The 144,179-nt window shown below is 31.6% G+C and overlaps 1 protein-coding gene across 3 annotated transcripts; it reads right to left on the bottom strand.

The window, feature by feature from the left end:
• Nucleotides 1-37,498: 37,498 nt before the first annotated feature.
• On the bottom strand, nt 37,499-141,886 carry LOC143072409 (5-hydroxytryptamine receptor 1B-like). Of its 3 annotated transcripts, XM_076247318.1 has the most exons (4): nt 141,589-141,886; nt 113,051-113,075; nt 60,161-60,266; nt 37,499-44,387 (listed from the first exon to the last, which is right to left on the bottom strand). In XM_076247318.1, the coding sequence occupies exon 4, from the start codon at nt 43,679-43,681 to the stop codon at nt 42,272-42,274; it is 1,410 nt and encodes a 469-aa protein (XP_076103433.1). In that variant the 5' UTR covers nt 43,682-44,387; nt 60,161-60,266; nt 113,051-113,075; nt 141,589-141,886; the 3' UTR covers nt 37,499-42,271. The 3 variants fall into 3 exon arrangements, with proteins under 3 accessions (XP_076103433.1, XP_076103434.1, XP_076103435.1); XM_076247319.1 differs by lacking the exon at nt 113,051-113,075; XM_076247320.1 differs by lacking the exons at nt 60,161-60,266; nt 113,051-113,075; nt 141,589-141,886 and adding an exon at nt 59,591-59,798.
• Nucleotides 141,887-144,179: the final 2,293 nt, after the last annotated feature.

The following is a 144,179-nucleotide window of genomic DNA, read 5'->3' as shown; positions in this document are numbered from 1 at the left end:
AAGAATATGGCTAGGTTGGTTAAGACCTAGTCGAGCATGCTTCAGACAAGGTTGAGTATTGTTCAGACCAGGTCGAGTATGGTTCAGACTAGGTCGCGCATGGTTCAAACTCGTATGAAATGGTTAAGTACTAGTCGAGTACAAGTTCAGACTGTTAAGTATGGTTCAGACTACAGTCGAGTAATATCAAGTAAATTTCAGACCAATTCAGACTGATCAAGTAGAAATCAATACAGTCGAGTACAGATATAGGCCATTTCAGACTTTTTCTGGTTTGTAGTGATATCTCAGTTGATACGTTATGTTCGTGCATGTGCATGTGTCTGTGTTTACTAACTTTTTACCACGTCTAAGATTGTGGTTTACCATTTACGTTGTCTGGTCTTTCGAGTACCGAACGTGACCAATTCCCGATTATGACTGTGTTGCTGAGTGTGATAAAGCAATAAGTGCTATAAGACGTGTCTTGGTATTTGTACATTCAACATTAATGTATTTAATTTTGATGTTTTATTTGTAATTCTGATCGAAGCCTTCTTCCATTTTTAGCCAGGCGTTGTCAGTTTATTTTCGATTTATGAAATTGACTGTCCCTCTGGTATCTTGCGTCCCTCTTTTGAAGTTTTTTTTTGTAGCTAGCCGGTATTGAAATGACATATTTATATAACTTTGCAAGCAAAACGAAATAAAATATTACCTTATCTTAAAAAAAAAAATAGATTTGATATCGTACCATTTCGTAAATCTAACCAGAGTGAAAACTATTATTGCGAACCCTATCATAGTTTTCAACAGGTTCACCTGCAAGTTACCTGTCCATTTAAACTTTTGTGAGTTCTATTGTCCCATCTAACAAAAAGAATAGCTACTGTCCTCTGTTTAGTTTATTCAATGGGACCTTTAAATTTCTTGCAAGAGAAATATATCACTCACTGATTAATTTACCTGAACAAAAAATTGAACTGTCAATTATGGTAATACATGTACAAATAAGTAATTATAAAACTGCATGTGATGTTGTATTGATTCAATAACACTGATCTAAAAATTAAAAGTTGATTTCTGATCAAATTTCAGCATTTTACCTATTAAAATTTGCTCTTTTTTTTAGCCTATTCACAAATAAAAACTTGAAATGATAATGCTTATATAAAGGTCTTCATAAATGTATTCTTTATAACTGAACAACCACAAAAAACATGCAAAACTTTTTATAATTAAATCAGTGCTGATATTGAACTGATTGAAAATATATTATTGATATTGAATAAATACTGTATCACATGCAGTTTATGTGATTTTATACATGTATTTCAATCAACAAAGAAGGTATTTTTTTGGTCAGGCAAATTAAACAATGAGTGATAGATTTCTCCTAAAAGAAATTTAAATGTCCAAGTGAATAAACTACACAGAGAACAATATCTATTGTATTGATTCAATGGTACAGGTAAACTTGCAAAAGTTTAAATACCTTGGTCAAGAGCAGAAGACTCTGTTGTAAACTTTCATTTGGTTCGCTATAATTGTTGCCAAATATCAAAAACCGAATCTTCATATATAAATAGGATGTTAATGATCTGTTATGATTTAAAAAAAGCTATTTTCGTTATGTTTTGTATAATATTGCATTGTCTCAATGGCGTGGATAACATCAGAACGCGCATAAAGACGCCGTTGTTTTCTAAAGACTAGTGAACTGGCGTCATTTCCTCGTTTCCAACAAGTTCAGACTGTTAAGTATGGTTCAGACTACAGTCGAGTAATATCAAGTAAATTTTAGACCAATTCAGACTGGTCAAGTAGAAATCAGTACAGTCGAGTACAGATATAGGCCATTTCAGACTTTTTCTGGTTTGTAGTGATATCTCAGTTGATACGTTATGTTCGTGCATGTGCATGTGTCTGTGTTTACTAACTTTTTACCACGTCTAAGATTGTGGTTTACCATTTACGTTGTCTGGTCTTTCAAGTACCGAACGTGACCAATTCCCGATTATGACTGTGTTGCTGAGTGTGATAAAGCAATAAGTGCTATAAGACGTGTCTCGGTATTTGTACATTCAACATTAATGTATTTAGTTTTGATGTTTTATTTGTAATTCTGATCGAAGCCTTCTTCCATTTTTAGCCAGGCGTTGTCAGTTTATTTTCGATTTATGAAATTGACTGTCCCTCTGGTATCTTGCGTCCCTCTTTTGAAGTTTTTTGTTGTAGCTAGCCGGTATTGAAATGACATATTTATATAACTTTGCAAGCAAAATGAAATAAAATATTACCTTATCTTAAAAAAAAATAGATTTGATATCGTACCATTTCGTAAATCTAACCAGAGTGAAAACTATTATTGCGAACCCTATCATAGTTTTCAACAGGTTCACCTGCAAGTTACCTGTCCATTTAAACTTTTGTGAGTTCTATTGTCCCATCTAACAAAAAGAATAGCTACTGTTCTCTGTTTAGTTTGTTCAATGGGACCTTTAAATTTCTTGCAAGAGAAATATATCACTCACTGATTTATTTACCTGAACAAAAAATTGAACTGTCAATGATGGTAACACATGTACAAATAAGTAATTATAAAACTGCATGTGATGTTGTATTGATTCAATAACACTGATCTAAAAATTAAAAGTTGATTTCTGATCAAATTTCAGCATTTTACCTATTAAAATTTGCTTTTTTTTTTTAGCCTATTCACAAATAAAAACTTGAAATGATAATGCTTATATAAAGGTCTTCATAAATGTATTCTTTATAACTGAACAACCACAAACAACATGCAAAACTTTTTATAATTAAATCAGTGCTGATATTGAACTGATTGAAAATATATTATTGATATTGAATAAATACTGTATCACATGCAGTTTATGTGATTTTATACATGTATTTCAATCAACAAAGAAGGTATTTTTTTGGTCAGGCAAATTAAACAATGAGTGATAGATTTCTCCTAAAAGAAATTTAAATGTCCAAGTGAATAAACTACACAGAGGACAATATCTATTGTATTGATTCAATGGTACAGGTAAACTTGCAAAAGTTTAAATACCTTGGTCAAGAGCAGAAGACTCTATTGTAAACTTTCATTTGGTTCGCTATAATTGTTGCCAAATATCAAAAACCGAATCTTCATATATAAATAGGATGTTAATGATCTATTATGATTTAAAAAAAGCTATTTTCGTTATGTTTTGTATAATATTGCATTGTCTCAATGGCGTGGATAACATCAGAACGCGCATAAAGACGCCGTTGTTTTCTAAAGACTAGTAAACTGGCGTCATTTCCTCGTTTCCAGAATGGACATTGCCGACACTGTAGTTATACAATGATAACAACCACATAAAAATCAACACTTTTCTGTATCTTTGGCTTGTGTCAGTAGAATTAATATCAGAGAACTACAATGTTCATAATCAAAAGAGGAAACTTTATTGCAATGGTAATTTGTATGTAGTGTATTTCGAAATATAATCACTCATGTGAAAGGTAATTCTAGATTGGAGGCAGCTGTTTTTTATTCGTTTTCACTGTATAACACATTAGTTACTTACAAATAATTCAATATTTTAATTTGTTTGAAGGGTTAAGTGCATTTTATATGATTCATGTAATAAGATTTAGCTGCAATGAGTTCATGCAACATATTTCTATAACAAACATTTTTAAAAGAAAACAAATATTTTATTTATGTATATCGAATTTGAAAGATGAACACTATTTTAGTATTATCTTTGAGGACCTAGACTATAGCTTTGTCGGGACTTTTATAGTCGATAATATGACAATGAGCCGTTTCCTGTTTCACATGACAAAACATTTTAAAATATTATTGTTTTTGATGGCATGTTCTATATGCATATTCAAGGTGAAGACACATAATGACATTGGCATCACTCATGTTGATTCTTTTAAGTGAATATATATATTTGGGTTAACTTACCATTTTCTAAAATCTGACCACGGTGCTAACTAATAATTTTTGCAAGTCAATGCATTGAAGCAACGTAATTGAGATCAGGTTTACAGATCTGTATTGACGATTATACCAACTGAAGCTTCATAAATATATGAATGATTTTGATTTCTTAATTTGAGGTTAAGTTTGTTTCTATTTCATTTACATGTTGCAGCTTGTAAGTGCCACAAGTTATAAAAAAATCGTGTATTCTACGTTGGGGACTAAACTTTCAAATTTTAACATTGTATCAGAATCTTACAGACTACAAATAAAGTTTTAAAAATGCTTAAGACACTATATACAGTATGGAGTCTAAAACTGCAAGTTTGTTCTAGGAACTAATAATATCCGTTTAGCGGGAAAATGTATTTCCTACAATCTATAGCTATTGATTTTTGTTCTATAATAAGGTTCTGAATTTTCTGATGATTGGACAATTTTGATTATCTAATCTTCATCTGAATTTGTTTAAAAGTGAGCTAAACGAATCTGTTAAGCGATTTACTGCTTGACATACGAATTGATCACATTTCTACCTGATTTGGCTTTCAAATAATTTTGCCTGCAGCATAGCAGAAGAGACATTAATTGACGTAGAAATAAATGTAAGGACAACTGTCTACTGTTAAAGACCGTGTGTTGCTCTTTATAAGGATATGTATTTTAGTTATCTTTTTCCGTTTTGTAAATAAAGGTAACAGTAGTATACCGCTGTTCGAAAGTCATAGATCGATTTAGAGAAAACAAATCCGGGTTCCAACTAAAATTGCGGAGAACACATCAACTACAAGACGAAAACAACAAAATACTGAAGTGCACCAGAAAAAAAAACGACAATGCAACACACATTTGAACCTGGGTTTGCGGCTAGCAAAACCTCGCGCTGTATCATTGACGAATTCAACATCACATTTTAATCATATTAGATGAAAAAAGGGGAACCAATTTATTCTTAAAGGTATTTGTTGATTTTTTGTTAATTTCAGACTTTTTTTATCCCTTTATATACCATGGATTAAAATTAAGGTGAATTGGGTTTTGCAAACGGGTTTTTAAGTACATTTATGTATCTTGAATTCAATACATTATCATATCTAAGATATTGGAAACAAGCTGTTGTTCAATATGAATAAATAATTTTAAACTAAGTCACATGTTTAATAGTCTATGTGAGTAATCTTTTTATATGTTCGAGTAAAAATGAACAGTAATATCCATTAACGTGATTTTTTTTATTGTTTCCTGCTTAGCGTGTCTATATTATATATATATATATATATATATATATATATATATGTATATATGTATATATATTAGTTACATGGTGTGTTAGTGACATATGGGGTCAGTAAATTGCATATGGGTTGAGAGCGGAGCTCGAATCCCCATATGAAATTTACTGACCCCATACACATCGTATTAGATCACTAGCACACCGTGCTACGAACTTATCTTACCGACAGTCTTCACACATGTGGTATTTTGACTAACGGTCTATCAAAGTGATTAAGTCTTCAATAATTAGTATTAAGGTCCTGCTTCCATTTGTCTATTATACAGAAAACAAATGCCAACAATAACAACTTTTTAGCTTTAAATTTATTTTATGAGTTTATTTCAATCGTTCATTACATGTATCAATTTTTCGTCTGTTGAATCCTTTCAGATTTCTATTTTGTTTTGTTTTGAAAGAGAAGTAACTCTGTTGTGCAAGTAATAACAACTTGTTAGCTTTATGTTTTATGAACTTATTTCAACCTTTCATCATCAATTTAACAATGTGTTATTTTTATAAAGGGTTGTGGCATCTTTTTTATTTTGAAAGGGAAGTAACTTCTTACTCACCCAATATAGTAACTAACCATGTATGGTAACTAACCTTATACTTTTCATGACACTCTATTACACATATACATAGTCACCACGTGTAGTTCGTTAACAATTCATATCTCTATAAATCTATAGGAGGTAAGATAAATATATATATATATATATATTTGATTTATCTTATCTCCTACCGCTCTCACCCCATATGGAATTTACTGATCCCATATATATCGTATTAGGCCAATAAAACACCATGTAACTTATAATATTTATATTAAATAAGAGAATCACCTATATAAAGGTAGCGGACAATCAAACATTACCTCTGTCACTTGTCATATTGTGTAAATTACATAAGTAATGATGCTTTAATTTTAGCCTGAATTTTCGCTCATCATCAAAATATTTTAAAAAAATCCAAAATATATAGCTAATCCTTAATATACATATGCCGTAGCAGGTCTTACTACCAGAACGATAACCTTTTCCTAAAAATTATTTTGTATTTCAAGAGTCTATTAATTACAGATTCAGTAAATGATTAGAAGATTTGATATACAATTAATAATAATTTATCAACAGGCTGTTTCTCCCTCAGCAGGTCGGATAATTTATTCAAAAGTAAAGCTGTTTCATTTGGACAATTGAACAATTAATTCAAGGAAAACATTTGTTAAATGTATTGTGTAATTTACTTACAGTAGCATGAAACTTAAGTTCGGTTATTTGATCTTCTGTAATCCAATGTTTTAAAAGAGTAATTTATAAAAGTAATATTGACTGTAAATTGTGATGAAATATACGCTATATGTTTTGGTATTTTTGGTTGATGACATCTGTTTGCTGAAATATTTTTTCTATTTATTCTTATATTTTCTTAAAATAAGGAGTATTACAAAATGGGAAATAGACTTAACGTTAAAAAACGAAAGGCCTGATATTTAATATAACAATGCACTTAATTTCAGGCAGACGAAAATGGTAGCCTTTTCACCAATTCCTCGTTATTAGATGGATCGTTTTGAAGCTGATATATTTTTACATAATTAGTTAATTTTTTGGGGGAAACTAAATTAAGATTAGTTTTCCCGCATGCCCAGAAAAACCTTTTGGAACGCGTATTTCACACAATAAGTTTTTTGAATATTTAGTTCTTGCATATGTTAGCAGAAATAAGTGAAATTATGCATTAAGCTTAAATCCTAGACAAGCTAACGCCTAGGCAGTAAGTCTATTGCCTAAATGATGTTAGGCATTAGTTTTAAATCCTAGTATTTAAGCTTAAATTCTGAAAAATGTGTGCAGGCATTAAGCTTCATGCCTAAAATATAAATGCGAGTAAATAAAAGACATTTTTTCATTTAGATCAAATATATTTGTTACATACTAACATTATGAGAACTGGGGCAATTTTATCGGAACTGTCCTAAGATCGGTCCTCTAATATATTCTTAGGATAGAAGTTATAATAAAGTTAGGACTGACTTACGACACGTCTCAACATGTACATCGACGCTATCTTAGGATTATCGTAGCAAGGATGTCCTAACCGCTGTCCTCAGTATTGGCGTAAAAGAAAATAGCAGATGACAAAATTGAAATATTGTTTCAAATTCAACCAACAATTTTCATTTAAAACCTGATTTATTATTTGAAAAATAATTATTAGTATTAAATTAAAGGTTATAAAAAATTTTGATATTATAATTGTACATATAAACTCTATGGAACAAAACAAAAGTAAAAAAAAATATAAATACGTTTATATTAGAATTGAACAAACTAGTTGTAAATAGTGAAAATTAAATAAATAACAAGAAAAAAACATTATATGTTTTGAGGGAGCTGGATTTGAAGTGTCACGTGCACGTTGCATACTTAAAAGTTCAAAGGCAACTCTTGTGCATCTTTCATATAAATACTAAGTACTCTAACTATTTTGATCACTGCAAATAACATACATGTGAATATGAGCAAGAAAGAAATTCGAATTTTACCGATGCAAAACTACAGGATACAGTTGCATCCTAAATATAAAAAAATAGATGTGGTATGAGTGTCAATGAGACAACTCTACACAAGAGGCCGAAAATAAATCATTTATAAAATATGTTAGTTATATCAAACACATCAAAAAATAATTTGAAAATATCAAAACTTGTAGAAATTTGTGTTAAAATCCTTTTGTTATTACAAGTTGTTGTGGAACTGTTAACAAAGAAAATTTACTAATAAAAAAAAAAAAAAAATGGAAAATAGTGTGAGCAAAATATCATATCTTAATTTATGTCTACTCTTTACCAGTTCAAACCAGCTCGACTAGTGAAGTGTAAAAAAAATCAAATAAATATAATAATTATTATATTTTATAGAATCTCCCCTTCTTTTAATCGGATACAATCACTTTTTAAAAATCTTTTTGATATTTTGTAATACAACAAAAACATGAAAAAGGTATGAGTTAATTCTGTTTTTTAACGGCTAAAGTTAATAAATAAATATACTAAATTTGAAGATCTGTCTAATGAAATGTATATTTATTCGTGTAATATTAGAAATATAATAAAGAAACACGACTTTATATTTAGAATAAATCACCAAATATGCATAAATTTTCCCGAGTTCACTTATTGCCTAAAATTATGTTTGGCAATAGGATGAATAATCATCATCAGATTTCAGGAAATATGCTTAATGCCTGAATATTTCGTCCCCGAGGGTATCACAAGCCCAGTAGTAAACATTTCAGTGTTGACATGAATATCAATAATGTGGTCATTTGTATAAATTTCCTGTTTACAAAATTTTAAATATTTCGAAAAGCTAAGGAATTTTGGATCCTCAATGCTCTTCACTTAGTACTTGTTTGGCTTTATAAATATTTTGATATGAGCGTCACTGATGAGTCTTATGTAGACGAAACGCGCGTCTAATTCTGATACCTTTGATAACTGTTAATGCCTATGCGTTAGTTTGTTGCCTAGGATTTAAGCTTAATGCCTAATTTTACATATTGCCGCTAACACATACATTTAATAACTCCATATGTTTACACCTTTATTCTATTTGTCACTCCTCTGCTTTTCAAAGCAGCATAGATAGTTGATCTCGGTCACCTATTAAAAGTTAAAACATGTCGAATATCACTGTACAGAGACTTTTGTATTTATTTTACTTTTGTGGGTACCTCAATTTGAGGTGCATTAGGAATATTGATCCGTATTGGAACCCTTAGCTGTGATTTTTTTCTTACATTCTTGCCAGTTCTTTTCCAATTCTTGAATTTGACCCTCTGAATAAACTTTTTTTTTCTCCTTCGAGCTTAATAAACTTTGATTAGTTTTACAACTTTGTAAGAAGTCAATGAAATTGCGTTGACATTATATATTGTTGATAATTTCATTTACTTGTATTAACATATTCCAATCATTCATAGTAATGATCACTGATAAGAACTTTTAGACGAAACTTATTACTTTATACAAGCTTAGTTAAACCGCCTTTTCAATTTTATGCATCACAAATATGCATTTACAATCTAATATAGCTTTTGTGTATATAAAGATAAGGTTTTTTGGTATGATCACCAATGAGACAGCCATATTCCAGAGTTTAAATGAAAGAGATATAAGTAATTATAAACCAACGTACGGCCTTCAATCAATTAGAAAAGCTCATATCATAAAAAAGGTTCTGACATGAAAAATGTAAAAGAATTCAAACGAGAAAACCAACGGTCTAATTTATAACGTAACATTTTACGAAACATAAATAGGACAGGCATGAGACCAAAATCAACCACTGAAGTGTAATATTCTGATTTGGTTCAGGCACATAAAGAATGTAACGGGATAAAACTGGTTTAAGACCTCTTAACCCACACCTTAACCTTGGACAGTATAGTTTAACAGCATAACATAATATAAACTGTATAAATGAGTTGAAGCTTGAAATAATTTTGTGTTTTTTTTGTGGTGCATATACTCATTGTCACAGTGGATACCCAATATCCTTCTTTTTTTATTATTAAACTTATAAGTTCGGTACGGCACTATCATGTATGGTCTGGAATTTATTGTAGATCATATCATAACGTTGCTATTCTTTTCAGTCTAACTAGACACTTACAAATCACACCAACATTTAGTGTCATAATTTTTTGTTATTTATTTGTTTATCGAAATAAATTACAACTGACATTTGAAACCTCTAAAATGTATTGAGTGCCTCGCATAATCATTAGTCAGCTTTGGTTTTTGTTAATAGTTTGTGATTTTGTTTTTTTAACAAGACGACAGTTTTAATAACGTGTTTTTTTTAACATTTTTGTTCTTGTTGTATTAATACTTTTATTTGGATTTAATCTTCCTAATTTTATCATAGCTGAGATTTACAAGGGAAGGCTTCGCTCTTGATATCAGGACTAAGGAATTGTAACAGTAAAATATAGCGTAAAAAGTTACACTTAAATTGAGTGTGGGAAAAAACTGTCGGCAAACAGAAAGTATGTAAAATTGCTTACAAGTTAAAGTTCAACACTATTAAGCTGCAGAACAAGTACAAAATAATTTCCTTCATAGAAGCAAAGGAAAAATTGATGATCGTTTTCTTCCTTATGTCTTTCAGACGGACTGAGGAACAAACGGGATGTCGGAAATGAGCGGTTTCTATGCCTTGATTGTGCCATTGGAGACGCTATAAGTCATAAATATATAATAGTAACATATTAGGTAAGTATCGACTAAACACACGAGTCAACAATGTACCCTTTTTGTTGTATGTATTGTATATGATGAGTGATGATATGATATTAAAATCATTCACATCATACATAGAAATGATGCTATACCGATTAAAACAAAGAAAATGCATAATACTTAAGCCTCGGTCACACTTTATTATATCTCTCCTCAATGTTGCCTATCAGCGAATATCCAACAAAATGTGATCATATACCAACATGTTTATTTATAGGGTCTTAAATACAAATACTGCCAGGCCACCTGTATATGATTGCATATTCTTTTCTTGATGTGTTTCCATTTTTTTAACAGGTTATATACTGCAGCTGTGCTATTTGAGCAGTCAAATTGCATTGACTGTATATTTATATGTGATATACAGTCACTGACCGTATATCACCTTGTTTATGACGTTGACAAAGCGTTTCCGTAGAGTTTTATTTATTACGTCAATAAAACATACAGGTTCGCGGCAATTTTACGTTGTCCGCTCAAAATTAAATCCAAGCAATTATCAGATTCACATTGGTGTACTACTATATTTGTTAACATCACAAGTACATGAAGTGATGACAAGGACCTCACTTTAACAAAACAGAAATTCATTAAAAGGATTTTTCGTCACCGGGAAACTATTCACACCTTTATATACAAAATAATTAAGTCATATAAGTGTAAGTACTCAAAACAGATGTTTTATTTTTCTAGTTAGGGTTGGATAATGCATGTCGTGCATCGATCTGATTACTGATGCACACCATGATGCCGTTAAATGTATTCAGATATCATGCATAAAGACATACATTGTTATAGAAAATGTCACATTGCTTACTACATCAAATACCTAAATTGTTGAATTCTATTTATTTGTAGTAATTATCATAACTTTGAAAATTAGATATCCCAATCGGGAAAATGTCTTACTACCTAAAATACAGTAAAACATTTAAAACAAGATGCCATTAAATGTAATAAAAAAAATCCTAAATTTAGTGTACTTTCCTAAAAAAAAAGATACATTTGCCGAGAGACCTCCCTTCCAAAATTATTTAATATGAAAATAAGAAGCTATGATATGGTTGCCAATGAGACAACTATCCACCAAAGTTCAAACGAAGTGGATATAATCAATTAAGAAAAATATGAAAATAAGACATTGAGAAAAAACAATTTATCAGTTTTAATTATTGGTACATTTTGAAAAACAGTAAAAAGTCAAATAATGAATCTTAATATTAGAATAACTGTCATTTGAATTTCTTTTATTAAACTTACTTTTTTTAAATTTTAATAAACACACTGTTCCGAAATTTAATATAAAAACATCCAATTAATTCTAACAAATAGGATATAAATGCAACTATTCAGTAGCCAAGCTTTAAATATGACACAATTTGAACAGTCATCTGCATCCAATCTAGCATTTTCTTCCAAAAAACAATAATGCAATGAAAACCTTACTGCACAGAAGGACCCCCGCATCAAAAATCACCCGAAAGGATGACACAACAGACTTAAGAAGAGACGCAAACATGCCCACCCAAACATCTACGACTTATTGAAGTGAATGCAGAAGACAAAGGCACTTATAGAATGTAATATTATCAAGTATGCAGCAGGAGGAGCCCGTCCACAAAAAGACGACGACACAGAGTAAAAGACATTTAAATCCAACTACTAATAGACAGATACCAACAAGGACTCATCAACGTGATAGTTTACTCAGATGCAGCATCCCATCATCTATTTCTGGGATAAGAAAATCCTTAGTTTTTCAAAAAATTCAAAGTTTTGTAACCGGAAATTTTATAAATGACCATATAACTGATATTCATGTCAACACCGAAGTGCTGACTACTTGGCTGGTGATACCCTCGGGGACGAAACGTCCACCAACAGTGGCATCGACCCAGTGGTATAAATAATTATCAAAGGTACCAGGATTATAATTTAGTACGCCAGACGCGCGTTTCGTCTACAGTATATTTAACATATATTTAAAATAGTCCATAAGTTCTATAGAATGTATAAGAATCCACAAATGGTTCATTCCACTACGTGATTAATTAATAATTGTGACGTTTGTGGTTCCACGTATTTTAAAATTTATAATAGAAAGTTGAAGAGCATTGAGGACCCAAAATTCCAAAAAGTTGTGCAAAAAAAAAAAACCAAATACATTTGAATAATAATAACTTTTAATATACAATTTTTTCATATTGTCATATTTTTGACATTTTAAAATAAAATGAAACTTATCCTCGATATCACCCTGGTTACATAAAGTACATAATCTTTCATTTCTTGATTTTTTAGATATACTACTATGTGTGAACACAGTCTATACTTAGTTAAAAATCTAAGACATTGTGGACTTAATTTTTTGTTTCAAATAAAACTGCAATTGAAAATTATCCACAAGATGTTTATAGATAGTACATTTTGATGATGAATCGAAAAACATATTTCTTTCTGGAGGAAAATGGTCAATAAGCCTTTGTTTGAATAAAATTAAAAATACTTCTTCGCATACAACATTTTGTGCATACCATACATGCCTAAAACCTAAGCTAAGCAACATATATTTAACATCATTAACCTATGATGACTTATTTCCTGATTCACACTCATCATACATATCATTAGGGTTGCAGTCTTGTAATTGATTGCTCCATAGGCTACATGCAAAACAGCTGATCTTCTTCGTGCATTTAATAATGTTATACTATGATATCATGCAAAAAAATGACACATTGCCACGAAGAATTAAAAGTTAATCAACCTCAATGTCAAAACTGCCTTTTTTCTACTTTCTGATTGCTGTTTTCATCTGACTGCACCACTTCTAGTAAACATGGGATCCTCCCATCTTTCAGTTTTAATTTGTAAAAAAAGATGCAATATTTGTGTTACATTTACAGCACTTTCAATTAATCACGAAGTTTTAATCAAACAGTTTATAGGTACCCTTGATAACTATTTACACCACTGGGTCGATGCCACTGCTGGTGGACGTTTCGTCCCCGAGGGTTTCACCAGCCCAGTAGTCAACATTTTGGTGTTGACATGAATATCAATAATGTGGTCATTTTTATAAATTTCCTGTTTACAAAACTTTAATTTTTTCTAAAAACTATTAAAGGATTTTCTTATCTCAGGCATAGATTACCTTAGCCGTATTTGGCATAACTTTTTGGAATTTTGAATCCTCAATGCTCTTCAAATTTGTACTTGTTTGGCTTTATAAATATTTTGATATGAGCGTCACTGATGAGTCTGATGTAGACGAAACGCGCGTCTGGCGTACTAAATTATAATCCTGGTACCTTTGATAACTATTACAGGCAGTGAAGAAAAAAATTCTGAAAAATTAGGACTATTTTATTACACTTCATGTTTTGACATGCACCGGAAACTGGAATTGTAATACAAGATTGGTACCTTATATATATAACACTATTAAAGAATACAATTTCTCGTCCGTAATAGACGAATCCAACATTTTAATATTTTTACTTTACGTGTAAGACTTCCATCATGTTTGTGTCCACAAGTGTTGTTGAAATTGCAGATTTTTCATCTGTTTAAGACGGGGCCATTCGTGTCGTTCCAACAAATCTAGTTTCACAAAATTTTCCACATACACATTAGCTAAATTATTTTTAATAGCCAATTACGGAGATTAGAGAGCAAGTTTACTTATACGGAAGACATTTTATTTCGAAGAAATATGCTGACATATATTTTATGCACGGCTACGCCATTTAAAACTATTTTTGAGTCTCATTGGAAGATATTGATTTTAAATAATCCCAAACAAAAGTAGTCATTAAATTAAGCCAAAATATTTCCGATCTGCCTATTTTTGGACATCAATACGATCGTTTTAAGGTTTCGTCTACCTCACAAAATCTTGTTAGACACTATAATAACATTGAAGTTTTCGTTTTGTGTATTAAGATGTAACACATTCTGAGATAATTAACCAATATAATTCTATTATTAGCTCGTAAAACCTGCATTTAAGACGTATCACATTTTCAATGTGTAATGAAGTACTGTATTAATGTGAAAAGCATTGATGGTCATTTACGCTAAAGTTAAAAAAAATCAATTTTTTTCCAAGTGTTATATTATTTTATTTTACATTTGTTAGAGATACATACCTTATCCCGGCCTCGTAAACGTTAGTATATAGCATTTTAGTGATAAGGTTAGTACTTGTTAGTGCACAATATTTATTAAACATTATAACAATTAGAATTCAAAAGCGTAAAGATTACAACTGCATATTACATGATGACTTACTTTTGGAATTTTGTTTACTACTTTGTTATTTGTTTTATTGTACGTCAATACGTCATTTCAAGAGACGAGTATCCTACATGTAACTGAAATTACGCACTCTAAAAGCGGCTTCAATAAATATGATAAAGAACCTAAGTTTTCAACTCCCTCATGCAAAGTTAACCATACATTGATTTGGCTGAATTCAGTTCCTTTTTCAGCTCTAGCTGTTTCGGGTCTTAATAATCCTTGGTTTTATAATATTCGGCTCTGAACGTTCCTGCTAAAGGTGAGTATAGAAAAGACCATTGGAAGTTTGGAATTTATAACGTGTTTTTTTTTTTTTTTTACAACACATTATCAATATCTATGCGCGTAGAAATCTTCCAAAAATACCAAGGTTTGGTTTGGCTGTACCTGATTTAGAACACCCTAAATTTTCTATATGGAGCATATTGTTATAGTGGCTCTTCAGATTTAGTTGAAATAATCTGTATTTATGCTGCATAGTGCTTGTTTATCGGATACGCTGACATACCCGTTGATTATTGGGTTTAATGGAACATTTAACGGAGACGTTAACTGGTGCGTTAATTAACGGAGGCTTTGTGAAAACGAAATAAAATTAGCGGATATTTAACGGCAATGTTAAGAGTTCGTTAGCTAACGGATACTAAATATGAATAAGCTCCCTGGAAATTCAGATACGATCTGTTATATCAATATATCAACACCTACCTATAGTTTTTGTAAGTTAGATTTATTCAGATTGGTCCACTTCATCTTTATTTAAAGTATGAAAACAAGTTTAATTGTGGAACTGTAATTTTTTTCACCAAAATAGCCCAAAAATAGGTAAAAAGTGATGAAAAGTCAGAAAATCATCAAAATTGGGTACTTTCAAAGGGTCGTAGCAAAAAAAGAAGTGCACCACCATATGATTTTTTCTTCCCCAATTATTTTTTTACAGTCTTATCAACCCAAAAATCAGGTTCAGAAAAAAAGTTTAATTCTAGAAAATTTTGGCTTCTCAGAGGTGCACATCCTGAATCTAAACTTTTGTAAAAAAAAAATATTTCGATATTACCGCATTTTCTCCTATTAGTTCAACAGAAATGTTTATTTTTTTTGAAGGCAGATTGTGAGCTTAAATGAACGGTGACACCATTGTTTTAATTTTATTTTTCTATTCAGCATATGATAAAGTTAATTTAAAGAAAAATATAGCGAAATCCTATATTAAAAAATAATGATTTATACCCGCGAGCCCCCTTATTTAACTGTGTCCGTTTTTGATTATTATCTTGAATATTATTATAGATAAAGATAAATTGAAACCTGCAAAAATGTTGAGCCAAGTAAGGTCTACAAATCACTTTGATGACCAAAATTGTCAATTGACCCGGGGCCCTTTAAGGAGTTCTTAAAGAATGATTTTACACAAATTGTTTATCATATTCTCTACAAATCTTCTACTCTGAAATTTCTGCAAATGAGACAACTATCCACAACAGTTCAAATAAAGTGTAGGTAAGTAATGATATATAAATCTCTTCAACGCTTGCATTATGTTTTGGACTTTCAAATATTTTTACCTCCAGCGAATATGATGCAGTAAAATTGGTACCATTAATGTTATTTAAGTTCTCCTTTACAATAGATTACTTTTTATCCGGTAAAGGAAATGCATATTTAATAACTCAAGACAAGGAAATAGGTTGATTTGCAGAAAATAAATACAAATGAGCACAACAGCTTGAAATTAATGAAGTTTTAATGATACAAAAATGTAACATGTATCATATATAATTTTTGTTTTCATAACAAAGTTGTTAAGGTATGGACTAAGTGCGTAACAGTGCTCTGTACTGAACTATCGTTTTTCAGTGTTTAAGATGTCTTTTAATTGATAGTGGAATCTTAAGTAAAGCCAAGCGCTAAAAATAAATCAAGAGGAACATATATTTCTTTATCTAAAACGGTTTCAAAATATAGTACATGAGCAAATTATCAAAATGGTACTTTAATGGTCAACAAAAGAAACGATACAACTTGGAGGCATTGGTATTTCCATTTATAATAAAATTGGATACATTGTTCCAAGATAAATACTTACCGAATTGGTCTAAACTAATATTTACAGAGTGATAATTTCTTATCAAAACTATCGATTTAAGGCAAATACGCGATTTATTTGGGGAATTTTGTTATTTCAAAAATCGTATTTTCATCCCCAAAATTACAAATATCGATAATAAAACTATAAATTTAAACAAGGTCTGCTTAAAATTGTGAATGCCTTTGTACATATTTCAATACTTAGTTCTCATCTTCGAAATGTTGAGTCGAATTTTGTCATAATTTTCAGCAAAATAAATTTGACCCCCGTGTTCAATAAGACGATATTTCCTCTCTTTCCAATTTGGTCAAGATTCTCTTAATTATATGAATTTGCTTTGCAAATGAATGTTTTTCATTGGATAATTTAACAGTTTTTCCTATTCATTATATTTTATGGTAATTTTTGTTTTGTTGACTAGTATATAACAAACATAATAAGTTATCATTATCTTGAAGGTTGACCTAATTGATTAGAAATGCAAAACAAAACGATAATTACGTTTCACTCCTCGTACTGTGAAAAATCAAAATCATCTAAATTCTTATGAATATGAACTGTAAACTGGTCGTTGATTTCAGCTGTCACTTCAAAGCTCATCCTTTATTTTGACCAGTTTTTAAAAAAGGAGCATGCTGATCAACATATTATGACACTGAAAATATTAATATACGTTACTGAAATGAAAATTAACACAGTTACCATACGAGGACTGTACTAAAGGCGTGTCAAGATTGTTAAAAATCTTAATGTTTTGTGCGTGTGTTGTTGTTGTTGTTGTTGTTTGAGGGGGGATTGTTTTCTTTTAAGATAAATTATGATAAATATTCTCATTTTCAGGAGAACAAATCCTTGTTCAAGAGGGAAAGTGTTGCAATTAAAAAACAAAGGGTAGGGGAAATTGTTTATATTAACATTGAGTTTTCAACAACAAAGTATTATTCGAGATTGAGGAAAAAGAATAACTTACAGATCAATATATAATGATCCAATATTTGGTATTAAAAAAATGAATTTATAAAGTCGAGGAAAAAGTAATGATTTTGTTTACAAGTGAAGTTGTATTACAACTTGATTTGACATTATAAGTATGACTATTTGTATCTGTAATAAAAAAAAGTTAAAAGGAGCAATAGCAGTCAACTTCATGTTCACTGATTTATCTCATATTGTCATATTCAATTCATAAAAATGTAAAATATTTATCCAAATTGAAAAACAATTCTAACATAAACAATTTACAAGGCATGGGGTTCATAATATGCAGCTTCGTTCGGTGTGTATTTTAGTCTAGACGCCATCTAATTAACTATCGGGTTCACCTCCGAAGACCTCCGATGATAATATAAGTGATATAAACATTAATAAAGATAAATGTATGAATTTGATTTCTCTAGGTCTGTTAAATTTCATTTCATTGATTGAAAATATATGTTCACCATCGTATTTACCTGTATACAAATGAGTTTTTGTGGATCGAATATGTCAATCAAATGATTTACCTTGTTTCACTTTCAATGTTGACATTCTGATCCTTTAATGACCGAACACTCACAATGCATGCGTTATCTATCTCTAGCTAATTGGTTAAATTGAAATTCACATAAATACGGATTCAATGAGGTCAAACTATTCACTGTAAATTAATAACTCATCATCAGTGTTTCTTAGCATATTTTGAGAAATTGAACCATATTGGATGCTAACAACAAATTATTATTTTACTATTTCGCTTACATTAATGATTGAAAAAAATATCATATTTTAGATATTTTATATATCTCGTAGCTCGTGCACTTTTGAGCACCGGGTGTTCCCAATACCTTTTTAATGGTGTAAAATATTAAACTGAAAGATAAAACTGAGAATGGAAATGGGAAATGTGTCAAAGAGACACCAACCCGACCATAGAACAGACAACAGCCGAAGGTCATCAATAGGTCTTCAATGCAGCTAGAAACTTCCGCACCCGGAGGCGTCTTTCAGCTGGCCCCTAAACAAATATCTATACTAGTTCAATGATAATGGACGCTGTACTTAACTCCGAATTATATTCAAGAAACTAAAATTGAAAATCATACAAGACTAACAAAGGCCAGAGGCTTCTGACTTGGGACATGCACAAACATGCGGTGGGGTTAAACATGTTTTTAAGATCTCAACCCTCCCCATACATCTAGCCAATGTAGAAAAGTATACGCACAACAATACGCACAGTAAAATTCGGTTCAAGAGAGTTGATCAATTTATAAACAACAGGTTGTATTTCTGCATGGCCGACTTGTCAATTACCTGAATGGAGGTATATTAGTTACGAATTATTCCACTGTTTTCACCTCAAAAGTTACTCTTAGTACAGCCAAACCTGTGAATCTTGAAAATTTGTAAGGCATAGCATGCCCTAGATAAATAAGATTCAAATGCATTTTATGTTTTAGAAAATTTTAAACTTAACTTGATTATACAATGCATTTATTTTCGTCCCTGCAGAAGATCATAAATAAAATTGAGAAAGGAAACTGGGAATGTGTCAAAGCGACAACAACCTTAACATAGAGCAGACAAGAGCCGAAGGCCACTCAGGTACACAGTTTAAATCACTACTTATTGTCAGCTATCTTTGGTCCATCTATTGTCCATGTCAATCAATACAGCTCACTTCAATAATAAATTGTTGGGGAGTTCTCAAACCTCTTTCCCGACTTAGTTTATTTTGGAATGAAAAAAGTGTACTGCAAAATCCTGTTACGTTTTTATTTTTTCTAAAACATAAAAAATGTTTGAAATTAATTTATCTATGGCATGCTATGCCTTAAAACTTTTCCATATACACAGGTCTGTCTGTACTCAGAGAAAATGTTGAGGAGAAAATGCATTCATTTTAGACGAGGGGTCCACATGAACCTTAAATCATTTAAAAAACAATTATTCTGCAATGATTTACATCGTCATTTTAAGATTTCAGGTTATATATATACATAAACAATAAAATTTGGTTGTAAAATGGCAACCATGTTTGTAATTGACAACTGCCATGACTTTCTTGTGCAAGCAATTCATTTTGATAAGGTTCCCAATGTTAAGTATGTAAATGAATGTATTGATTCCATATTTATATTTATTTTGGGGCTATAAAAATAAACTATAAATTAAAAAAAATATGTTTTTTTTTTATTAATTGAATGATAACTTATTGCAATGATACGAATAATTCTGATATTTGATACTTATATTATTGTTTGAAACTTTTCTGAAATGACATAAAAAAGAGATTTTTGGTAAAAGTTCACAATTTTTTTAAATCTCAACCAATTTTAGGCATAGAAAATTTAAAGCGCAGACTGTAAACTCAGAAATGATCACGAGGTATTATTAATGAAAATAATGCAATTTAATTGATTATCGCAGTAATAAGAACATGCATTCTTTTTTGATACTTTTAGTATTTTTCAGAAATCGGAATACTAAATCTCAGGTTTTTGACCATTCTCCAAACAATTTCTGAATACACTGTTTTTAAGTCAGCGGTGTTTTCTTTTGTGTTTCAAATTGCCTTTGCTTTAAGAGCAGTTAAATATGAATTTCAATTAAATTTAAAGTTGATTCAGTATATTGTATGACATAGTAACACTCTTATTTAAAAAAATCATATGCAGACTTAATTTACTGATCAGCTTAACTAATCGTGCAGTATTCAATTAATAATTAAATCAAAATACTGAACAGTTATTTCGAGGACTTTTGAATTGAAATTTAAATTTTAAGAAAAAATAATCAAAAACTTGCAATGATACTAGAAATAATGTGAATTGCATGGTATCATATTGCTTTTAGCTTTTTATTCAGATTTCTTACGTACGGTTATCTATAAATGTTAGTTTCCGTGTGCCTTGATCTCTTGTGAAGAGTTGTGTCACTGGCAATCATAGCACATCTTCTTTTTCATATTCATGTGTTTTAGTTTCTCTTTAATTCAACCAATATCAATATTTACAGCTTTGTAACTTAAAATATCAGTCACCTCTGGTCAGTTTATTTTTATGCGTAGTTTTTATAATTTTGACCCTGCAAAACAAATATAAATAATCAGTACAAAGAAAGATAATTCTTACTGCTTAAATCCCTCAAATTACTGTTATGTCTTTCCGGAAAACTGGTTCTATTTTTATTTAGTTATAATAAAACTGTATGTAAAGAATGTAAACCATGAGCAATGTTCTCATCATCAAGTATGTTTTAGCACTTTTTGTATTACATTATCATTACTTTTGTTGACCTCAAAAACTTTCATCTGTTTTCTGTTGCTTCCTTTCACTTAACGTCTTTCGTTTACTTTTACTGTTTTGCAGTTTAAATACATAATAGTCCACTGGTTATGATGATATAATGAACGAGTATATACTGTTTTGTAAAACTTTATTGAAACCTGTTCTTTGCTAACTTTTCAACAATATTTTACGTTCTGGAAATTTTCATGAAATAAAGGTGAAATGTATTTTAACTGCAATCTTTAAGAAAGGAAATCCTGACAATCCTGGAAACTACAGAGGTATTTCGTTGGTGTCACATCTAGGAAAACTATTTACGTCGTTGATTAATTCAAGACTTACAACATTGTCCAAGATTAATAATACTCTGACGGATGCACAGTTTAGATTCCGTCCTGGATACGGCACTTCTGATGCCATCTTATGTCTTGTCTTCATTCTTTGATTTCGTTTTCATTAAGAAAAGTTAACGCTTGTATTGCTGTTTCGTCGATTATATTAAAGCCTTTGATAGTGTTTTTCATGTAAAGTTGTGGTTTAGACTAGTTAGATGTGGAGTTACTGGTCAACTTACTGTAATTAAATCCATGTATTCAAAATTGAAGACTTGTATAAAGTGTAATGGAAAATTCAGATTTCTTTTAATGTAATATTAGCTTGATGCAAGGGGAATCTTTCCCCATTATTATACTCGTTGTATGTTAATGATATGGAAGTAGAGCTAATTAGAAAATATGTCAGTCATATGAATTGAAATCCTTAAATTTATTTCTACGTATGTATGCAGACGACACTGTTTTATCCAGTGAGAACATAGATGATTTGCAAAATATGATAAAAGCTGTAAACTCTTCTGCAAAGAAATATGAATTATATATTAATACATGTATGTCTAAAACTAAAGTAGTCGTGTTTAGAAACAAAGGAAGTGTAAAAAGTCAAGAAAAATGTTTTTTTGAATAACAACCAACTTGATATATGTGACAGTTTTGTAAATTTAGGTATCTTTTTTAATTATAATTGTAGCTTTTTACATACCCCAAAAAAACGTTAACCAATTAAGGAAGAAAGGTTTTTTTTTTTTATTTTATGTAGTAAAATTGTAGATGAATACTATAGCTGTGAAACTGATACCAGGCACATAAGTATCAAATAAGGAGAGTAACACAATGTTTATATCATTGAAACCGCTTCAAATTATCTCCCTTTGGTGCAAAAATATCTTTGTTAACTCATTGGTGACCTATACTTGTTATTATTATTTTCAAATAAGATGTACTTAGACTAAAGAACTGTTAAATTTAGGCGATTTCTGTAATTTACTTCTTTTTTTATTTCGATATTACCTACATTTCTCCTATTAGTTCAACAGAAAAAAAGTAGCTTAAAAAAATGCAAGTTTGTTTCGAAGGCAAATTGTGAGCTTAATTGAACGGTAACCCCATCCTTTTATTCTATTTTTCTATTAACTAAATGATAACGTTTATTTATAGAAGAAGAAAAATAGCGAATTCCTATATTTAAAATAAATCGATTTATACCCGCGAGCCCTCTTAAGTATACAGTTATCAGAATTTAATGATTTGAACCAAAACTGAATCAATTTTCTGTGTCTTTCATAATACATTGGGTAACGTCCCAATACACAGTAAACCATGTTGTTAACAGCAGTTTTTCGAACCATTAGAATTAATTTTAAAAAATATAAATGTACTTTCTCTATATCATCAGCTTTATGATTACCCACACTTCACAGCTATACTTAAGAATAATAGACACATAAGTATCAAATAAGAACTTATCTCTTTTCAACTTTTTAATGCACGAATCAAGTTCTTTCTCTGTAAACGGAAGATCTAGTTACTCAAAAAACTGTTTGCGGAGTATCACTCATCCAAACATTCACTTCCGGAGGTTTAGACATACGTTTTTAAAAATGTTCCTCGAATTGGTCCAATGAAATGTTATTTATAACGCGCTTTTTTACGTTTTTCAAAATTCTTATAGAAACGTTTTGGATTTTTCTTCCTTAGTCACGAGATCCTATTTCTTCGTTGATTCATTTATTGTCTTTTGAGTCTGTTTTCGAAACACTTATACTTTTGCTTCGCAAGGTTAAGGTTAATTCTGTTTTCATCCGAGCGGCATTTGTTGAAACTGTCTAATGCATTTTGATATTGTATATATATAGTGTTTTGCATTCATCAGTAAACCAAGGCTTGTCTACATTAGATTTATGAACTTTATCTATATTTTCACAAAATTTTCAATGTTACTTCAGATTTCGTATGTTGTAAACGTAAATATCGGTTAAAAGATTATCAAGTCTTTCTACACATGTATCAATACCCCTGTTTTCGTCGAAATTTACCAGTAGATCATCAAACTTTTGAGTGTTGAGTATCATTTTACTTCTGATATTTTGGTGATGTAATGAATCTATTAAACTGTGGCCAATTACTGCCAATAACCCTCAAATCGTTTTGTCTTTTTGATCATCCAAGATAATAGGATTATAAACTAGATTTTAAATCTCTTATCCGCAGTGGTCGGGTTTATAGTTGTCTTTGTGTTATCTTAAAATAATTGCGGTATTTAGCTGCAGCAAACGTCACAAAACTCACACTGACGTACTTCCATTTTTACAACAACATTGGAGGAGAAAAGACGTGTTGAAAGGCAAAGAATCTGTGTCGATCGACGTTTGATTTGTTAAAGAAATAACTTAATATAGAAAAATACATAATAAAATAGCCTTAATTTTGTAGAATTAACTTTATTGTATCGTTATTTGTTAAATTTTAGCGCACAATTAGAATTATATCAAATCCATGAGGCGTGCGTAATTATTTCGCAAAACGGTCACAGTTCCGTCGTATTGTCTTGTGTGGCAAGAATGATTTTTGTTTTATAAATGACTAATCATTAGTTCTGTATTTAACTGCAAAACAGTAAAAGTAAACGAAAAACATTAAGTGAAAGGAAGCAACAGAAAACAGATGAAAGGGTTTTTTGGGTCAAGAAAAATTACGTAAATGTAATACAAAAACTGTTAACACATATTTGATGATGAAAACAACACTTTTCATGGTCTACATTCGTTACATACAGTTTTATAACTAAACAAAAAGAGAATCAGATTTCCGGTAAGACATAACAGTAATTTGAGGGCTGTATTTGCTGTTTTTTTCATCTTAAATGAACAGTAAGAATTATCTTTCTTTGTACTGATTATTTGTTTTGAAGGGTAAATTATGAAACTACGCATAAAAATAAACTGACCAGAGGTGACTGATATTTTAAGTTACAAAGCTGTAAATATTGATATTGGTTGAATTAAAGAGGAACTAAAATACATGAATATAAAAAAGAAGATGTGCTGTGATTGCCAGTGACACAACTCTTCACAAGAGACCAAGGGACACGGAAATTAATAACTATAGATAACCGTACGTCAGAAAACTGAACAAAAAGCTGAAAGTAATATGATATCATGCAATTCACATTATTTCTAATATCATTATCAGTTTTTGTTTATTTTTTGCTTAAAAATTAAATTTTAATTCAAAAGTCCGCGAAATAACTGTTCAGTACTTTGATTTAATTATTGATTGAATAATGAACGATTAGTTAAGCTGGTCAATAAATAAAGTCTGAATATGTTTCTTTTTAATAAGAGTGTTTAAATACTATGTCACAAAATTTACTTGAAATTTATATTTAACTGCTCTTAAATGCAAGGGCAATTGAAACACAAAAGAAAACACCGCTGACTTAAAAACCGTCAATTCAGAAAGTGTTTGAAGAATGGTCAAAAACCTGAGATTTAGTATTCCGATTTCGGAAAAAAATACCAAAACTATCAAAACAGAATGCATGTTCTTATTACTGCGATAATCACTTAAATCGCATTATTTTTATTAATGAAACCTCGTGGTAATTTCAGAATTAACAGTCAGCTCTTTTGATTGGTTCAGATACAAAAATTTTGTAAACTTTTACCAAAAATCTCTATATTTTTTTGTCATTTCAGAAGAGTTTCATAGAGTAATGTAAGTATCACATATCAGAATAATGGTTCGTATTATTGCAATAAGTTATGATTCAGTTAATGAAAAATCATCTTTTTTTTATTTATACTATATTTTTTATAGCCCCAAAATAAATATAAATATGGAATCAATACATACATCTACATACTTAACATATGGAACCTTATCAAAATGAATTGCCTGTACAAAAAAGTCATGCCAGCTGACAATTACAAACATGGTTGCCATTTTACAACCAAAGTTTATTGTTTATGTATATATATAACCTAAAATCTTAAAATGACGATGTAAATCATTGCAGAATATTTGTTTTCCAAATGATTTAAAGTTCATGTGGATTCCTCGTCTAAAATGGTTGCATTTTCACCTCAAAATTTTCTCTGAGTACAGACAAACCTGTGTATATGGAAAAGTTTTAAGGCATATCATGCCCTAGATAAATTAATTTCAGACATTTTTTTATGTTTTAGAAAAATAGAAACTTAACAGGATTTTGCAGTACATTTTGTTTTCATTACTGCAGAAGGTGCCAAAATAAACTAAGTTGGCAAAGAGGTTTGAGAACCCCCAACAGGTTATTATTGAAGTGAGCTGTATTGATTGACATGGACAATAGATGGAAAAAAGATACCTGACAATAATTAATGATTCAAACTGTGTACCTGAGTGGACCATATCAAATGAAAATCACCTGTTTGTTAATTTTATAATCTTCTGCAGGGACTAAAGTTAAATGCATGGCAAAATCCAGTAAAGTTTAGAATTTTCTAAAACATACAATGCATTTGAAGTTAATTTATCTAGGACATGCTATGCCTTAAAATTGTTCGAAATTCACAGGTTTGGCTGTACTAAGAGTAACCTTTGAGGTGAAAACTCAGCCATATTAGCCAAAGGGTCCACCTGAACCTTAATGATTTCCAAATAATTATTCTGTACTAAAATAAGTTGATATTGTATGATCGCCGATGATTATTATCCATCAGCGTCTAAACAATAAGGCCGTTAGCAGTTATAAGTCGCTTTACAAGCATCAACAATGAAAAAAAGGTTCATATCATAAAGTGATCCCTTATTAATGCTTAAAGGAGCTGCTTTACAAGTAGAAAAGAATATGTTGGGGACTAAATCACATGTTGTAGTATTTTAATACTACGGAACAACATAGTAGACGAGGGACACTACATATTGGTCACTCTGTACTATTCGCTCCAAGCTTTTATAATCAATGCCTAGAGTGGGAATTAAAAAGAAAAGTCACAAAAATACTGAACTTTGAGCAAAATTCTATACGGAATGTCCCCATTTAAATGGCAAAATTAATTCGCACGAAAGTTTCATAAAAATTGTACTAGTTGTTATGACATGTGCATGCATGGAAACATAGTGAAGATAACTTTGATTTTTACCGTCAAAAAAATTTAAAACACAACATTCCAAAGGTATAACACAAAACACATCCGACTTTTGTAACGATGGATGGTAACGTATAGCCCTTTATATAACACCAAAGTCATTGGATAAGCTACCCGAGACCATAAATAATTTGCATATTCATGTACGGACACACGTTTGTGTGAGCTTTTGTTTTGATCGGAATATGTAATCATTGGAATCCGCCATTTCGACATAGGAAACAATCTAATTTTCAATCTTGCATTAAAAGACATTGCGCATATTGTCAGCGTATCATGCAATACCAGTCATGTAAAAATGTTTTAGTTAATTAAATGTTTTAATTTCCTACAACACGGTTGTTTTCTAAGACAACGAAGAATACAATATAGATGGTCCTGCTTGTCGACGTAAACATTTTACATACATGAACTTTTTGTGTCAACAGATTGACCTCAATCTGACAGATTGTGTGGAAGTGTAGTGTAAAGAAAAGAAAAGACAAATCAGAATCAAAGGACCATGAAATGCACGTAATTTATCTAAAACATCAGAGGTATTTTTACGCTAAAATAAGTTCGTGATATATGTTCTTTAATAGTAGTTTTAAGTAACTAGTTCAAAGTTTTGTTGTAAAACACTTACTAGAGGCCGAGATGAAACGACATTTTACTGTGTTTTTTTTTGTGTAGTGTATGTAGCCAGTACATAGAAGTGACCTTCAAATGTTCAGAAAAAGCCTTGAACTGTGATATGTTTACTATATGACTCTGTTGAGCGCTCGGACTTTAATGTAGATGACTTTAAAATTTCATTCTGTATAAGAACGTCCGTGCAGTATTTACGGCATACCACCACCACATTGTTGGCTGCTATTAATAATTCATGCTCAGAATAATTGTTCAAAAGTGCAGGATATTGTCTATAACGCACTTGGCAAACATGGAAATTATGTAATCTTTACTGTTTCACTAGGTACAATCAGAAACTTGATAATGAATTGTGCTTGCGTATATACATGTAAGTGATTTTGAATCTCTTCAAAGTTTTGATTATTTTACCCATATACCACTTAGCCTCATATTCTTATTTAGAAACAATTCACACACCTTATTTAATGGACATTTATCAGAAACCGAATATGTTCAAACTCTTTAAGGTCATTTTTAGTGACAATAAACAAATTTAAATGTCAATTGGACAAGCTTGGCACGTCCACTTTTATTTTTGTTCATCTGATGAGTTAAGCATTTTTCAACTGATTTTTACAGTTCGTTCTTATGTTGTACTGTTATACCACTGTCCCAGGTTAGGGGAAGAGTTGGGATCGCTAACATGTTTAACCCAACCACATTATGTATGTATGTGCATGTCCCAAGTCAGGAGCCTGTATTTCAGTGGTTGTCGTTTGTTTAATTGTTAAATATTTGTTTTTCGTTATTTTTTTGTTCATAAATAAGGCTGTTAGTATTATTGGTTGAACTGTTTTACATTGTCATTTCGGGACCTTAAATAGCTGACTATGCGGTTTGAGTAAACTGACGGCTGTAGTGCAAATGGCATTTGTCAGTGCGAAACCTTCAATAGTTTTGCCTTCACGTAACAAAATTTATGTATCTCGGTAAAATTACCGTTGAAATTGATAGTTGATTCATAGGAATCCCAAAAGGTTTGCCATTGTAAAATGTCCTCATCAAAGTGCGGTAAATCTAGTTTAGGTAATCTGTGGTTTTGACTGCTATTTTATACCGAAGAAAAGCCTTGGTTGTACAAATTATTTTTAGACTGCAAGTCACGATGGGTATTTTGCATGGAGCGAAAATTATCAAAATTGGTTGGCTGTACATTAATTTCAGTTGCATTGCTGCGTAGAACATTGGCATTGGTAAGCGATGAATTTGTGGGGTAAGATGACGTAAAACTGTTTGCATTTGGATTTAGAGACGTTGATGCAACATTTTGAGAAAGCGAATCACAATATGATATTCTTCTAATTTTCAGAAGTTTGGACTCTAAATTAAACATATACTCACCAGACTCTTAAATTTCCTCTGCTACAACCCCTCCGACTTCAAATCTATTATTTTTTCATTAAAATCCACAATAGTCCTCTGTATCGGTTCAATTGCATCCGAAATTTATTTCACATCGTCTTTGTCTAAGTTCGATTTCTTTTCAATCCTGGTCACGGCACCAAAATGTAGTGGTAATAGGAGACATATAGAAATACAGCCCTTCAAGTCTACCATTTTATAACTTATATATTTACTTCCGCCCACGCCAACGTCATTGACGTTCTGACGTAGACAAACAATAGTACATTAACATAGGAACGTAGTTCGTGCTATATTCACGACATGCGGTTTGGGCTTTGCTCATTGTTGAAGGCCGTACGGTGACTTATAGTTGTTAATTTCTGTGTCATTTTGGTCTCTTGTGAACAGTTGTTTCATTGGCTATCATACAATATCTTCTTTTTTATATTTGATACTATTACTGCCCTTGAATTTTTACTAGATAACATTTTTGTTAGATTTAGAGATTCCGTATATCGTTTAGTTATCGGAATTCCAATGGGGACTAACTGTGCACCACTTATTGCGAACCCGTTTTTGTATTGTTATGTGTTAAAATGTATGACTAAGATCAGCAAAGACCAATCGAAACAACAACTGATACAAAAATTCAATAATCCTTTAAATGTTTTACTTTTAAAGTGACAACACTACGTGACAGAAATACAACACAAACACACAAAATAAAAACAACCCATCACAGAAAAACTCGCAAACAAATAATATGATAATCAACACTACATGCAAGCATCAGAACAACACCGAACATCTCCCATCAACGACAACAGCACAAACAGTGACACATCTATGTTACGAATATGTAATATTGATATATATATCCAATTGTATTCACAATGCCAATCCAAAAAAATATTATGACAATGACGGTTATGAAAGACTATCTTATAATTGTTTGGATTACAAACGATAAGGCATAACACATTATCCAACCAAAACACCGAAAATAAACATTTGAATGTTGGATGTACAAAATACCAAGACACGTCGTATAGCAATGCAAATTCGCACCCGGTAAAACAGTCATAAACGGTAATATTTAATGTTCGGTACTTAGTAGAAAGACGACATAGATGTTTACCCCAATCTAAAACGTGGTAAAAATGTCATTAGTTAGTTTAGCCACAATACATCTTATAGATCAACCAGTTCGTGATGGTGTCCACAAAATTAATGGAGTTTCATTTTTCATCTTTCGTTCACATAAATGTAACTCTTTTGGAGCAGTTTCTGCGAAAAGAGCACACTCTTGTATATGAAGTCCGTATTGTGTTAAAAAAACACGTGCATAAAGTATAAAGTGAGATATGTTAACATCATACCACGGAACAGAGGGTATATGTTACTGCTAAAAATTGGGAAATTGATAATTGGGAAGTTGAAATCCTCCCATTTGTCATAGATTTTAGTGTGAAATCGTCCATCGGTGTCAATATTGAGGAAAAGATCCTTAATTTCATGTTCACTGTGATATATGCGATGCAAGTACTAACTGAAATATGGATTATTCAGTGATAGGAAATCATCAATATATCTATAAACAAAATTAAAGAATTTTACAATTGTTTGTCCTTTAGAAGGTTCTGAACGTATTCTGCTACAAACGAGTACTAAAACAAGTTTGCCAGAAGACTGTTCCAATGTTTATAGGAAGAGCTCTGTGTAATGAGATTTGAAGTTGATCTTTTAATTGAGCAATGCGAATAGTAGTGAATAATGTAGCAAAATTGCATAAACTACTCCTTAAGATTACTTGACTAATCTTGCGATACGCTTGGTTGCTCCTTCAGAAAAGTCTCTCTTTCTGGTGGAATTCAAGACAGTAACCATACGTGCATATGATGAAGATTATCTAGACCCTGATGAATTGACTTTCCTTGAACTGAGAAAGAAGTATTGAATGGGGAAAATCAACATCTTCAAACTTGTGATTCAGACAAGTAAAAAGATCTATATGAGGACGATCCCAACGAAAAATGATGTCATGAATCACTGATGAATGAAGTTTTCATTCTGTGTTCACTGGGACATGCGAACAGGAAAGAGCATCCGTTGGAAGATTTTAACAGCCTCGAACATTATTGAAAAACACAGAACTATATCGGAACTGTGACACAGAAGAAGAATTTCCTTACTCGGAAGAAACAGGGAAGAGGAGTGAGTTCCTCCATGATTCTGAAGATTAGCTACTACTGTGGAGTTGTCCGTTGCATGACAACCAGAGTTAACTGACCCTAAATCACAGTCTGAAATGAAGGAGAGAAAGTAACACAGGTCTCATATCTAGAAAATTGATGTGTTTCTCCAATTGAGCACCTGACCAAAGATCTGAAGCTGTTCTGCTCTCCAGATGAATTATCAACTCAATCAAGCTAGCATCTGTGAACAGAGATAGACTTGGGTGTCGATGATTCAACAAAACTCCCTACAGAAGAGTTTTTTTCTTGAAGCCACCAATGATGATGATGAAGTGACAACCGACGCAGAATTTGAACAGATGCCTCCCACAACTGAGAAATTGGGTGCCTCAACTCCGACAGATACAACTGGATGTGTACACGTAGTAGAATGACGTTCATGACTGAAATCAAGAAACACACTAGCTGAAGAAATTGAAGCGCTGGGACATTTGAAAACTGTATCAGAGCACTTGCCAATTGAAGTACTTTGATTACCTTCTCTTCTGAAGGAAGCTCTAGACCATATCTGTCAGAAAATGTTCTTCCAGGGAAATGAAATGTTGACTAGGAATTATCCGATTTTTTTTATCGGCAGTGATTCTCGATTAGAGAATGGTCTAGGTAGAAGTGAATAAGTACACCACAGTCTGAAAAATCCTGAGCTGTAGCAAGGCCAAAAGGCTTACCTTTGAAATTGTACACCTTGTCTGCCCAAACTAGTTTTAGGAAATGACGAAACTTGGGAGGAATTGAAATGTTAAAATAAGCGTCAATCTAAATACCTCAATTATCTGAAATTATCTGAGAACATTGATCTAGAAAATGAGAAAACCTACCTCCCACTAGAAGAAAAGGAGAAAAATAATTTTCCTCTTTCAGTGGGGATGGATTTAACTGAGGGGACAATACAACGCTAACCCCCTTCTTGCTTTTACAACTTTGACTTTCTTTCCACCTTAAAGGTTATAATGAGTAACAACTAATATGTTCATAGGCTGTAAAGAAGAAGAGAAAGAAGAAGCCTTGGGATGATAATCTGAGAAGTCTTGACAAATCTTTTCCAATCAGTGACCTAAACATCCACATTGACAACAGGAGGAGCCTTATTTACATCCTACTGTACTGATCCAAGGCAACAGAGAGCAACTTGTCCTTCGGCAGAGGAGAAGTGAAAAGTCTCTAATGAAGAGCTTCAGAGAAAGTCGATGATCCAAAAATATCCTGTCTCTTATCAAGAGTATAATTGGCCAAGGTAACAAGAAGGACTTGAGACATTTCAAGACTCCTGTCTACCTGTGGAAGCAAAGACTTCAAGTCTGTAAACTCCTCCCATCTGTCCTTTAAAAGAGACTCAGCTGCCAAAAAATAGTGTGAAGATGTCTTAAGATCAAAACTAAGACACCTCAGATTATTTTCCCACTTTACATAATTATGATGACTCATAAAGTCTGAGACTGTCTCCAGGTTTCGTACCTAGTGAACCAGAACAGGCCTTATCCCAGATAGATGCCAAAATAATCAAGAAAGATCCATGAATCTCAAAGTCTTTAGATCTGAATTTGCCTGGATAAAAGGCAGGTTCGAAACCAGAGAACTTACTACCGCCAGTTTTACTAGTGTTAGCATGGGTCTCAGCTAAAGGCGATTTAACGATATACAAAGCTGTTGTAAAATGACCCGACCTTGGGAAAGAATGAACCCTTTCAAATCTGGCTCGATTCAAACAGAGAAAGCAATAAAATCTGAAGGGCAGAATAAAACTTTGGTGAAGATGACATGAGCATGTCCGAGATATACCTACGAATACGATAAACTAGACTTCTAAAACATTCAGAGGGGTTGCATGAAGAAGACTCCTTAGAAATCATAGTATCTCCCTCTGTACTCCCAACACTGTCATTACCAGAAAAAGCACATTGGTCTTCAAGAAAGTTACCAGCTTGGCAACTGGAAGCCAAAGAAACAGAATCATCTTCCACCAGATGTCTAGAAGGTCTGGATGGGTCCTAAGACAGACTTCTATACTCCTTAAGGGTGAGCCTGTTACCAAACACAATGATGAGTTAAAAATTGCTTGTATCTTATGGATAGAATTGATGAGTCCTCATCTCATTTTTTAAAGATGAGCATTCTGAAGACGGCTTTCCACCGAACCCCGGCCTAGACCAAACTGACTGAGCCGAATACAAATCGAAGGGCTGAGGATAAGTAGTCAAGTTGGGCATACACATAGGCATGGGAGGGTAGGAAAAATTCATAGGCCACATAGTCCTTGTAAGTGGTCACTCCTGGTGCACGCTGGTAGCGTCTCATGGATACTTTTCGTGCAAGAAACAGTAGACAGAGATATCGCAGCAGGCCTTGTTACAGTATGTGATTAGCATGCAAGGTCTAGATAACCTCAATTGATTAGTATCAGAAGTGAAAGGCAAAGTCATGACAGGGTCTGTGTTCTGTTCCCGTCTCATAACAGAAACACAAGGAATTAAATCCATACTTCTATCCAACAACTCATCTGAATGAGTGGCCGAACGCCAAAGGAGACAAAACACCACTGGTGTTTGTGTGTATGTCACTTACCTCTCGCGTTGACGAATTTTGTGATTTATCAGCCAATATTCAGATAGAGTAAACAAATTATCCGATTAAAACAAATAAACAATACAAGATATTATTACAAAGTACTATAAATATAAATGTGTCTACCAAGAAGAAACGTGGTTAAGCAATAAACCGTTTCCTTTTTGAAAACGTGCAGCATGAATCATGGAACAGGACTAAAATGATGAAGGTTTATGGCGCGCATGCGTCAAGTGGGAGAGATTGTCACAGATGTATGGTTCTTTTTTTCTGGTTCTTTTTTTTAATAAATTTATGAAGGCGAGATATTTTTGGTAATAAAAACTACGTGTTCTTGTTTTTTCAAAAGCGTGCTAAGCTCGCCACACCTGTAAAACATTTTAAGAACAAAAGGCTTAACAAACTGGAAACTCATACAATCATATTTTTCAATTGACTTTAAAGTGTTGCAAACTAACGATGGATTTAGCTATTATTCGTGTTTCCCGTTTGGTCATATAGTTCCATAAGAATTCAAATTTTATGCATATTTGAATTCCTAATTTTTCGTTTTAAGCGTTCCTAGGAGAGTTGATCCAGAAAAAGATACAAAGCCTTCAGAAAACTTTCAAACAGAAGCCCAGGTACTATAAACAAATTAATATGAAAAACATAAGGAATAGCATAAAAAGACGTAAAACTGCTTAAAATCGGTTGAACGTCGTTGACTTTCTGTGGGCACTCCGGCTTCCTTTACCAATGAAAACTGACGGCACGAAACAGTTATTAGTACTGAACGAGGCATTCAACACTAATCAATCAATCAAACCAATGGCCTGATTAAGGCTAAAAACAAAGTACGAAAAAAAATGTCGGCCAGCAAACAACGACAACCACTGATGTTGCACAGAAAAATAAAAATATGTAGCCGAGTTGAACACGATTGTGAGGGCTCAACATTCCCCATATCTATTATAGGGACACAACATCACAACAAAAGGAAATTCCGAACAAATCAGTTGTAAAAAACTTAACTCATCCGATCAACACAAAGCACAGAAATACATATGGAGCGGAGATGGGAGTACTTGCGTTTCCTGAAACCTAGTTCAATTCAAATTCCAACTTCAAGTAAAAGATATAATCAAAACATTCCTAGAATTTAATATACTAGTAAATCATTTCAGTTCACATCAAATATAGTTTCAAGTTGTATCGTTTGGCTGTATGTGCTGTGATGTATCAATGTGCAGCCATGTCCAGTCAGACATAGTGTGCTGACTACACTAATCCCTGTGCTTCGTGAAAAAAAATGAGAAGTTGACAAGTTTTTGGCGCGTTTAGGAACTATTTGAACAACTGTGTGGTCTATTACGAGACTTAATGTCTGTTTATATTTAAAATGCCCTCATTTTCCAGTGCTAGTCAAAATTTCTTATCTTAATCCATATGGTTTTATTTTTTCCCCATTGTTGATGGCCGTATATTGACTTAAGTGTTGATATCATAATCCTTTGATTAATAGCTTTCTCATTTGCAGTCATACCGCGTATCACATTGACAGATGAAATATTTGCCACGGGGCGTTAAGCAAAGAATATCTCAGTCACAATGAACTATACTGTCGCATCATCATGCTATATATTTTCAGTGATGATCAAAGAGATCAAATGTATATATAAGACTATACCGGTACTACCAATTCACATATATGTCAACTGAATAATTGGTGACATTGACAAGGTCATACCTGTAATCATGGTATTATCATTTTTTTACCGAACATTTTACATTTTTTGCCATCAACTTTTTCCTGACCATATCGGTAACTGTTGAAGAAACCTTACACTGATAATCTTAACATGAAAAAGGAATACATCAATGTTTGAAGACAGAAATAAAAAACATCTTTTTTCAGTATTTATATATTTATTATGCTTTGAACCATATGAACTCTAAATTCACGTTATTATATGATCAACAATGCGCTAAACTGTTTTATACAAAAATATTATTTCAACAGGCCTTTACAAGCAGCTAATATTTCAGCAGTAATTCTTAGGAGTATGCCCAGACGATTCAATTGACCTTCACTTGTAGGTAACGATCAACATTTAATTTATCTTAAATTATCTACTAGTATTCTATCTAATTTGATTAAGCCAGATATCTTAGGTTTTGTATAGAAAGGGGAAGATAGATTCAGATTTTCCTCAGAAAAATGTCCACGTTGTCACTGCGCAAAATTTGAAGCATTGAGAATGTTGTCTATACAATGCATGAGTAACTCATGAGTTAATATTATAAAAAAAAAATCCTGAATTCGTTAAAGAACATATTAGTTAAATTGATCGCTAGTAGGAAAAAGAATAGTCTTTGCAAATAAAACTTTGCAAATAAAACTGAAAATAAAGGAGACTTCTACCAGTTGAATTCGATGGTAATGGCAATCAAAGAATTTAAGAAAGCGACGTACTAACATAAATAAGAAAATTAACCTGTTATTTGTACAACAGAAGACATAGTTGCACGATGAAATATAATACATTCACTGGTAATCCGGGTTACTTAGTATGTAGCAGCAGATACATTGCTTGTGGCAACAAGTTTATTTTCTGAATTCAGAATTTTTCTGCTTGGTACAACAGCATGATAAAAAAATAATTGTCTAGAGTTTGTTTGCTTTTAGTTTTACTTATTGATTTTCTTTTAAAAAAAAACAAAGATTCGAGGTAAATCTGAGAAGGACTTATGTGCAGTTTCACAAGTGCGCCTTTTAATCCCCTGAAAGGGTAAAAAAAGACATTACCGAAAGCCATCTCGGAAAATGCAAATATTTTCACTTATTTCTAACATTATCAGAGAAATATTTTTTGTTGCTTCGCTAATTTGCAATTTGGTGAAGAGAAATTTAATCATATTAAAATAAAGAAAACGTACAATAAAGATAAATTCTTTAACTCATTGAAAGAGTAGTTTCGAAAACAATTGACCCTTTATCATACAGTCATTTTCAAGCTATGAAACAAATTAAACTCACTTTAATATCTAAACATCATTTTCTTTTCAAACTGTTGTACAACTGCTCTAACGCAATAATAATTTTACTATTTTATATAAAGTTCAATATTCAAAGAATAAAATGTAAAATATTTAAAGTATATTAAGTACATACTGTCATTGTCTCGTTAGCAACTCATACCACATCATCTTATTTTTGCATACATTTTTATTTTCCAAACTTTTAACCATTTGCGAAGTTTGCATTATACCATGAAGGATAACTACTAGGCTTGTATAATTTTTACCAAATAATTGTGCCTGAACAAATTTATTCCTTTCATGTAGCGTTATGATACAATTGTGAATTATTTTTTCAATAAGCACATATTGAAAACAACAATCTGTTGTTATTTAAGGTATGTGGTGGCGTTGGCGGTATCAATTCTTTTTACTAATTTGTGTAATTTCGTTTGAGGAGATTAAAGTTTAGTCAGAGGGCTGTACCTTTTAATAACTTATGTGCTTAGTTGTGAAACTTTTCATAGATTTGAGATGACAAAACCTGAGAATATTAAGAAATAAAAACTGACGCAAGTGACCAACGTTTCTAATGGTATCGACTAGAAATGATAGTGAGCAATATTTTACAATATAGAATGTATATGTTACAAACTAGAAAATCAATAATTATTTATATTAAGTTTATAACGGTTGTAATTACAACATAAATGTTCTAAATAATTATATAGGTATTTGTCACAATAGATGGTTATTGCTAAAATACATTTTTGAATATCTCTCGCGTTCTTCTCCCATAACGTCAACAAGGCCAATGAATTGGTGACATGTCAATCTGTCATCATTATTTGTTCCAAAGTAGATTAAATCGTATTAAAAAAAGATAAACTATATATGATGGAACCTAGTATCAAGAGTATAGTAATATTTCATATTAGACCATCTGACAAAAAAAAAACATATTCTATTTTTTTGTTGTTGTTGATACCTTAATACCTTAAGTAAAATAAAAGGCTCTCAGTTTAAAAGTTTAGGAAATAATGCAGAAACAAATCCAGAAAAAAATAAGTTAAAACATACCATTTTATGTTTGGTCCAATAACAGTTGTAATTGGTTTTTGAAACTTACATGCACATTTATCTTAATAACTAGGTGACATTTTAGCAAAAGAAATATCATCCTTTAAAAAATAGCTGTTCCGTTATCTCTCATATGAAAAAGTATTGAAAGCAATAGTCAAGGAAGTTTGCTGGCAGGTTACCTACCATTTGTTTGGATGTAAACCCATCTAATGTCCGAAGCAACCATTGCTCAGTGTACAATGTAGTTAAAATTAAAAACAATATATGATAAATTGTCAAAGCAAATAATTTATAACTAAACTTTATAAAACCTCATCTTATCAACAGTAATAATCAGTCATTTAGCTGCTTTTAACTCAAAAGTTTTATATGGCAAGATGTGTAAACAAAAACAGTCCCTTCAAATTAACACACAAACAAGCAAAAATAACATCAAATACACAAGTAACACTGGTTACTTTTGTTACTGAAAAAATTAACAAATAAGCTTTGCTATACTAAAACCGTCTGCTACAGCAGTATCACTGCTTAACAGAGTTAACACAAATCACAAATGTAATAAAAATTTCGCTCATGAAGAATATTCCAGAAATAATTATAATATACAACAAAGTAGTTAACGTGTCAACGCATATGTGTAACTTTTGAAACATGCAATATATTTAGGAAATGTTGGAGTCAAATGAAAATTTTAGGACAGAGGATCTTTCTAGTTTCTTTAAATCATAATTCTTATTTCGAAAAATAAAATTTTAAAAAACGTATGAAATTAAAATAGGTGATAGTTTGCCTGGGGCCTAAATTAAAACTCATTAGATTATTTAAGTCTTGAATTGATGATATTTCTAGTCGATTGGTATCAGTTGTTACACAAGTTTTCGCAAACTATGTAGATTTAATCAATTAAGATAACGAGTTTAATTTATAATTCATAAAATTCAAGTAATAACTGAAACAGTACATCACTAACATTATATCAATTATAAATACTAGTAGTTGCAAAGAGCAGACAAGATTATCATGAAAACCTTTTATAAAAGAGTACTTTTCGTAAAAAAATATTGGATTTTGAATTTTCTTGGAATTTTTTATGTCTTTATCAATTAAAAAAATGGAATGTAATTCTACGTGTGACCACTTCGTTTTCTACCACATGGCGATAAATGCAATTTCTGTAAAACTCGTTTGTACTATGGATGATGAAATTAAATATGATAATTTATTTACAAATCTTTGCTATTGCATGCTAATAATCAGCAGTAAAATTAATAAAACAGCTTAGCTGCAACACAAATAATAAAAATAAACCATTCTCTGTGATTTTTAAAAATTTTAGGCTAATCTAAACTACTACATATTTGGAATTTGTATATCTTTAATGACATAAATACTGTATTGAAAAGTAAATAAGACAATAACATGTTCATGTACGTCTATACTAGGAAACACACATAACAATATCTTATTTCTCTGCAGTGCATAATATTATAAATAAAGCGAGAATTAACCACAGTATATATAACGTATGAAGAACTGACAAATTAAAATATCAATAAAACTTAACTATGAAAAATTTAAAGGAAAATTTAATTTTGTTTTTCTTAGAGTAGTTATAATTAATTGATGTACACATTTTCCCAAGCAAAAGGTAAATAATGTAGGCCCATGTGATATATATATGGACCTTTATACTATACTTAAGCCCCAGTCACACTGTCAAGTTTTACTACGTTTTAAAATGCTACGTATAAGTACGTGTAGACCCACGTTTTCACCACGCATTGATACGTTTCGATACTTAGTAAGCACGTTTTGTTGCGTTCCGCTAAGTTTTGATACGTATTTACTAGGTTTCTACTTCGTTTCAATTTTCGCTACGTTTGTTGTTGAATTTTCAAAACATACGGGGCCGGTCTAGTCTTGAACAAAGGATCACTACGTTTCGATACGCTTCGTTACGTATATTCCCGTTTCGCTACGCTTTCAAAACGTAGTAAAACGTAGCTCTTGAAACGTGACAGTGTGACTTGGGCTTAACGGTCTTTCCACTACGTTAGGAAATCCCTTACTGCTTTTCTAATTTGCTTGTACAAATGTATTACCTGTTTTACATACAGTGTAGATCACAGAAAAAAGAGTGTTTTAGTTAATTAATAATAAAGTGTATGTTGCCTTGTTGTTAAATTGAGAAGAATCCGGGACATTTTTGCGAGACATTGTTAGGAAGTAATTTTTCATAATAGAACCAGATACATATTTGATCATATTTATAACAATTATTTCATTATTACGTAAAAGAGAATGCTATAAATCGACTGAGCTGACAATAACATTACTAAATGGCTTATAGTTATTACGAAAACTTTGTTTGTTGGACAATACCCAAAAATTAAGCTGTTACTTTTTTTTCTATAATACTTAACGTCACAAAAAGATACCCGTGATAATTAATCGCATTGTCGTCTCTCGTACACATATGTTATGTTTTAAATAATAACACAAACACTGTTACACATCATTCAAAATTCTGTGTTTAGTGACTTGTACATGTATTATTTAATTAAAAAAAATGTTCTTCATTGGTCGGTTTAAAGACATACTATAGTATGTGTCTTCTCTGCATGTCATTTTACTAACATATGTATCTTAAAAAACATTCAGTCCTGCTTAGTTTCATTAACATTGATTTACATGCACTTTTTGTAATAATAAGGGTTGAAATAAAAACACTTTTAAAAAAATAATGACAAACTTAACGCACGTTGTTCTTACCAACAAATTTTATTACGACCAGTTATGACTTATCAAAAACCTTTATGAACGATCAACAAATTTTGATAGATTATATTCGGCTTAGGATTTTCAAATACTTTAACCTTGAGAATAACTGAAGATATATAAAATATCAAAATGCACATCTGGTGAAGTAAAATATTATTCTTTTGTATATATCAGCTCTTCAAATTTGTATACCTTTTTTTTATTTATTTTTTGGCATGGAGTGTTGATGAAAAGACATTAAAAATTTAAATTCGCATCGTGTGCAGTTTAATCGATATCGGCAATGTTTTGAACAGCGGTATACTACTGTTGCCTTTATTTATAAACTCAAAATACTATGTTCTTTCCCAGCACATTCGTTATATGTATGATGTAGTCTAGAGTAAAATAATTTGATATTTTCCCAGAGATTCATCTCCATGTTGCTAAAACATGATTGTTAATCTGAACCGCTTTGGAAGCACAAAATTTTTATAAGATTTATTTCCATTTATTGAAAATTCAACAAAGACGCACTGAATCACAAGCCGATTTGAACTTCTTTCAGCGTTCTCGTTTCATTTCTTCAAGCTATATAGTTTTAAAAGCATTATTTTTTTTAAAGCCAAATATAATATATGCTAATAAAAGCAGCAGGACATACCTATTAAAAGAAGTTTGACCAAAGCTCTATTGTAAAGATTGAATAATATTTGCCGCAAGAGGTTTTTCAAATGAATTTTATATAAAAATAAAAACATTTTAAACCTATTTGTAAAGTGTGCTAATTGTAAGATCAAAATGAATCTTCTAAATCTACTCAAACTTAAGTAGGTTAATTATATCTAAAAGAGTCTCCTTGTTTTTTCTCTCTTTTCTTTAAAAAAAAAAAACCAAACCACATACATCATAAAATCGCAAAAAGCAATAATCTCTTAAGAAAAAAAGTTCAATTATTTGAATGAAATAATAAATACATGTCATAATATGTGTATTAATTTCATATCTTAAGTCTCTTACATGAATTGAAATCTTATCCAATAATTTTTCATATCTCGTAGTGTATTTTGTAGCTATTGTAATGAATATAGAAATGAATCAGTTGCCTCCTAATATCTACTTTATAATAACACTTAGCACCAGATTTAGTCAGACGTACATGATTATGAAATGTCTAAACAAATATAACGGTTAACGGATAAAAATTAATATTTTTTTTCATTCTTTAAATAAACAGATAACCTGAAAATCGTCGTTATAGTGTAAATAAAATCTTGAATCTTCGTTTATTTGTATCAATTCATTTAATTTGGTTTCACCAAACTGTACATAATTTAACGATAATAAGTTTATTTTCAAAAATTTGAGCAGCCTAATAAAACCATATCTACCATTATTGATAGGTCATTATGTAGGTCGAGCTGATAATTTCAAAACAGAATTAAGAAACAAATATTTGAAAACACGAGGCAATTGTAAAAACAAAAACAAAAATATATTGTTTCGAAATTGAAATTAATATAACCGTAAAAATCACAGAGAATGTACGTATATAAATAAGGGATTTATAATCCGCTGTGACGTCAGCACAGTTTCAAACGTATAAAATGTATTTTACCTATACTGTAAATGCTAACATGTAAATGTATATCATATTCTGCCGTACATAGTAGAACATAAATGAGTTTCTCCATTGTATTTATAGCAAGTTTTATCACAGCTTCTTAAATATACAATAAGCCCAAAACTACATATTGGGTCACAAAAAAGTCATTAAATAACAATTTACAAATCTCTCGTCAGTTTATATCACAGTACATGAAGTCGATGAACTTGTCGAGAACACCGACATTCTTAATGCATGCAGGTGTCATCTTTGGAGACAGAGTATAAGCTTTATTAAGATTGTTTTGGTTCGTCATACTTTACTTTCAGAAGGCGTCGAACCATTTCCTAAATGAACTTCCGTGCGACCTTGACTGTCGTATCGAACAACCGACGAGGTAGGAGGTCGTAAACAATCTCTCAATCTAGGATCTGGTCCATATTGCTCGACGTAGCTTTCTGAACGAATTCTCACATTAATTCCCTTGCAACGCAAGCATAATATTTCCTTGAAAGGAGTTCGAAAATCCCTGTTGAACCTTGCGTAGATCACTGGGTTCAGAAATGAATTAAAGTATCCTAGCCAATTAAAGACACTTATCATGTGGATTGGAATGTCGTTATCTTCTACGAATGGTCTAATAACGGCAAGAATAAAAAATGGCAACCAACACGCCGTAAATCCACCCATTATAATTCCTAGTGTTTTAATGGCCTTCGAATCTTTATGCCCAGATGATCTACGACCTTTTGGTAAAATACTTTTAAGTGTAAATCTACGTCTTTGAATTGAAGCACTATTTTTTGCAAGCATTTCAACTCTTTCATCTTCATCTTTTTCACTATGGCAACCATTTCTTACGTTACCGTTAGGTAAAACAGTACATCCCGTTTCAACAGAATTCGTCTTTACTCTATTTGAGTAATGAGCATTGCTTTGGACTTTGTCAATACTGCCAAGCTGATTTGTACTTTCTTTTTTTGCTAATCGAGAAGATACTCTCCATATTCTGTAGTAAACTGCCAACATGACGAAAAGTGGAACGTAGAAGGCACCTAAAGTTGCATAGATTTGATAGCCTATATTCTGGCTGATAATACACTCCCATTTAGGCGGGTCTTCTTTCCATCCAAATAAAGGTGGAAGAGATATCAACACAGAGGAACACCATACACCGGCAATCATTATGCCCATTCTTTTTGGTGTTCGTTTCATTGCATATTGAAAGGGCCGTGTAATTACAAAATACCGATCAACACTTATCATACATAAATTAAGGATGGATGCTGTGCACAATATGACATCTAAAGAAGTAAACAAATCACAAATCACATTTCCGAACGGCCAATAGCTTAGCACTTGGTATGTAGTTACAAATGGCATCACTAGTACAGCAACTAAGAGGTCCGACACGGCTAATGATAAAATGAGAAGATTTGAAGGTGTTTGAAGCTTTTTCACTATTCCCACAGCTATACACACTAAGCAATTTCCAACAATTGTGCCTAAAACCATTAACGCAAGTACTAACGTCACTAGTGCCTGCTGCCATGGCGTGTAAATAGATATTGGCGGGTCGTCAGAAGAATAATTAGTTCCTGATGTATTCGGAGGTATTGAAGAACTGTTCTCGCCAATGTGTCCGATAGTAAACTCACTACTACTATTGAAAATCGGCAATATATCGTACGATGATATACTGGCCGAAATGTTTGCACTCATTTCTACGGGAGAAAAATATAAGTAATGGTTGTTTCCTATTCTTCAACGCACTCCATGTTAAGAATATCGTTGGCGAATCTGATATTTATTTCAAACATCTTTCGTGATAAATTTTGAATCAATTCGGACGGTTACGAAAGATACCAACACACCTACAATTATTGATTTGTATGTCAATCAGTGTATCAATTCAAGAAAGTTGACGTATTCTGTGCCGTATGCATGATTTATGCACTCGAGTATTGGCTCCTATATGCAAGATAAAATCACAGCTTTGTCGTTTAGATAACAATATTTGTCTTTAGAACTTTCAATTATTGTATGGATGATTCGTTCACTTATATATTCCACCTGGTATAGTGTTGATACGTTTGTTACACAGTAGGGTCATTAGTATTATAATTCAGCCCTGAATTAAAAATGTTTGCAATAACGATAATCCTCTTGATATAATCCCTGTTAATATATACTTTAATTCATCCTTTAATAGTTGCACTCGAAGATAACTTCTATTCACCTTTAATAAAGTTTTTCGTGTGTCTACATCTTAGGTATTGCCATTTTTACCCACGTTTACAACATATTCACAAATGATATTATAAACCCATAATTCACTTAATCCTTTCGTTCACTAAATAAAATTATTTCTTCAGTTAGGAACGTAGCGGTCGATGAACGTATCGTGATTGCTCAAGCATAACTGTATCTGAAAAATACGAAGAAATACACATTTTAAAATATTTTCACTTTTATTAATGATGATAATGTGTTGACGGAAACTAGTCGGGATGTCCAAGGGAGGAAATTATGGTAATTTGAAGAACCACAGTGTGAATTACTTTCTTACTAAAACACGAATATCTGACTTGAATATTTATTGAAGTTCTTTTAATGTTGTTTAATCACTATGAATATTCAAAAGTCTTGCATACCTCGATATTTACTATAAAAGTAGGAATAAAAATGACCATTGGATGACCGAAAGCATTTTCTGTTCGCAAGTGCCTTTATGAGGGCCTGGACAGGGTATTGGGATCATGGGAGAGAGGGGCGGGAGAAGGGAGAGATAGGTCGGGAGAAGGGAGAGAGAGGACAGGAGAAAGGAGAGAGGGGGCAGGAGAACGGAGAGAAGGGGTAGGAGAAAGAAGAAAAGGAGTAAAAAAGGAGACAAGATTGATTTGAGGTTGCAAAATGTCCGGTGGCAAACATTTCAGGCATGCTCAGGACGGTACAATACAACTTGAAATTGTTGTGTCTAGAAAAAACACACATTTCTAATGCAGCCTTCAAAAAATGTTACAAAAAATCCGATTATTCATTTATTGTTGGCCACTGGGTTTTATTTAATGAATCGTGTGATTGTAAATTTCAAGAAATAATCTTTGAAATACGAAATTGAAAGAAAAAATATGTAAAGGGGTCTGAATGATCTAATTTGACTTCGTCCCAACTGAGATGCGCGTTAAGTGTTGCATCCAGAAAATGACAGGCCTTTGTTAACTTTTTCCTCTTTCCGATGTTGCTGTCCTGTGTAAACTGTGTTTATACGATTACAGTATTGGCAATCTATCCTTTACAAACTTCCAGAACTATATTTTCTGTACAGTCCAATAATATTCCAAAAGTGGTTGCACTTGGAACATATAGGGAAAATTGTGTGCCAAAATAATCAAGTTCAAGGACAATTTCATTACTCTTCTTTGTTAATTCCATTCCAAAACTCATTTTTTGCCTGATTTTCAACGACTGCTTGTACTATGTATTTTCGATAAATTATATCCCGTATTATTTTCAAAAGAATTTAAATTTTCTATTTTGCAAGCAGCGTTTTTGGGCAACAAGTTTAAAACGAAATTGCACTTATATTGTTACAAAAATTCCCCGTATTTTCACACATTAAACTGTGTTTCTATAAATTGGATTTATACTTTAAAAAGAATTAATCGGGACTCGGAAACGACGTGCATCTGAGTTAAGCTGGGGTCACACATTCCCGATGTTTACTGCCGTCCTTTACAGGACTATTCCCGATTAAAATTATGGAAGGTTGCATTGGAATGTCCTTCCTAGATGGGAATTTGTATGCGTCTGATCACGTTGCAGGCATATTGCATCCTATCCGTCTATCAATGTATCTCTATTGAGCGCATCTACTTCTGAATAACTGGATGGATATTGAAGAAATATTTACATGAGAAAGTTCTAATTGTTTAAGGGGAGATACTCGTTACTTTGATATAGGCATTACTAATCCTCTAAGCGAAACTCTTTCTGAATGTGTTATGGATTTTAATGCAATGGATGTCGGAAAAGATAAGGGAGAGAGAAAAGAGAGGGAGAAGGGAGAAGGGAGAAGGGGGACAGGAGCAGGGAAAAACCTACCCCCTGTCCAGTCCCTCTTTTATAGTGGCATGTTCGTGACTCCATTTTCTTGGATTAACTTGTGTTTACATCGTATGCTCTTGAATTCTAGTTCTAAATAAGACTCGATAATGTTGAACCCGTTTGTCACCAAAACTAACAAAATCTTTGTATGTACCAATTTGAATCTACCAGCTTGTATATTTTTTTGAAGTTGAGAACTCACCCCACCCCCACCCCCCTCCCCCCTCCCCCAACTTTTATTTATAACAATTAAGATAGAATAAGGAATTAAGCCTCAGTTCGAATTACGATATAAAGTTTAGCACACTTTTGAAACTCCATGTGATATATCATATTCATTTTTAAACAATATGTGTCTGTAGAACTTAAGTGTTTATGAAGACAGTTTTTTTTTAATGTTTATGAAGACAGTTCTTTAAATGTTTATCAAGACAGTTCTTTTTATGTTTATCAAGACAGCTCTTTGAATGTTTATGAAGACAGTTCTTTAGTTAATTTAGTTTATGTGTTTCACTCGGTTAAAGTTTGTTACCAGGATTTGTTTTGCTTGATCGAATTATAACTAGTGGCTGTAGTCTTATTTCTTTACCAATTTTTTCCAAAGTCAAAGTTAAGTTTGATAACAAATTGCGACCTATCTTCACTTAAAACAATGCAAATAATGACAGTCAAAAGTTCATACATATATAAAATTGTATATATAAAAATATTAACACCTTATGTTTGTGGCATAACATCGTGGCCACAAGTTAATTGTTTTCTGTTTAGTATTAAATTTATATTAAGATCCATTTTGTTACATATTGTGATCAATTTTATTTGGCAATTACCAATGGCAGTCAGCAGGGTTAAAGAACATCAGTTGTTCGACCTGTTAGTCAAATGCGTTTTGTTAAATATACTTCTTCACTTTTTTGGTCTTTTGGAAAATGTTGTTTGTGCTGTTTTTAAACCCTACTACAACGAAATTAATTTGTTTTACATGCACACGTATAAAAATTGCGGTTTTTATCCAACGCAGTCATAGGTTTAAACGTAGTTTTCAATTTAGACTCGTATATATACATATATATATATGCTAACGCAAATTTACAGATGTATCATTATAGGGCTGATATTTAGACGAATTATATATACAAAATGTATTTTCAGCCTTGTATCACCATCACTGATGATCCGATGGATAAAATCTGTCGTAGAGTTGTCACTGATTCAGACAAACTTATTACATATATATATATATTATTTAATACGTCCTTTGTTTACAAAGAAATCGTGACGACAATATTACAATGTAATTATTGATAAATAAAATTAATAATATACAGGGTATTCTAAGTAATACCATATGTTGGTAAAAACTTGGAAGTACTATATAAAGTTCTTCCAGGGTATAACGATTTTTTGTGAAATACTTCAGATTTACAGGAGTGTTAGGGTTTCGTCTGACCCTTCTCATACAAATGTATCATTGCTTTTCTTGCCTGATATCATACTATTCCAACTCTTTTTTGTTATGGTTTTCCTAAACCATCTGTTTTTATTCCAGCTGATTTGTTTGAGGTTGATGAATTTCTCCCATCGACAACATAATGTTTACGTTTTAAGTCGAATGGCCAATGATTGCCATCAAAAAGTAAATATATTATTGATTTGGTCTTAAATGTTTTTGGTTCTAGTGCCACTGGTGGTTTTTTTGTAGACGAATCGCGAATGTGGAGTACAAAAATTCTAACCCTGTGGCTCTTTTCACAAAATAATTGTATAAGAAAAAATACTCGCGAGTAATACACATTTCAGTATAACGTACGATCAATTTTATTCGTAAGAAATTTTTTGAAAAGAATATGTCTGTAGTAGATTTTTTAACTGAATATATTGTTGCCATCCGGAAACAGGTCGATCTGACACAAAGGAATAAAACAACAAAAGCATGTGTATAGCACATCTACACTTATAGCCAAAGACTAAACATGATCTAGTAGTTTTGAAGAATTACTACATGTATATGAAGGTTATTTTATTTTTATTTCAAAGAATCATCAACATGTATATTTCTCATTGTGCGTTCATTTTGATAAAAAGGTAGGTTTGACGCAGGATTGTCTATAGATTAATGGTAATTACAGTTTATAGATTTAACTTTTAAATAATATATTTACTAACCATTCAGCCGAGAGCACTGACTGAACTTCTATTTTAAAATACATCAAATGTTTAATATCCACCTTAAAAGCGGTTATTGTAAGAAACAATTTTTGTATGACCTTACTAAGTACTGAAGTACTGAACATCGGATGACAGCAAGTTCTTGTGGATGGTCACAAGCACTTTTCTCAAAAAAAAAAAAACACATCTCTATACCTGAAAGTGAGGTTGAGGTACAGATATTTTTTTTTTCTGAGACTAGTTCGTGCGAGGATGATAAATAAATGGCAGAGACTTCAACCTCATCGTAATAACTATTATACTGTAGTGATACAACTCAGTATACTCTGGTTTGTTGTTATATATCATTTTAATATTTGTATATTACAATAACATGTATAAATAACTTTCATCCATTTATATATCATTATATTATACTATATTAGTGATAGTGCAGTGCAAGTGCATGGTGGACACTCTTCTGCAATAATTCGATTTTTCTAATAGATGCCATTCATATTTCCCCGCCAAACTTTCAATCTCCAATGCAGAGGTATCGGTCATTGAGAAAAAGCGAGGACCGATAACTCTTCATTGGAGATTGAAAACGTTTTGCGATATACATCCGCATGCGTTAACATACTTTTCTTGTGCGTTTGCATAGATATTAAAGATTTTTTTACTTATATATATATTTCTAACGACAAAACATTTCTATATTATTGATTTATTTTCTTCAGGAGTATCCATTGAAAAAATGAATTTATAATAAGCGATACGGAATATTATTTTACACTCGATAATGTCCGCGTATTTATAAAGTTTATAGATCGGTTACAATCCCAACACGAAATTAGGTTAAGAAATATAGGCGACAGCCCTCTCGGTCATCCGATGTAATTAAAATCATGGGAATAAGAGACAGAAGAAGACGAAAATACAAACAAGAGGCTCTCAAGAGACTGAATCGCTCACCACTAATTTTTTGCTTAAATCTATATCAATTATTATTTTTGCTTTTAAATATATAGTAATGAGTGGCTTAAAAAATCGAATTTAGATATTCTTTGTATCTGTCATATTTTTTTCAAATGCCAAAAAAAATGTATTTCACCCCATGTTCCATTTTAGCCATAGAGGCTATGTTTCTTGATGTACAAGGAAATAAAATACAAAATGTATACAAGATATCCTGAAACTCATTCAGCCCAAGTTTGGCTGAAATGGATTCAGCAGTTTCAAAGGAGAAGATTTTTTAAAGTAAGCAAACTATAGATGAACAAAAAAAAAATCTTTAAAGGGCAATCACTTTTTAAGGAGTCAATTGACAATTTTGGTTATATTACCTTATTTGTAGATCTTACTTTGTTGAACTTTTTTGCTGTTTACAGTTTATCTTTATCATTTATAATATTCAAGATAATAACCAAAAACTGCAAAATTTCCTTATAATTACAAATTTAGTGGCAGTAACCCAACAATGTGTAATTAGATTCATCTGAAAAATTTGTGGCTGATAGAAATTCATCTTTTGAATAATTTTACCCCATGTCAGATTTGCTAATGATTTTGATTTTGAGCTATAACTGCATTTTACCCCTATGTTCTATGTTGAGCCAATGGCGTCCATGCTTTTAAACGAAACAGAAATTAAATAAAACACTTTATTCTAGATACCCTAAGGATCATTCAGCTAAAGTTTGGTTGGCAGTAGTTTGAGAGAAAAATATGTTTGAAATAGTCTATACCGGACGAACGATGACGAACGACGACAGACGACGACGGACCCCAATGAATGACAAAAGCTTAAAGTTCATTTGAAGCGGTGAGCTAAAATGACATAAAAACACCAAACCGAAAAACTAATGACTGGGTGACACGAGACCTAAAAAAAACTTTGGTGATAGAAGCAGCTCCGAAATGGTAATCAGATCTTGCTCCATTAACCATATAGATCTTTTCCAAAACTATGTTTTTTTTTTTGTTTTTTTGTTTTTTTTAATCATGTAAAATTGAACCGTCAAAGTGTTCAAGTATAGTTTCTACAATAAATGTTTGAAGCCAAGTTAATCGAATCAGGAAATCAATGTGTTTTATATCGAAGAGATAAAGGTGGTCCAATAGTTGTTCACTTAAAGGGGCACTAGCTACGAGATACATAAAAAATCTAAAGTATTTTTTTTTTGTTCAATCATTAATGAAAGTGAAATAGTAAAATTATAATTCGCTTTTAGCAGCCAGTATGGATCGATTATGTCAAATTAAGCTAAGAAACATTAATGATGAATTATCCACTTACAAGTGGATAATTCGAACTCATTGAATCCGTATTCAAGTGAACTTAATTTAACCCCTAAGCTACAGATTGATAACGCATGCATTGTGCGTGTTCGGTTATTCAAAGGAAAATAATGTAAACAATAAAAGTGAAATAAAAGGTAAATCATTTGATTGACTGATTCGATCGACAAAAAAATCATTCTGATACAGGTTAAAACGATGATTTACATATATTTTTAATCTATAATATGAAATTAAACAGACCTAGAAAAATCCAATTGCACGAGGTCGTTTTCTACTTATATCATTTTTATACTTATATCGCTTATATAACCATCGTAGGTCTTCGGAGGTCAAATCGGTAGTTAATTAGGCATCAAGACTAAATACACGCGGAACGAAGCTACGTATTGTCAAGCCCATGCCCTGTAAATTGTTTATTCTAAACTTTTTATAATTTGAATTAAAGTTTATATGGTAAGAAAACCGGTGCTTTGCTTTTCCGCCAATTGGCATTTTATTTGCGCCAAAAAATCTTTCATTTGCGCAACAAACCATATTACATTTGTGCCAAAAATAAAACCTTTCATTTGCGCCAATAATACAGGTAAATAGTATTAAACCATACAAGGTATGTTAAAACTTCGTTAAAACACAGTTACTGTTACTTTGAACATATCAAAAAAGGGAGTTAAATTGCGGGATAGTTCTAATCATTATTTAGTATAGTAAAGTTATAATTCTGTCCATAGCAGTTGTTATTCTGGCTTTGCAAGTATTAAGGAACATATCAATGTTTTTAATATCCTGATACATATGATAAGCTATATACCGTATATAGCTTATCACATATATTCATACAAAATAGACTTATTTTTCTGTTAGTCTTAGACTCTGAACTGACAATGCCCATCTTTACACCTAAAACATTTTAACAGTTTATAATTCTAAACCTCAGTTTTGTATTAGAAATGAGTATGAACAATTATCCAGGAGAAATGATGTAGAAACAATTCTTATTCACGATACAGCAATGAATGTTTAACTTTCCCGTTAACAATGTACCTGTGAAATGGCGCAAATGAAGTTTTTATATTTTAGCGCAAATCAAATTTAACCTTGTGGCGCAATTAAAAGATTGGATTTTTAAAAATTGGCGCAAATACAATGCGCCCTGTAAATCAAATACTAGTATGAGAAGTTAAGTCAAATCGGTGAATATGAAATCGACAGCTAAAACCCTTTTAAAACTATAAATTTGTGGTAATTTTACTCTAGGTTTTGCTGACAATAACCAGAACCGCCTTTATTTTAATATATTTAAAAAATTAAGACATAATTTAGATTTCCATTAGACAATTTTCACACTTGAGTTCAGGTTTAAGGAATGGCACTGTCCTAGTGTAACACTGCCAGTATACCCATCGTCTCATTAATTAAGAAACACAAAAGAGGGACGAAAGATACCAGAGGGAGAGTCAGCCTCATAGATTGAAAATAAACTGACAACGCCATGGCTGAATATAAAAAGACAAATAGACAAATAATAGTACAAAAGACACAACATAGAAAACTAAAGACTAAGCAACACGAACCCTACTAAAAATTGGGGTGCTCCGGAAGGGTAAGCAGATCCTGCTCTACATGTGGCACCCGTTGTGTTGCTTATGTTATTACAAATCCGGTTAAGTAGTCTTATTCGGTAGGTCACATTCGTGAAAAGGGAAGGGTATTGTAGTTACGACATAAAGAACATATCCGATATCATCTGTGAAACGGTTATTCCTTAACGGTCAACCAACTCGTGATGGCGTCCGTAAAATTTACGAAGGAATGATTACAACTTCACCATTTGGGACTCTTGGTATAAAGGCTTCCTTGTGAGTAGCAATCCTCTATCAAGAAAATAATGATGGGATATACAAGCCCGGGGATATCGTATCAATTGGAAGATATATAATCCGTATGCAGGCGCTGCTGGAATGTTGCTACATAGAAATTGAATGTTCACAATTAGGAAGCTGAAATCATCACTTTTGTCGTAAAGTTTTGTTTTCAACCGACCCTCATTGTCAATTTCTAGATATGATGCAGACTATACTGTATCTGTAGTATCCTTTATTTCTAGTTCGATGGGATAGATTCGTTCAACATAGTAACCAAATTTTGTATTATTTAGTGAGAGAACATCATCTATATAGGGAACGTCCTCCAAACGTAACATATATGCTGTCAACCAAAAAATCAAGCATCTTGTCAGTTTCGGAGAATTTTTTGTTTGTATCAGAGTGATTATTTTTAAAATATGATTTATCCATCCCAAAGACAAGATACCTGCATCTAAGTTCGCCATTCTTTTAATGAAACAAAGTAATACCAACTCTTTCAATTTGTCTTTTAGTTTGGAATGGGGAATACTTGTGTAAAGAGTAGAAAAGTCAAATGTTTTAATACTATTGCAAGATGAGAGAGTCTTAGATTGTATGTACTATAAAAGAACTTTTCAATATCAACATCTGATTCACGCCTACTCTAGAATAGGCAGTTTTACAATAACTTTGGAGCCCGGCTTTGATTTCTGATAAAATAGATGTTAATAATTTAGAAAGATGTTTCGTGGAGAACTAGGAAGACCCACCAATATACCCTTGTCTGTAAGGACACTTATGAAGTTTAGGTATCAAATACAGTGATGGAAGATCCAGTTCTTTATCTTTGGTTGAAATTCCAAAATGCAAACTATATCAAATGTGATTAAAATTATTTAAAAATTAGTTTATAGTCAAAATTCAAGAAAAAAATTTCAATTCACAAAATCGAAAATTAATGCGATCAACAAACTATTGCTATTAAAGGGGCCATTTCAACAACCCTGTTTAGGACGAGGACAAGTTTTAGTCCTAAGCCAGGTTAAAGAAAGTCTTATAAGGCGAAAGACAACAAAGGGACATTAAAAACTCATTAGTCGAAAATAAACTGACAGCACCATGGCTAAAAAAGCAAAAGATAAACAGATAAACAGATAAACAATAGTATACAAAACAGAACATAGAAATCTTAATATGTACTGAGCAAAACGAAGCCCCATCAAAAACTGGGGTGATTTCACGTACTGAGAGGGTAAGCAGCTTCATATGTGGCATCCATCATATTGTTCATTATAAACCCGGTAATAAGTCTAATTCAGAAGGTCACAATCGGGAAAACGGGACGGGATTATATAGATATTTTGAACATATATGCTATCATCTGTGAAACGGATATTCCAAGACTGTCAACCAACTCTCAATATGCGTCCGTAAAATTTGATAAGAGTAAACCCCAATAGTCCAAATCAATAAATAAAATAACAGGTACACAACTAATTGTATCGTATAAGTAAGTTTCTATATAATGTAAAAGGGGGTCTATAAGGAGTTGCGGATACAAAATTGGAACCTCTCTTCCCTTAAATAGAGAAATTGTCCGTCTTGCTGAGGGAAACGTCAAAAATTATACGGACCAAAAAAAAAAACAAAGTGGAACAAAATTTGTTTATGATTTATAATTGATTGTGAAAAATGTCAACTGTAATAGGGGTTTAAGGCGGATATAAAATGGGTACCCTTCAAGGAAAAAATATGCAAAAGTATGGGCAAATTTTCCTGTATTTATTTCATTCACAGTTTATATGAAGAAAAAATCAAAAAGTTATTTGTGTTACACATTGGTAGTTAAAGGCATTTTTTTCAAACATGTGCCAAGGCCATCAACCTTAATAAAAATGAATTTATATTACATTGAATTTCATTAAAACTTAAGTTTTATTTATGGTGTCCTTTTCAACCCACTCCTACAGTCAGTAACTTTATCACGTGTAATTAGATATAGAATGAAATTCAAAACAGTGTGGCTGTGGCCATTGATTGACACATTAAATTCATCCATTGACTGGGACAATTTACGTGAACGTTTGTCTGTAACGACCACTGTTCACGACGTACCTACGATAGACATTTAAACTGTGGGGTCACCAAAGGTTTCTTAACGCCTTTAATTATAAAATAATTTGAAAAATTAATCAGGAATAACCTTTATGTTTTGATTTATATAATTGATATAAATCAAAACATCGTGTTATTTCTGATTAATTTTTCGAATTACTTTATTAAGGTGTTGAGAACCTTTGGTGACCCCATAGTTTAAGTGTCTTTAAAAATTACATAGTGAGCAGTGGTCGTTACATACAAACGTTCACCTAAATTGTCCCAGTCAATGGATGAATTTAATGTGTCAATCAATGGCCACAGCCACACTGTTTTGAATTTCATACTTTTACAAACACACACACACACACACACAGAGATAGTTTAACATTTGTGAAATAGGTCTATAAATGTATAGAATTTTCGGAAAGGTGTTGAGAACCTTTGGTGACCCCATAGTTTAAGTGTCTTTAAAAAGTACATAGTGAGCAGTGGTCGTTACATACAAACGTTCACCTAAATTGTCCCAGTCAATGGATGAATTTAATGTGTCAATCAATGGCCACAGCCACACTGTTTTGAATTTCATTCTATCTTAAAAAGGAAAATAATGTGCACTATGTGAAAAAAAAATATTTTGTTATGAATTGTGGAATTATTTTTTTTTCTCTGTATATACGTTTCCGCTACGCCATACGGAGTGCAAGTGGCGTAAACTTCAACGTGTCAGCGAAGGCGGTCAATACGAAGTCGCCGTAGAATAACAGCAAAGAACACAAATAAAGCTGTAATTCTGTGAATTTTAGAAAGAATTCTTCACGAAAAGAACAATGGTGTGAATTAAATTCAGGGGGAAATTGTCCTTACTTACAAGGATGGATTTTTGTTTTAAAGCAGTTATGACTTATCTAAAAGTATTTTTCGTGACAAAACTTTTTCTGATCTGCGTACTAACGATAAAACATGAGTTGGAACTAAATTAAATTCAAATAAGATCAAAATCTTTTTTTAAAATCATTTCTACTGTTAAAGTCGGGATTTAATTTCAATTATATAAATACACCAACCAATTTTGTAAAATTTAAATACCCTTCGGAATTCTATAATGCTCAACAATAATAACTAATCTATTAACAGATAAAACCTTATTAGGCATTAATTTATTCCATGTTATAAACAAACTGAATTGTTAATAAATAAAGCTTTATTCGATCAGTATATGAGTAAGTATGTTGGCGACTGAAGTCCATATCCATTGTATTTATAGAATCATTTGAACTGTTTTTGCCATTTTAATGATCAGAGTCTAATTTTTCGTTTTTATGGTTTGAGAAATTGCTCTAAATGTGTAGCATTACAAAATTTATAGTGCACGAACAGTAGAAAGATAAGGGTCAACGAGACATTTAGTGTCAACATATTACCTCCCCTGCAAACTGAAAATGTTGCCGTTTCAATATTCGTCCCGTCAAAGCAAGGTCCTTATCCATATAAAATTAATCGTTACAATGAACACAAATTGAAATACAAACAAATTGTTAATATTATGTCATCATTTCCCTCTTAAAGTAACAAACGACGAATGGTTACAAAGTTGCTATACGATATAATTCCTGAAATACCAAATTCAGTTTATTTCTGTTAATGACTGTATACCTCTCTGGTAAATTTAAATTATATACACCTTGACTAAAATTAATTTGGCTCGTTTAATTGTCATAAAACCTTGTCAAAATATTTCAATTGACCCTTTGACAAAATTATAAAAATTTCAAAAAATTTGAACCGAGCGTTTCCTCAGAAAAATTTCATTGGAGCAGTTTGGCAAACACTAATTTTGATCATTGAGAAGATTAATATTTCCTTAACAATACAACGGGTGGTTTAGCTGATTTTACAGAGTTATCTCTTGTAGCGTTAGGTACCACCTTAAAATTGTATCATGTGTGTTGTTTTCTGCGGCTTATCTTTGTGTCATATATGTAATATATGTTTGGATTGTTTTGTATATGCTTATTGCAAATAAAACCATTCATTCATTTATTCAAATAATTTCGTTAAAATGTACGATTATTGTTCCGAACTTTCTTCTAATAAGTCTCCTATTCAGCATTGTTTCATTCTTGAGTTTGTCGACTTATTGTCGATTTACTTTCAATTGTACTCGCGTCATCGGTTTTGCCACGAGATGTCCTTAATATACGCAGTAGGCAATTATTTTGACTTTTTTATGAAATTGTGTATGCTTTTAGTAATCGTTGTACAGTAGCTGATTATCGAAAAATTGACATTTGGTTTGTTACATACTTTTACAAACACACACACACACACAGATAGTTTAACATCTGTGAAATAGGTCTATAAATGTATAGAATTTTCGGAAAATGCTTTTTTCTCTTTAAATTGCGATTTAAAATCATATGATATGTGTCAATAGATATATACTAGTCTCGATGTGAAGCGTGAACAAGGGATCAAATCGACAAAAATATCACGTTGGTCAATTTTTAATGCATCACACATACTAGAATTGCAGAAACAGCAAATAAACTATACTGTACCAATAACAATATGGATAAAAGACAAATTTTAAGTGCACAACGCCGTTATATAAAAAAAATTCTGGAATATTCATTGCAATTCTGCCACTTGATTAGGAAAGATATCAGAGGAACAATCAAACTCATAAAATCGAAAATAAACTGACAACGCCATGGCTAAAAGTGAAAAAAAGACAAACAAACAAATAATAGAACACAAGAAACAACATAGAAAACTAAAGACTGCGCAACACGAACCCCACCAAAAATTGAGGGTAATCTCAGGTGCTCCGGAAGTGTAAGCATATCCTGCTCCACACGTGGCACCCTTCGTGCTGAGATATGAGGATACAGAGTGTGAATAGTCGAACTTACGGACACAACGAATAAAATGCAAAATACACTGCTTCATTTAACAGGGATATAATATAACAGTAATTTAGGTTTTCCCCCTTTCACAATATCGATTTGAAATTTGAAAGTAATTATTTTCTTACAATCAAAAATAAATAAATGTTAATAAAATTAGTTAAATGCTTTGGATTCCATGAAGGTTAAAATCACAACACCAGAAATTTATGACTTTTGAATAATTCTGACTCAATTCTAAATATCAAAGCAGATATATAATAATTGTTAGATCATATAAATGTGCAATAGTAATGAATATTTTCATACGTTTCATCTGATACTAAATACTATTAGCTTATAACTCCTGCAATTTAATTCTCATCTAATATATGACATACTTTATCTACTTTATTGCAGTTGGAAAATTTCGTTATTCACATGGTTACAGAAAGGGTCTTAAACCTTAAAGCTATTTGCAAAACCTGTGAGATAGTTTGTCGAAAAGTTTTAAATTTGTATGAATATTATTTTTCAAATATATTTTAATTGTAAAGAACAAACACTCTCTCTGTAATAGTGTATCTCGTGTTATAAACTGGGACCAATAATACATGAATGAAGCAAAGTAAGAAGATAACATGGGGCAAAACAAGTACTAGGTGACTAAGGACAAAGAAAAACATAGTCAAACAAAAAAAAAAGACAAACATAAGTTGACAAACTACTATATTTTAAAAGACATCTGATACAGCAACTACGTATTTAACTATAACTACATGTAATAGGTTATATTATCGGAAATAGTGTAATCTTTTCCATGAAACGGGTCATAACTGCTCTAATAAATGTATTGTGACAATGCTTTAGTCCTATCGGTCTGCATATAAAACGTTTTAGAAAACGTTCGTTAATATTTTTGGTAGTTTTTACAAAAGTTATATCAAAGACTGTTTTCTCATATTTTTTTTATATATAGCAAAGTGATGACATTTTTGATTCACATTGGAAAACTATTCGACATCCTGGATATGACTAAATTAACATAAATTAAAGCATTCAAAGGAGCATTTCACTCGGAAATTTGAAAAATGTCTTGTTTGAATAAGAATTGTTAATTTGCAATTGTGAAATATAAATGTTGTAATTAAGTAAAGTGTAACGAAGAATCCATTTAAGAAGTCCTGGCTAATTCATGGTTAAAAAGAGGGCCACATTTTCCCATCCTTCCTCCTAACAAAATATTACAAAAATCAAATTGCATGGTTGATTTAGATGTCGACCTTCTCATTGAATTCATAACAAACTGTAAATAGAAGCCTCATTATTTGATCTCAGAGAAACACCAGTTTAAAATTGGTTGTAATTTTAAAAGCTTCTTCACAAATATCAGGTTATCAGCAAGAATACATTCGGAAAATATCAAAATATAATGATCCTACACGGTTTCTGTATGATATAATTGTAATATTCTGCCTTCAAAATGCAACTCATTTGATACTCAATAATCCTACGTATCTCACTATTTTAGAGATTTCCTTGCGATGATTTGTTTCACTCACACCCAGTGCAAAATTTACTTTATTGATTGTTCGTGATCTGAATGGTCACTCAATGTTATAGAAACAATCCACACATGAACATCTATCAGCAATCGAATAACCGTTTGCTCATTTTAAATGTAAAATTCCAGACGAGAGAAGTTCAAGTTAAAAGTCATTTTCTTGCAATTATTCGAAACCTACTTGTATCAATAGAGAGGGCGAAAGATACCATATGGACATACAAACTCAAAAGTAGAAAATAAACTGATAAAATATGGCTTAAAATAAAAAAGGCCAAAAGAAAAACAACAGTACATAAGCACAACTAAAGACCGAGCAAAACCAACTTTAAAAAAACGAGGGCGACTAAATAGCTTTACTAAATTTTTTTGAAACTATTGATTGTAACATAAATAAAACCACTGCAGGTCAATGCCCTGTCATACGTGTTCATTTAAAATTGGTAGAAATTCAAACTGGTTTGTGAAAAACTTGCAAATTTTATGAACATAATAAATAATCTTTGTCGAAAGTCGTACGATGATGACCTCTACATGCTTAAATATTCTTCATTTGGACTTAGGTGGATATTTATCTCACTGGCAATCATAATACATTTTTATATTTCATTTGAGTAGGCTCCTAATTTTTATATAATTTGAGTTATCTCCTATTGTTCATAAAAATGAAATAACCTACCAAGTTTTCGTGTTAATTCCAACACTTTACTTTCCTCTCTGACACTGTGGAACGTTCAGTAATTTCCTCGGTGTATTTGTAAAGGGTATTGATTTATCATACTGTGGGCATTCGTCCATGATTGGTAATAGCCAAATAGAAAACAGCTTATGATATTATGAAAAGGGTAGTCAAAAGTGGACTAGTAATGATACATCTAACATACTTCAATCTAATTTAAAATAATATATAAATATTTTTATACTGTCTATGGCAAATGAACATTTACAAAAGAAGTCCTGCTACGATTGATTGAATTTGCTATCATATATTTTATAAATAAATGATAATCTGAATGATATTAAAGAAAACATTCTCAATATTTATCATATGACACAAAAATGTGTTTATGTAGATAAATTTATTATTCTAGTACATTACACATCTCAAAACAAAAATCACCCATACATGATATGCAAACAGGAAAAAATGTATAAAAGTCTACAGATGTGTGTAAGGATACTGGTAAGATATACTAGAGACATATAGACAAAAGGTTGATAACGCAAATGTACTATATACTATACTCACGTGAATTTGTCCGTCCTATGAATAGTTTACAATATTCCTATGGTGATCATCGTGATAGATAAGTGCAGGGATACAGTATATAACTAACTTCTTTCTGAAGCTTTACCTGTAAAATAATTGGATCTATATGGTATTGTTACTCTTGAAGGGGAAGACAAGCAATCTCCTTAAGGGACGACATCAAAAGATCGATGTAGGATAAACAAAAACTTAAATCAAATATTTGGGGTTGGGGGGGGGGGGGGGGGGTTAAAATTCTTCAAGTTTTGTATATCTCAAATCGATTTTTACATATATCCCTATAGGTAAATCATTTTTTCCCAAATTAAGTTAAGAGGGGTTGGGGGGAGGGGGGTCAGTGAATTAAGTTTTTTATCCTACATTGAACTTTTGATGTCGTCCCTAACGTTCAGAACACTATAAACATATTTAAACTTTCATCAACACGTTTAAGGTATCGGGAGTATTTTTAATAACCCGATTCATCATGTGTATACTCCCTCTACTTTATTGTTTGATCCTCCTGAGACATGTTAACATCAAATGTTGTTTATGAACTTATAATTTGATTTTAGACGTTACGTGTCTTCAAGATTGGCTGACAGTGTTTTGTCTTTCAGCTCATATACATTATTTTCTTCTGATTGGCTGACAGTGTTTGGTCTATCAGCTCATAGACATTATTTTCTACTGATTGGCTGACAGTGTTTTGTCTATCAGCTCATAGACATTATTTTTTTTCTGATTGGCTGACAGTGTTTTGTCTATCAGCTCATAGACATTATTTTCTGATGTGACCGTGACGTCTTCAACGTTATTGATAATTTACTCCGTCTTGAAATGAAATCTAGAATTGAATTATAAGGAATGACTGCAACATTTTTTTGGTCTATTCGAAATAACATCTAAAATATGGTGCACACTTTAAAATAACCCGCTGCATCACATATTTGATGTTATTTCGTCATAGACAGAAGTTGCATATTATCGAGCCTATGTATACCTGGTATATTGTTTATTTTCGCGAATTTTTATAATTTTAATAATTGTTTTACATTGTTAAAAATCAAATAAAAGAATTTGATTAAAATTGGTGAAAATGAATTTGTGCGAGAAGCTTAATTATACATGTATAGCGTCGCACGCTTGAAAGTTGTGTCACAGTATAAGTGTAGTGATCAAGGCATTTATAAGGTCTGGATTTAACTTCACAATCTCTAATTCGTGTAGAAACTGTTGTAAAATACAAACTCATTATGGATAGTTTATCACTAACAATAATTTTGAGCGATGTATTTTAGTACCACATAAATTACTTCTTTTATTTTCCCGTTATGACACTTTTTTACATTTTACAATTCCTCCATTTGACAATACTTGAGTTAAAACTAATTATAAACCGGCACATACACATTTGTGCATTACTAAAACGAATACTTGTAAAGCATTACATTTAATCTTCTTAGGTCTATAACAAGTTCATGGACCGGCTAATGGTCAATTTTATCTTGTAAACAAACTGCTTAGTGTATAAACTTGTTTGATGTCCCTTTTCAAGCGAAAACAGGTACAATATGCAACTTGTAAGATTACAATAGACAGTAATAGGTAAGTCAAGAAATAATACGAATTGCGTTGTATGTACCCTATTAAATCAACGCATAATTTTGAAGAAAAAAGAATATGCAATATTTTATTTTTAGAATTAATTATTCATTTCGTTTCATGCATAGTCATATTGTCACTTATTATATTGTTCATTACCTTATAAATATAATTAACGTGCTGATTGTGCAACAGGGGTTTATCCCTCCCCCCCCCCCCCCCGCCAAAAAAAAACCAACATAGCACGACATTAAGTGACCATTTAAATGTTCTTAATCAACTAATAGAAGTTCATGTGTATGTTTCTTGCACAAATGTCGGAGTGTCAACGTAAATTTTCGTTTAGTGCTTCACCAAGTTTTGACTATGTTTTCACCTCCACATGAACTGAAGGGAGTTCAAGTGCTACCATTGGTCAAGAAAAATGTATTCAGAATGTGCGAGACTTTAGCCAGCCGATACATGGCGCAACATTATTTATTTAGATATTTAACGCCACTTTCAGAACTATTTTCTATTTCATGGTGGTAATATAAAAAAGAAGATGTGGTATGATTGCCAATGAGGCAACTATCCACAAAAGACCAAAATGACACAGACATTAACAACTATAGGTCACCGTACGGCCTTCAACAATGAGCAAAGCCCATACTTCATAGTGAGTTATAAAAGGCTATATATATGTAAGTTTGTACTGGTGGAGGATATGGAATGTCTGTACAGAACTACCTACCTTCAGCAGGAAAATTAACAATCCTAGTCAATTACGCGTGAGCTCTTTATTTTTTCAACGAAGACATTCCAGCAACTATCACGTGGATTAACAACAGTTAATGCTTTAGTTTTGTTCTTTTAATAGTACACAAACTACTATGCATGGATTTGAAGATTTTGACTTATTGCCAAACAGGTAAAATTGATTTGAATGCTGTATATTTGAAAAGTTTTATTTTTAACGCATGCTGAATTAGCTTCACCGTATGCAGTGAACTCAGAGAGACTTTTCTTTTAAAAATCCGGTGATCGCAATATGCATGGATCTGTCATTGAAATGAGCTATTATCTTGTACATTTAATACACGTGCTCAATATCCATGTTTTGTTGTTGATTGTTTATTATAAGGTGACAATCGGTAAACTACAGCTTCAAATCACGACAATTAATTAGCTGTCATATTTAAACATCATAACAGACCGAGATTTATAAAAAATGACGATTTGTACGTTATGATTTTTAAAAAATAATAAAATCGTGTACAGAAAAGTAAATTTATGAAAATTACATTGTAGTTATATTTCTGTCAATTGTAAATACGACAGATATGTGGGGGGATTATAATTTACCAATTCTCGTCAATATCGAATGAAGTAGTTTTTGAATGGAAGATAGTATACTTTTTTGTGCGATTGTTTCTTAGAATATTTTAGTATAAATAGATTATAATTATCAAATCACTTATTTTTTCGTAGAACATGTTTCATTGTACACATTTGAATAACACTATATATAGTTTCGAGATCACCAATGTCGTTGATACCATCGTGTTTTAATGAATCTTAATTCTCGACACGATTCTGCCTACAAATTGATCAGGATTAAAATCATTTGACTGGTATCAATCAATTGCGTTTTCATGGTTTTCCTGATTACACTGCAGTCTCGTTGTGATTACATTGAAGTATCGTTCTATTTTTAAGGTATTGGACAGACTATATTATAATTTAACAAGTTCAATAAATCAATCAATCCTAACAAATAATATAGTTATAATTGAGAATGAAAAAACGGGAATGAGGAAGATAATGAGGGAAGTTGATTTTTATAATTAAAGGAGTTGGTATTGATAACAGATCTTTGATTGTGATTTGTAAATTTTATCACAACTATCTTAGATTAGATTTAGAGAACGACATATTTTATAGATGCAAACAATTTTTGACTGTCTTTTATGTATAATATTTATATGTCGTAGAAATGCTGTCACATTGAAGCATAAACCACATCACATTCGATTTTATTTTATAGATCTTCTAAATCATTGTTATTTTCACAGCTTTCAAATATTCAAAATAAAATTACGCCATATTTATAATAAACAATTTATATTTACATTTTTTTGTATCGAAATCCGTGATGGTGTACTATTTATCATCGAGGGTATCATCAGCTCAATAGGCAGTGCTCTGCCATTATTTGTTACATCTCTTTCTTAATTATTCCGTTTATACATTTTCTTATCGGCATTTAGAAGCTAGCGTTATTACTTCCTGAGCCAAAGTTGACCTTAGATGGCTGGGGACTACATACAGTGGCGGATCCAGGGGGGGGGGGGGGTTCCGGGGGTGCGCACCCCCCTTTATTTTTGCCGATCAATGCATTTGTATCGGGACATATGTTTTGCACCCCCCCTTTGCCCTGGGTGCCCTGGGTTAGCACCCCCCCTTTCGAAAATTCCTGCATCCGCCCCTGACATATTATATTCAAATATTGTCTTTGCGAAATATCCTTGGGTTTCAAATATTTGTCTTTTTACCGTTTCAAAAGTTTAGAGAACCACATGCAGTTTATATAGTATTATTTTCATATTGAATTTATTCCACTCTTCGTAGATGTGTTAGACTCTCATATCAGAATAACTACGGGTCTTTGGATACGTAAAGCGCATCTGTCTTTATTATACCTCCCTCAGAAATAGTTAAAGGATAAAAAAGGAAACACCTTGTCTGTCTGTTCGTCCGTCCGTTTTATATCCGTCTCATTACTTTTGTACAATTGTATGTAATACAAAACAATCATACTAATCTAATGATTTACTATTTTCAGTGGTCGACAGCTCTATAGTGTTAGTAAGCGTCATATGCTAATCGTAGCCCGAAGATTTTGTCAAAATGTTGTCATTCACAGAAAATGTACTTGGATAGATGTCTAATTCTGTAAGGGAAAAAACAGATTTCACATTACAAAAAAAAACTTATCTCAAGTACAACACAAACACGCAACTTTCTTTGCGAGTGATCTTGTATGCGCAAACAAAGGGTAAATATGTGTTAAAGCAGATCAGGCATGTAAGATATATTCAACTAACTGCATTTTTGACACTTCAGTGCATTGATTTTCCTTACTATCTTATATTTATTACTACAAATTCTGCATGTTAACCGGTTTTTAGTGAATATCTTTATAAACCCTTTGGGTTAAGAATTTCCGATTTAATCATGGTTTTGTTATATGCTATAATGCAGCGATCTAAGAAGTCGCAGCTTAAAATATGTGGTACTTTCAGATTTGAACTAAATCATTTGATTTTCAATATGAACGTATCATCCTTTCATATTATCCATTGATTGATTCTATTTTAGTAGTTTCAATCTCAAGAGCAATTGATCCGAATCGTTTGGTTTAAATAAACCTGTTTCAATAAGGAAATCCAACTTTGACCTTTATAAATGTTTTTATCATCACTCATCAAACTAATCAAATCTGTTAATTACTTTTTACAAAATGTAGAAGTGTGTATCCTCTAAAAAACAAAATAGAAGATCTTTGACAGAAAGATAATGGAATTCTCGATGTAAGGCGCTTTCTATTCGGTTAAAACTGCACTCACTCAAAGTTCATGTTTTTTTTTTAATGAAATGTTTTATCAAAGGTTGCAACACCCGGTGCATATTGGTTTAAAACGCACATATCAGTATATTTACTTGAAATACAGCACATCTTTTTATCGTTAAGAATGAACGAAGCTATCAAGTTATTAACTATACGTATTATCTAAGTTCTAAGAGGGCCATCATTCAGAACTTCAAATTATAAGCTTTGCTTAAAATTTCTTCTGGTATACATTCTTGTCGAATAGCATTGCTGTAGATGATGTATTGCCTTTCTTTAAAGTCGATATATTTATACTCTATAGTTCATTTGAATTTCTAAGCTTTTCATCACTATAACGTGCTATGTTATTTGCAATCAAGGGTGTTGCATTTTATTCAGGAAAAAACATAATTACTGTGTCTCCATACGGGAATAGAAGATGCAGAAACGTTCTTATGTATGAAATTTCGTCGAGTTATAATTTCTTCTTAGTATATGTTTTCATTTAGAAAATTGGGAATATCAGATAAAAGAGATATAAATGATTATGAAATGGAATGAAACTATTTCGATAATATTTTTTTCGACGTATTACGTACAAATGCGTCATTTTCAGAAACATTCAAAGTTCTACAAGAGTCTTGGACGTTCACCTTACTCTAACGTATCCCAACTTTTCTACACAACGACGACAATAAAATCAAATCGATTAACTAGAAGGACACATGCAGGTTAATTATCTTTCATTATTGATGTTTAACTCAATACTAATCAAAGCACTGGCGTACTGTTAACTCGGATAACTGATGGCTGACTTATAAATAATTCAATCTCACTGTTAGATTATTTTAAAAGTAACTTGCAGTTTTTTTTTTATATTCAATATTAAACATTGAATCAAATTTAAGACGATAACATATTTAACAGTTATTGTTTATAAATAAGGTAAGTCTTGTGGCATAGACGGTAAACACCAAACGGGTCAACTGAAGAAGAAGTGTAAGACACTGTCTGAACGCTGAATAATGAATTCGATCAATGCTCACAGTCCGATCAACGTTTCTCCTTTGATGGAATGATATCAAATGTATGCGATGCGAATTGTGTATATCATACGCTTATAAATAGATACTTCCAGGTTAGGATTAAGTTTGATGTCTGTTAAAACGTTTAAACCCGCTGTATTTGTGTGCACCTGTCCTAAGTCAGGAACCTGTTGTCCATTGGTAGTCATTGGTGATATGGTTCATAAGTGTTACTCGTTTCTTGTTTATATACATATAGAATGAAATTCAAAACAGTGTAGCTGTGGCCATTGATTGACACATTAAAATCATCCATTGACTGGGACAATTTACGTGAACGTTTGTCTGTAACGACCACTGTTCACGACGTACCTACGATAGACATTTAAACTGTGGGGTCACCAAAGGTTTCTTAACGCCTTTAATTATAAAATAATTCGAAAAATTAATCAGGAATAACCTTTGTGTTTTGATTTATATAATTGATATAAATCAAAATATCGTGTTATTTCTGATTAATTTTTCGAATTACTTTATTTAGGTGTTGAGAACCTTTGGTGACCCCATAGTTTAAGTGTCTTTAAAAAGTACATAGTGAGCATTGGTCGTTACATACAAACGTTCACCTAAATAGTCCCAGTCAATGGATGATTTTAATGTGTCAATCAATGGCCACAGCTACACTGTTTTGAATTTCATTCTATATATATATACGAGTCTAAATTGAAAACTACGTTCAAACCTATGATTGCGTTGGATAAAAACTGCAATTTTTATACGTGTGCATGTAAAACAAATTTCGTTGTAGAAGGGTCTTAAAACAGCACAAACAACATTTTCCAAAAAGACCAAAAAAGTGAAAAAGTATATTTAAACAAAACGCATTTGACTAACAGGTCGAACAACTGATGTTCTTTAACCCTGCTGACTGCCATTGGCGATTGCCAAATAAAATTGATCACAAGATGTGACAAAATGGATCTTAATATAAATTTAATATATATATATATATATATATATATATGTTAAAGGCATTTTCTAAATTTAGGCATTTTGTAAAATGCCTGAAAACTTTAGGCATTTTCTATAATGCCTGCAAGATTCAGTCATTATACATAATGACTAAATTTTCTAGGCATTTTACAAAATGCCTGGAAAAATTGAAAGGCATTTTACAAAATACCTGAAATTATTTTATCGAATAAAAACTTCAGAAAAACAATTGAAAGAGGGACGAAAGATACCAAAGGGACAGTAAAACTCATAAATCTAAAACAAACTGACAACGCCATGGCTAAAAATGAAAAAGACAAACAGAAAAACAATAGTACACATGACACAACATAGAAAACTAAAGAATAAACAACACGAACCCCACCAAACACTAGGGGTGATCTCAGGTGCTCCGGAAGCTTTGAACACCAGAGCTGTTTTATTTATGATAATTACTGAATTAAAAAAGAAGAGCTTTTATAAAAAATAATCCAGAATACATTTTTCTGAATTATTACAAATAAACTCATCATAGATACCAGGACCAAAATTTTATATTGAATTATTACAAATAAACTCATCATAGATACCAGGACCAACATTTTATATTTACGCCAGACGCGCGTTTGGTCTACAAAAGACTCATCAATGACGCTCGAATATAAAAATTTGAAAGACAAATAAAGTACGAAGTTGAAGAACATTGAGGACCAAACATTCCTTAAAGTTTTGCAAAACACAGCTAAGGTAATCTATTCCTGAGGTAGAAAAGCCTTAGTTTTTTCAAAAATTGAAAGTTTTGCTAACAGTTAATTTATAATTATGAGCATATCGCATTGATAACTCAAGTCAACACAGTTGACTACAATTCACACAAGCACAGAACTTGACATTTTTGTTTATTTCTCAAAAATTTTGCACGACAGAACTGTACACAATATTTCACCTGTTTTAGGCAAATACATTGTTTGGCGTAAAATCTGATTCAGCACTCCGACCACATTAGGAAAAATCAGGATCATCACACTTTTAATTCTTTCATTACCTCTACTGATATAACCCTTAACGTTAGGCAACATAAGGTTTTGCAATAAGCACACACGTCACCAATGCATATCTTCTTTTTCATATGTTCCCAAAAAATCAAAACTATATTATCCGCATCTTTTGACCTATAGCTTTAGACGGACTCAAACAGATCTGCCAATGAAGGGTGATCCCTCTTTTTCTTGAAACGCTTCTCCTGTCAATGCACTGTTATTTTTCTTTTCTTCGTCGATTTTTAGCTATCCTAGCCAAATGAGTCAAATGAGCTATTCTCATCTGGGCGGCTGTCTTCCGTCTTCGTCTGTTAACTTTTACAAGAATGATATCATATGGAACTACTAGGTTAAATTTAACCAAACTTGGCCACAATCATCATTAGAGTATCTTGTATTAAAATAAACAGCAATCCGTCAATTAAAAACAAACTTTTCTCTACTTCAAATGTTTCACTTTACTGTTTTGAAACTACATTTTCTAAACATGCGATTGTAAATGTTGTTCTATTGACAGAATAATTTGTCTGTTTGCCATTTTGACAAAATAATCATAAATTCACTGTTGGTATCATAAATACAGAGGGAGTACATGTACGTACTTAACACGTAGTTTCACTAAAAAGAACATATCATAAGGCATAGAAAAAATTCCGATCTGGTTTTTGGAGAAAACTAAGTTCTACCGAACTATTAGTTATTTTCTTTGCAAGATATTGTGCTTTTGTCAACTTTTGCCATACGCATCTCAATGATATCCTCCTTCTACAAATTGCCTGAAACTCAACAGGCAATTTGTGGAATTTTGCTTCAAAATTTCAGTCATTTTACAAAATGACTAGGTATTTTTAGTCATTTTGTATAATGCCTGTCAAGGTTAGGCATTTTCTAAATGGCCTGAAAATTCAGTCATTTTACAAAATGCCTAAATTTAGAAAATGCCTGTAACATATGTTATATATATATATATTAGATCGTTGGGTTTCCTGTTTGGTTAGTTTTACACAAGTCATTTTTGGGGCCCTGTATTGCTTGCTGTTCGTTGAGAGTCAAGGCTTCGTGTTGAAGGCCGCGTACTTTGGACTTTGCAGCGGATAAAAATGTTTTAACAGGCGCCAACTTTTCACCCTAACCTGAAACAGTAGTGTAACATTATAGCATAAAAAGACACACTATTAAATATCAATTGAGACATCCTAACTCGAATAAAAGACATATAGACAAAAACACGTAAATATACAGTTCAAACAAATAAGTTCGATATGTCACAATATAAATACAATATTAATAATAAAAAAAAAACGATGTCAAAAAGACAATTTAAATCTGGGACAAAATGGCGTTAAATAAAATAAGGTTCTCATGAAAATTTTAATATATTAATTTTGTTGTTATAGATACGGATTTTTTTTTTCATATTTTACAAAATAAATAAATGTATAGTCCACAGTACGAGTACAAAAGGGAAAATTTATCGTCATACTTTATACAAAGGTGGTATATATTTAGAATAGTGAGACGATATATATAACACAAAATAAGTAAATATCGAATAATAAAAATGCATTAAAAATTGTGTCAACAGGTCAAATTAACACGAAAGTACGATTTGAAAGTACTTAAGGTTACTGAAAGCTAGTTACATTTTTGTAATAGCCAATGACAAGTAATAAAATAAAAAAATCAAGCATCAGAGACTAAAATAAGTTAAAACGGAATAGGGATTTAGGGTTTAACGCCATGGACAGTTAGTTAAAGAAGACATGACATGTGCAATGCCAAAATAAAAGTCAGTAGGACAGTTAGGATTTAACCTTATTACAAACATGTATTATGTTATATATGTTACAGTAAATAGGTGAAATTAGGAATTACACGTAATTACTAAACATTTCAGAAAGTTCATGTAATTACTAACCATTTTGGTAATTACATGTATTTACTAGTTGTTTCAGTGATTACTGGTATTCACTGATTTTTTTTTGTCATTTTAACAGCTATTTACTAACTTGATATATTTGTTTAAAAATTAAAGATGTAAGTTATTAAAGATACCAAATAAGAAAGTAAAAAAGTAGTGATTTAAGGGCTTACTTAATTAAAGATAAAGGAATATAAACTTAAAAGTGTATTATACTCTTTACTGTTAGTGAATTGAAATTGGAAAAGTTTTAAAACACCCCAAAAAATCATTTTCAGCATGCAAAAAAAAATAACATTCGAAATGAATACGAAATTAGTTCTGTTTTAATCTGTAGAAAACAAAATCGAAATACCGTTTTTAATAAGTTATCGTCAAGTTCAGTTGTGTATCTATGAATGAACTAAGTAAATGTTTTCAGCAATTTATAGTTACAAAATCCCTGACTTAATTATTATAAACACCGAATGATGGTGCCAAACACGATAATGAATAGGTTGTATACTTTAGCTTTAAACAGCATTCGTCAAAACGTTATGTATACGCGTAACGTAGAACGAGGTAATCCCGATTTTCAAGAGTAATATGAACTTTTGTGCAATATCACGCGGGATAGTCTCAACCAATAAAATACTGATTTTGCTATCGATATTTCCATGCAAAGGAATAATATCAGATTATTACATGGCAATTTTCATATCGCATGTATTATCAGCCCTCGGTTCAATATCAGCCCAAGAGCCGCATGGCTCGAGGGCTGATATTGACCGAGTGCTGATAATACATGCGATATGAAAAATGACATGTTATGATCTTTTTATCATATGCTTCAACAATGGAGAAACATAACAGATTCATATATTAATCCTTTCACGTGGTTCCCAAACAGAAGTTCAAAGAGTGAGAAGTTCACGGACGTCGCATGGCTCGAGGGCTGATATTGACCGAGTGCTGATAATACATGCGATATGAAAAATGACATGTTATGATCTTTTTATCATATGCTTCAACAATGGAGAAACATAACAGATTCATATATTAATCCTTTCACGTGGTTCCCAAACAGAAGTTCAAAGAGTGAGAAGTTCACGGACGTCGGACCCCAAATTTAGTACATTGGACATGAAATCTTTCTACCATATGCCTCAACAGAGAAGCAAACCATTTAAATATGGACGAATTGACAAAAAAATCATCAATATACATAATGAACACTATTAGGAAAAGTCAACTTTTTCAAAGTAACTTTCTAAATTGTGTTTGAAGCTTTTAAAAAATGCATTTATTTCATAATTTGTTTGTTTTTTATTTGTTTTTTTATTAATATTTTATACAATATACTTTTCAGTATCCAAATAATTGTTTTGTAAACTATTTTGTAATGTTTTTTCACTGAAAACGTAGCATTGAGGTGTATTTTCCGGAATATGCCGAGTATCACCGGCATGCCATGCGATAACGTTACGGAAAGGCATGTGATAACAATCAAAGTATGTGATAAACTTTTCATATCAGCCCACTAAGCACCAATTCGATAAATATGGAATTTACGTAAATTTAATGCCATTATCATACAGAAAAAAATATATGTTATTTAGTCTAAGTATATGATAATATCAATTATTTTTCCATATCAGCCCGGTATCCAATATTAGCCCACGACACTAGTTTGGGATTTATAATGTGTTCGAGTGATAATACTATAAGTTTCAAAACTAACTTTATGCAACATCTAAGTGTCCATTGTCATAAACTGTATATAATATGTAACCAGTTTTGAATTACACTGATGGCACGTAACGAATTTGTCGATCCCTGTGAAATCAGTGTTAATAGATTGTATTTTTTATCAGATTGGGTGTTGTAGAAATGAACACAGAACACATATCTTCACCCCGAGCATATAAGCAATAACACAGAGTAAATAAATTAACGTATTTCTTGTTTTATATTTTTTTCCTTGTTTAAAGAGTTCCCACAGATAGCCCCATGCAGGAATTGCTTCATGAATTGATCACGATACGTCGATATCCATTTAAGATAATATCGGTTGAGAGAAAAACGTTTCTTTCGTATTTCTGAAGTAAAAGTATACTAAATTCTGGCGTTGGGAATAATGTGATTTGTCTGCGTAATTCGTTGAAACATTATTGCTCTAAATTCTTTGACAGACTTCACCGTCAGATCAATGGGAAATTATAAAGGATCGTTCAAAGGTTCGATGTTCAGACATCGGAAACGAGTAGAATTATATTGGTTTGCCACTCATACCATGTATAACTATCAAATATACCAAAGCTTTATATGCGTTTTGGGAAAAGTCCGCAAACCAAGAGCAACAATTTGATAATTAAAAAAACGAAAAACAGTGATTTAAATCTCGAGAGAATGATCTTCATATTGCATCACATATGATTGATGGATATTTCTCACATGTTTAATCCTAATCATATTTGCACTTCGCAAGAACAAGAATTCATTTTGTAATGTGCTACCGAAAAGAATATTTTATGGTTGTTTGAAAACTTAACCTAGAAGCAGTTTTATGCATAAAGCCTTGACCTCAGAATTTCGATACTGTACGATTCATTCTCGTTGTATTTTTCTTTCTGTCTTTAGTACCGTTCTAAATTCTTATACTGTTCGTTGTGCGAAAGATTATTGTAGAAATACGTATGAATCAGGCGTGACAAATGTTCAAAGAGAGTCCTTAACCTTTTCATGAACGTGTTTCACTTAAGACCATGTGTCACATATCACCCTGATCCTCGTGTAAGCTTGACCTTTTACCTCGAGATCAAAATACTGGATTTCTAAGAAACATGATTGAAATTAGGCGCTCTCTGTGATTGATCTTATCTTGCTCCAGCAAGTTCTGTTTCACCTCAAACATATATAAATTCAAGTTGATTTAATCTTCAATATGAAATGTTAGAAATGTTAAACAGTTTAAGTATAGTTGCAAATACTTGCATAGACAAGATAGGTATTGCAATATAAAAAGCAAATCTTTATTATGTTCTCGATGTTTAACTTACGAACGGTAAAGAACTATAACGAAATCACACAACGAACGTACAGAATAAATAGTCACACGATAGACAACATACAGAGTTCGGAATCAACCATACCAGTGATTATACCAGTGTGTATATTCAATATATATATCAGTATATATATACGGCTAGCATGCATTTAAAATTGTAAATATCATGAATATTAAAGTCATTAAAGACTATTTTCATTTGTTGCATATCGAATTATCATATAAAACAACAATGAAAAATCATCGCACCTCCAAAAATTCCACATAAGAAATTATCGCACTTTCAGTGATAATATGCATCGCATTTACAGTTAAAATGAATCGCATTCAGTAATATTATGGATTCAGCTGCTTTAGTTACACTTGTTTTTACTATTATCCCGTTGGCATAGAATAAAAGCTATTATATTCTGATGAAATTGTGTTAAAACATACTTTATCATTTTTTTGTACTTTTCAAGAAGTAAACAAACGCAGTTTTTCACCATCATCTTTTATTCTACAATAGACTTACTCGCATACGACAGTGAAAATAAACTAACTGGATTCGCACTTTATATACACACTGAACTGCAATCGTCTATTTGCGTTCTAAATTGGTTTTTACTCCACCAAAATTCTGCATTTTGCATTATCTTATAGAGTTATTTCTAGCTACAATGAGGCTTCATATAGGAATCGTCCCGATTAAAAGATTAACACAAACGCATATAAAAGCAGTTGAGTGTTTTCTTAACTTTTGTCGGGTGGAATATATACGAATTCAACGATTGAATTTTTTATCATTATATTAATAAGGTACAAAACATATGCTTGCTAGATCCAAAAGTTAAAAATAATGCCTCTCACAAAAAAAGCAACTCAAACCTACCGTTATTATAAAAGCAACAAACTAAAATAATAAATGTTCTTACAGCTCTTGTCCATCTGCTAAAATAATTTTGCTTGGTAATTGGCTGTCATTCATGCATACTACTTGAGTGAAATCCATGTACCGTTCATTTATCAAAGAACAATCGTATATAATTTTCTGTACTTGTCTAACGATATCAACACTTGCTTAACACTATATCTGATTTATTTATTTCAGATCCCCTCATTAATTTGTTTAAGGACATTCACCATGAAGCGGAAACTAATCTTTCCTAATACTCTTTTTATAAGCTTAATGATAAAAAAAAATATCACACCCAATTTATTTATTGCGTACGCTTTTAATTTTTTTCGCCTTAATCACCATCAAGTACTTGCATGGAACTAACTTTGCGTAACATACAAGTACTTTTTTTGGCCTTATTCCCTTTATTTCTGGCGTCACTGCTGACTCTTTTGTAGACGAATCACGCGTCTGGCGCAAATACAAAACTGAAATCCTGGTATCTATTGTGAGTTTATTGATATTTAAATTGTATAAGCATAGTAGCATTGTTAAACAAAACAGTTGCGAATATTGATATCTGCACTCTTTTGTTTCAACAACATACTTCAAAATTCCTTTATATATGTTTCAAAGTTTATGATCAGGGAGACGGATTAATATAAGGGAAACCTTGTTTCACAAACCCTTAGTATTACTATATTGTATCACTGTATTTATATGTGTATGTCATGTACATGATTTTTCTAAATAAAATATGTTTACAGTAAAGTTTATGATCGCAATGGTTGTCTGGATTATAGGAATGTGGTTACCTTATCATTACAAAAAAAAATATGCTGAAGAGAGACGCTTACTGTTCTATCCAGGATGTGTAAATACACAGCCTTGTCAGCTAGGCCAAAACAAAAGTCAATCAATGTTTGTTAAGTTTCTGTGCCTTTATATTTCAATTCCATTCATGTCCAATGACAGATTAATGTCACCCACCCGCCTGTCCGCCCGCTGTACATCACCTAATCAAAACCCGATACTTAAATTAAGTAAATACAGTTTCCTTTAAAAATCCGCACTGAAAAGGGGGAAAACATACTTAAAATTAAGATTAATGTATGTATTTAACACTTTGATTCATAATTAGAATTTCATTTCTGATTGTAGATTTATACAAATGATTGATTGAATTTATTCCATCACAACTACTAGTATGTTGAATATCACCTTCAAAATATTGGAAGACCGCATGAAACTGGGTATCACGGTATTTATGAACTACAGTAAATTTATTTCAGCGTTGATAATAATTCATGGACGATGATAATATACAGGTAACTGACAATACAATCCTGTAATCTGTAACCAATACTGCCGTAATCAATTTCCTGAAACGGTGAAAGGTTCGCCAACATTTCTAAAACATCGAAAGAAGATTAATTTTATTAATTTAGAAGCTTTGATAGGTAGAAAATAAGTGGGTTTGAAGAAGGTCAAAAGAAAGGGAAACAACATTTAAAATCATGATGATCGAAAGTCTTATTCCAATTTCCCTTATTATTTTTTTAAATGACAATTACAGTAAATTTATATTGTGTTTGTTGCACACACAATAAAAAAAGATATTGCTTTGATAGAAATGTCCCTTCCTCTATCCCTTGATAAAAGTTACCTATGACAGAATAACATGATTGAGTTATCCACAACATGACAAGCATTTAGTGACTTTTCAGACTTTCAGTTAGGTAAAAGACAACGATTGCACTGGGAACATATCAATCAATATGTGTTTCTCTTGTAGGATTGACGTAAATGTGAGGTTACAATCCATGCTTAGAGGCAACACAACTAAATGAAACACTTTATGCCATATACTAAAAATGTGTCAATTCAACGTACAAAATGTAATACAATATCAGCTATTGATATCAATCTAAGAAGAAAATGTTGAAAACAATACGCTCTTCGCGAATGTTTAAAGTTTTCCGATAGAAGATTATTTTTGCTAGATTCTTTTTATGGTTTCTGTTAATTGTTGACAGGAAAAGAAATCAAGTATAAATAAAAAGTTAGAAATCAAGGAAACTACACTTAGCACCAAATTATAAAATTACACAAATCATAGGACATTAACCCTCCACATATATAAACAGTCTTATGACACTAAATGATAAATAGATACAGCGTGCTACGTTATTTCTATTCTATAAAAAATTAAGATGATGCCAATACCAGTAAATATCAAAAAGGGAAATAACTTCAATGTTTACTGTAAGGTATATAACTTAATGGTAGATTTTCCTTTATTTATTCTTGACGTCATATCTTCAGTAATTCACAAAGAAAGTAAGAAAGAAGGACCAAGAAGTTTCTTTTGTATAAATCAAATATATTAGTAATTACAATGGTATAACATTGTGGTGTCTTCGTGTCTAGCATAGTATCCTTAGTATATCAAAAGACAACAACATCCTCAGTATTAATAAATCATAGTTACAGATTTATATCATATACATATAACCATCTATATCATTGTCAAACAGACAACTTGGCTCCTGTTTACTCAATATGTGGCAACAATGGGATATATAACGTTCTTTTAAATTGTACAGAGTATATTCAAGTTGTGAATACAAATTGCATTTTAAACGCAGAATGCACCTAATTTTATTTTTTTTTCTTGAATGAACGGTAATTAATAAGTAATCTGTATATTTCGAAGCATCTAGAAGATTAGGCGTACAGTTTGAATCTATTCAACCCTACCTTTAGATATTTAAACTAAGAACTATTCTAGACAGTCTCTTAAAACTTCTCTTGACACCTCAAAAAAATTCATCAAAGCTACCATGGTTATAATTTGATACGTCATATGCGCGTTTAATCTATATAAGACTCATCATGGGAGCCCAAATCAGAACAGTTTGAAAAATTGTGGTAAATAGGACTTAAACATATTCTGTCAGATCTACCATGCCTCGAACAATAACATATTCTGATTGTTCTATTATTTTAAAGTTTCTAAGTTTAAAACTTGATTTTATATATGTGCATGATGATATTATGATCGAGTATTCCATTTCTGTGAACGACATTAACGTCTGCACCCATCTCCAATCTGAATAATTAATCACGGGACACAATTCTGAATACCTTTGCATTGGTTATTACTGTCAAGTCTATTTTTATTCACAGTTCCATTTGCGTTGTTATGTGGTTATATATATAAATTTGTCATTGCAAAAATGCACATGTTATGTTGGAGAGAAAAATATCTCATGAAACATAATGAGTTTCTCCTTTCTGCAAATGCAGAAATATATACATCTCTTTCCATTCCCTATCAATCTTGTGTGCCAAAAGATAACAAAGAAAACAAATAAATAAACCTCAAGGTCAAAATAAAGTAAATCATACACATCTATACAACAACAATGTACTTCACGGTAGGAAATTGGTTAACGATAAAAGAGACAACTAAAAATCAATGGGAAAAATCGGTTCTTAGGGAAAACGTGTTCATTAGTAAAGTACATTTTCATAAATATTTTCAAATTACTCAATTTTTATTGCTTGAAATATGCTTTCAATGAAATAAAACAAGGGGAGCGAAAGATACCAGACGAACAGTCAAACTCATAAATCGAAAATAAATTGACAAACCGACAAATAATAACACACAAGACACAACATAGAAAACTTAAGACTGAGCAACACGAACCCCGCCAAAAACTTGGGGTGATCTAAGGTGCTCCGGAAGGGTAAGCAGATCCTTCTCCACATGTGGCACCCGTCATGTTGCTCATGTTATAACAAACCCGGTAAATAGTATAATTCGGTAGATCTCATTCATGAAAAGGGAAGCGGATATCATCTGTGAAACGGTTATTCCATTTTGGTCAACCGACTAGTGATCGCGTCTGTAAAATTTACGAAGGGGTGATTTCAACACCTCCATTTGGAACTCTTGGCTTAATAGCTTCCTTGTGAGTAGCAACCCTCTATCAAGGAAGACATGATAAGAAATACAAGCGCCGGAATATCGTATCAATTGGGAGGATATATACTCCGTAAACAGGCGCTGTTCAATTTCCAGATGTAAGTCAAGATATGGGGCAGACTTAACTGTATCTGTTGTATCATTTATTTCTAGGTAGACGGGAAAGATGCGTTCGGCATAGTCACCAAATTTTAAATTATTTAGTGAGAGAACATCATTTTTATAGTGGAAAGTAAAGTTAAAGGATATTGCTAAATTCCTGTATGAAGTCAGCGTCATAATAATAAAGAAGCAGGTCGGCAAGAAGAGGGACACAATTGGTACCTATTGGAATGTCGTCAGTCTGTTAAAAAACACGTCCTCTAAACGTAACAAATATTTTGTCAATCAAGAAATCAAGCATCTTGATAATGTCAGAAAAAAAGCAGTTCGGTTATGTTTGTTTTATGTGAACGAAAAGTAGATTATATATATATAAACAAAAATTGCGTCAAGTACTAAGTCGTTTTAAAATTCTATAAATAATGTTACTAAGGACAAATACACTCCTACAATAGTGTTGCCCGTACAATTTGTTTTTGTAATTTTGCAATGAGAATTTTATAACAAAGATTGTTTATGAGACAGATAAAAGAAAATAAATAAAAATATCAATATACCAATATTTTCATAAAGAAGATTATGTTATTTCAACTTCATGTAAACATCAATATACTTTCATATATAAAGTTTCCAGTTCAATTGAATCTTTATCCCCTGTACATAAATTATACTGAAAGAGATTTGCCTTGATTCTTTTTACCATCCCCATATGCCTTCTGAGATCCAGATAGGTCTGCACTTCTACAGAAAACAATTTAAATGTAAATGAACCGACTTATGTTCATTGCATAATTGCATTGCAATAACATAATATTCTTTTTCATGGAAAGTATCTTCTAGGTACAGATATAGAAGGTAAAAGCTGTAGACCAAAAAGCAATATCGTGTATCTGTCTTCCAAATCAATACAACCAATATCATTTGTCAATCAAAAATTGGATTGTGACAGACATCTAGTAGAATTTTGCATTCAAATTCGTGCTTCTATTGAAAACCTTGCAATTATATTCCGCCATTCTCATTTCGACCATATATAGTTAGGGTATTGAATAAATTTAGAGATTTAATAAGGAAGCTAACAACGATGACTTGAGAGATTTCATCGGTGCAATGTCATAGACCCAAATGATTATAAAAGACTAATGCATGCTTTTATTAAGTTTCCTTAACATAATTTCATATTTACGAACATAGAAAAACTACTGTATCTATATATGAATTATATTTAACGTCTACGCCGTAGGAATATTTATGAAGATTATAAAATGCCATGCGCTTCAATTCTATTTGCTACCTTTATCATATTAAAACTAATTAAATTATCCATAATGTTCTATACTTTTACAAGCAAACATGAAAACAATATTATGATTTAAGTCTATTCTTTTCTCAGTTTGCTTGGTTACCGTCGATTTAATCATTATCAAGCTAAGTTGCAATACCTTTCCAGTTAGTATAAACAACAATTAGATATAAACAATATATAACAATTGAATAATTTTCAAAAATATTTGCAATGTTTATTAACTTAATATGTAAATGTAACTTAATAGGAACATGTAACTTAATAGAAAAATGTTTGCATCGCATAATATAAAATATTAAAACAAATATATAGTAGATGTTTTGCTAACATGTTATTCATTATGCTGAAATTTTTCCACACAATAAAACAAAAAAAAAACAAAACTAACAACATCTGTCATTCATAATTTTTTCATGTTAGCTTGCAAATTTTGAACCGATCTCTTGTGAAGATTACTTTTTCCTGTAAAGGATCGCGATATCTTTTATGATATCATTTGATTCATTGATCACGATATTGTCATTACACAGTTATACATGTTTATAATTTGGATACAGTATATTTTTCCCCATACCCACAAGTGGTTTTGCTTTTTGTAAAAAGAGGGAAGATACCACGATAATACATATAATATGTCGAAGTGAGCGGTTGCGGTTTTATCCCTCTAGTAGCATGCTTGCGTCGTATTTCAAGGAGGAAACAAAATATCTGAGACACATTGTGTTAGTCGTTTATACATGTTTATTATCATTCTAAAACTGTTTCCATAATTATTAGTCAAAATAAAAGTTGAGTGCTTAAAATTTACAGTTATGATTGTAGTAGACCAAGTAAGATACAGTTTTATCCTGATTCAGTTTAACCCCGATCATCCATTGGCTTTCCCTCAACTGCCAGTAAAACATATGACACAGTAGGACTGTTTTTGTTGCACTGATGTTTAAATTAATTTCGTTGCAACATCTACGTAAAGTAATCCTATGCCTCGTGTAGAGATAGTGTCAAATTCTTTTCACGTTTAGAATCCTTGCAACAACTATGTGAGGGATTCGTAGGCGGCCTGTTGCAAATCTGTCTCTTTCAGTATTTTCAAATTACCCGCCGATCATTCGTGGTCGACCCATATCGGTTGGATATTTTACCTTTCGTGCATCGTAGTGAACCGCTAGAAAATGTGTGTTGTTGCTTGAATCCTTTATTTATTAAACAATAACCGATTTAAAAGAGTTGCTTTGGTTAAGCATTTGTAAATTATTGTGAAATTTTGATATAATTTATGTTAATTATATATTAGAGCAACACAAAAATAAGGTAGTTTTTCATATAGTAATATTATTTATTTTAAAGACAACAAAAAACAAAAACACAAACGTCTGTGTGATATGACATAACAACTTCTAACGAGGTTACTGTTTTGGTTATATAGCTTATCAACTGTTCAGTTCTTATACATCTTTCTGCTTTTCAAATATTCGGGCGTTTCTACATTCCTGATGAAAATAGATCCAGTAAATCCAGAACAACGTGATGTACTCATGAGATTTATAAAAACTTGTTTTCATTTTTTCGAGACAAGTACGATATATATGTGAAAAAAATAAAACTTCATTTGAGTCGTAAACACTACTCCTTTTATTTGTTTTTCTCGAGAAAAGTATGCGGCCAAAAGTATGATACCAAATCGTGCATAATAGAAATAACAGTATACTTCAGTACAAAAAACACAATTAACTCTAAAATAACAGTACAATTGGTCACAAATGACCAAAATACACTCAAAGTTATATCTTATTAAAGATTGCTCGCTGATATGCGTATACTACTGAACAAAATTAAGTCTTTTCCGATTTTTGTATGTTTAAATGTGCCTAGAAAAATATACAAACATTACTGAACCAATCTTCCATTTTTCTGATTGAAAAGAGAAAACCGATTAAAAGATTGATCTATAGTTTATCAAGTCCGAACAGTCACTTAAGCACCTGTCTTATAGGTGACGATAACAGCCGCACTAGCTTAAGCCCTTTACAGGTCAACATGGTCAAGGCAATTTATTTGACTTTTTTATATAAAAGTTCCTATTTATTTGTATTTGTTATTTTACTATATAATTGAATCAGAACATGTAAATATGTTATTATCACTTTATAACGTTTGATTACAGGATTAAAAGTGTTTGAAGGCAATATTGATTTTTTATTGTTCTCTTCCATTAAAATAAAGTTGCATCATTTTGGTTCGTTGGTTCTCAGTAATAATGTTGTAAAACGTAGTGTTAGATAGAGAAAATATGTTTAATTGATTGGTTGATTATCAGTAATGCACAGCTAGACCCTTGATTTTAAAATCTTATAGATCCAAATTACAACTAATCTGCACTGAGTAACTTCGTTCTAGGAAAAGGTTTTGATCCATTAAGAAATTATTCTGTTTCTAGTTCAAAAGTAACCACCAGAGAATGACAGACAACGCCCTAGCCAATATTATTAGCATATACATAACATCGTTGATTAAATATTGATGTTTTTATTGTAAAGCAGTCCACGCACAATTTGTAATCTGGGAGTCCGTACTGCGAATCTCACACATTCATGTTATGAAGATTTTCTTTTTTAAATAAAAGTACATATTTTCAAAATGAAATGTTTGGATTTTTACATCGGTATACAAAACCGACACGTACGCAAGGAACTAAAAGAAGATCCAAACCCTACTAATAGAGAATTTGCATTATTCACGTATCAGGATACGTGCACGGATCGACGTATACGTATCGAACAGATTTGTTTACAATAATGATTTTACCCCGATCTCAATGAAAATAAAATGCATTATATAATATTTTCATCGGGACCAACTTGACTTTATTTATCCTTTCCTCATATACGTGTTATACGATACGTCGATACGGATACGCCAGCAAATACTTGATTAATGCAAATGCTCTAATGTTAATTTACCTGAGTGAGTTTCATAATTTTAAAGTTATATAATTAACTCGCATTTACACATTCTTTGTCAAAAAATAAAATATCGACTTATCTTTCTTATACGAATGGATAAAGTATATATAGGAAATGCATTGTATATGTCCAGTCATCATCTTTGAGCAACGCGTAATCAAGAAGATGTAGTTCATTTGAAGATCTATTTGCGGATTATCATTATAAGACAGCACATTTTTACAGTATATAATTATTTTGTATGTCTGAAATTGTCTGATTAAATATGAAGTATCTTTTAACGAAGATCTTTCAGACAAAGGTCAATGTATTAGATTGTATTTGTTCAAAATGGGTTTTTAAATGTTGTTTAAAGAAATAGACAGTTTTTAGTAAATAGATTTTAAATAAGTTGAATGAATATAAAAAAAAAGTTAAAATGATGTTGCAAAAAGTATAATGACTCTGTTTACGAAATCAATCTGTTTGGGAAAAACAATCAATCAATCAAATGAACAAGTCAATACAATAATAATAAGGTCTGATAATGATTTTTGAATGTGTACACCTCGGTAGAATTTCCGGACGTTGGATTCATACTAATATTATGACACAACAGAAGATTTTATTCCCTTTCTCATCAGAAACACCCTTTTCAGTTACCTATCCTCAATAATTACTTTTTCGTTCAACCTTTATAAAGTGTCAAAAGATACCATTCACTCATTTTATGTTTCGTAAAATAGTATATGTACTATGTTTGTATTATTTGTCTCCTAGTTACATAATTTGCACATTGTTTTAAGTTCTTATATAGGTAAACAAAAATATGTCTTTTAATTATCACCGAAATGAATCAGGAAGGTACGGACGCGTATTAGATTGAAAAGTCAAACAGTTCCGTGGGGCATGTGTTGAGTTCTGATTTGTTAGTTTTTTGGCCTCTGTCTCCCATAATACAGTCAGTTATGGCAATTACGTTGATAATATTGTAGACCTAAACATATTTTTTTCTGCAATATATGGGGAAATATTATTGCGCGATTCTGTCTGCCACAACATCCGACGACAATTGCTAAAGCAGTTGACGTTGCAGTCGTAAACCTACAACTCTCTGAAATGTTGCTGGTAATGAAATTTATTAAAGTGGCGTAGAAATGAACATTTTTACTGAGTGCAAATAAACATTTTACAAAGAAGAAACTTTTAATCATATATCGGTTTCCAACCTCACATTAAGATATTTTTGAAACGGCACTAATCCGGGATGTTCAACAGTCAGTCAGGTATTGAATTGTTCTAGATAGAAAGAAGAAAGGTACGCATTCATGGCAAATATTTGAAGATAAATCATGATTTGGTAAAACAATCACTAGAATGTGTGTTGCTTGTTTGAAGTATGTCATTATCTTAAATGTGTTTAAAAAAAACACTCAAATTCAAATATTCAAATTTCACAAGCTTATAACACTTTCTGGATTTTGAAACTGCGAGCGATGAAAATTCTAGGCAAATTGGTCTTACTTTTTACTTTCAGTAGCAAACAAGAGTACAAGTAATCAGTTATTCATGCAGATCTGAATAAAAAAAAAACATCACATCTTCTTTGACATGTTTTTTGTTTAGTGACATTTACAATGAAGCATCAATTATTAGAAAGTATACACCAACGCTTCCTGAAATGAAGAGTAAAATTAAGTTAATACAAAAAAAATGAACTTAAATTTTCCAGACAATTCTGAAGGATATTGAGTAAATGATGTATCGAAGTGGTAAAATCTGTCAGCAAGATTATACATTCTCTCCCAATACAGAGTCAGGTTTAATATGCAGATATTGCCTAAAGACTTTTATCGTACATTATCCATCTTTAATAATACAGATGTAACTTTAAGTCGGATTATTTTGATCTATGCGGTTACACTTTCACATATTTTCTAAGGAAAAAAATATATGATCAAAGTTCAAATCGATTTTAAGTATATATGGGATAGCAGGTAGTTTACAATTAAAGAATTCATACAATAAAGCAAAATGAACTCATGTGCCCCAGTGGTCTAAGAAGTTCTTCAAAGCAATCACCAACTAGCATGTCACCATAATACTGAGGTTGTGAGTTCGACCCCCGCACGTGACAGTTGCATTCCACTCCGATTTTAATTTACTTGGATTGCCAGGGAAAGTGATGAAAAGAGGCATTAAACACAAACACTAAATCAATCATATTATGTGAAATCAGATTCTTGATTAGTTTGAATGCATTATACACTTGTTGTTTGTACAACTGGTGACAAACCATATCCGATCACTAAGGGGAGGACAACACAATTTCAGGTAAACTAGTTTTCATTAAGCATTTCCTCTTATTTAGGCTAGCAATTCAATATCATCTGTCACGTATACAAACGAGCAATTGCCACAATTTTTTATTTCAATAAACTTAAACACTTAGATAGATCACAATAAGACAATCTTATCAAAGGATAAAATAATAATGGTATGACAACCATGACACAACAAAAACATAGGAACGTGGAAGTGGTTGTGAGCTTTATTAATATCTGTCACACATACATTAAAATTGAGAGGGGAAATGGGGTGTGTATCAACAACCCGACCATAGAGCAGACAACAGCCGAAGGCCACCAATGGGAATTCAATGTAGCGAGAAACTCCCGCACCCGTAGGTGTTCTTCAGCTGGCCCCTTAAAAATATGTATACTAGTACAGTGATAATGGACGTCATTCTAAACTCCGAATTATACACAAGAAACTAAAATTAAAAATCATACAAGACTAACAAAGGCCAGAGGCTCCTGACTTGGGACAGGTGCAAAATTGCGGCGGGGTTAAACATGTTTATGAGATCTCAACCCTCCCGCTATACCTCTAGCCAATGTAGAAAAGTAAACGCATAACAATACGCACATTAAAATTCAGTTCAAGAGAAGTCCGAGTCCGATGTCAGAAGATGTAACAAAAGAAAATAAATAAAATGACAATAATACATAAATAACAACAGACTACTAGCAGTTAACTGACATGCCAGCTCCAGACCTCAAAAAACTGATTGAAAGATTAGGTCTTCATCATATGAATATCAGGTACAATCCCTCCCGTTAGGGGTTTAGTATCATATTATCATAAAATATATGAGAAGAACATAATCCGTGTCATGCCAACAACTGTTTTTCAAATAAATGTGTTTAGTTCCGATTCACAGACCCTATAAGTGAGTCAATATTAAAGCCAAAATATGCAATCTTTAATTACCCGACAACAGTATCGTAACTATATCCCTTCTTAATTAGTCTGTTTAACGGTTTTGTAAGCTTTTGAGTTGAATACTGACATTTTTGTGCTTTGTAAAGAATAGTACCATAAAAGATTGGACGTGAAATACCTGAACGTATAAGATGTCTGCATGTTGAGTTATATTTACACCATGTATTTTATACAGTACAGATACAAACCAAAAAACCAGTCTGCTGAATTTTATATTTCTATAGGTATTTAAACTAACAAAAATGCATAGAAATAATACAAGTAATAAATACATGAAAAAAATAAGGCAGCAGAACCTCAACTTTGTAAGTAGGTGTAAGTTAACCTTGCTGACTTCAAATACATCATTTTTACTTTGCTGACTTTAAATACATGATGTTAAACAAACAAAATAATACTTGTAGAGAAATTCGTCATAGGAACGATCGACAATTATTCATGACATGACTATCCTCGTCCAGTTTTTGATAGACAATGGTGGGTTGAACAAAATTTTACAGCTCAGCAAACTCCTGCTTGTATGGCAACCATCTCAGTTCTAAAATTGTATCTTGGAATAAATGTAAAAATGATTGCTATGTATCACTAGCATAAAACTAATCAAAGTACTGAAATACTGAACATCGGATGACCGCAAGTTCTTGTGGATGGCCAAATACACTTGTCACAGAAAAAAATCACACCTCTATACCTGAAACTGAGGTTAATGTACAAAGATTTATTTTCTGAGACAAGTTCGTGCGTGGATGATGAATAAATGACAGGAAATTCAACCTCACCGTAATAACTACTATTACTATTAGGCTAAACTAAGAAAATAATAAAAAAATAATATATGACTAAAAGAATTGACCAATCAATGCATTGGTAATTTCCACCTATCTCTCGAGAGCGGACAAACAAATGATTTTCTTATACTTATTTATCTACAGCAGACATAAAAGTAATCTAAAAGAAGGGAATTGCAATATGATGACACAATGAGGTCCGTGGTAAAATTGTTTTTAACGTATAAGAGTTCTATTATGTTACAGTAAAAAAATAGAATTGTATTATAGATTTTCATAACGTTTGTTTATTTATCAATACGCCAATATTTACGTTTGTTCTATTTTTAAGGAAAGCCTGATGATGAATTATGTCATTTTATTGGAAACTTGTTTCATTAAATAACTAAAGAAAAATGTTACACTATTCGATACATGAAAACCATGCGATATCGCATGGTTGAGGTGATCCAATCTTTGCCGTAAGTATAAAAGAACACAACTTATTTCATTGGTTGCAATTAAATATCGGGAATTTTCTATAAAATAAAACTAGATAATTTCACTCATCTGACGTCATACAGCATACAATGAGGTTGGTCAAGACATCAGGACCGTAAATTACATAAAGGCATGTAGGCAATTGCCTCCTATTGCGGGCTCACTGACAAAGAAAATAATGCATAAAGAAAATAAACAGTGAAAAGAAAAAAAAAGGTTAAGATCATGCATAATTTTTATAGCACTGGGTGTTAGTTAAAACAACAAGGTGGTTAATCATAATTTCATGCAGGTGTGTTCAATATTTGGATCTGAACGGTCGGTACCCAACTCAACTCCTTTGCACACATAAAATTTTCCCACCAAATACTATTGCATCTGCATACATAGAAGTGACAAAGTTGACGATATTGAATGCATAGAAGTGTTAAAAAGATGGGATTTGTCCAGTCAGAAAAAATCACCTTAGCATTTGACAAATCAGAATAAAACGTTGGTGTATACAAACATTGTTACGTTTTAATAATTTGAACTTGATAGATAAAATTATTGGTTATTGAGTATGCATTTTCATTTTAAGGTTTGAAAATTGTGTCTTTGAAACGAAGTCAAAATTAATTCGGTTTGGACAGCCAAATAAGCCGGATAAACCACAAAAAATTACCAACTTCAGGGGCTTTCATTTTAAGTCTTTGCAAAATTTTCCCTTAACTTAAGTAAAAAGATCTTGTAAAGAGTCATAAAGCAGGATAAAGCGAAAACAAATCTTACTCTACCGGTACACGTAATCTAACTCTGGTTTATAACTATTTTTAATATATTCCAGGCGCATATTTATTAAAATGTAACAAAAAAGTCGTGTATTCTTGGGAGGTACATTGCATACAAGGAAAAGGCCTGAAAAAAATATCCTTTTCTGCATGGAATGGGTCCAAATATGTTTTGCCTCGCTCTGCTCGGCGATAATAAACTGCCTCTCCATACAGGACAGGTAATTTACGGCCCTGGACATTGTCGATGACGTTGGGTCATAACGACATAAGGGTGTATAGAAAAGAAATATGATTTATATAACATTTTTTGCATGATTTCCATTTATGTGTCAATGAGCATTGTAATCAAAAGAATAAGTTATTAAAGAATTTAATATAAATTAGTTAAACTGTTGACAGTGCACTACGCACTTTCTTGAATTAATGTGTTGTTCTGTCACTCGTAGAGTATATTTCTATATTTGAATTCTTGGGATAGACATTTTGCTTTTTCTTATGTGTTTATCTGTGATCATAACAGTCAAACACTACCATTGATACGAGTAAACTAAGAACAAGACTAAATCGAATAAATCCAGAAAGTTTTTTTTTGCACAGCAGACACATTATTTCGGCGCCGAACCAAATTGTATTTGCTTTCAGTCCTAATTATTGCTTGCTTGGCGGAGAAGCAGTAGATGCAAGTCTAAAAAATTCTTGATTTGACACGACCGGGAACGCCATGCAATAAATCTTCCACTTGACCTTGTGGCCATGTATGTGTCTCTTGAAAAATCTGAATAAAGTACACGCACGGCTAAATGTATAAGAAGTATTGTAGTGACGAGATTGACATATCTATGATGCATATGGTGCCACAATCGAAAGAAAAAAACCTACATAATTAGTTTCTTTTCAAATATTTTTCTACCGTAAGGGCATTCCAATTTATTCATTTGTCTAGTCAATTGTTTTCTCAGTTGTTACTTATTTACATAAAATTCGTAGTTTTTTTTATGATAATAATACCATTTTTTTTAAATGAAATCGTTCAAATCTTGATGACACCCGTATAAATGTGTTGCTGTTAACAATATAAAAAAAATGTCACTGAAATAATGAATGAAAAATGTGAAATGTAATACATATTTAGTGATAAATGACAACATAAATTGAATTTAAGTAACGAACTTGATAAATGTAAATTTAAATGTTCAAACCAAGTCAAAGAAGTTGAATACAGAAGCTTCTTCTGCTATAAAATACTGAGAAATAAAAATATTCATTACAATGTATATAATTAAAGATAGATCAAATTCTTCTAAATACGAGTCTGATTGCTTCTAAATGCCCGTTTTTACATTATTCAAATGGATGGCGGCCTTTTCATCGACAAATGAACTGAATAGATAAACTATTGGGAAAGGAAAACCGAAGTAGTAGATGCCGGCGTTTTTTCGAATAAGTTTTTGTTGCTGGTAACATCAATAGGATTACAGTAATTTCCATAATAATGAAACTGATATCCCAGTCTGACGTTTAACGTGCTCTATGGTAAAGCAATTATTTCTGTTTGATCAGTAAAATGTTGCTGCTCGAATGTTTGGCATTGATAAAGAAACGTGGTAAATTAGGTGTAGTGAAAGTATACTTCTAATGAATAGGAGAAAGCTTTAGAAAATAGGAGGTTTTATGAACGTTTGCTTTTACTTTAATATCCAGCGCAAGACTAACATACATCATATAATGAATACATCATCATTGAAAAAAGAAGTAAAAAAGCAGTTTCACGGAAAAAATTCTTCGGTGAGCACGTCTATTGACTCATTCATGCATAGGCAACATTAGCATCGAAATAGAAAATATTGCGTCAATTAACTGTATCCCGGATTAGATAACCCTTAACGATTTTGTTGCCATAAAATTCTTGTTCTAATGTTCGTTTTTTAACATTTTAAGAGCCGACAATACAGACAAATGTAAAAGATTGTATTCACACATTGAAATTGGGTCTATCATAAACGGAATACAATTGGCTTATTATCAATAATTCTCTAATTTATTTCTTCGTCACTCATGTATGATATAAAATTTTACCTGCATTAAAAATAGTATTGGACATCAGAGCTTTTTACACAAACGATATCTCCAAAAAAAAAAATACGTTTCCAGTTTGAAAATGGAATCAGAATACTAGTACATATAATAATAAATGCCAAGTGTAATTGGAAATAATTATGTCAACATACTAAACCCCGCCACATTCTGTATGTGACTGTTCCTAATCATTTGTTGGAGATAGTTATTGTGTGTTTTTTCGGACTTCTCTTTATTTTTTACCCTTAATATGGCCGTTAAATTTTTCGTTTGAATTGTTTCACATTTGAATTATTAGGTCCTTTTTAGCAGACGATACAGTTTGAGTTGCCCCTTTTTTGAAGACCGTACGATAACACTTGGTTGATTTAATCAACGTCATTCGGAACTATGTTGGATAGTTTTCGCAATAGCAATCCTACTACATCTAATATAATTATTTAATAGATTAAAAAAAAAAAAAAACGAATACAGGATATACGAGGTAGATGGTCTGAATTTGTATTGAAAATTAATGAAACGTTCCCGAATGAATCAACACTGCCTTGGTTTTGGGCATTTCTAGAAGAAATGTATCTAGTGCATCGAGCTCCGCATATTCCGTACATTTCACTTGGTTTTTCAGGTACACGTAGATAGAAAGATATTTTAATCTCTGCTTTCCACTTTCACTAATTATGACCACATGCACAACAATAATTATTAATTTCAATATCCAGTAGATTTTTAGATTCAATTTATGTCTTTAATTGTGTCTATACATATATTATTAGAAGAAGTTCCTACCACGAAAGTATTTAAAAAGAATAAGAGCAATGCAATCAATGAAATAGTAAGAGATAGAAACCACCATTATGATTAAATAATTCTTATCGGGTCCGTACTCAGTAATTATTTTCCGATCGTTAGGCTAACATCATAAATGACAATCTATCAAACGATCAACTTAATGAAAAACGGCGTTGGCCTCCAAATAGTGATATCATAAACTAAGACATCCTGTATATGTACGAAAGACCTACATATAAAGACTTCTGTTCTCAGCAGATTGCTACCAGTTCATAAAACGTGCATATACATTTGGTTATCTATTCTTCAAATTTTCAAAACAACAACAAATATATGAACCCGTCAAGTATAATACTTCATGATGTATCAGCTGCTTAAGGTTGATGGAGCAGCCCAGGTTTTTTCTTGTTTACAAGGTATCCTATTTTCCATTGATTGCCTCAATTAGAACAAGGAGCGACATTGGACATCGAAGCTAGTTTGATCAGATAATATGTTTCTGTATTGATCTAGAAATGGATGTCATCTGCAAGTTATTGCAGAAAAGATAGCTTCCTAAATTAATAAGAATCAAGTATTTGACAGATATGGCAGTTAAAATGTTATCTAATTCTAGAACGTTGAACCACGAGGAGTGAATCAAAATGTATGAAATTAAAAGTTGCAATAAATGAATTTTCAGCGTAGTTAGGATTCTTTACATAATACTTATTTATTCAACAAAACCAACGCAAGGAATTTATCACTCCTAGTGTTATCAATTTTGTATACCTTCCATATGATCGGTGTATAGATTCATTGTGTTTTATTCAGAGGCTAATTTATGGTAGGGTAGGGGGTCCCTCTCCCTTTTATTAGTCGAAACAATTTGGTTGATTATTTCAAGTAATCACTGAAGAATGACTGCAGCGAGCCCCTCTTTAGCATTCAGTGTCCACCCTTTGTGAAGATTTCTGGATCCGCAACTATTAATCTCCAAGCATTTAGTTTATTCAGAATACCTTTGTGTTTGCGTCGTCTTTTCTATTTTATCCAGATGTATAACATTGTTGAATATTGGAATATCACAATAAATACTATCCGTCACTGATATTTCTGTCATTTTTATGTTACAACTCCATATTATAAATTTCCAATGCAATCGAGTAAGCCCGAAAACTCATAATATAATAACAAACAGAAGAATATAGGAAGCTCAAGGGAAATTATGGCTAAAATATTTACTAACGGAGAAAACTTTGGAAGCGTTGCATTAGGCACGATAACAGCTCAACAAGGATTAAATGGATATATTTTATACACATATTAATTAACACTAAAGATTATTTTTGAACAAGTTCGAGTCAAGGGAATACGAACCAATCGATACACATCACTAGACACTTGTTTCCTTGTTGTAATGTGTATTTAACCTACAATTAACTGACCATTAACAGCTTAGAAAGGAACCTGATTATTGCAAAGATTACATACACTTTCTAGAAAAGTTTGAAATATCTTATTTATCTGCATCAATCCTAATTGTTAAACAGAATCATAACAATGATCTTATGACGTACGAAAGTCAGACTTTTTATGAAGTACTGAAAGTTATAAGAACTAAAATGCATCATCCATCTTTTAGTGGTCTGTAGGATGAAAAAAAACTGATGCAAAGAAGACAATCAAGAACCCATAAGTCGGAAAAAGTGGACACATCATTGCAAAAAGAAATGAAGAAAAGAGAGTTCACAAAACAATACGTCAATACAATAAATCTTGAACATCACAGCCTAATGATAACCATTCAAATTTCAATGCCAGTGGTCAGTTGTTGTTTTAATGTCTTGTTTGTGTGTTTTTTCACCATTGTAGTATTAATATTTCAACTAAAAATAAAGTTTAAATGTTTCTCATTAAAATAAATGAGTAAAACCAAGAAAGTGTAACAATAAACATTTGTTTCAATGAAGAAAATATAGGATGCTGTAAGACAGCACCATGTAGAAAGTTGTTCATAAATCTGGAGATATAGTTCAGTCACAGTAAATGGCCTTTCTCGAAGATTTTAGTAAAATGACATACACATTTGACACGTTGACACGTAACTTCATTTTTTTTTTTTATCATTAAGGTCTTTCCTTTTTCTATAAGGAAAGACCTTACTGTATTTCTTCTGATTATTAGGTCTTTCCACTTTTCTGTGGAAAGACCTATTGTTTTTCTTCTGATTATTTTTTTTTTTTTCTTCCGCCTAATTTTGTTCTTGCGATAAACATTTGTTTCGCAATATGTCGCTTAGATATTTTGTATATGATATCGAACAGTTTATGCGCTTTTGAAATTTACCCTGCGTAAACGAATACTTTTCTTTGTAGGAGTTATCTCCCCAAACACTGTTTTCCTTGTTATCGCATCTCCTTCGCAACCATAAAAGATTATGCCAAATTTATTTTACAAAATTGCTCGTTATATCCTTCGCATGATTTGTCCTATTTTGACCGAAGCGATATGACCGCTCCATATGAGAGTTATTTCCCCTTATGCATCTGATATAAGTGATATGAATTTCTATCTTATAAATCATAAGTGATAGAGACCTAGGATCTTTTGATTTGAGGTCCTTGGTCCCAAAAAATGAAAATTAGGTCAAGGTCAAAGGTCAAGGTCATATTCTAATATTTGAATTTGGCTTATTTTCACTTATATCCAAAGACTGTATAAGATATCAACAAATTATTTTTACTAAATTGTCAGTTGCGACATGTCGTAAGATGTAAATTTTGATTGCAAGCGTACGTTGAATGTAAAAGGGAGTTTTCTCCCCTCTTGTATTTAAAAATACGCGTTTGGTGATATAACTCATTAACTAAATATAATTAAGACCTATGGTCTTTTGATTTGAGGTCCTTGGTTTATGACCTTGAAATTGATCTCAAGGTCATAGCTTAATTTGACGTTCTAGATTTTGACCTTTGCTTTTATTCTATATGTATACATGATAAAGATATACAACTTTTAGAAAAAGGTATCAAACCATTTAACCTTGAAAAAAACCAACCGGAAGTGACCTTTTGTAAACCGGAAGTAGCTATTTTTTTGTACTTTATTAATATAAAAGTATATAGAACCAGATATTTTTTGAATCAGTGTCAAGTAAATATTCAAATATAATCGGAAGTAACATTTTTCAAACCGGAAGTAACAAATTATCTCCCTTATTTAAAAAAAAAATGTATGGAAACAATATATTTTTGGAATCAGCTTACTAGGAGCTATCATTTGACGATTGAAATGACATTTTAAACTTAGTTTCACAACTTTTCATATCAAAATACATTGTTTTGATGGAAAGACCTTCAATTGTTCTCTGAACAATTGGTTTTTAATTATTATTCTTCTTGTTCCGCCAAACTTTGACAAAATTTCCCTCCGTAACCGTAAGACGTGTTGCTTTCATGTTCACACTTTGTATCGGTGTCATGAATACCTATCCGGAACTCACCCTGTGAGTCGAAATATTTTGTCGGTTCGGAGTAATCCCTCCGAAACCCAAAAACCTTGTTATCGTTCCAACACCGTAACCGTAATAGGTAGAAAAAAAACAAAGGGTGAAATTTGTTCAGGACCAGACCCCGGTTCTTCGTTACATTTGGATCGAAAAGATTCAACGACTCATTGGTAGGGTTATGCCCCTATGAAAATTAACCGGTGTCGGTTGGCCACCAAAACTCAGAAACCGTAAGTCGTAGACACCTAGGATCTTCACCAATCATCATCAATTCATGTATCTTTGAAAAATACCTCAAGGTCAAATTTGTATGTTGACCTTGACCTTTGACCTAACACCTTGTTATGGGATAATCTCAGAAACCATTATACTTACAGAAGTTTTGAATAGTGGAAAATGTTTGGGTCATTAAGGCGCAACTTTGTTACATTTTGACCAAAGAGATTTGACCTTTTTATAAGGGGCATAACCCCTGTTTTAGGTTTCTGAAAAGACAAAATCAGCTTTTACTATATAACCAAAGGTCCTAGACCCATGGGGTCTTCAGCAATGACATTGGGGACTAATGACCTTGACAAAGGTCAAAAGGTCAAAGGTCAAGGTCATGTCCCATATAGCGAATTATGTGTTTTTGACCTTATTTAAAGGATTTTCAGTGTGTTTTAAAGCTTTTCAATACATTCTACGTCTATTTGAACATATATTTTACATTATAAAAGGAAAGACCTCTCAATTGTTCAAGAACAATTGACATTTTAATTTTCTGAAATATAATTATTGTTAAATAATTTCGTTTTTTCTTTTAGAATCTATTTACACTATCTTTATATATTACTTCAAAGTTTTATCCCGGCTTTTCCCTTGTACTTGATATATATATATATCTTAATTTCTCAACAAACCAAATCACTTTGGTATAGAGATACACACGTTAGTGTGCCATTTCTGTATGAAATTATCAACAAGATTTTTTTTTATCAATAGAATATAGCCATTTTTCACCTACAAAATATTGGGTGTCCCACACAAATGACAAACCAGATTCATCAAGAATGGATTTAACATGTTTTAACCAAGTAATATCATTTTTATATTTATACAAAGAGTACTAGTATAGAATTGCATGAAGTTTTTCTTTTTTTTTTTGCAGACAAATTTTTGTCCAGTATTGAATTATACGCAGTTTTATATCAATTTCCAAAGGATATCTGCCCTGTTCTCCATATATCATAAAATTAGGTGTAGAATTTTAACCTTTAGCAAATACTTGCAGAATTCCATATGAAACATTGCATATATTGCTTTATTTGGTTGTGCTGTTTAAGCATTCAAAAAATTACTGAATATGACACCTACATGTAGATACGTAAACTCATTAACAATTTCTAATACAATATCGTTATAATTAATGTATTGTTAAACTTAATATAATTAGGTAGTTGACGTATCGAGAGGTCTTGAGTTAGATCACTGCAACAGTAAAGCTTTTTACGAATTAAAGCAAGGGAACACAATAGTTCAATAACTATTAGCAGTACATTTCTTAAGGTTTTAATATGAGAAAGAAAAAGCCCATGAAAACGTGTTTTATAGTAAAACTTCCATTCAGGTTTATACAAAATCTTCAAACTTTTTTTATATTTGAAGTGCCATAAGAGTTTAAAGATTTTATGTCCTTTCTACATAAATGTTCACCTATTGGAAAACTAGAGGTCGCTCACCTTGGTATATGTGAATATTAAACAAAGGAAGCAGATGGATTCATGACAAAATTGTGTTTTGGTGATGGTGATGTGTTTGTACATCTTACTTTACTGAACATTCTTGCTGCTTACAATTATCTCTATCTATAATGATCTTGGCCCAGTAGTTTCAGTGGAAAATGTTAGTAAAAATTTACAAATTTTACGAAAATTGTTAAAAATTGACTATAAAGGACAATAACTTTTTAGGGGGTCAACTGACCATTTTGGTTATGTTGACTTATTTTTAGGTATTACTTTGCTGTACATTATTGCTGTTTACAGTTTATCTCTATCTATAATAATATTCAAGATAATAACAAAAAACGTCAAAATTTCCTTAAAATTACCAATTATGGGGCAGCAACCCAACAACCGGTTGTCGGATCCATCTGAAAATGTCAGGGCAGATAGATCTTGACATGATAAACAATTTCACTCCGTCAGATTTGCTCTAAATGCTTTGATGTTTGAGTTATAAGCCACACATTTTTTAAACTACATACCCCAAAGATGATTGTGGCCAAGTTTGGATTAATTTAGCCCAGTAGTTTCAGAGAAGAAGATTTTTGTAAAAGATTTCTAAGATTTACGAAAAATGGTTAAAATTGACTATAAAGGGCAATAAACTCCCTAAGGGGTCAACTGACCATTTCGGTCATGTTGACTTATTTGTAAATCTTACTTTGCTGAACATTATTGCTGTTTACAATTTATCTCTATCTATAATAATATTCAAGATAATAACCAAAAACAGCAAAATTTCAATAAAGTTACCAATTCAGGGGCAGCAACCCATCAACGGGTTGTCCGATTCATCTGAAAATTTCTGGGCAGATAGATCTTGAACTGATAAACAATTTTACCCCAGTCAGATTTGCTCTAAATGCTTTGGTTTTTGAGTTATAAGCCAAAAACTGCATTTTACCCCATGTTCTATTTTTAGCCATGGCGGCCATCTTGGTTGGTTGGCCGGGTCACCGGACACATTTTTTAAACTAGATACCCCAATGATGATTGTGGCCAAGTTTGAATAAATTTGGCCCAGTAGTTTCAGAGGAGAAGATTTTTGTAAAAGTTAACGACGATGGACGACGACGGACGCCGGACGCAAAGTGATGGGAAAAGCTCACTTGGCCCTTCCCTAAAATACAATCAATAATATATCAGCAAAAGGAGATAAATGAATTACCTCTTTTGGAGTTCAAATTTAAAATACCAATGCTCTATGCAAGATATGACAAACATCTATGACATGACCTATTAAATATAACTTGAATTTAATCAAATAATGTCTTTTTATTTATTCTTAACAGTACGTTTACGACAAGATTGGTTGCCATTTGTCCTTTTAATAATTTTCCAGATTTATTTAAGGGTTCAATCTTCCGATGTAAACATAGGTTTAGTAAGTGAGAATAAAAGCAGAAATGGGATAGACGCAAATGAAACAACATCTAAAAGATGCAAGACATCTATAGAGGTCAACATTCACGTGGTCTTCACATTTGAAGACATTTTCCATTTTCAGCTCTAGCAGGAAGAAAAATGTATTATATCACAACAAATTGTAAACAATCATACATGCATCGATATCCAACATTTTGTAACAACTAATAATTTGCATAGTGTCTGAATTGTCTGCATTGAAATGTGCTTTTTCAATATCAGATGAAAAGCTGTAGGACCAAATTTGATAGTACTTGGATGTATCATTTATAAGTTTATCTGAAAGGGGGGTCTTAATTGATTAAATCAGAAGCTATCATTAAAAAAACGACAACATTAATATAGTCAATCAGAAGCTTAAAGAAAACAAGCAAATCATGAAACGAAAGCCAAAACCCGAAAAAGACAGGTGTATCAAAATTGAAGCAAATCAGTGTCCAATTGCTATTCCGGTATACCATTCTGATAAGGTGTTTGAACCCCACTTTATAATAATGAAAATAAAAGGACGGTAATGGTATGCAGCAAAACCTAAAAAATGTTAATGATTAAAAGGACATCCCAACGAATTCAACATTTATGTCTTGGTAGAACTACAGACTGTGAAATATTCCATCAATCATTTGAAGAAACACGATTCATCTAAGGCTTATTATACTAAGTATGTATGTATCAGCATAGAGAAATTGAAGGAAGCATAAATTGGGTCGCCTTAAATTGTACCATTACATAATTATCAGATGATAGAGATAAACAGGAAGCAGTCGATAATTACGGAAGCGACACTGACAGTCAATAGTAGTCTTTCACTGTTTTGTGAGTAAATGATCGAGAAAATTTGTATTATCGAGATTGCCTAAACAACTTAACATCTTTGTGAAGTAATGATCGGGAAAATTTGTATAATGGAGTGTAACTAACTAACTACATGTACAAGCATTTAAATGTACAGTTATATGCATCTTTTCATTAAGTCTTATTTGCCTTTTTACATTAGTGTCCTAAAATTTATCTTGAATAAGTATCTTCAATTAGTATGTTATAAATTTGATCATCTTCCTAGAAGAGGGACGAAAGATACCAAAGAGACAGTCAAATTCATAAATCTAAAACAAACTGACAACGCCATGGCTAAAAATGAAAAGGACAAACAAACAACAGCACACACCACACAACATAGAAAACTAAAAAATAAACAAACGAACCCCACCAAAAAACTAGGGGTGATCTCAGGTGCTCCGGAAGGGTAAGCAGATCCTGCTCCACATGTGGCACCGCTCGTGTTGCTTATGTGATAACAAATACGGTAACTTAATAGCTTCCTTGTGAGCAACAATCCTCTATCAAGAAAATCATGATAGGAAATGCAAGCACGGGAATATCGTATCAATTGGGAGATATATACCCCGTATGCAGGTGCTGCTGGAATGTTGCTACTTAGAAATGGAAAGTTTACAATTGGAAAGCTGAAATCATCTCTTTTGTCGTAAAGTTTTGTTTTCAACCGACTCTCATTGTCAATTTCTAGAGGTAAGTCAAGATATGAAGCCGACTTAACTGTATCTGTAGTATCCTTTATCTCTAGCTCGATTGGATAGATGCGTTCCACATAGTCACCAAATTTTGAATTATTTAGTGAAAAAACATCATCTATGTAGCGAAAAGAAGAGTTAAAGGATATTGCTAACTTCTTATCGTTCTAGTCATCATAAAAATCTTTGTTTGTGTGTGTGTTTTTTTTGTTTTTTTTAATTACGCATCATTTAAAAAATGACATGATGACTATTTACAATAAAAAACTAACAAGAAGTATTTACATATCCTTGTTCATGTAACTTCCAATATGTTTTACCTGTCTTTGAACCAATTGCAAGTTATGCTGGTTGAAAATATGTAATTCTTTGTCCGAATAGTTCCAAATAGGATTGTTTAACTTTGGATGATTAAAACGTTAGTGTTGTTTTAAGGGCATACGATACAGTTTTGATCCCGTATTTACAGTTTGATGAAAACTTCCATATAGGCTATTTTTTACCTAATTAAATCAAATATGTAATAAAAACTATACCTTCATTTCCTACTTTTTTAGTTAAATGAGGTCGAAATTTTCTATATTTGCTCAAAATTCGGATTTGTGGCAGTATTTTCCCTTTCGAAAGAAAGCCATAACTTTTTTGTTTTAAAAGATTAACACAAATTGTTTTTTGTTAAATAATTTGTAATTTCTGTATTTTATAAGTATCCTAAAAATTTATACATTTTATTTTCAGAAATAACTCATATTTATCAAATGGTCATGAATTGAGAAAAAAACGTAATTTTTTTGCTGTATATTTATCAAAATTAAAAAAATTGCACTAGTTACAGTTTTATAAAATTTGGTCCACATAATTTCCAGGCAAAATGAAACAAAAAATAGGGGTCCATGCTCTCGTTTTCAAATCAAATCAGTTTGAATGATAAAAATCAGTCGAAAAATGCATCTTTTCCCGATATGTCATAGTTTGACGTCGCGAAAATAACAATTAAGGGCATACGATACAGTTACAGGGGAAGTAATAACCATACAATACAGTTACAGTCTGGTGCAAGAAAATTGGTACCGTTAATTTTATTACAGGGGAGGTAATGACGTTGCTAACGTAAATTCTTATTTTCGCGACGTCAAACTATGACATATCGGGAAAAGATGCATTTTTCGACTGATTATTACGGCATACGATACAGTCACAGGGGAGGTAATGATGTTGTTAACGTAAAATGTTATTTTCGCGACGTCAAACTATGACTTATAAGGGGGGAAAATTCAGTTTTTGAATGATTTTTATCATTCAAACTGATTTTACTTGAACACGAGTTCATGGACCCCTCTTTTTAAAATGCCATTTGGTTTGATTACGCGAGAAGATTGTGTGCCAATTTTCATGAAAACGTAAAAAGTGCAATTTTTTTAAATTTGATAAATATATACAGCAAAAAAATGATGGTTTTTTTTTTCTACATTCATGAATAATTAATAAATATGAGTTATTTCTGAATAAAAACTGCATAAGTTTTAAGAATACTTATAAAATACAGAAATTACGAATTGTTTAACAAAAAACAATTTGTATTTATCTTTTAAAACAAAAAAGTTATGTCTTTCTTTCGAAAGGATAAATACGGCCACAAATCCGAGTTTTGAGCAAATGTACAAAATTTTGACCTCATTTTACTCAAAAAGTAGCACATGAAGGTATATTTTTTATTACATATTTGATTTAATCAGGTAAAAAATAGTCTATATGCAAATTTTTATCAGAATGTAAATACGGGACCAAAACTGCATCGTATGCCCTTAAACGCTATAAGCAGTCGTATTGTTAAACCATTTTGGTTTATGTATTGACAACATTAATGATACCAAATACGCGTTTCGACAACTTATATCTTTTCAATGTATATATGTTTAGGAAACGGACAAATGTTCACTCAAGTGGTCGAAATAAGATGTGATTTTTGTTATAACGGTAAGCAGTATCATTATGTAAATAGCACAGACAACATTGGATGTTAAAAATCAAAATATGCATATATACACACATGTACTCAAGCGTTCACAGGTCAATAGCAAGAAGAGGTTATCAGTTCCTTGAAGAATATTGGATGATTTCCCCATTTGACAATATGTAAACTATATATACTAAGCAACATATTTCCCGTCTACAATCTCGAAGCTCTGTTATTGTCTGTTGAATTATTCGTCGTATAGGTTGTTTAAATGTGAGTTATTATACTTTACTAACATAAATTTCTAATAACGTCAAACTACTTAGAAAGAAGAGAGAAACCTTTAATTGCTGTTAAAAAATTAAGAACCGTTTTAAATACTAACGTATACTTATTTTGTCGTTTCGTACTTCTAAAAAATCAATATATCACCATCCTCAACGTAATCAGTGAAAGAATATCAAAAGTGTTTTTGTAAATTTGAAACAGAATTAAAACTCAAACGCATCGAGGCCATAAATTCCCATCGAAACGCGATCTCAAAATGCTTATGGTCATGTATGTTATCAGGAATTAACGATAGCTGAAAGATTGTGTAAATTACTAGCTTTCAATGATTAAGAATAACAAGCAGTTTTGTGTCCGTAGCCTAGAGCCATCAAAAGTTAATTGTCGAATCAAATATATTTCCATTGAAAACTTAGAAACTGAAATGCAGTACTTTCGATATTCAAAACTGTCTATTTTTTCGTGAAAATTATAATGAAAAAAATAAACTCTTAATAATTAAATAAAACTAGTTTCGGGACTGAAATCCTCAGAAAATAGTGTCATCTCCTTGTGTTTATATGAGATAAATGGGGCGGATAAAATAGGTGAAGTAAATTTCACCGACAGCTAAGTATTGTAACTACTGTACTATGCTGATTCACATTTTATTGACAAGAATATAGACTGTAAACCCTTTTTTCAATAGAATATTTTCACTGAATATTGTATCCTTTTGATTTCACTATCTTTATATAGTGAGTTATTTTAGGATACAAGTATTGTTATATCTTATGGTAATGTTGATAAACATAAAAAGGATATGTATAATAGTTAGACGGTGTACACGTTATTTCAATAGTGCTTTTGTGCTTAGTGTAAAGGAATTGTACATCTCCTTTAGATTTTTTTGGAAAAATCCATTAATGCTATGAAAAAAACTCATGGTAACTTATTAATTCCAAACAGAACGAGAGCGGTTGTGTCTGCAAGACAAATGTCTTCTGTTAAGCATACATTACCAAACAAGTAAAGTACAAAGTTGAAGAGCATCGAGGATCCAAAATTCCAAAAAGTTGTGCCAAATATGGCTAGGGTAATCTATGCCTGGGATAAGAAAATCGAAAATCCTTAGTTTTTCGAAAAAATTAAAGTTTTGTAAACAGGAAATTTATACAAATGACCACATCTTCTTTTTTATACCTTATTGATTTTCATGTCAACACCGAAGTGTTGACTACTGGGCTGGTGATACCATCAGAGACGAAACGTCCACCAGCAGTGGCATCAACCCAGTGGTTTTAATAGTTATCAAATGTACCAGGATTATAATTTAGTACGCCAGACGCGCGTTTCGTCTACATAAGACTCATCAATGACGCGCATGTCAAAATATTTATAAAGCCAGACAATTAAAGTACAAAGTTGTAAAAGTACAGACCCAGCTAGAAAACCAATCAAACCACACTCGCGGTTCAAAAGTTCAAATTTGCACCACATAGTTGTGTGCTTTCACTTATACCAATGCGTTCACATTCAATTTATTTCCAAAAAGGAACACCAAAACTCCCTCTCACTTTGGGCATTCACAAATGCATTTAACATTATAGTTACAAAAATATTTATCAATCCATGATGACCTAATTATTTTGGATTTTTTAGTTATGTTTGCCTTTTTTAAAAGAGGTATGTAAATAAAAAAAACACTGATGTGTTAAGATTGCCAATGAGACAGTTATATATATATATATCCACCGTCGTAAGCATGGATAGTTTATCTACGAAAAGCAAAACATATAGTCCTGTCTTGCAATGCATTGTTTTCACGAACAAAATAACGCATAGCCTAATCTTTCACGATCATTTTTCCTGTATGCCATTTATTTCATGACAATATTATTAAGTAACAATTCCACTGAGAACAAAAATAATATCTGTTAATTTCCAGAGAACAAAGGTCTGAACTTTCAACTTTTATCAATAGATGAATATAACATGCATCCTTAAAAAAATACCAAAAAAATCCGACAGTTATGAATGAAGTTGCAGAACATCTAGACATGGAGCTTAATATACTATCGTTTAGTGACGTGTAGACACACAACCATTTTTTATTGCATCACAAGTTAATTATTATACAAAGTCCACCCTTAAAAAATATTTTACGGTAACTGTTGCACTGGTTTATCAAACGAACAAAGAGACTTTCAAAATTTAAAAAAGATGATTTTGTTTACTAAATTTAACTACTATTAAATTAGAAAAGTGTGTTTCATTATAAAGGAACCCATCCTCTTAAATGTTAATAACTAATAAAATATATACATTCATCTACTGTCTATAAATTAACCTTGAACGAATAATCTCAATACAATTCATATGATACAATATCTGCTACGCTTTCATTAACACCATGCTGTCACATCTTGGTTGACATTGTAGAGTTTTTATTATTATACAAATATTTTGCAACATGTTACAAGCTTAACTGAAATAAATGTGTAGAAACCTCAAAAAACATTAATGTCGTCATCTTCTAGGGCTTATTAGAAATGTTATTTCTAACCTTTCATATAAAGTGGTTGCACATCAAAGATTGAAAAATCATTTATAGCAGAATAATGAACTGTAACCAATAGTATTTAAATCTAAATAGTCTGACATAGCTCTAATAGTTTAGGTAGGACATAAATCTGACGATAAATTTTACAACGTTAAATAAAATGGCGGAATTATTAAAAAGGGAAAAGAAAAAGAAAGATTGGGAATTAGAATCATTCTATTTCATTTCAGAAATAAAAGGAGGCAATGCAAAATGTATGATACGTTTTAAAAATCGATAAGTAAGGAGGCACAGGAAACTTACTACTGTGTATTTTATCATGTAAGAAAAAATAACAAACTTCTTGAAATAATAAGATAATAGCGGAAAATAGCCAGACATAGATTTTTTTAGAACTATGTTACCAATCACGTTAACAAATATGGCACATATACATGTGATAACACACATAATTAATTTTGAAAGTCTCTAAAATGTTCATTCGTAAGCATTTAACCCTTGGTAGTAATGTTTGTGGTCCGGCGATCGACATTTGTCAGCAATACCAGTATATTTGTTCACACACATTTTTAATTAGTCTCAAGATTGTAATTTTTATAACATTTTCACGCATTTCTTCAAGCAAAAACATATTCAAAAATGTTTTTAAAAAACACTGTATCTGTGAGTTTTACCCATCTATGTGCTAATATTGATGTTAAGTTCAAACAGGTGGATCTAGTGTTTATATACATTGTAGTATACAAACTTGAATGAACTACACAACACAATTACTGTATTTCAAGTTTCAGTAGAGTCAACTGTAAAATATATACTATTATGATTTTGTACGCCAGACATACTTCTTTATATATATACAAACTTTGACGAGCACATTTTTTGGGGAGTTAACCACTGCTACTGCTATTTTCAAGCCCATTGTGTGTTGTTATTAATGTTTTATCATGTATTTTTTAAAACATAAAAACACCAAAGAGGCATCTCCAAATTTGATGTAATATTTCGATAACATAATCCTAAATATAAAGACATATTAACTATTAAATTTTCCATAGCTTGGTACCATATTCCCTTATCTTTCCTATACGAAATAAGGTAGACTCTGTTAACGTCAATGAGACAGAAATCTAAAATCATAAAAAGGCACAAAGACTTCAAATTCAGTTTACTTTTTCATTTTATTTCCTCGACAAAATGCTCCAGAAAGTGTTTTTTTTTTTTTACTTTGATCAATTTAGTTTTTTAGAGAAATTAAAACCTAGCTAAGACAATTCATTGGTATGAATTGATTGGAAATGTTTGTACACATAGTTATAAAAACTTACAACGCATATTTATATACATTTTCTTGAAACTGTGAATTTAATGGGAGGAATTTATGTCGCCTTTTCTTAATTAAAGCATTAATACCAACAATAGTGTATCTATTTTGAAAATTATTCAACCTTTTTTGCGCTATTAAAAGTGATAAATTCGTTTTCATGTTTTTACAACTGGAAATTTCAATTGCAGTTTATTCAATTTCTTTTAAAAAAAAAACAATGTTCTTTAATTTTTGACGTAATAGATATTGACTTAAACCGTATTCTGTTGTGTCTAAAAATGTCACAAGTCATGTCAATTTACCTGGTACTATTGAATAAAACGTCAGATGGAATCATCTGCACAAAGAATAAAAACATTATTTACCATCGATTGTCTTCATCGTCATTCTCGATATAAGGGATCGTGTCATCGGCCACTTTTTATTATTATCACCATTTTTATATTCATTGTACGTAAATTACATGGAAATAGAACTTATTAGTGAAGGATGTCACTGTACGAGTTAAAATGTTGAACTTGTATTTTCTTACGCATGCAGATGACACAGTATTCTTCAGCGAAAATTTTGAAGATTTACAAAACATGATTAATTGTTCAAATGACTATTCAAATAAGTAAAATTTATTTATCAATTGTTTGATTTATATAAAAAAAAAATTGATGTGTTTCGAAACAGAGGTCAAGTTAAAGCAAATGAGAGATGGTATTTAAGTTCAAATTCAATAGATATGTGTGATGAATTTGTATACATTTGTATCTGGGTATCTTATTTAGATATAATGGTTGTTTTACTTATACCCAAAAATCATTTGCAAACCAAGGTCGTAAAGCATTATTTAGTTTGTTTAGTAAATTGAAGAATGACTGTTTTATTTTTGAAACTATTGCTGTAATTGTTTGACACGTATGCAGCAAGTATTTTGAATTATATTTGTGAAGTTTGGATCGAGTAATCACAAATGTGATGTTATCGAACAAGTTCAAATGACATTCTTAAAACGTATTTTAAAGGTGAAAGCATCTACAGTACTGTTAATTATATGGTTTATTGTGAGTTGGGGACGATACCCTATGTTTATAGTAAGATATTGTCGAATGCTAAAATATTGGTTTAAGTTATTATGCACTGATAACTGTATTCTTGGATGCTGTTATGAAGAAATGCTTGATAGATGTAGTAAAAAAACAAAAAAAAAAACATATAACTGGGCCTGTCGAATTAGAGACATATTATACATGTATGGGTTCCAGAATGTATGCATGGTAACATCTGGGTGTTAAAATGTGGATTTGTTTGTAATTGAATTTAAAGGTAGAGTAAAGGGTAGTTTTCATAGTGAACTGATCTCATTTTTTGAAGATTAGCCAAAATGTAGGTTTTATAGATATGCATTTGACCCAACAGGTTACAATTATCTAGGTTTTATTTAGATCATGCTGTAAATTATATTTATAAATCATGTATTTGTAAATATCGCATATCTGCTCATTGTTTGAATATAGAAACTTGTAGATTTTAAAATATTGAGACACATCTGAGACTTTGTAATATGTGTGATAAACAAATAATTGAAGATGAGTATCATTTTTGTATATTGGTACATGTTTTACCAAGAACGATGATTGACATTTACTATGCAACAAATTGTTTAGAACATTTTTTAAAATACGGGTTACAATAATTCTCTATACATGAACTGAAAGACTATATTCGCATCGTGAATGCCAGTTGAAACTATGGTATACAAAAGAAATTTTGTTACATTGTTGATGACCATTAGGGATAGTTATAAACCGTGTTACTATCTACCGCTCATATATTTGAAGACGAATATTGACATTACAACTTGCTACCCCTCATATACAAAGGGCGGTTATACACTTAACATAGCTACAAATCATATATTGAGGGAAGTTATAACCCTTGTTATTAGCTATCGCCCATACACTGCTGGAAGTTATGAAACGTGTTGTACTGCTGGTGGACGTTTCGTCCCCGAGGGTATCACCAGCCCAGTATAGTAAACACTTCGATGTTGACATGAATATCAATAATGTGGTCATTTTTATAAATTTCCTGTTTATAAGACTTTGAATTTTTCGAAAAACTAAGGATTTTCTTATCCCAGGCATAGATTACATTAGACGCATTTGGAATTTTGGATTTTAAATGCTCTTCAACTTTGTTCTTGTTTGGTGTTATAAATTTTTCGATTTGAGCGTCACTGATGAGTCTTATGTAGACGAAACGCGCGTCTGGCGTACTAAATTATAATCCTGGTACCTTTGATAACTATGTACATGTAGCTACCGCTCATATACCGAGAGTTCTAATGATTGTTGTAAACCTTGTGACCAGCTACCGCTCATATGATGAGGGTACTAATGATTGTTGTAAACCTTGTGACCAGCTACCGCTCATATGCTGAGGGTTCTTTTGATGGTTGTAAACCTTGAAGCCAGCTACCTTTCATATCCTGAGGGTGGTTATCAACCTCACTACTAACAACCGTCAGAATTGTGAGGCGAGCGACACATATTATTGTTACTGAATTCCATAAATTAATAAAAACGAGTCTATAGGACTTTTTTTTATAAAACCTTAAGAGGCTGAACATTTGCAAACAACAGAGCTGCTTATACTAAGAGTAATGATTTTCTATATGGTCAGATATTAATGTGACTTCAAAGAAAAGACCAATAAAAGGTTATATCAATATAAACAATTCTTTATAGTAGAGCAACGAATAGATCAGGTATGCCAAACCCTATAAATTGTGTGTTTCTCTCTAATGCAATTCGTATCTTAATATCGGTTAGACACTTGCTTTAGGCAATATAACGAAAAGACAATCGTGAAATTTGTCGATAAATGTATTCGCATAGAACTATAAAACATCCCTCAATTACTGATCTCTATTAACCGCGGCCATTATAACATGACAAACATAATTATTGCTGAGAACGATATAGAGACGTTTGCTTTTAATATATAAAGAAATTCCTAATATTCCCGATAAAAGTTAAATTATGATTGCTTTTAGTGTCGTAATGAAAATAAAAAACAATATTGACGACATAAGTAAAATTCAATGTGTCTCAGCAGAGACATATAAAACATATATATATATATTATATCGCTGGTCTCAGTAATCGCTCACTTGAACTATCTGACATACAAGTTTAAAACTCTGTTCATGCATATTCTATGTGCGTTTTTTCTAAATGAAGATCTCGATATTTTTTCGGTTTATCCAATTAACATCCAACAAAATGTTTTTTTCTTTCGTATTTCGTACGAAGTAAAAGGAAAAATGTTTCTTGGACGGACTTCGGACTCAAATCATAAATAGGCAGCTCAAGTTAAAAAAATATAGTACAGAAAAGTAAAGAAAATCAAATTGATTATTTAAAAAGCTTTATTTGAACATCATAATCAACACGACATGCATTCAAAAATATATCCCCTCTTATTTGAAAAAAAAATATTGTTCCATTGATATACAAATCTATGCGAAAGAGTTAGTACCACAAAGTTATTCATTACTCAATTTGCACTTCTAGAATATGAATTTTAAAATAGTTCTAATTATATCACCCTCACTCTAAGTGTACACAAATATAAAACTTGCTTCATTATTCGTATTTAAAAAAGAAGTTCCCTGGAACTATTTCACTTAATTATTAAAGCTACAGAAAATATTTGTTCTCTAATTATTTTTAGTTTTGTACATTTTATACTATAATTCGTCGTCTACTTTTGAAAGACACAAGGGATATAGTTTCCAATTTGTACTTTTCCTAAAGCTATCTATATATTCTAAGCAAATTTCCGTTCAATGATTTATATTCATAAAAAAGCATTTTTCCCCAACAATTAGACAGTTATCACTAAACTTTAAAATGAATTGCACACAAATAAACGCCATTTAGGAAAAAGGTCCTGATTTTCATAAACATGTGAAAAATTTATTGTCGATTTTATTTTGTCAATCCTTTGGGTAAACTGTAGTCGATTGTACGATAATTGGTTCATGTGCATGCTGATCTAATGACTGGTAATCATGTCGATTGTTTATTTCTACATGTTAAGTGATAAATTAGATTTCCAATTAACATCTAATAAAATTATATTATTGGCTTGTATTTCATTACATCGACGGCATCAAGTGTATTGTGATTTATGCTGCTACAAATGTATATAACCGGAGGAAAACTACGTTAGAATTTATTATATTAAGCCTTTATGAAATAGCTTTGCGATTCCAGCATCGGTTTTCCTAAACATTCAATAATATGTTCAGTAAAGTGAAGAAAATTAGTTGCAAATATAGAGATGTTATTTCACAGCTGAGTAAGCTACTTCTATATATATTTCCAAGATATTGTAGTCTGTTCCATACATCATTGTTAACGGAATAATTAATCCGATTTACACAGCGATAAAACCTAAAAGCTGATACTTCGTTAAAATGGACATTACAAGTTTTTTTAAGCAATATCTTTTATGTCACCTAGATTCATGCGGCATTGTCAACATGGTCGAAGTAAACTCATTTTTTTCTATAGATATATATAGACTGAGTACTAAATATTTGGGTAATACATTTTTTCATAGTTTCTGACAAGTTGAAACATGCACTGTAATTGCTTATGCCAATTTGGAACATAAATTGACACAACTGTAACTGTAATGGTATTCTCAGACTTGACATAAACATTGGAATTGTACTATACATTGTTTTAAACAATTAGATACAAATGGTAAGATAAAAAAAAAAAACCAGTATATTGATGTTTGTCAGTTTTTATTGGGAAGCATGATTGCCTGGAGAGAACCACCCCACTGTTGACAGTGAAACAATTGCTGCGGCTACTTATGAGACTACTCCCAAACTTTATAGCGCAATGACCGACCAAGCACTTAATATGTTTAATGTCTCACCATATTTGCTTATTTGTTTAAAAAAGCAGTCACTCCTCCTTATGATGCTGAGATTATTAAAATCAATTGCCACAGTCTTTTCTGTATTTAATCAATACAGTTTCCGCTGTATTAGTATATGGTCTAATTCTTAAATATAAAAATGAAAACTAGTACAAATCACCAACAAAACATTGACTTTGCTGCAATTGCCTTTGAATATGCTTCTTTACCAATTCTTAATTCTTCCCTTCTCTGTACAAAGTATCGTTTAACATACTTAAAAAAGAAATGATAAAAAAATGCTTTACAGAGATCGTGTTTCTTGTTTTTATGATAGAAAAACATGACCGAATAAATGGGACTTTTCGTATTTAAGAGGAAAAACACAAAGGCGAAGGAAAAGTGAATAACATTGGCGCGATTAATTGAGCCTGTGAACAGTCGAAGGCTACGACAAAACTTTTTTGTAGAATAGATAAAATACAAACAATTTTCAGCTTTAACAAAAACTACCGCCTTCGACTCTCAATCTCCATGCATCATTCAAAAAGATCTTCTTCTGCCATTGTCAAACATATCAAATGGAGTATCAAAATTAACTGGAACAACCGATAGGAAAACAAGATAGCTTTTTTAAAAACAAATATCAAAGAATACATTTTTTTCTTTCTTAACGCATAAAGTTTCAAGTTTCTCTATCCCTTGTGTTTTGCCTTTACATATAAGTGCTGAAAAGACCTTCATTGTATATTTATTGATACTCATCCGGTAAAGACTAATTAAATGAGATGGCTGGCTTAAAAAAGATAAACATCTGTATAAGCATATTTAGAATCGTCAGTTATTGCATGTGTCACAAACAGAAAGACGTTCTCAACACCAACACATTTGCACTGACGAAACCCCTTTCCCCCCCCCCCCCCAACATATCATTATTTGCCTAAGGTGGTTAGCATTTTTACCCGATACTGACCTTGAAAAAAAATCTGTGAAGAAGCAGGACGACACACTTTGTTATGCATTGATTTCATTTCTTCGATAAGACTCAAGACAGCAAAGAAGGATTGGTATAACTTGTCAAAATTCCTTTAAACCTTAATATATTAAACCGTTTCTAAAGGCTAAAATATGTTGGTAAAGTAAACCATAAGGAATACTGAACTTTTAGTAAGGTCTTTTTATGAATGGAATTTTATCGTCAAAAAGAACACAAGTAAACTGGTATATGGCACGAAATTTAGCACAATACATGTATAAATGACAACTTTAGATTACTAAGTGTTGTAACCTATGACTCAAACCGAGGGTTTATATATTTATAGTTTCAGTATATCATGTAATGTGTTTAAATGGAAGCCATGACAACCCAAATATACATGTACATGTAGTTGCTAGCCATGTTAGTTATCTTGGGCTGTTAATAATAAATGAAGTTCTTTTCTATTTTGGTTAAAAAAAAAAAAACATATAAAGATCTTGAAATTTTTAACACACACTGAAAAGCCTAACTTCTTTTTTTCTCTCCTTTCTTTTTCTTTTTTTTTTTGGGGGGGGGGGAGGTAAATCAAATTTAATGTTTTAAATAAATGAAAACATCGTGTAATAACTGTAAAAACAAAAACAAACTAAGGTTTTCAATCATAAATGTAAAATTTTGAGAAAATTGATTGTAAACAGCCAAAATTTAAAATAAATGGGAATGATGAATATTATGCATATCATGTAAGAATAGAAAGTTACAAACAATATGTGTAAGAAGTAATAAATCATTAGGTAAGCTAACATTTTATCTCTAAGCTAGTCAGTTACTATACATTTCGTCAATAATTTATATATATATACTAAATACGTTTGGCAAGGAAGGTTCATTCACCCTTTATAAGAATGGGGAAACGGAGCAACAAATGTCAACATTCTCGTAAACAAATATTTCAACTAGATATATGTGTTGTTTAAGAATTACACCTTTAGAATATGCACCTTACGGCTAAGGGTTATACCAACTATAGTTTGAATAATACAGTGGATCCAATAATCAAAAACCGAAAAACATGTTGCACATGTTGCATGAGCCCATGTTTTTTTTTACATGTTAACGACGACAATTCTGTTACACATAATTAATGTTTGATACTTCTTATCAGAAATATTTCAACAAAGAAAATAATTATAGAACAAAGATATAAGAAGATGTGGTATGAGTGCCGTTGAGACAACTCTCCATCCAAGTAAAGTAAGAATTTGTAAAAGTAAATCGTTATAGGTCAAAGTAAGGCCTTCACTATATTTTTAATGGACAAGATTTTAAATTATTAGTTAACTTGTGTTATCCTTTATTAATATCATCATTTACTGTTTTTATACTATTCAACAATATGACCCAACATTAGTCATTCTGTGTATATCAAAGACATATGTGTCACTTTTTCTTTGATATTACGTTAAAACTTTATAAAAGGAAACGAAATACGTTAAAGTTTTGAATCGTCAATAACACATGTGGATAGATCTTGCAACATAAGTTTGTATATTATCGATTTATACATATAATTGTTTGTTAATTAACCTGTTTATTACAATGTCCTCTGAGACTTTACAACATATAAATAAATAAAATATTATTAACATTTGAGAGATTTGATATCTTTTGTTAACTTCAATTATACATAATTCTGCAGAATAGGTTAGAATAGATAAGGTAAAGGGAGTGAAGGAAGACAGTTCCCGTCACATAAATACTGATTGTAGAATTTCTTTAGAAAATGATCACTTCACCAGGATCTATAGGATATTAACATTACTTTCAATTTTTGCCATTCTTCCATAACATTTTAATTTGCTGTAGTTCTGAGATGACATGGAGTATTTACAGTCTTGATTACACGTGACCTCAGTTATAACTGAACTTGAATAACATGATTACAGTTTTGATAGAAAATAAAAAAAGAAGAAAGCAAAGAAAAAATAATTCAATGTGTTCAATAATTAAAAAATTACCCTTACCTTTGGTTGTTAACTATAGTTCGTCCTGAAGTAAAAAAAAAAGAATTGTTATATCACCAACAAAGAAATCTGTTTTGTCACTTAACACACATAAAGCATCATGTAAGGTTTCGCAGACATCCTGATAAAAATAACCTCGTTTGGCAGCGAGTGAGGATTTTAGTGAAGTTACGCTAGGTTTTTGTTAATATTCAAACGCTACTCGTCAGTTGACGATCGATCAATGGAAGAAATTGATCATCTTGAGAGGAATTCAAATGACAAACTGAACAGCATCAGTACCGGTAAACAATGTATCTCAAACTCAAATTAATCTACGGACTGCCTTAATACTGATGTATAGTAACTTATAGAATACATCAAGATATTGATTTCATTTGTAGAATGTTTATTAGTTAACTTTTTTATATTTCCATTTCAATTGAAATGTGTGAATTGTATAATCCTCTCACGGATCGTTTGTGAAGTTTCTAACCAACTCATCACGCTGATTGCCTCCTAAATAGTCGCATCTTCACGGCTGACGGTTCACGATTTCTTAACACCAACGTTAAACGGCTTAAGGCTTAACTATCTATAGATGTATATAGAAAAGTTAGGGTGATTATCTTATGAAATATACATTTGTCTTGTCATCTGTCACATATTGATTAAACAGTGCACCGGAGACACATTGTATATACAACATTCATTAATACAGTATTGTAAATAGGAATTGTAAGTTTAAAACTAGATACAAATGAAATTTAAATTAATTCATCAAATGAAGAAAAAACTGTATAGCAAAGAATAAAATGACAAAAGAAACAATAAGATAAAGCAAATATCATTTACAAAACTGAAAATATTGACATTTCACTATTTTAACATGTACATGGAAATTAACCAATCAAATTCCCCGAGGTTCTTTAACATTTGTATAAACTTTAGCAACCATATAACCTCAAGTTTTCAAAATATTCTATAGAAACCTCAAATTAAAATTTGACCTATTTTTGTATGCAACCGATTGTGAAGTACCATAATTTGGTGGTATTACACTTGAAGAGTTGTCTCATTGGCAATCATACATTTACCACATCTTCTTTTTTATATTATATCTGATCTAGAACTTTTTATGCATCACAGTGCTTTTATAATTAGCGTCAGCTCCATCATAAAAATCTGCTATACCGAATCAGCATTAAGCTGATATTAAAAAATGTAAGGGTTCCGCGGAACCCAGCGTCTCGCCTATTTTTGCTGTCAATCGCAAGCTCAACAAAAATGAGGAAGACAATTAATAAAAATATTCATCTCGATTTATCAAATATCTCCGTTATAAATAAAAGAATACCTGAACCAGCTGTGTTTTCCACATATATCGTAGCCTTATAAATATTCAGTGTGTGTACATACTAGTAATAGTGTTTAATCATTAGAATAATGTCGTAATGGTATAATCTATGGCCGAAGTAAGCCGACAAAAATACTATTTAAACTTTGTATAATACTGTACAGAAAGTTTGTACATAGTACTTTCTTGTTGTTTTACTTCCTGGTTAAAAGATAGTACTCTGTACAGAAAGTTGGTACATAGTACTATCTTCTTGTTTTACTTCCAGATTAAAAGATAGTACTCTGTACAGAAAGTTGGTACATAGTACTATCTTCTTGTTTTACTTCTAGATTAAAAGATAGTACTCTGTACAGAAATTTGTACACAATACTATCTTGTGTTTTACTTCCGGGTAAAAAGATAGTACTCTGTACAGACAAGTTTGTACAGTGTACTATCTTTTTATGGAATCAGAAAGTACATAATCGCCACTTTTTAATTAGTTGAACTTCCATTTAAAAATGATTTGAAATGTACAGAAACACTGAAGTGCAACAAAAACAAACACCAACACACATAGAAAAAAAACTGTTTAATAATAACCGCCATTTTCCCGACCTAGCACAGGAAATTTAAAGACAAACTGGTGGGTTGAACCGGATTTTAAAGTTTGCCAAACCTCCCGCTATATGACAATGTTAAAAAATTCTCTTAAATACTAAGTGGCCGAAATACAGCACAAACACTCGTTAGAACATTAATTACAGAGAAAGGCACAAACAAATAATGTAATATATATATATAGTCAACGACATACACCGCAGGATATCAAAAACAGTGACGCGCTTACATAACTTTCATGCAATCTCGAACTTTTTTCAACTATGTTTACAATATTCGTCCAAACAATTTTCATAGTGATGATATGGAAATGCAATTTTATAATTATTTGGACCTCAAACGATAAGACATAACAGATTATCCAACCGAAATATTATGCATCTATAAGACTTAACATAAAATGACTGCAACGAAAATAACAATTAAATACAGCCTAAAAGAGTCTCAAACTACTGTAGAAAAACAAAAAAAAAGTCTAACACTTTCTTTGATAGACTGCAGTAGACTAGTGTAAAGACGGCTTTCACGCAAAGCTTAATAAGGAATTTAAAACAAGTTCAAATTACCTAATATAATGTGTGTTTCGGGAGATTTTTGAAAGGGACCCATGCTGTAATAGTATAGGCAAAAAATCCAGAAACACTGTTAGTTTTTATCTTAGTTATAGGCAACAAACTTTCATTTATCCTGCATTTATTATGCCGGACTGAGTATTGTTTGAACCTGTGTGACCTCAGTATATGTATTCCAGTTGTATTCCAATGACGATGACAATTATCGATTTCAAAACTTGAATGTGTATGATTGTGTTACAAAACCAACCATTTTCAATTTCAGCATGCATGTTTAGTGAATGTCAAGTCTGAAGTGTAGGACAACCATACACTTCTGTTTCAAATTTGACAATGTTTTGTTATTTGTTTTTACTGTTGAAATTAGTTGTTATGTTAAAATAGATAATTATTTACCTTGAGCGATGTATTATTGTTGACCATTCGAGATTCTATTTTGGTTTTATGAGGCGGTTTCCTAGAAGAAGACATTTGTATATATTTCCCATAAGGTCCTTTGTTAAACTAAGTCCCCCGTTAGCAGCCATCTTTGTTGATGGATTTGCTAAAATGGTAGAACACTTGGTCAGCACCTCCTAAGGAACATGCATGTGATGTTTTAATTCATTCCATTCAAGTGGTTCTTTAAAAAAGAAGACACTTAAATGTTTGCCCATAGGGTCCTATGTAAAACTAAGCCAGGGTATCATCTTGGATGATGAATCGGTTAAAGTAACAAACACTTGATCAGCACATTATTAGGAACATTCATGCCATGTTTGGTTTCATTTCATTTGTTGGTTCTCTAGAATAAGTTCAAAATGTAAAAAGTAATCGACGACAACGAACGAGGACGGACGCCAAGTGAGCTAAAATTAATTATTCGAGTCTTGCATCGTGTTTCAATGTTGTTCTGCCTGTTCGCAGTTTTTATGCTTATAGATTTGAACCAACCATATTGCATCACATTACATATATATCTCGGCAATACTACAGGATTCCAATATGTATCCTGTTCATTCATTCATAAGCAACCGACGATTTCTTCATAAGAATAGTAGTACTATTTAGTCACTAGTTAAATGAATTATTTCCAACCAACATTAAATAGAATTTCAAGAATGTTTTACAATATTAAACCTATTCCCCATATATTCGTGGCCCTATATCGAAATCCACTATTTCAGCCAACGATTGTATAGTTGTCAAAACAGATTTCCCCTTTCCCTATGGAAACAGTTTACTACATTTTTGTAATGTCACAGTTTTGCATTCAAACGTCGTTTTCACAGTCCCTTGATATTTAAAGCTGTCAAATAAATGTCGCTCAGACAATTCTCCAAATCATCATGAAGCAACTTCAATATCATTAGCAACACCTCTCTTATCAAATCACGTGCTGTAAATTTATTGCCCTAAAATCGGCTAATCAACAGACAATGTAATGGGCAAGGAATATTTCAAAGAAATGTTATGATATTGATTAGGAAAGTTAATAGCTATTTGTCAATGTCAGAAAAGTTCATGCTTGTTATATAATGAACTGCATTTCCCTTGAACGCAGAACATAATAATGAAGTCCAGTTCTCTTATCTTAAAAATTACGAAGCGTTACATGTAAGTACCTCAAATTAATGTAACATTTATTTTCTTAAAATAAAAGTACTTGCAATCACCTACTAAACCTATTAATGAGCAGATGATAAAAAGATGAGTTAATTTCAGTTTTTTTTTTTTGTTCGTGTTGCTTAGTTTAAGTTAAATGTAAATTGTTATGAAACTGCTGTTTGTATGTATGAAGAAATTGAATGTGACAAATATGAATATGAACGGAAAAAATATATGAACGGATAAAGTCGGTCGTTTCAGTCCCCTAAACTGATAATAAATGACAATCAAAGTTGAAGTAACAAACCAGTAATTATATTTAGTATTCAGTTGAGACATGCTAATATTAATTAGATACATTTCATATACAATGTTTAAGCTGTAATGTTTATCAATCGACTAGATGTCTTATCATAGATCTTAAATTGGACATTATTCTAATTTTGTTTAATTGTTTATGAATATATATTTGTACTATTATATAAACTTGCTTTAGAGGAAACTTGCAATGAGGAATATGACCGGTAGTTGGTGATAGTTAGTTGATTTATGCATTAAGGTCTAACAGGTTTTTAGATACTATTTTTCGTATAGCTATTACACCACCACGCTCTATATGGTGTAGTCCAATTATGATGCCATCATGGACTCGCTCATGATTCAAAGACCCCTGGTTAAACGGCCAAAAATAGTATAATATTGCTCTGTAATGGTATGATCTAATCCATTCCAGGGGTATATAAACAACCGACTGTAGAACGTTTGGCCATTAAAGCAGCCGTTGTGAAGTCCAAACTGTACAGAAACACCAAAATAGTTTTTAAAAAACCCATTACAAATCACGTAAACCAAAATGGCCGCCTACCAAAATGGCGTCTTCTACCTGAATGACCAAATCTGCAAACAGAAATTGTTTCACGCCCAACAATCTTCTTCGGGCACTGAGTGTCGACCATACAAGAGCTTTACAGTCAGTCAATGTCGTCAATATCACTATCATCGTTTGGATCCTTTTTCAAACAATCTCAAGCACAAACAAAAAAAGACAAAACCCTCCATATTGTTTTGTATATTGAAGTGATTGCCGAAATCAAACCAAATGTACCGAAACTTAGTAGTAGCATTATCGAGACAGACAAGACATCAAGTTCACAAATAGGAAGTTGAAATCATCTCTTTTGTCGTAAAATTGTTTTCAACTGATCCTTATTGTCAACTTATAGATGCAAGTCATCAAGAAGAGGGGCACAGTTTGTTCACATGAGAATACCGATTGTTTGTTGAAAAAGTCGTCCTTCAAACGTAAAAAATATGTTGTTAATCAAGAAATCAAGCATCTTGATATTGTCATTTCAGAAAATTTGTTGTTAGAATCAGAATCATAAAGTAACATCCTTTAAGACAAGATACTTGTAAATACGTTGGCCATTCATTTTTTTTTAGGAAACAACACTGAGGTAGCTAATGATTGATCGTGAACATGTTATAGTATTATCATTGTATATTGAATCGAATAACGGTCATCAGCTTTACCCCAGTGAACAAAGCAGGGCAAACTCTTTCAATTTGTCTATAAGTTTTGAATGAGGAATACTTGTGTTCAGTGAAGAAAAAGGCAAATGTTATAATACTATATAATACTATAGCAAGATGAAAGAGATTTAGATTGTATGTACTCTATAAAATATCTTTTGATTTTTTTTAAATTAGTATCCACATCTGATTCAGGCCACAATAAATTTGAAGCCCGGCTTTACTTGTTGATAAAATTGAAGTTAACAACTTGGAAGACCCAACAATATACCGTTGTTGTGGGGATACTTATGTAGTTGAGGTATCCAATACAGTAATAGAAGATTAAGTGTATTTTTGGTCAAAGTTTCAAAGGAACATTAAACAGACCTATGATTATAAAGGATTTACTCTTTATTAAGTGTCGTGGGAGTAAGTGTTGAGTTTCCAAGTGAATTGTCAAGACCTAATTCATGTATATATTATATACCACCAGGTCTAATGATTGTCACATATTTTCTTGCTTTTTATCGATATTCTTAATAAAATATGTGCGGTCATCGTCATTCAGACAGAAACCAAAAAAAAAAAGAATGACTAGACTCGGTCATCTTAATAGTTATCAAAGGTATCAGGCTTATAATTTATAACGCCAGATTCGTCTACATAAGACTCATCAGTGACGCTCAAACCAAAATAGTTAAAAAGCCAAACAATTATAAAGTTGAAGAGCATTGAGGACCAAAATTTCAAAAAGATGTGCCTAATACGGCTAAGGTAATCTATGCCTGGGATAAGAAAATCCTTAGTATTTCGAATAATTCAAACTTTTGCAAAAATTAAATTTATAGAAATGACCATATAATTGATATCCATGTCAACACCGAAGAACTGAGATATTTAAATTCTTTTTTGTACATTTTCTTTTTTGTTACTGGAAAGGACATGGCACACATTCAAGCCAAATGTGTCATTTAATTGAACATACTGTATTTTAATCTATAATGCTTCATATTTTAATGTTTATTGTATGTACTTACATAAAAAAAGTACACTTAGGTTGATTATTTTCCCTTTTTATAAGTCAGACAAACATAAAATATCAGAAAATTCTGTAATATAGAACTCATTATCATTATTGCAGAATTAATGATGGGTAATTTTTCTATCGAAATACATTTATTATGCATTGTTTATAAAAAAAAAAATCGGTCTATTTTGGTCAGTTTTGTCATCCTTATATAAACTTTTATGTTTAACGATTACAAGTTTACATTTCCTGAAATATTTTAAAAATAAGTTTACCTGCTTAGGATTTTGCAATATTGATTCGTTTGTTATTAATAACACTTCCTGCTTTTGAAGAGTTCATGGCACTTTAACGGATAATTGTGATTTAATTTTACAAATAAAGCGGGCTTTTATATATTGCATTATATTGCTATATATTTTTATACAGTTTTGATTACGCTCCAAGAGATTTATTTTGGAGACAGTGGGGATGGATAGCTAAACTTTTCAAGCCCAACTATTGTACTTTTTTTTTCATAACATAATTCAAGTCTTCGGTTTGTCGTAGGTATGCCTTCCACATAAATGTCCATCCCAATTCAATCCAGTCACATCTCAGCCATTACAACTGACAGGACGTGCTGGGTTAGCTCATCTCTATCCGCTACCTACGATGTTAATTTACTGATAGATGGATCAACGACTTGCTACTTTCGATGACAGAAATAACAGTAGTATACCGCTGTTCGAATTTCATAAATGGATTGAGAGAAAAACAAATCCGGGTTACAAACTAAAACTGAGGGAAACACATCAAATATTAGAGGAGAACTACGACACAACAGAACCACAACATTGAAATGTAACACACACAGAAACGAACTAATAAACGAACTAATATAACAATGTCCATCTTTCCTGACTTGGTACAAGACATTTTAAGAAAAAAAAAATGGTGGATTGAACCTGGTTTTGTGGCATGGCCATGCCAAACCTCCGGCTTTTATGGCAATGTTAAATATAACATTAAAATGACAACATTACTTGACAGGACTACAATACAAATAAATGGGAGAACATATAGGACAGGACAGAGAAACACACGAATAATAACTAACAAAAGGTACCAGGTTTAAAATTTAATACGCCAGACGCGCGTTTCGTCCACACAGGACTAACCAGTAACGCTCAGATGAAAAAAGTTCGAAAGCCAAAACAAGTACAAATTTGAAGAGCATTTAACCAATTCAACGCTGTTCAGTCTACGTTGATACCCGCGTCAGCATATACTCAAAAACCTATTTTAGATGGTAAATGTTTTGCCGACTGACGTCCAAGAGTCTGTATCTTAAGTGTTAGATAATGGATTGCAATTTCACTGTCTACCTACAACTTTGGTTCTGATAATGCTTTCTGTCAGCGTTATTACTATGTCTGAGACTCGTCGACCAGAATTTCGTCATCGTGGTAAACGGGCTGCCAAGCTGACGAACCTGGCCCTGAAACCAAAACCAAAATGGCAGCGGTCCTTTCCAACTGTTCCTGCATTTCGATCTATGGCAATAAATAATTTAAACACTAACCAAACGCCTTCAGGAACCGAGCCGACCGTGCTAGAACTGTATAGCCAGTCAAGGTTTTTCAACAATTCCATAATACATAAATGTTGATCGATAAACACACATAATGACACAGGTTTGCAATGAAAAATCACAAGTTCATGTTCTCACAAATTTTTTAGCAAGTTTTTACCAAACATGACAGGAATAATGTATTAGAGGTCTTTTATAAATGATAATCATTTGGTTTCAATTGGATTAAAACCATGGCATAGATCGGTTTATGAATTTCGAACAGCAGTATACTACAGTTGCCTTTATTTATAGACATTTCTTATTGCAAATGACAATTTTCCAAAATCTTTTTCTCTTCATCAATTAGGTGAAATGTTTCGAAACAGTGCGAGAATTATGATTGAAACCAGAAACTTGGTCCCAATTTAATACTCCGGCTTCTACAATTGATTCTTCGTGAAAATATACCAGTGAAGAAGAAAAAAACATTTGTGCGTTGCACTTAAGTTTTATTACAATTCGACAAATGCTTTTATTTGAACATTACCCATGCAATAATTAATATATAAAGAAGACTACATACACGTTATTTAGTCTTGACGAGTGTTTATGCAGCTCATTTGTAAATTCTAACATTTTTTATTTCCATTATTTTTTCTTGCTTTTATTTCATGAGCTGTTTGTTTTTTTCCATTGCATTTTGAATATGTATTTTATCTCCCTTTTTAATTATATACTTTTATTTTTTTAGTCGTTTACAATAAATGACTTGGTTATTTTTCAAATCGGTCAATTTTGTTTTGTTTGGAAAACGGAGCAAATCATTCTACAATGCAAATCCTTTAAGATATATAGATACAAATGGATACAGTTTGTCTATATATTGTTTTGAACAAGGGAAAAAGTAATTAAAGCCGGATTTCAGACAATTACTATTCGGATTTTTGTTTTGTAATATAGGAATTATTCTATGACGACCCAGACTAGATGGATTTTAGTAGAGATGTTGCTTGTCAACTATAATAAATACTAGGCTAATATTTCTAAATTATCTATACTTTTGTTCTTTGTTAATTAGACGCTAATAGACGGAATGCATGTGCATATTGATGAGTAGTTTCAATACCCTTTGCTAAATAAAGATAATCTTAGTAATTGAAGAGCCACCCAGCTAAAAAATAAATGGGTTAAATATTAAGTATGCATCAATGAGATATGATGATTTGTTCACCCAACAGCCAAAGAATATTCATATTTAACGAGGGCTTTGCCTGAGGGAGATATGATTGTTGGAGGGTGAGCAAATCTTCATATCTCCCGAAGACAATGGAAATGAATGTTTTATTCTATTGTCCTTGCTTTCTTAAATTTACTACCTAAACATAAAATATTAGTTTGCATTCATATTTTTCTTCTTATCCGCTTGTTTTTATAACTAAGCACTTACCAGAGACATATATATGTCTCTGGCACTACATACCCATTGATAAATAGTACGGATCAAAAGTTAATTATTTGTCTTTTTGTATTAACGTCTGATATAAATTTGAACACGATAATGAGTTTTGCCATCGCAATTTGAAAAAAAAAATCAGAACGTTAAGTACTTTAACTGCGCGTAACGTCGCACGATGTTGTCCCGACATTTCAGAGGGGAATATGAAGATATGTTCAATGACACGTTGGATATAGTATCAACCAATCAACTACCGATTTAACTATCAATATGAATAGACAGTGGAATAAAATGTTTTATTGAATACAGCACATATATTATAATATATCTGTTCGTCCTATTTCGTCTCTTCATAATTCAACAGTCTATCCTAAATTGAGGTAAATTATATGGCCTTCCAAATACCGTTTCGATTCGTAACATCAAGAGACATTAATGTCAAGTTTTTTGTACCTCATGATCGCGGTATACCATCTTTTTCGCAAGTTTATTGTTTATTGTTTTCTGTTTGGCATTACATTAAAAACTAAAATCATTTTATTACATCTGGTGATCCGTTTATTTGGCAATCGCCATGACGGTCAACAGGGTTTAAGAACATATGTTGTCTGACCTATTAGTCAAATGCGTTTTGTTAAAATATACTTTTTCACTTTTTGGTCTTTTGGAAAATGTTCATTGGTTCAAACGGTGTTTTTAATCTAGACTTGTTTATATTTGTTCGTTAGAGCTTATACAACAAATGGAAGTTTTAACTACCTTGACTGGCTATAAAGCCCTTGCACGGTCGGTTTACGGTTTGTATTATATTTCCCGTCTGTTTTATATGATCCGTCCATTCTTTTCGACTCTACAAAAACAGGAGTCTATCTAAATTTGAGGAAAATTATATGGCCTTCTAAATACCGTTCCGATCCCTAACATTACTGAACAGACATTAATTGTAGAAATCCGGATATGTTGTACACATTTTTGCACCTCAAGTTTGCGGTATACAATATTTTCCGCAGGTTTATTGCTTTCTGTTTGGTATTTAATTAATAGTAAAGATCCATTATTTTGCCTTTTTAAAAATGTTTGATTCGAGCGTCACTGATGAGTCTTTTGTGGACGAAACGAGCGTCTGGCGTAAATATTAAATTTCAATCCTGGTATCTATGATGAGTTTATTTTGTTACATTCGGTTTTCAATGTATTTGGCAAACACCATGGCAGTAAGCATGTTTTAAGAAAATCGATTGTTCGACCTGTTAGTCAGAGGATTTTTGTTTAAAATATACTTTTTCATTTTTTTTTTTTTTTTGTCTTTTGGCAAACGTTGTTTGTGCTGTATTTAGACCCCGCTACCATTAAATTGTTTTGATGCATACGTATACAATATCAGTTTTTTTTTATCCATCACAAATTATAGGTTTAAACGTTGTTTTCAATTTAGATTTGTATTCAGATGATCCGATAGATAAAAGCTGGCGTAGAGTTGTCACGGGTTCATACGAACTCGTCGGGCATAATGAAGGCGATTTGGTGCCACGATATCTCAGTAGTATGTGTTCGAATACTGGGCAGGGAAGAAAACAAAATTTGCAAAAAAAATGTAGGGCTGATGTTTCGACGAAATATATATATAAGGCAAAATCCAACCGTACAACATACATGACATTTATAATAAATTGATAAAAATGTAAATACATGTAAGTATAATAATCCAGAATGAAATATTTAACCTATTGCCACTTTCAACATTGTGCATTATATATCGACTTTTGGAATTGACTAAAGGAAAGAAAAAGTCATAATTATACAATATGCCTGCACGTATGTCATTACTGATTTCCATTCAACATGTTGCTTCCGTCTAATTTTGTGACCTGCAAATTGGTTTGTTTCTCTTCAACTTCAAGTTTAATGATAAGCTTCAACAATGCAGATGTCTTTCCTTAATTTAACAATTTGTCAATTAATGTTTGCTCAAGTTACCATTAAAGACTGTCTTGTAGTTCTTGTCAGGTTCTGAACAAACTGACACCAAGCAGCGACTGTAACAGCATACAAGTTTTAATTAAATTTTTAACATGTTCAATTATAAGTTACTGAAAATAAATACTGTTGTGAATTTGAACTCCAAATACTTAATTCAAACGTCCAATAACCGGTTTAACCAAAACTGTTTTGGAGCAACACATTACTGTCAAAGGTAAGGTCCTAAATGGCTCTCTTGACCAATATCACAATGAAACATAGCTAATATATAGACTAAATATGAAATAAGCCATTTTTTGAATATTTACGTTCGTGTGTTTTATTTATGACGTCACAAATAGAACTTATTTTGATTTTCTACGCAAAAGTCAATGAAAATGGGTAAATTCCCATCGATTTTTTGGACAGGAAACATAGAGCGCATACGTCGACAAAAAAGATCTTTTACAATAATGTGTGTAAAGACATTTTACATGTCTATCTTGAATATTTACTCCATGTTTCCTGGTCCTAAATTTGGTCGAAATTCGGCCGATTTTGTTAAATATTGCCAAAATCCCTTATCTATGGCCCTTACCGAACTTACTCCTTTTGCAAACGTTCATTCACGACATCCCGAATTTAGTCAAGTCTCTAAACTCTCCATAAACGTCAAACGTCTTTGAAGGAATACACCTGTGTAGTGTACAAATAAAGACATGTGGTATATGTATGATTGTAAAAAAAAACTGTCCACCAGAGACCAAAGGAAGAGTATGTTGCTTTTCAGGTGTTTAGGTATAATAATGTATGTAATTATTTTTGTTACAATTTAAATATAAACTATGGTTTCGTTCTCTATATATACGAGTATAAATTGAAAACAACGTTTAAACCTATGATTGCGTTCACAGGCACTTGTCTCAGAAAAAAAATCCTATATACCTTAATATAACACAAGGTACTTAACTTCCATTTTCGAAAAATGTCAGGCGGTTAAAAAATTCCGTTGTATGCCGCTTTCTAGGCTGTCAACCCCACCTGTTACCTATACTCGCATCACCAAACGGTGTGTTTAGGATTTGCTATATACACGGGTCATAATCACAGAGTTGACACTACTAAATTCTATCATTGTCACCGGTGCTTTGCTTCACCTGTATTACCTGTGAAACGAAGTTTTTATTTTATTGCGCAAATGAAATATAAACTTGTGGCGCAAATGAAAGATTGGATTTTTTAAAAATTGGCGCAAATGCAATGCGCTCATTGTCACATTGTTTCCTATTGTAGTATTTCAATCAGTAAGACTTCAATAGATGACAATACGAATACTAAAAATCTAGACTAAAAATTAGGCGTACAGGTACCGTTTCCTATTTGTTAGCCAGCATGACGCACAACAGCGAATCAAAGAATTCAACTCTATTTATAACTAATATTGGACAATGCTGTTGATAAAAAAATTACTCCATTCCAGGTTCTTTTGTTTTTCAAATAATTAATATTACCAATGATTTATTGATAAGTTTCAGGTCGACGGTTTCAAACAGAAAGATTTTGAAAGTAGAGAAAACTGTGCATCTTATAATCATCATGACTTTATCAGATGACAATATCAATACTACTCTGTAAATATCCAGGCTAAAATAAGGCTTACACATAGTTATATACTTTAATTCAGTCACGGACCAGCGATTTCACGGGTGTGTTCTAGTAAATATATAAAAATATACTGCTACAGAAAAATCTGAGAATTTGAATATCGAACATTCTTTTAAGATGATGGTGATTTATGTGAATTAGCCATAGTGAAAATTCCAATAATCTCATATTAGAAAGAACTTGTTTATTTCCCACTCTTGCGCTTGTCCCGCCTTTTACCAAATGGTCGCTTGTGACTTACAACTGAAGATTTAAGCTTCTATTGTTTTAAAGTGTGACACATACATGTAGCAATGATTTTTAATAGTATGGAAAATAAGACCACTTATAACCATACGCCTCTATGGGTTAAATGTGCACTCTTGTGTCATTTAATCTAAATATCGTTCGGTCAAATATAAAAACGACAAGTTATATAGATATAACTTATCAGAAATTTATCAAAAACGAACTGCGGACTAAAATGACTTTACATAGACAGAACACCAACCATGAAGATTTAACACTCATTAGGGCAAACGACAATTTCCATCGTTGTTCTAATGGACGATTTAAAATATTTCCATGTATATGGTCAATATAGAAAATGATTTTCTCCGGAGGAAGAAAAAAGAATTATTCATAAATATTCTAAACCCGGGTTTAAACGATAAATGATATTTTAATTTTAACGTAACATTTTAAAGACTTAAAAATGACATTAGTAGTCTCCCTTGTATGTATTTATGTGACTTGTATATAACCTGAAGATCTGTGATAGCAGTGGAAGTACTAGTAAAAGTGATGAATTTTTATGTTATTTCTTCATAGACAATAAAAAATATTACAGTCATTCCTTAAATAATTTTCTTATATATATATATATACGAGTCTAAATTGAAAACTACGTTCAAACCTATGTTTGCGTTGGATAAAAACCGCAATTTTTATACGTGTGCATGTAAAAAAAAATCGTTGTAGAAGGGTCTAAAAACAGCACAAACAACATTTTCCAAAAGACCAAAAAAGTGAAAAAGTATATTTAAACAAAACGCATTTGACTAACAGGTCGAACAACTGATGTTCTTTAACCCTGCTGACTGCCATTGGCGATTGCCAAATAAAATTGATCGCAAGATGTAACAAAATGGATCTTAATATAAATTTATTACTAAACAGAAAAAAAATTAACTTGTGGCCACGATGTTATGCCACAAACATACGGTGTCAATATTTTTTAGTACACCAGATCCGGATTTCGACAATAAATGTCTCTTCAGTGATGTTAGGGATCGAAACGGTATTTGGAAGGCCATGTAAAAAGTACCCTCATTTTTAGAAAAATGAGTTTTCTATATATAAACATGTAGTCTAGTTATTATATAGATGATGATTGATATGAATTTACATTTTTGATAAATTCCAATCTCGCATGTCACAATGTGAAATATCTCGTTTACCTTCTTTCGCGAGACTTTTACAGGACGTTTACTTGATACTATAATTGATTAAGAGAGGCGGAAAACACCACAGGGAGAGTCAAACTTATCAGTCGAAAACAAACTGACAATGACATGGCAAAAACACTAAAAACGATCGAATGACGAAAAATGTTTCCATTCTAAATTTTAACAGTAGCAAAACACAACGTAGTTTTACGGAAAAAGTCACAGTAAAATAACAAAAATACCGAACTCCGAGGAAAATTCTAAACGGACAGTCACTACGAAAATCAAAATAAAGACTCAAAGAAGCTCAAAGAACTATAGCTATAGGTCACCGTAGGGCCTTCAACAATGAGCAAAGCCCATACAGCACAGTCAGCTATTAATGGCCCAGAAATAACAAATGTAAAACAATTCAAACGAGAAAACTTACGGCCTAATTTATGTACAAAAAAGGAACGAAAAACAAATATGTTACAAACACATACAAACGACAACCACTGAATTACAGGCTCCTGACTTGGTACCGGCACATACATATAGAATGTAGCGGGGTTAAACATGTAAGCGGGATCCCAACCCTCCCCTAACCTGGGACAGTGGTTGTCTCATTTGAAATCATAACAAATCTCCTTGTTAATAATATTATACATGAATTTGGTACATAATACCATGTTGAAATGGCCGACTTGTAGACGATATTAGTTGTGTCCGACTCTGTCATAACGACTTGTTCAGACATGGAACCTAATTACGTTTATGATTAAATGAGACCAATTACGATAGTTTCATGGACATTTATTGACTGATTGTGCTATTTTCTGAAGAATTCGATATATATCGAAATTAACCAGGTACTTGATTGTTATAATACGGTACAAAGGGCCTTTACCGTAAAAAGTGTCCGACTTGATGTAGATTTTTCTAGATATCATAAACTTTCTAAACATTGACTAATATTCATTTAATTTCAATTATATGGAGATTTATTGTGGAAGTATAGGTCCTACTCCAGAAATAGAATTAACGTTTACAAATACGATGTATTACACTTAATAATGCAATATCATATAAACCCATTGCATAGTAAAATAATCATACAAATATCCAAACTTTGTATTTTACGATTTTTATCATTATATCAAAAGATTTTTAACACGCATTGATATATTATCAATCTTCAAATCAAATGAAGTTTTTTTTTAATTTAAATACGTTCCTTCAATTTATATTGCTTTTAACTATATGCTTCTTATAACTTTATTTACTGTTGAGAATCGATATATGCTTCTTATAACTTTATTTACTGTTGAGAATCGATATATGCTTCTTATAACTTTATTTACTGTTGAGAATCGAAAGACGTAATATAAACGTCAGTGAGAAAACCCTACACACAACAAAAGCAACGGAGAACACCTTCATGTATGATATATGTAACATATATATTAGAACCATATTGAACGTTGTTTTCAGATAAGACTTGTTTATATACAACCATAAAAATGCTGCAAATGTTTTTTCTACTGCAAATCTGCATTTCAATAGTTGCAATATGTTCCAAGTTAGACATAGAGATGTAAGTCGAAGTCTTAGAGATTTGAAATAGTTTGCAATAACTGCGAGTAATCTTAAAACTTTTACTCTGTGTTTTTTATGCTAGTTGTGTTATGCTTCGTGTCGATATCATTAGTTTAATTGTTCTTATATTACACCATATTCCGAAGTTAAGTGTGGACTCACACAAGTGTTTAACTTATACATACTATATGTCCTTTGCCAAAGTCATGTCTTAGGAGCCTGTAATTCAGTGGCTGACGTTGAAGTCTATTACATGTTTTTTTCGTTTATTGTTTTGTCATTCAAGTCAGGCCGTTGGCTTTTTTTTTTTTTTTTTTTTTTACCTATTTTGCCTCACAGAACGTGTTCAAATGACAATGAACTAGCATTTACTTGCCACAGAACTAATACATGTATATTAAAAATCCGAAAACAATACAAGATATCGACCTACTCTATATATACTTGTATATCAGTGAGAGCAATAGACAACCTTTGAAAAGGATTAAATTTCAAGCCTTATAAATACAGTTTTACAAACAATTATAGTTTTAAAACTATTTTTATCGGCCACTTTAATTACACTCTATTTTTTCAGCTTGTTTTCTATATATAGACTAACTTGTAATGCGTCAAATATTTAAAAGTTTAACTTGTGGGCTAATATTGTCCCAAGCCTATCATGTTTTAAAGATTAACTACGCAACCAAACAAGTATAGAAATGCATGAAAGCGGATTTTATGTTGCAGTAAGTCAACATAAAATATAATTATACAAATTCAGTCATCAGACAAATGATCGAATGCCGTTTCGCATCTCAATTTCCATACGACATGCCTGACAACTGAATAAATTATCTGCGATTCTTTGTAGGTAAATAGGATAAATAACTTCTATTAAACAACAATGTTGACTATTACTTCTGTTTAATTTGGCGTTAAATATCACCTACCTCAATAAAGGTCAAATTCTATTTAAAGAATGGTCTGCATGATCACAAGCGTGTGGTTACATGGTCTTTGCTCGGTCAATGCTAAGTCAAGTTTGTACTGTAACTCTTTTGCAAGTAATAAGGGACTCTTGCATTCAAACAATTTATTCATTTTATGTTGTTGTTTTGTCATACCGTTAAATCGGAATAAAATCCATTCTCCACATTTGCTATTGTCTATCATGGGGAGATACTAGTACATCACACAAAATAAGTTGATGAACTTAAAGCGGATTTTCAAAAGAAAGGTATACTAGTCAACAAAAGAACGATACACAAGTTTGAACTCAAATTTATCATAAGATATAATAAATTGGAAAAACTGTTAAATTATCAAATGAAAAACATTGATTTGGAAAGCGAATACATATGATTAAAATACATTACCCTAGTATCGTTTCTTTTGTTGACTAATATATAGTATATATAAAAGTTATTTTTATTACACTATGGTCCTCGATAGCCTTTACCAACTTATGATGGGCAGAATCCATTTACAGTTTTGAAAAGGTATCAATTGCGCCACTCTCTATTTTTCTGATGGTATTAATAGCGCCAATAAAATTAATACTAGTAGACTCAAATTGCGCCACATTTACCTGTATATTTTTACATACACGTATAATCCGTTAACCTATCCACTTTTGATTAAACTGAACTCTTCAAAATTAAGAAAACTCATCAATACATGTATAAAATTGAGGAAGGAAACGGGGAATGTGTCAAAGCGACAACAACCCGACCATAGAGCAGTCAACAGCCGAAGGCCACCAATGGGTCTTCAAAGTAGCGAGAAACTCCCGCACCCGGAGGCGTCCTTCAGCTGGCCCCTTTAAATATGTATACTAGTTCAGTGATAATGGACGTCATACTAAACTCCGAATTATACACAAGAAACTAAAATTAAAAAGCATACAAGACTAACAAAGGCCAGAGGCTCCTGACTTGGGACATACGCAAAATTGCGGCGGGGTTAAACATGTTTGTGAGATCTCAACCCTCTCCTATACCTCTAGCCAATGTAGAAAAGTAAACGCATAACAATACGCACATTAAAATTCAGTTCAAGAGAAGTCCGAGTGCGATGTCAGAAGATGTAACAAAAGACAATGAACAAAATGACAATAATACATAAATAACAACAGACTACTAGCAGTTAACTGACATGCCAGCTCCAGACCTCAATTAAACTGATTGAAAGATTATGTCTTCATCATATGAATATCAGGCACAATCCCTCCCGTTATGGGTTTAGTATCATAATATCATAAAATATATGAGAAGAACATAACCCGTGTCATGCCACCAACTGTTTTTTTAAATAAATGTGTTTAGTTCCGGTGCAAAGACCCTATAAGTGAATCAATATTAAAGCCAAAATATGCAATCTTTACTAATGATGACCTAACAACAGTATCGTAACTATATCCCTTCTTAATAAGTCTGTTTAAAGGTTTTGTAAGCTTTTGAGGTGAATACTGACATTTTTGTGCTTTGTAAAGAATATCACCATAAAAGATTGGATGTGAAATACCTGAACGTATAAGATGTCTGCATGTTCTGTTATATTTACGAATTATTTCCTTATACCGATGATAAAATTTAGTAAATGTTTTGACTAGTTTGTGATATCGAAAGCCCTGGTGTTATCATTTTTCAGTAATACATAAATTGCTCTCGCTAAAATCTAAGCGTGTACTACACACACTCTAGATCTAGTCAGAATTTAGCTGAACGCACATTCCTCAATATCTGCAAATCTTGTATAGTCATATGTATACGCCTCATATTATGTGTCAATCGGACTTTCTTTACATCACCATATAAGCATACGCATGTAAAAATGTTCTTGTGCAAAGAATAATAAATTCAAGAAAAAACGGATTACTGGTATCTTATTATCTAGAGCGAGTTCAAACTTCTGTGAGGACCTGGAAATTCTATGCTCGGTGACTCGTCCTCCTTAACTCACAATTTAAACAAACAGTTTCAATTAATTTCCTCCCTCAACATCGTCTGTTCACACATATTTGATTTCAAAGTCATCTCTCGAGAGACGATCTTCCTTGTATTGTTTCCATCATTCAATGATCATTGCCTAGCATGTATAACGACAGAGCACTAACCACAACAACAGATTCGATCCTCGAAAGAAGAAGTTTCACTAGCGTTACCTTTGCTAGACGCGAAAACTTTTTCATTAGCAAACGTCTGTTATAATCAACGTGTTTAACTGTGATAATGGTGTTTTAAATAAATTGATTTAATTCATTCGCAATTTAAACACAAATGTTGCATCAAACCTGTCCTTCCTCCGTGTCAGTTATGTTGTTGTACCCGCAGATAAAGCACCAAACATTTTTTTGTGAGGAAAATACTTTACATGAAATGTTGAATAAATGAATACAGTATTAATTTAGCCGGAAACTCAAATACACCCCAACATAACTTTCAAAGAAGGAAATCCTGGATAATCATATGTCTGGTCTATGGACATTGGATTATTATCTTCAAACACTACTGCTAATATATCCAGACCATAACTCAGTTATACTACTAATCTCGAATATTCAAAATGCATACGGTTTCCGGGGGAGGGACTATAAATATGGCAACTCTTTCAAGCAAAGTCAAACTTGGGCAGTTGTTTTTTTTTATTAATTTATGTTCGCGCCTTTGAATGGTATGTATAACAACATAATAGGGTTTAAGTCAAAATGACACCAAACCAACGACAAAAAAGACATATATAGGTTGTAATATTTTTGTTTCATCATTTATTTTGTTAAGTACAATTTTTATTATATTGTTATTGAAATTTAAACATTTTTGAATATATTATAATTTATTTACAAAATGTATACTGATACTGGTACTGGTATATTCTTCCTGAAGAAATATATCTTCTGTTCTACTGCATTATTTTGGTAAAATTGAAATTTCTTTAATTTATCGTAACTGTTCGGTTAAGGTGTCTGAATAACACTAGTAATGAAAGATAAATTATGATATCAATTCATTCGAGAAAAAAATATTTAAATACTTTACATTTTGATTAAAATATATAAATAAAGACGTCAAATAAATATTGAAAACTGAATTCATGATGTCATGCTAGAGTTCATATCAATAACAAATGTTGTAATCCGAGTCAATTTATATACAACTTTCGATTTAAATTTTTATTTCAAATTCTAATACCTACACCAAGATGTTATTTTCACAGATAGTAAAATAATATATGCTCTCAGTCGTTATCCCTTTGACAAATTACATTTTAAGGTTGTTCTTTAGTCATATTGAAAGATCCCTGTCGATTTGTTAAATAGAATTGAAATGAGATAGCAAAGCTGTTGAATACGTGCAGAATAGTTCTACCTGAGAAACACTCCTGTAATAAACTTTTCCTTAATATGGTGTAAAAAGAACCGTAGGTGTCTGTACCATCTAAAAGCATATTTTTTCACAGTTAGAGGTTTAGTTGCATTCAGGCCTAGGCGAGGATGTGAATTACTTATCTTTAAATTCAAATGATACAATACATACTTGTAAGACGAAAACGCCTTCATTAATAGATATATATTTTTTTCAAGATTGAATGGTTGACTAGAGAATATACTAAATACGTGACACGGTTGATCGAATGATAAATTCTTTTAGATATTTCTTTAAACATCGTTTAGCTTTTAATCGTGGTAAATATATGGAATGGCCGTAAAACATGAAAGGCAAAAAAATACAATAAATCAAAACGCTTTAATTAGAACAGTTAAAGATAAAATTTTATTAGCATTAACAATCGCATAGATATTTTGAAATTTAGAAACGGTACATGTATTAATGTAATCCAAGTTCGGGTGTTTAAACATAAATTACTTAAATAAAAACAAATCAGATTTCGTCAATTAAACTGTAAATACACACGACGAGGGGTGGATTCGGGATTTTTCAAATGTTGAATTCACGAAAACTGAATATATACATTATATGCACACAAAAAAATCTAATCAAATGTGTTTTGAATCCGCCACTGCTTCTATTTCGGATGAAAACAAGAATTTGTAATACCACTCATTATTATTTGTCATGAATAATCCAATTAAATATGTTATATGCATTCATATTTACTTAATGTAAAACAATGCAGATTTGGAAGATTTAATGCATAAAAAAGCAAGCCACAAGTCATGATTTCGGCAAAATGAAATTATTTTATTTACATTCAGATCGCTTAACTCTTATAATAAATGCATGAATTACTGAAATGAAAACAAACCTGCATCCAGCAGTAACATACGCATTCACTTCATATTGTATCCATGATCCTGCTTAAATTTAAATGTTTATCACTTTAAATTAATGCAATAAACCAACAGTAATATTATCTATTCAGCATAGATTGTAAATTAAACTTCAATTTAAAAACACATTTTCATTTAATTGAATAAATTGATACAAATCAACAAATTTGTATACAGAACAATTTATTTCTATCTTTTTTTTTATCGCTGATCTGTATATGATTCCATAGCTTACACATGCGTATATGCTATTATTTCCACTAGAAACTGATATGAGTTTTACTCAAAAAAGACTTTAAGCCATCATGTCGTACCTTTGATGTATTGGTTAACAAAATGTTGGTCATAGGAACGAAATATCATTGAAAACTCGTAGTGTTCTTGTGAATAAATTACACGTCCAATGAAATTATACCTTAGAGACAACTTCAGACTTCTATTGTTCTACAAAGGTCAAAATAATTAGTTTCCATAAAAGAAAACTTAATGTCTTTCTGTTAAACGTTCAAATTCATGAAAAGGGGACAAAATATTATTAGGTATGATGGTAGCCAAATACTGTAAACCTCAATATAAAAAGAGGACAACAAAGGTTATGGTTTTTAGCAAGCGGAAAAGTAATAAGTATTTGAATTTTTATTACAAGACAAAGTACTTAAGATGGATGAAATTTGTTCTTATTTGGGTGGGTTTTTTTTTTTGCAAATTCGAGTTTAGTGTAGAATGATTTCGTACTGGTTGTAGACAATAGCAATAAACTCATGGGTGCTTTGAACAGGCTGACATTATCATTGAAGAAACATGGTCATTATGTGTTCAAATGGATCAACTGTTTAAATATACATAGACCAGAAAGAATGTGTACTTTATATAATAGATTTGTTGCTGATGAATTTCATGTTTCATTTTTATGTCAACATGATTCTTTTGTAAATTATAAAAAAACAATACTTACCTACATACTACACTATTTATCCACAATACATTAAAATGGAAGTAGTATTGTCCATATGTAATATAGAAGTCTACACACACGACTTTTATTTTTTATAAAGAAAATTGCTTGTTTATTCTAAATTATTTACAAATTTATTTCCATGTGTTTAAAAAGTACTGCATGCGCATTTCGTCATTTAATTGTTTATGTATTAAACTTTGACCTCACTTAACACTTTCGTGTGTCTGGGCATTACATGTCATATATACATAATTCCTAAAATCTAACAAAGCCACAGAAAACTACACAGAAAACTAAAGAGCATTATTAACCCAACCAAACAAAAGGAGGAAAGAATTGTGGTTTTCCCAATTGGGGACATTTTCATGGTCATCTGTGACACATATATTCAATAATGATCAACCAACTCGTGATGGTGTCTGCAAATCATTCTTCAAATGGTCAAATCATTCATGTCTTATTGAATTACACAAAAGTAGTCGTACGTTTGTAAAAGAGGGACGAAAGATACCAAAAGGACAGTCGAACTCATAAATCTAAAATAAACTGACAACGCCATGGCTAAAAATAAAAAAAGACAAACAGATTCGTAACCTTATTTAAAGGTGATCTGCGAACTCGTCTGTGATGTGACTTTTATATTTACTTCGCTGTGATCGTTATTTAATTGTTAATCTTAATGGGGGTGCGACATACACTTGAAGGTTCTTGTTTAATGTCTACTCTACTAAACAGATATATACGGTAGTCTGGAAATTAAAACAAATGTGGCAACAATGTTTATATCACTAAAAATAGTTTCTCAGCACAACATTAAAAGTATTACTTGTCTTTTCTTACCTTCATGGTTAACTTTGGTGTACTATATTCCTTAGGTTTTTTTAAATTTCAAACTGAGATTCACTTTACCCAAGTCAAAGAATACACTGCATTGGTAAACTGCATTTTGACTTAATTTATGTATTTGTATAATTCTGCAATGACAATTTCTATATTTTCCGAACATACGCTTTTGAACATATTTTCAATTTTACAACTATGATTTGAGTGTAAGTGATAGCAAATAGGATTTTAATTTGCATATACATTCAGTTTATTTCATTGGGGTGAAACTTTGATGACAGAAGTTGAAATGATTTGAAGATAGCATTTTATTTTCTAATTTCACATTTTATCGTAATAATTTTGCCATTTTGTCACATTTAAGCAATATGCTTGATATCGAGAAAATCTAAATGGAAATGTTTGATACTTTATTATCTCATGAAATGAATCAATTTTTTGTTAGGAATATATCTGGGGAAAGTATTGTATTATAACTTCGGCATGAGAGTCTCAGTTCAAATTTCTTATATGTCAGATAAAATCACCAGTGTATGGTACAATAAATAGCAGAATCTGATTATTGCAACACAAAATAAACCTGACAAATCTCGACGGACGTCCCCATCGTTCAACACTACATAACACTAGATTGAAATGTAATTTGAATTCTAAATAGCTTTTCAATGTTTTTATGAAAATACTTCTTTCTTATCAACCCTTTATAAATTCTGTTAGAATAAAATGAACCAATATTGCTCAAATGTAACTTTGTTATCAGGAAACAAAATTGAATAACACTCTTGTTAGAGATGCGAGATGGAAACGTTCTCTTCGAGAAATAACGTAGGCTGAAACAAATTTAAATTTCATCGTAAAAAGCAGGCTGAGATTTAATCAGGTTGCTGACACGCTGAAAAAGCTCTCTATAGATGTATAGTCTGAATGCATCGTACGAACGTCAGTTATTACTCCATGATTAAAAGAAAACATTTTCTTTCACAGACAGATAATTTTACAAATTTGAAATACTTTACCATATATATTTGGCTGTAAGGCTCATATAAGGGACATTTACATGTGTGAATTTACACTTTACACCAGACGTTCAAATGATACATTCAATATGAATTTAAATCTTAATTCAAAAAAGTATGTACTTTAAAAATTTCAAACTGTTGAAATTTCGCTTACAAGACTCGGTAAAACCCTACGCTCTTACAGGGTTCCTGTAAACAGCTCGCTTTACTACATGTATATGCAAAATTTGAAATGGCAAACATCTTGTGATTATAAAACGAGATAGTAGCTGTTAGATTTCAACATCCTTTGCAAACGTCAGTATATATTTTATATATTTTGGTCTTTACATGAAAACTAGTGTTTTGAATAATATATTATCATTCTTCAAACACTATAAAACGTAAAAAAACGAAGTTCATCAAAATATTAACTACAACATGAATTTTAATTGAATGCATACACAATTTCTACTGATAATTCAGCAAACAAGAAACATCATTTCATTCTCAGTATAAAGTTATGTTATATATTTGCAACTCCTTGTTCTAGCTATCATCTCATTGAATATATCTACATAAACAAGTTTTGTTTGATGGTGCTGATTGACATACACAGAAAGTCACTCTTCAAAGGTGTATAGTTGTCACTATGGAGTAAATGATTAAAATGCAAATATTATATATGATTATACACTTATGAAAATTGTATTTTGTATGCGCAACCTATGTACGATCGTAGTACTAACAGATATATAACGCAAAACTAAGCAATTGGTAGTCAAAAATCTCATCAGAGTTAGTTTTGTAGAAGAGAAAAAAACAGACACAGAACAATTGGTAAAGACAATGATAAAAAAAGAAATACGCTATGAAAAATTTCACCATTGAAATTATATGCTAATTAACACGGATGTTATTGTTGTATAAAATAAAACGTGAAAATTATTGCTGTCATTCGTTTAATACATTGGAAAAAATAATTGTGTCTTTCAGTTTTCAGTAATTGGTTGTGTATTACAACAAAACAATGTTTTTCATGATTTAAAACTGAATTAAATCTATTATTTTGTTCTTTATCATTGTAACATTTTTAAAGTTATAAATGCCATTTCTAAGTGTCTCGTTTTTCAAAAATGATATGAACGTATTTTGTATTCATGAGATGTTGTAAATTTGATGAAATTTGCTGTGATTGACTTTACAATGATATTAAAAAGTCATCAATTTTAAAAACCATTACTTCTGCAGAAAGGCAAGTCTGTTTTTATCTGACAAACTATTTCTTTTCTGGATATTTGGTGACAAACGAAAGATCAATGCAGATCAGTATGGCGAGACCGATGACAACCCCCACCCCCCAATTCACCCTACACCCTATTGTGGGTGACTGTTCTTCATATAAGATATATTTTGAATACGACATGTTTGTGTCCAATTAATGTACAGAACAAACCGTACAGAATTACGATGAAGAAAAGAACCGAAATATTTCATGGCATCAAACTATAAATTAACGAGTTGAATTTTATCCCCCAAAATACCAAGGTTGTGATTGAAAAACAACAGTTTAACTTAAAACCTTACCAAATGGGTCCATTAAGCCATAAAACAACTGTAAACATAAATCCTTACCAAACAAGAGTGAGACAACGGCCAAGGAAAGTAAAATTAACAATAGGAGATAATTGTGGTATGATGATTATCTTGAGAAATTAAAAGATTAAGTATATCATTGGCGGATCCAAAGAGGGGGGAGGGGTTCCGGGGGTTGGAACCCCCCTTTTTTTGGACGATCAATGCATTTGAATGGGAGCATATAGTTGGACCCCCCCTTTTTAAAATGGCTGGATCCGCCACTGTAATATCGAGTTTGATATATAAAGGGTGTGTTGTGGTTAATGTTATTCATTTGTTTATTTTGAATAAATGCAATGTTTACAGAAAATAAATCGTTAAACTATTCGCAGGTATTAGAAAATAAAATATAATTGATCTCTATCTATAGAAGAACATGTAAAGCTGTATAGGCATGCTATGATGACTCTATGTTCATATTACGTGGCCATGGTAACCTGTATGCTTAATTTGGTAAAGAGAAATTTGTTTGAAAAAGACACATTCCAAATTTTGATGTTGAATTTCATCAAAATTAAGAATGTTAATAAAACTGATGTAATTGACGTAAGATGGTGCTGACATTACATTGCTTGGTAATCGCTCTGGAGTAAATGTTGCCCTTTTCACCACACCCCAAAACACGTCCAAACGAATGGCAGTTAATTGTTTGTTGAAAGATATATTAATTCATGTGCAGTGGCGGATCCAGAACTTCTTGTAAGGGGGGCCCGCTGACTGACCTAAGGGGGGGGGGGGGGCGCTCCAGTCACGCTTCAGTGATTCCCTATATAAGCAACCAAATTTTTCCCACGAAAGCCCCCCCCCCTGGATCCGCCAATGATGTGTACAAGTGAACACATCATTTTACCTTCAATGCCAAAAAAAAATCTCATTTTGAAAAACCATACTTCAATTGAAAGAAAACTGACTTGGGTAAGATGCTTTGTGGAATATACAATCGATATCATCAAAGACAGGCATACAAAACAAGTAATAAAAAGGAAATGGGGATTACAGAACAAGTGACTAGATTATTCGGTATAAGAAATTGTTTTAATTAATTTTATATTATGGCACAATCTCACTCTTATGTAACAAATTATATATATAGCTGCTAGTTTTAAAGGTGCAATTTCTATTCAAATATGTAGTCAAAAAACATTATTAATATCAATACAGTTTAGTGAATTAAAATTTCATGCATTCATCCTGTGATATACCCACTAATATGCTTTCTGTTGAAATGAAATTGAAAACAATCGCATAGAATTGATCAGACCCTTTTTGTTCACACAATCATTGAAAAATATGGCCGACATATTCATAGTTATTTTTGTACCAGATTGTTGGGTTGTTGCCTATCTGACGTTTATCCCATCATTTTACTTCATACTGACATAAAAAATAATGGAAAACAACAAAGCTATTTTAATGTGTCAATCCTCTATACACTATATGATATCTCAACTTGTTTTACTATAATTACAGTTTCCATCGTCTTGTCAGTTTATATGTAATTGCAACCCTTTTTGGCTATTGATTTTAGAAAACAATATTATATTTTGATTCTAAAAATACCAATCCCAATTGTACAATGTTGAATGATTGTAATTACTTTGCCAGGATTATATGTTAAGTTGGTTAAATGGACAATACCTTGACAGGCCTTTTTCATGTTTGCTTTAGAACAAAAACAAAGACGTTATTTTTCATGGTTCAGAAGTTAATTTTGCAACGCTTTGCGTGCACTATACACTACGATTTATTCGTTTTGAAAGCCCTTACAGCTTAATATAAAGTATATTTCCAATTGGCTGGTTATTAACAATGTATTCTGATAATTACAATAATTAAAACCAGATAAATGGAGTTATATAATTATCATATTATCTATACACTATACAGTCCAAATTATCGATACTAATATTATAAGCTATTTTTAGCAAATATAGCTATAATTTTTCAAACATTTTAAGTGTTTAACTTCAATGAAATAAATATGGTTTTTAAGTGTCATTACTATCCAATACACTTAAATAAATGGGTTCAAAGTTATATATGAGTCAAGTATGCATAAATTTTTGTCACAAATTAAAATACAAAATGTTACAAATAATGTCCTCCATTTGCTTATACGTTCTAGATTTTATCAGTATTTAATAAATATATCCCTGTCTAACCTTGTTTAAAATTAAAAGGGCGTCCTGTTGTTTTTATAGTCTAGAAAAGAAAACAATTTTAGTTAGAATATTAAGTTTCATATTCACCCTAAGATAGTAATTTACGACAGACCCTGTATACTCAGTGTTTGGACTACCTGACTATTTCCTCTTAATTTAATAATTTATAAATTAAAAAAGAAAAAAATCTTTACAGTTTGATGCAATTACTAAAATTACTTTAAATTTCATAGGTATGATTGGCTGCATTTTCTTATGGTGGAACGTTGATAGGTTTGTGAAGACTAGGGAGGGTAGTCGATTCGAATAATTCATTTGAAGATGATGCTGTCATCAATTGAAATCAAACATTGTGAATCTATCTTAATAGAGAAATAATTTACATACCTTCTAAAAATTGAAAAGTTTTATCCATTCCATATTAAATAACTATATTTGAACTTCTCACTTATTAACTGAATTACATCGTTTTACATTGATACGGAAATATATGAAATGTGTTCAACATATACAGAAAATAATTACACAAAATTAATAGAATTCCTCACTGTCATTGAAGAATCACCCTGGCACTTTTTCCTATACGTCGAAACTAGCCGGATATGTGACATTAAAGTTTTTCACGCATGATATATATTATGCAGTGGTGTTAAATAGCTGACTGTTGGATCTTTAATGTTACTGTTCAGTGAATACAATATCAATTTATGACAATATCATCAGCTTTAACTGTTAAGTCCTAACAATCATTTTACCGTTATTAGAAAATGAACACTTTATTGAAGTTGTCCTGGTGAGGGCTATAGTATGCTTTAATTTTAGAATAAAAACGAAGAGTAAAACATAAACACAATTGACTGACATAATTAATTACTGAAATGTCGAACTTAAGGTTAAAAGTCCATTGTTTATACTAAAGATAATGGACGTATATCGTCTTATTTTTTAAGTTGAACTTTATCAAAATTAAGAATTTTTATAAAAATTTTAAGAAATTCTAACAATATTATAATATATTATTCAGGTCATCAACCGCCTACACGGATAACAATTTAAGACTTTTGCAGCTGTCCTGTTTTTGTCGGTGACAGTTATTTATTCAGGTCATTGACTTTCGAGAGATTGCTACTCCGGCTTTCTTAATTGAAAATTGTCAGTTCCAAGTGCACGAGTTGGTTTTTGCTCATCTAGCCGAAGATTACTACATGTTGTAATATGGGCCTTTGCTATCGCATGATGTCACCGTCCGTCGGCTTATTCATCTAAAGCAAATGGACAGATTGATAAGTACAATATAAAAAAAAGATGAAAATAAGAGACAAAATGACACAGTAATTAACAGCTTAAGTTCACCATAAGGGCTTCAGCAATGAGAATAACAAATGTAAAACGATTCAGACGAAAAAACTATCGGCCTAATTAATTTACAAAATATACAAATATGTTACACAGCAACAATCGACAACCACTGAATTACAGGCCCCTGACTTGGGATAGGCACACACATACAGAATGCCTATGTAGTGGGTTAAACCTGTTAGCGGGATCACAACCCCTAATCTGAAACAGTAATGTAACAGTGCAATATAAGAACGATCTATAAAAATCAGTTGAAAAAGGCTCATCAGATGAATACAAATAGAAATACAACTTACAAAAACACAGGCTGGACGTGGCTTGGTACTTGCGCATCACAACAACCACTGAATTACAGGCTCCTGACTAGGGATAGGCACACACATACAGAATGCCTATGTAGTGGGTTTAACATGTTATCGGGGTCCCAACCCCCTAACCTAAAACAGTAATGTGACAGTGCAACATAAGAACGATCTATAAAAGTCAGTTGAAAAAGGCTCATCAGATGAATACAAATAGAAATACAACTTACAAAAACACAGACTGGACGTGGCTTGGTACTTGCACATCACGATTACCTTAGCTGTATTTGGCAACACTTTTAGGAATTTTGGATCTCAATGCTCTTCAACTTCGTACTTTATTTGGCTTTTTTAAAACTTTTTTGGATTCAAGCGTCACTGATGAGTCTTTTGTAGACGAAACGCGCGTCTGGCGTATATATAAAATTTAGTCCTGGTATCTATGATGAGTTTATTTACAACCACTGGGTCGATGCCACTGCTGGTGGAGATTTATTTCCTCGAGGGTATCACAAGCCCAGTAGTCAGCACTTTTTGTGCTGACATGAATTATCATTGATATAGTTATATTTATAAATTAACTGTTTACAAAATTTTGAATTTTTTTTAATACTAAGACCTCAGGCATAGATTACCTTAGCTGTATTTTGCAACACTTTTAAGAACTTTGGATCTCAATGCTCTTCAACTTCGTACTTTATTTGGCTTTTTTTTTTCAACTTTTTTGAATTCGAGCGTCACTGATGAGTCTTTTGTAGACGAAACGCGCGTCTGGCGTATATATAAAATTTAGTCCTGGTATCTATGATGAGTTTATTCACAACAACAAAGCAGACACTATGTACAGATATGAGAGTAAAATTATTTAAAGGATTGATTAGTTGCATTCCCGTGAAATGAGGAAGTCCTATCCCGTTTGAAATAAGTTTTCTACATGTCTAGATTACAGTGTTTTGATATGCATCAAGGTTCATTAGCCCACATGGTTATAAAACATAAGGGTGAAACGTAAGAAATTGTGGGATATCATGAAGACAATAATAGATATAGAGAAAATGTTCCAGATCGTCATATATCGATCTATTATAATGAATTTTGCCTATTAATGTAAAAGAAAGGCATAATCTGTCAACATAGAAATAGGACCATATGATTAAGTCATACGTGCCCAAAAGTGAAAAATGGCGAAGTTGATGGGTCTTTAACATTTAAGTTCATGATTACAACTGGTCGTATGTTCAAATATTTATTAATTTGAGATGCAAAACCAAGTAATCTCAAGTTGAAATCATCCCTTCGTAAATTTTACGGACGCCA

This window comes from Mytilus galloprovincialis, chromosome 4 (assembly GCF_965363235.1).
Source record: "Mytilus galloprovincialis chromosome 4, xbMytGall1.hap1.1, whole genome shotgun sequence".
NCBI lineage: Eukaryota > Metazoa > Mollusca > Bivalvia > Mytilida > Mytilidae > Mytilus > Mytilus galloprovincialis.
The sequence above is the reverse complement of the archived record's forward strand: the minus strand, read 5'-3'. Positions and strand labels throughout refer to the sequence as shown.

Bases quoted from the DNA above. Each gene is read 5' to 3' on its own strand.
- LOC143072409 (XM_076247318.1), bottom strand. From the start codon at position 43,681: ATGAGTGCAAACATTTCGGCCAGTATATCATCGTACGATATATTGCCG.